The 121,869-nt window shown below is 45.3% G+C and overlaps 16 protein-coding genes and 1 long non-coding RNA gene across 26 annotated transcripts; 5 read left to right on the plus strand and 12 right to left on the minus strand.

The window, feature by feature from the left end:
• Nucleotides 1-8,584: 8,584 nt before the first annotated feature.
• Nucleotides 8,585-15,028, plus strand: LOC112874464 (sulfite exporter TauE/SafE family protein 4). Of its 2 annotated transcripts, none has more exons than XM_025937788.1 (12): nt 8,585-9,020; nt 9,137-9,296; nt 9,410-9,610; nt 9,736-9,797; nt 9,891-9,954; nt 10,077-10,144; nt 10,473-10,559; nt 10,785-10,835; nt 11,183-11,422; nt 13,306-13,399; nt 13,494-13,634; nt 14,430-15,028. In XM_025937788.1, exons 1-12 carry the CDS (start codon nt 8,826-8,828, stop codon nt 14,504-14,506), a joined length of 1,440 nt encoding a protein of 479 aa, XP_025793573.1. In that variant the 5' UTR covers nt 8,585-8,825; the 3' UTR covers nt 14,507-15,028. The 2 variants fall into 2 exon arrangements, with proteins under 2 accessions (XP_025793573.1, XP_025793574.1); XM_025937789.1 differs by having other exon boundaries at nt 8,589-9,020; nt 9,891-9,945.
• Nucleotides 15,029-16,579: 1,551 nt separating this feature from the next.
• LOC112875725 (DNA ligase 1-like) lies at nt 16,580-19,185 on the minus strand. Its single transcript, XM_025939678.1, has 2 exons — nt 19,040-19,185; nt 16,580-18,197 (listed from the first exon to the last, which is right to left on the minus strand). The coding sequence occupies exon 2, from the start codon at nt 18,115-18,117 to the stop codon at nt 16,873-16,875; it is 1,245 nt and encodes a 414-aa protein (XP_025795463.1). The 5' UTR covers nt 18,118-18,197; nt 19,040-19,185; the 3' UTR covers nt 16,580-16,872.
• Nucleotides 19,186-22,475: 3,290 nt separating this feature from the next.
• LOC112876688 (CSC1-like protein RXW8) lies at nt 22,476-27,593 on the plus strand. The gene is made up of 11 exons (XM_025940856.1): nt 22,476-22,557; nt 23,308-23,639; nt 23,830-23,976; nt 24,555-24,618; nt 24,712-24,921; nt 25,262-25,453; nt 25,607-25,905; nt 25,989-26,265; nt 26,397-26,672; nt 26,764-26,997; nt 27,133-27,593. Exons 2-11 carry the CDS (start codon nt 23,356-23,358, stop codon nt 27,397-27,399), a joined length of 2,250 nt encoding a protein of 749 aa, XP_025796641.1. The 5' UTR covers nt 22,476-22,557; nt 23,308-23,355; the 3' UTR covers nt 27,400-27,593.
• A 432-nt stretch (nt 27,594-28,025) lies between these two features.
• Nucleotides 28,026-34,806, minus strand: LOC112874997 (inositol-tetrakisphosphate 1-kinase 3-like). Of its 3 annotated transcripts, none has more exons than XM_025938655.1 (11): nt 34,400-34,806; nt 32,462-32,543; nt 32,308-32,340; nt 32,049-32,169; nt 30,589-30,642; nt 29,552-29,659; nt 29,276-29,452; nt 29,118-29,173; nt 28,953-29,037; nt 28,557-28,634; nt 28,026-28,446 (listed from the first exon to the last, which is right to left on the minus strand). In XM_025938655.1, the coding sequence occupies exons 1-11, from the start codon at nt 34,582-34,584 to the stop codon at nt 28,340-28,342; spliced, it is 1,086 nt and encodes a 361-aa protein (XP_025794440.1). In that variant the 5' UTR covers nt 34,585-34,806; the 3' UTR covers nt 28,026-28,339. The 3 variants fall into 3 exon arrangements, with proteins under 3 accessions (XP_025794440.1, XP_025794439.1, XP_025794441.1); XM_025938654.1 differs by having other exon boundaries at nt 30,589-30,681; XM_025938656.1 differs by lacking the exon at nt 28,557-28,634 and having other exon boundaries at nt 30,589-30,681.
• A 3,643-nt stretch (nt 34,807-38,449) lies between these two features.
• Nucleotides 38,450-41,170, minus strand: LOC112872568 (tubulin alpha-1 chain). The gene is made up of 4 exons (XM_025935602.1): nt 40,949-41,170; nt 39,814-40,048; nt 39,345-39,715; nt 38,450-39,240 (listed from the first exon to the last, which is right to left on the minus strand). The coding sequence occupies exons 1-4, from the start codon at nt 41,039-41,041 to the stop codon at nt 38,584-38,586; spliced, it is 1,356 nt and encodes a 451-aa protein (XP_025791387.1). The 5' UTR covers nt 41,042-41,170; the 3' UTR covers nt 38,450-38,583.
• A 2,555-nt stretch (nt 41,171-43,725) lies between these two features.
• Nucleotides 43,726-47,851, plus strand: LOC112873100 (COMPASS-like H3K4 histone methylase component WDR5A). 3 transcript variants are annotated; one of them, XR_003224744.1, is made up of 3 exons: nt 43,726-44,449; nt 47,262-47,610; nt 47,711-47,851. XR_003224744.1 is itself a non-coding variant. In XM_025936125.1 (2 exons), the coding sequence occupies exons 1-2, from the start codon at nt 43,787-43,789 to the stop codon at nt 47,556-47,558; spliced, it is 960 nt and encodes a 319-aa protein (XP_025791910.1). In that variant the 5' UTR covers nt 43,726-43,786; the 3' UTR covers nt 47,559-47,849. The 3 variants fall into 3 exon arrangements, 1 of the variants encoding a protein (XP_025791910.1); XR_003224743.1 differs by having other exon boundaries at nt 47,714-47,851; XM_025936125.1 differs by having other exon boundaries at nt 47,262-47,849.
• Nucleotides 47,852-63,587: 15,736 nt separating this feature from the next.
• LOC112875527 (transcription factor bHLH18-like) lies at nt 63,588-66,101 on the plus strand. The gene is made up of 5 exons (XM_025939405.1): nt 63,588-63,714; nt 63,874-63,997; nt 64,127-64,705; nt 64,797-65,174; nt 65,267-66,101. The coding sequence occupies exons 2-5, from the start codon at nt 63,971-63,973 to the stop codon at nt 65,339-65,341; spliced, it is 1,059 nt and encodes a 352-aa protein (XP_025795190.1). The 5' UTR covers nt 63,588-63,714; nt 63,874-63,970; the 3' UTR covers nt 65,342-66,101.
• A 1,583-nt stretch (nt 66,102-67,684) lies between these two features.
• LOC112878066 (lariat debranching enzyme) lies at nt 67,685-71,831 on the minus strand. Its single transcript, XM_025942464.1, has 10 exons — nt 71,672-71,831; nt 71,404-71,520; nt 71,009-71,166; nt 70,426-70,547; nt 70,078-70,271; nt 69,206-69,388; nt 68,999-69,117; nt 68,759-68,898; nt 68,387-68,467; nt 67,685-68,195 (listed from the first exon to the last, which is right to left on the minus strand). Exons 1-10 carry the CDS (start codon nt 71,675-71,677, stop codon nt 68,098-68,100), a joined length of 1,218 nt encoding a protein of 405 aa, XP_025798249.1. The 5' UTR covers nt 71,678-71,831; the 3' UTR covers nt 67,685-68,097.
• A 372-nt stretch (nt 71,832-72,203) lies between these two features.
• On the minus strand, nt 72,204-73,035 carry LOC112878067. The gene has a single exon (XM_025942465.1). It carries the CDS (start codon nt 72,835-72,837, stop codon nt 72,547-72,549), a length of 291 nt encoding a protein of 96 aa, XP_025798250.1. The 5' UTR covers nt 72,838-73,035; the 3' UTR covers nt 72,204-72,546.
• A 1,206-nt stretch (nt 73,036-74,241) lies between these two features.
• On the minus strand, nt 74,242-87,875 carry LOC112877675 (FIP1[V]-like protein). The gene is made up of 9 exons (XM_025942033.1): nt 87,031-87,875; nt 85,076-85,299; nt 82,594-82,723; nt 82,442-82,510; nt 82,216-82,359; nt 81,728-81,829; nt 81,351-81,625; nt 78,796-80,425; nt 74,242-75,603 (listed from the first exon to the last, which is right to left on the minus strand). Exons 1-9 carry the CDS (start codon nt 87,745-87,747, stop codon nt 75,031-75,033), a joined length of 3,864 nt encoding a protein of 1,287 aa, XP_025797818.1. The 5' UTR covers nt 87,748-87,875; the 3' UTR covers nt 74,242-75,030.
• Nucleotides 87,876-90,477: 2,602 nt separating this feature from the next.
• Nucleotides 90,478-93,094, minus strand: LOC112878068 (60S ribosomal protein L6, mitochondrial-like). Its single transcript, XM_025942466.1, has 2 exons — nt 92,992-93,094; nt 90,478-90,966 (listed from the first exon to the last, which is right to left on the minus strand). Exon 2 carries the CDS (start codon nt 90,914-90,916, stop codon nt 90,605-90,607), a length of 312 nt encoding a protein of 103 aa, XP_025798251.1. The 5' UTR covers nt 90,917-90,966; nt 92,992-93,094; the 3' UTR covers nt 90,478-90,604.
• A 470-nt stretch (nt 93,095-93,564) lies between these two features.
• LOC112878284 (maf-like protein DDB_G0281937) lies at nt 93,565-96,438 on the minus strand. Of its 3 annotated transcripts, XM_025942733.1 has the most exons (9): nt 95,878-96,438; nt 95,715-95,786; nt 95,557-95,631; nt 95,292-95,372; nt 95,120-95,189; nt 94,923-95,014; nt 94,779-94,820; nt 94,597-94,680; nt 93,565-93,795 (listed from the first exon to the last, which is right to left on the minus strand). In XM_025942733.1, exons 1-9 carry the CDS (start codon nt 95,914-95,916, stop codon nt 93,709-93,711), a joined length of 642 nt encoding a protein of 213 aa, XP_025798518.1. In that variant the 5' UTR covers nt 95,917-96,438; the 3' UTR covers nt 93,565-93,708. The 3 variants fall into 3 exon arrangements, with proteins under 3 accessions (XP_025798518.1, XP_025798516.1, XP_025798517.1); XM_025942731.1 differs by having other exon boundaries at nt 94,923-95,189; XM_025942732.1 differs by lacking the exon at nt 93,565-93,795 and adding an exon at nt 94,146-94,268 and having other exon boundaries at nt 94,923-95,189.
• A 134-nt stretch (nt 96,439-96,572) lies between these two features.
• LOC112878286 lies at nt 96,573-98,609 on the minus strand. Its single transcript, XM_025942734.1, has 3 exons — nt 98,400-98,609; nt 97,042-97,230; nt 96,573-96,918 (listed from the first exon to the last, which is right to left on the minus strand). The coding sequence occupies exons 2-3, from the start codon at nt 97,228-97,230 to the stop codon at nt 96,817-96,819; spliced, it is 291 nt and encodes a 96-aa protein (XP_025798519.1). The 5' UTR covers nt 98,400-98,609; the 3' UTR covers nt 96,573-96,816.
• An 877-nt stretch (nt 98,610-99,486) lies between these two features.
• On the minus strand, nt 99,487-102,075 carry LOC112877947. Its single transcript, XM_025942321.1, has 2 exons — nt 101,719-102,075; nt 99,487-99,791 (listed from the first exon to the last, which is right to left on the minus strand). Exons 1-2 carry the CDS (start codon nt 101,977-101,979, stop codon nt 99,705-99,707), a joined length of 348 nt encoding a protein of 115 aa, XP_025798106.1. The 5' UTR covers nt 101,980-102,075; the 3' UTR covers nt 99,487-99,704.
• A 2,062-nt stretch (nt 102,076-104,137) lies between these two features.
• LOC112877428 (glutathione S-transferase T3-like) lies at nt 104,138-104,895 on the plus strand. Its single transcript, XM_025941736.1, has 2 exons — nt 104,138-104,554; nt 104,644-104,895. The coding sequence occupies exons 1-2, from the start codon at nt 104,138-104,140 to the stop codon at nt 104,893-104,895; spliced, it is 669 nt and encodes a 222-aa protein (XP_025797521.1).
• Nucleotides 104,896-105,652: 757 nt separating this feature from the next.
• LOC112877433 lies at nt 105,653-107,121 on the minus strand. Its single transcript, XM_025941746.1, has 2 exons — nt 106,474-107,121; nt 105,653-106,416 (listed from the first exon to the last, which is right to left on the minus strand). The coding sequence occupies exons 1-2, from the start codon at nt 107,119-107,121 to the stop codon at nt 105,832-105,834; spliced, it is 1,233 nt and encodes a 410-aa protein (XP_025797531.1). The 3' UTR covers nt 105,653-105,831.
• Nucleotides 107,122-107,383: 262 nt separating this feature from the next.
• On the minus strand, nt 107,384-111,364 carry LOC112877082. Of its 3 annotated transcripts, none has more exons than XR_003225433.1 (4): nt 110,981-111,364; nt 110,761-110,848; nt 109,230-109,353; nt 107,384-107,904 (listed from the first exon to the last, which is right to left on the minus strand). It is a non-coding gene; the product is annotated as an uncharacterized LOC112877082 (long non-coding RNA). The 3 variants fall into 3 exon arrangements; XR_003225434.1 differs by having other exon boundaries at nt 109,230-109,365; XR_003225432.1 differs by lacking the exons at nt 110,761-110,848; nt 110,981-111,364 and having other exon boundaries at nt 109,230-110,754.
• Between the last annotated feature and the right edge of the window lie 10,505 nt (nt 111,365-121,869).

Consider the following 121,869-nt stretch of genomic DNA (forward strand, 5'->3'; position numbering starts at 1 on the left):
GATGGGTACCTAAGTAGAGCTTCCCGAATGTCTGCACATTGAAATCTGATAGCTTTAACACTATCAATACGACTCTCCCATTGTGTAGCTGAAACTGACTTGAGAGTCAATCTAGATATGTTATCTTTTAGAATATGCCATTTTTAGTAGAGTTAGCAAATGTTGTGTAGATACGTTGGATGACTCTAAAAAAGTCTTTCGCTTTGCCACAAGTCTTAGTAGCCATATCACAAAGTGTTAAATTAAGACTATGACAATCACAAGCAGAATAGAAAGCTCTAGGATTTACATCCAAAAGTTTCCTTTGTACACCTTGATGTTTTCCTTTCATATTTGACCCATTATCATATCCTTATTCTCTCACATCATCTATGTCAAGATCAAAAATCTTTAGTTCATTCTCTAGCACATCAAAAAGCACTTGTCCAGTCATGTCATTTACATCTAAAAATTCCAGAAAGGATTCTTCAACGTGAACATGACCTGATGATGAGTCCACATATCTTATAATTAAAAACATTTGTTCTTGGTGACTTGCATCAGGGGTACAATCAAGTATGGCAGAGAAATGCTTTGCACTCTTTATTTTCTTAATAATTTCAGACTTAATAGCAGAAGCAAGCAAGTGTATCAACTCATTCTGAATCCTAGGACCAATATAATGAACTTGAGTTTCTTCATTTGTAATACGGCGGACATGCTCTTGAATAACTGGATCAAATTCAATCAACATCTCTACTACGCCCAAGAAATTCCCATTGCTGTCATCATATAGTTTGCTGTTACTTCCACGAAATGCAAGATTATGCTTGGCAAGAAATTTTACTATACCCACAATTCTAAATAAAACTTTCCTCCAATGGTCCTTTTCTTTCTCAAGTTGTCGCTGAGCAGCTTTATCAATAGTTTGATTAGTTTGCAATCTATTATGCAACTCATACCAAGCTGTCATACTCAAAACATGATCTGCACCTATCTCATGCTCTTTGAGTCTCTTCCCAAGATGTGCCCAATCATTATAACCCTTATTTGCCAACTGACCTTTTCGATGTCCTTTTGTAAATAATTTACAGCTAAAGCAAAATGCTCTATCGAGTTCCTTAGAATAAACAAGCCAATCCCTATCACAGCTTTCTCCATTTGATAGAATTCTATTATAGAATAGTGAAGAAAATCTTCTAGAAAACCTATCCTTAGGCCCCTTCTGAATTGATAGGTCTCTTTTAGGTCTCTTTTGTGCTAAAATGTCAACTTGTTTACCATCAAGTGAATCCCAATATCTTGGATCAAATATATTAGGCAAAAATAAGTCACCACTATTTAAAGAAGGATTCAAGTCTTCACTGTTATTGCCTATCTGAGTATTTATGTTGTCAGGGAGAGCTTTCTCAACTTCAATATTATTTTCTAGAGGATCTATAGGATTATTGTCAGGCGTTGGATTATCAGATGACACTTGTGACTGTTTTGTAATAAACCTATCCATAGCTCCTTGCTGAGATTGGACTAATTTCTCTATTCTTTATTTTTTCTTACGCTTTTGCGAACCCGATTCAAATTTTCTAGATTGATTCATAGAAGACATGGCTTCAATCTTTGAACACTATTCCAGTAGGTGTAGGTGTCTAGATGAAAAGATCAAAAGAACAACATTTAGAGATCGACCCGCTACTCATTGTGAATGAATTTAAAAGAATGAATGATTAATATTACCTTCAGCCTGTAGGACCTCAGCACCTCGCTCGCTGTTGCTGTCAGGTCGTCACTCTCGGTCGCTTGCGAATTCGTGATACGCGGCCGACGGCCGAGGGAATCAAGGCGATGGCGCGCGGACGTGGAGACCTAGCTGATGGGAATTGGGATAGACAATTGCCGATCGGCAACTGTCCAGCGGCCGGTCGAAGTCATTTTCTATTAGGCTAGTTCGCTGCCATATCTTGCTAATGGGCCAAAGGCCAATGTTGCTGCTGAGTGCTGTGCGTATCTGTACTCTATACTTGGAGGTCCACAGGATTTGGACGCCCTACGCGGTCGCTCTTCCTGCACATGCCCAGGGACGGCCCTGATTACATAATCTCTGAATCCATCTCGGGCTAGCTGGCTCTTGACTCTGCGGTGTGCTGGGTTGCACGTGCAATGAATGGAGGCTTGTTCCTGTCTCGTGGATGATGGAGCCGTCGATCTTGGAGCGTCGATAAGGTTGTTCTGTTTCATAATCCGATTAAGCTTTAGTCCCTATCAATCTAGACACTAATTTAAAATTTTAAATATAAAATAATTATAAAACTAATTGCACAGATAGATGCTAATTCACAAGATGAATTTATTAAACTTAATCAGTCCATAATTTGTTCATATTACAATAAATATATAATAATGATAGATTAATTAGGCTTAATAGATTTGTCTAGTGAATTAGCCTTCATTTATGCAATTGGTTTTATAGTTAGTCTATATTAAATAGCTCTAATTAGTGTCGAAACATCCGATGTGATAGGAGTATAGTTTAGTCATCCGGATCTAAGCGGATCCTAATTCTAGAGCTGTGTGTTGTACTACTGTGCTTCATGAACGATGATCCCCATCAAATTCCCCACCCCCTATCCAGCTATCCCACGAGCATGTGTCACTGTCTGCAAGCCTAGTTAGTTATATTAGAATCTTATCATTTAGAAGTATTAAATAAAATTTATTTATAATTTTTTTTACAGATGGATGCTAATTCGCGAGACGAATTTAATGAGCCTAGCTAATCTATAATTTACTAAAGTAACCATCCACTAAGAATTAACATTTCTTATTAAATTCATCTCGCGAATTAATCTAAGAATTCTACGATTAATTTTATAATTAAATTTTATTTAATATTTTTAAATGACAACGTCTCTTCGATGTGACGGTACCCAGAAACCAAACGTCCCATCACTCGAACGACCGCGCGAGCGCTGAGTAGTACTAGTAGGCAGCAGAATCCGTTAGTACTATAAACGTCCGTCCTTATCCGGATTAGTACTAGTATGCTGGCACATACTCCATACACATCCGTTAGTACTATAAACGACCGCGCGAGCGCTGAGTAGTACTAGTATGCTGGCACATACTCCATACACATCCCAGTCCTCACCACGTGACGGCGTTAGGGTGGGGCACGCACGCGAACGGCGAGACACATCTCCATCCTCTCGCCAAATCCACGAGGGGCTGGACGGCCTGCTGGACCCGTACGTACGTCGTCCAGCGACCAACCGCACAGATGCTGATGCGCGCGGCTACCGACAAGACCAGGGGACTCGCCCGTGATCCCGTCCCTCGCGCACGGCGCGCCTCGGTGTCGCCCGCTCCGTGTGGCCGTGCAGGCGTGGCCCATCCCGGTCCGATGCATGCATGCGCGGTGCAGTGTGGCTTGAAGTCAAGGACGGAGGCCGCCCGGCCGGTCCCCGATCTCTAGCCGTCGATCGGAAGAAGACGGCCGGCGGCGAAGGCGACCGCGCACCGGCGCACGACGGGTCGGAGAGAGATCTCGCTGTTCCACGGTGGGTCGCGCATCGGAGGAGCACCAGTGATCGCTGCATATATCTATCTCCGGTAGTGGAGACGACGGCAACAGAGGAAATATCGCCAAGGAGGCTGGAGACCTAGTACAGGGTAAAAGATAGCCTATCTTAGCTAGGCGACGGCACGAGTCACACGACGTGTAGGTGTAGTGTAGGGAAGGACGGGAGGTGCCGTCGTCAACTCAAGGAGCCCTTTGTCGCCTCACGTGATGCCTGTAGGAGTATACTACTACGAACCGATCTGATACAGTACTGAGACTGGCTAGACCTTGACTCGGCAACGTCTTCGATGGCACGTGAAAGAACGGAGGCGGTGGTTGGCCAGGGGCCGAGGACCGGTACGGTGGTCGAACACGTAGGTGACTCGTCCTCTCCATGGAATGGATGATATGATGGAGCCGACAATCTTCGAGTGCGGACCGGTGATGGGCTCGCCGGCTCGCCCGGCCCTCGCCAGTTGACCCACTCCCTGTCCGGCTCGGCCTCTCTGACTAGGCGGCCGGCCGGCTCTGCAGCTCTGCATCTGCTTCAATCATCGACGATCAATGATCCAATCGGATCCCGCTATCGGAGTACCTAGTTGTTCATACTTCATGTCACTCGAGCAGGAACTGTCCGTTCTTGTCCGGGTAACTTTGCTGGCTCACGGTACGCATCTCGATTCTCAGCGAGTACCGGCGTTAGACGTACGGTGAGCGGCGCGCGAACGGCGGCCAGACAAAACCGTTCTCCGTTCACCATCGACATCATTTTCAGTCGACGAGAGAGGCGGATTCCGTGAGATTCCACGAGGAGCTGGGCCCGTCCAGCAAAGCAGACAAACCACCATCCCGCCCATAGCTAGTGCCTAGCACAACAGGGCTTGCCTCGGACTCTCGGTCTCGCCCGCTCCATGTGGCTAGCCGACGGGGCGGTCAGGCCGGGCCCTGATCCGATACGCGCGGCAGCGAAGGCGCTATTGATCCCCCGGCCCGGCCCGGGCGATCCCAGCGGCAGAAATAGAAATAGCGACAGCAACATCGGCACGTATGTAACGTGCGGCGAGATGCCAAGGACGGCGGATCGAGCCGGCGCCGCCGGGGGATGGTCGACGGCGACGACGATGGCAGGCGTCGCGCGCGTGCCTCATCGCCACGGATCGGAGCCCGCCGGCGCTGATCGGGAGAGCGCTCGCGCGGCGGGGGGATCACCAAGATGCCGCAGCACCAGCCTCGCCGCCGCGTCCTCCCGACCGGTGTCGCTACGGTTAGGTGTCGGCGTGTCGCCGAGGACCCCGCCGGCCCCGCACCACCAGCGCTGACATGCTGGTTAAGACCGAAACAAAGGAAGCTGCGTGCGTGCCATGTGCTTTCAGGATGGTCCAGCGCGCGCCCATGTGTGACATGTGTGCCGTGTCCCAGTACGAGAACGGAGCCAACGTACGAAGTACAAGTACAGCTACAAGTGGCGTCTCGTATACTTATTATCTACTAGGTGCATATACCGGCGTCACCTGAAAATAATGCAAGCGTATAGACAAAAACATATATCTAAAAATAAGACGACAAAAATACATCTCAATCTCCCAGCCCATCATATCCGAAATTGCTCTACCTAGGTGACGCGACGCGATTGGCCGGGCGCGGAGGTTGGACCCCGGAGGAAAAGGAATAATTGCATTGGCCAGGCGACGATCCGGGAGCTGGATCTGCGATGGCGATCGCAACCAGGGTCTCTCTCTGGTCTCATGATCGCCACGACAATTTTAAACGGGCAGGCGAAACTCGCAAGCAAGCAAGAATTCGCGCGTTAAATACGGGCGGCGATGATGGGGGCCGGGGCCGGGGTGAGGTGGCGCTCGGCCCTCCACTCTGTCCATGTGTGGGACAGCCGGACAGGTACGGTGGCGTAGTCCCTGGACCGACTGGCCGCGCGGCCGGTGCGTCGACGACGGCGGTCGGCGGACAGGCTAGCTACCTGTACCTGCAGGGAGGAGAAATCGGATACGGTCTTCTCCCCTCGCGTGTGGAAGTCATCGGGCATCGGTGGCGATCATGTGATAGAAAACGAAGTGCCGAGTAGGATATCCCCATGGAATGTCCAGAAGGATGCGCACCGATCCGCTTCCATCCTCAACTGTCAATTTAGAAACTTGTTTTTTGTTGAATTTCTCGGTCAGGGTAGCTGGAGATGTGGCTGGGGAAACTGACACATCGTAGTCGTCGTTAACTCGTTTTCCCTTTCGGACGCTAACCAGTCAGAAATCAGAACGGACTACACCTCCGTTAACTATTTGCGGTGGTTATAAAGAATCCGAAGCAAGTACTACTTCGCTTACATCCCTGACAGAATCTGCAGAGTAATTTTACGGCCAGGTCATTTTCTCTTGAAGCATCAGCGTAACAGGAGGCGTGCGCATTGGGATAACATGGCCCAGCGTTATTCAAAGGCAACCGGCGCCGATCATTTACCGGCGAGATATCCGGGTTAATCATGGCATGTGTGGCGCGCGCATTGACCGTCCCCTGTCGTGTAGTGCGGCAAGCAAACGCTTGGGAGGAGAGGACAGCGCGGGCGACCTCATCTCTGGCAATAGTTTCTTTTTGGATGGACGTAATTTGCTCATGCAAACGGGACTAGTACGGCTGTTGGTTACAAAAAAGGTGCATGATAGAGTGTAGCCCGCAAAGGCGACAGAAAGGTTTTTGGTTTGGTTGAGGACGTGAGCGTTTCGTTCTAGTTGAGACGTGATTGGACCTTTGCCCTGCTTGTTTAGTTGGTCTAATGGTCTGGGTTTGTTAAGCTAGTAGCTCGTGCATAGATGCGGCGGACTCGTTCTACAATATGTGCCTTTTAGTTTTCTTTTGGGCCGTCTACTCGCTAGTCTTGGACTTTCATGTGCATGGATTGGTTAGAGATTCTCCCAAGTTTATGCAGGAGGTGAAAGGGATGGAATTGCAGAAACGCAATACCACTTATACAAGCGACCGTGGTGCTGGATTATATTGAATTGGGAAGGAAAAGGGCAGAACTTGTACCATTTTTTTATAGTTGATAATAGAAGACACAAGATGAAATAGATTGATTTATTTGTAGAAATGCAATACCACGTGTACAAACGACCATGGGGCTTATCTCCTCCACGAGGCTGGATTGAATTGGCGACAGAAGGCAAAACATGCACCAAACTTTTTGTGGTTCATAAAAGACACAAGTAAAGGTGAACCTTCTTTGATTCCTTACTTGGGAAAATGGAACTGAAGTATCCCATAAAGTTACTTAACATGTGTAGGATAGGGACTATTTATATCTTAAAAGGTTCAAATAAAAACCGTGAGAGGTACTTTGACATATCCAATCCAAATGAAATGATCATAACCAAGACAAGATAAGTAGGATTCAACTCTAAGTATAGTAGGAAAATAATAAATGACGTAGAAAAGGAATATATGAAATGATGATAAATGATCGGTTAAGTAATGTCAATTCTATTTTTTAGCAAGGCTCCCTCCAGCATCAAAATAACTAAATAAGTAACATTTATGAAATCCATACGGTCTGCAAAACACAACTTTGATTGCTACTTTTCATCGTAATACATCTATATAGTGAAATTTAGAATGATTGGCTTCAGACACTAAATCGTTACTATTTTTTGGCTAGATCAGGAAAGAAAAACGTAGGCATAACAATAAGCAAGCCAATGTACAAGTTGTTTGAAAGTATATATAACACCCAGCAATTAAAATGACACGTGGAATGTTATCACAAATGAATGGCATCCATACAATGGATTTTTTTTAAAAAAAATATGTCCCTTGCTCATATCATTTGTTAATTACTACTTCTCCCCTACTAGATATTTTTCTTACTATTGTTTGTCTTTTCCCCTCGTCATGAAAAACAAGAGATGGATCCACAATAAAGCTACTGCTTTCACTTGGCATCAATGGTTCACACAAGGTCACGGTGAAAATGATGTACTCCCTCTGTTTCACACTAGTCATTGTTTTAGTTTTGTTTTAACTCGAATATTTCTATTTTAACCATCAGTTTCTAGAAACCCCTATACAATTTAACGTTATAGGATATATATTTTTAGATTCATCACGAGAAATACTCTCTTAATATCTGGTTTGCATTTTGCCAAACTGCACGTATTTTTTAGGATCAATGGTAAAATATATAAAATGTGACATATGATAAAACTAAAACAACAATCATCCATAAACAGATAGAGTACCTTTTTTCATACAATAAGGTTAATGACACCAATATCCATGTCTCTATGGATTCGTTCCTGATAAAGAAAGAATCCATGTGTCAAACACTTGATGACGTTACCGGTTGTACGGTGGGAAACAAATCTATCCGACCAGCGTTCTCGGGAATAGAGATCCTCGCAATCCGCTTTTGCCGATAAATTTGTGCTCTTTTAGCAAGAAACTAAAACCGATTCATTTCTTTACACCACTAAAAAACCGAATCTTTTTTTCTGATACTTCACTAACACCGAATCATTTGTTTCCCGTCTCAAAGCGCGCTGGCCGCTAGACACATGCAGCGAATGCGCGTTTACTAGAGGAGGATGCGTGCGATCTCTGCCAGCTGACAAGTTTCACCCACGGCACGGTTTGTAGGGAGGGAGAGAAGAGAGAGCGACAGCGCGCTGCGATGCATGGAGTCCGTTACACGCTTCCCACACAAATAGATAATGCCAATCTGCATGCTACTATTAATAACTCCAAAATAGATAATGCCAATTACACCTGCGGAATCACCGCGCGGTAACTTCGCCTCTGCTCGCTGGCAGTGGCAGGCGTCGCCGTAGCCAGTCGACAGGTTGACTGGCAGCTGCCAGGCAGGCAGGCGCCGCGGCCGGTGAGCCAGGCGGCTCTGGCCCACGTGCGTGACTCCGATGGCTCGCTCGCCCCTGCCGCTGCGGTTGCGGTCCGTCACGGCTCGCCGAGGGAGGAGTAGGCGATGCCAAAATCGAAACGCGCCTCGTCGTCTCGCTCGCCCACCACACCACACCCCCAGGCCGCGATCCATCTCGATCTCATCCGCACCCGCCCCTCACTTGCCCAGCCCGCCCGCTGGCCGGGCCGCCGCCTATAAAGGACCGGAGCGGAGGCGGGCGCCCGCGATTCCTCTCCTCTCTCTCTTCCCCTCTCCCCCCTTCGCCGTCTTCCTCGGTGACTCCTCTTCCCGCCGCATTTCTCCTCCACTCGTGGAGGTGTAGTAGCTAGGATACTGTACTGCTGCGTGCCGTCGCCGCGGGCCTGCGTGGTGATGGAGGGGAACGCGGGCTCACTCTACGGCCGCCTCAACAGGTCCAGCACGCGGGGGTTCCTCGCCTACGTCGCCGCGGGGGGCACCTGCGCGGCCGTCCTCGCCTGCTTCGTCCTCTCCGCCGCGGACCCGCGCGCCGCCGAGCGCAACGATGGCCTGCTACGCCTGAGCTCCCGCTCCGCGCGCGTCTGGCCCGTAAGCCGTTCTCACTTTTGCCTCTCGTCTCCTCCCCTTCCCTGCCAGCCGGTTTCGCTGCGCCGAGTGCTGACCCCGCGGCGGGTCGCTGCGGTCGGTTTTCTCAATTTCTCCAGGACCTCGCGTTCAACTGGCGGGTGGTGGTGGCCACCGTCGTCGGGTTCCTCGGCTCCGCGTTCGGCACCGTCGGCGGAGTCGGAGGCGGCGGGATCTTCGTGCCCATGCTCAACCTCGTCGTCGGCTTCGACACCAAGTCCGCCGCCGCGCTCTCCAAATGTAAGCTGTCTCCCGCACTCACACACAAGTCGCCGAACTCAACTGCCGATGCATGCATCTGGGGATTTGCTCCTCGCTGACGCGCGTGCTCGCTTGGTTCGGTTTGGGCTCAGGCATGATCATGGGGGCCTCGGCGTCATCCGTGTGGTACAATCTCCAGGTGTCGCACCCGACCAAGGAGGCGCCCGTGATCGACTATAAGCTGGCGCTGCTCTTCCAGCCCATGCTCATGCTCGGCATCACCATCGGAGTCGAGCTCAGCGTCATCTTCCCCTACTGGCTCATTACCGTCCTCATCATAATCCTCTTCGTAGGTAATGAGCGCTTGCCTCTACATGCCGCCAAATTTAAGCAAGCCGCATGTGCTCTTTTGCTCGCTCCTACTACTTTCTGTGTCTGATGAGATGGAGGCGTGTTTCGTGTGATCAATTTGTTGCAGGCACTTCATCAAGATCGTTCTACAAGGGAATTCTCATGTGGAGGGAGGAGACCAGGATTCTGGTTGGTTTCTGTCACATTTATGATGCTTGCTGTCGAATCACTGTGTACTGATAGTCTCTCTTTTTTGTTAACCCCTGTTGTGAATGATTGCAGATGGAGACGCGCGAGAGAGAAGAGCAATCAAAGGCTGCTTGTGCCGCAAATGATGGTGAGAAATGTACCGCTTGCATGATAGTTTGGCAGATTTTTCTGATACCGATGAGCATCAGTTATTTTATCTTTGAGCTAGTATTCATTTTATGATATATTTAACATGTGGTCTGATTTGAACGTGTGCAGTGGTCATTGACCCAAGCTATGAGGAGCCCCTCTTGACTAAGCCTCAGCCCAAGGTGAAGTCTGCATTGGTAAGCCACAACTACTGCAATCACCTATCATTTGCATTCGTGACTTCCTAAGCAACTGTGGAGCTTATGACATAATCATATAGTATGAATGAGCTTTCAGAACCACCTTTCAAACCATGCCTTGATTGGTTGACAAATATTATTCAGATCCAGTCAATGATCCTTGGCTATATACTAACTTGCTTAGGGTATTCATGGGCATATACTAACATGGTTAGGGCCTAGGGGGATGTTGATAGATGCTCTGAACACGCAAGACAGCAAGAAGAGACAAAAGACAGTTTGTCACCATGTGATCTGATCGCTGATTTGTCATTTGTTATTTCAGGAGACTTTTCTGTTCAATTTGAGGTGGAAGAATATCCTGGTTCTAATGTCTGTCTGGTCATGTTTCTTGGTGCTGCAAGTTCTCAAGGTATCCCTTCTACACTCAGAATATTTTTTATCTTTCCCATTTAATAATAGTCAAATCTTCATAACAGTGATTGTACCTTAAAAAGATAACAGGCCTTCTCCCATTAGTAAAATCACTTTCTGATAATATACCAACTATCCAGAGCTGCGGTAGCTTTGACTCCTTTCTTCGTCTCCTTTACATGGAAATGTTTATTAACTGCAGTAACCTTTTCTTTCCTTGCAGAATAATTCGAAATCATGCAGCACTTTCTACTGGGTAATCAACATTCTACAGGTGATGATTGTTTTACTTTGTGCCACTGTTTTTGTCTAAACTAACGTTATATCTGCCTGACTGTCTTTTAATTGGTTTTAAAACCTATATTGTTGTGTTGCAGTTTGAGCAATCATTTTTTTCTGTGGATTTAGTATGTCTTTTCAGAACATAAGCCACGTGCCCACGTTAGGCCTAGATTGGCACATACATAAGCCACTTTTTGAGCAGCTCGCAAATCTCCACCAAACATCAACCTTTGCTTTGTTGCACATGGAAAGCTGGCTGTTAATTCTGTTACACACACAAATCAGAACACACGAAACACTTCTGGTTCCTAACTATTAAGGTTGTGCTAAATAATTTAGGTTCCAGTTGCGGTGAGTATGTTCCTGTGGGAGGCCGTGCAGCTATGCAGGGAGAGCCGTGCTCGCCGTATCAATGGGAACTTGGAGTGTGTGTGTGAGGCCTCTATCGAGTGGTCACCTGCACAACTGATCTTCTGCGCCCTCTGTGGTCTCCTCGGCGGGACTGTTGGTGGTCTTCTTGGATCTGGTGGTGGGTTCATCCTTGGCCCACTTCTTCTTGAGCTCGGGTGCATACCTCAGGTATTTAAACTACCTCAGTTTCATGCCAAATTTCATTTCATGTAGTTCATTTTCAAATATTATCGAGCTGAATTGTGATTTGTGTGTTGGCATACATCCATACAGCATATTTGAAATGATATGTTATCACGAGTGCACCAAGGAGCTAACCTTTTGTCAATTGAAACAGAACTTGTAGCTTTAATCGCCAACAGTACAGTTAAGGTAACAAAGCGTGCAATAGAGATAGAAGTTCATTCTGTAGTGGTACAGTACAGCTTTAATCACGATTGCAATGCATTGGAGCCTAAAGGCAACGGCCAGGGCAGTGCACAAGACATAGGGAGAAAGACAAGAATGGGTCTTGTCCTTTCCAGCTGTATGTATAAGCATCTCATATAAGAGATCAATCTGTATACAACTTTGCCACTGCATGCATCTTCTCCACTCATGCCATATCTTAAATGACTTGTGGTTGGACCAAATAGACACTTGCAATAGAGTATATAGATTGAAATATTCAATCTTGACTCTTCATCATCTTCAGGTTTGTTAATTTGTAAACGTCTTATAAGCTTAGAATCAGTCTTGTAGCATCTAAAGTAAATCGGTGTTTTGGCGTGTGAAAAAGATTGCATCTCACAAATTGTATAGGATTTCAACTTTTTCCTGTTGTTACTTCCACTTTTCATGTGTCAGTGTCTAAAATGTTCTAGTTTTCCCCTGAGTTCTTTATCGCAATTGTAACTTTTTATTGTATAAGAAGCATCCTGTTATGATAAACTAAGCTGAATGTAGATGGTAGACTGTCGCATATATAGCATTAGTTATACCATTTATCAATAATTATTGGCAGCCTACTCACATGATCATTATCTATTGGCAACCTACTCACATGATCATTATCTCATCAGTTAGGTTATATTAAATGGTGTACTCAAATATGAGATGTTGATGTGACATGCATTAGTTGCACCCTACTGATATAGGAATATAGTTTAGATTATTGAATCTATCATAGGTTCATACCATAAAGGAGTGCAAACCTAATCATATTGACATATTGCCATAGGTGAATATTACAATGGGACAATTGACTTACTTACAATGTCATTGTTGCCTTTGATATTTTTGTTATGAAAATCCATTTGGTTATTTATCCATATCACCATATCAACTTGGATCTAATCAGGAAAGCCCTCCAATTTCAGTTGGAAATCAAAATGTCCTTACATATAATGATAAAATAACTTAACTCATTCGCATGGTCCACAACATAAATCGCACCCTATAATTGTACCGAGGAGATAGGGATATCAATATATTATTATAAAGGAAGCGGGTTTGCCTGGACAGGTGGCGGGTACTTGTACGAACCCTGTGTACTTTATTGGTTAGTGGCCTATATACACGCTACACCTTGATGGATTAAAGGTGTGAATTTGAATGCCTTTATTTGTGTGGGTATCTATTTTCCTCAGCACAGATCCATCCAGCTTCTTTCGTTATAGTAGTGTTTGGATGTTAAATGCAACGTACATATCATTTGGGCAAAACTGAATAGTCAATTTACAGTATAGGTTAGCAGTACACCTATCTCTTAGAGGTTTCAAATGCTTCTTGTGTCCTTAATGTTACTTTACCATTGGGCTTACCTTTCTTGTAATTAGTATCATAAGCAAACTGAGCATTTACCGTGAGAGAGCCAGAGTAGTCAAGTTGTGAAGACCCAGTTGATTGATCAATGGTAATCTATTGTAGTCCGCTGTTCACACTTTGTAAGGCTTATTTGCCCTGACTTGCATTTTGCAATTTAAGGGAGGCATTGTGTCACCTCTTTAGGCGATCTTCACTTTCATACATTTCTTTCCTTGGTAAATGATACATATTGCATTGCCATACAGGTTGCAAGTGCAACAGCAACATTCGTGATGATGTTCTCCTCCTCCCTCTCTGTGATGGAGTTCTACTTCCTGCACAGATTCCCCATCCCTTTTGGTAAGTCCATGGCTCCCAAGTCTGTATAAAATTTTCTAGACATTTTTCAGTGTATGATTGTTCCATGGTAAGAATGTGTGTTCTCTATATGCAGCTGGCTATCTCATATTCGTTTCCGTACTGGCTGGATTCTGGGGCCAGTGCCTGGTTCGAAAGATTGTGCATGTGCTCAAGAGAGCATCGCTGATTGTCTTCATCCTCTCCTCTGTCATCTTCGCCAGCGCTCTTACAATGGGTAAGTGCCATTTGTCAAGCTCATTGAATTGTTGCCTTTATAACCGAATGAATTGCTAACCTCATAGCAGCCGTATTGAAGTTGAGCCAAAGGAAATTAGTGTTAGTAACATGTAGATGTTTTTCTGAAAAACAATCGGGCCCGGGAAGGACGCACCTCTGGTGTACCAGTTATCGTGCCTACGGTAAACGCTGGGTAGCCAAGTGTGGAGAGGATAACTGCTGAAAGCATATAAGTAGTAAGCCCACCCCAAGATGAGTGCTCTCTCCTCCGACTTCCCTAGAGCCTCCGGTAGCACAGCCGAGACAGCGACGGGTTCTCCACCCATACGGGGATGGAGCGACAGAAGTATGGAAATAGGATAAGGTAGCGGCAAGACGAGCCGTTTAAATAGGTGTCAAGTGGAAGTGCAGTGATGTATGCAGCTGAGGCATCCTAACGAACGAACGATTTGAACCTTGTTCCTACACGACCTGATCAAATTGATCAGGCACTTGCCATCTATCTTCATTGTTCAACTCTCTGATGAAAAGATGAAAAAACCAAAAAAAAAAGCTCTGCCCTCCCTCTCTATTTATCCAAGAGATGGAAGGGCAGAGTCCTTTGGCGTCCCTCAAAATAGTGTTACTTCAAATCTTTTCTGTCATTAACATGCATCCATAGTTTCAGTAGTCTCGTACTACTGTGTCTGCAAGCGTAGCTCTGCTTGTTAAGTTCTACCTGTGTGGGTTTGCAAACTAAAATTTTAGTCCTATTAAAATATTTCCTAAGGCCTCTTGTTTTGTTGAATTTCAGGCGTTGTTGGGATCCAGAAGAGCATTTCCATGATCAACAACCACGAATACATGGGGTTCCTCAACTTCTGCGAGTAACTCTACACAGCATCACTGCATCAGGCCATCGATACATTGGGGAGAACCCAGGCCAATACCTAATTGACCTCATCTCCCCCCAAATTAGAACAATAAAGTCGTCAAGTGTGAGCACAGGTTAGCTCCTCGCTGACCCGCGCGCATCTTGTCCGACAGAGTCAGTCGTAGTGATTTCAGCCCGTGTTAGCTCCTGGCTAACCCGGCAGACCCGCATGCTCTGGTCTTGTTGGAGCAGTGGGCAAAGGTTTTGTCATGTCACGCATGTGTTAGCTCCTGGCTAACCTGCGAATACGTGTGTCGGTTTTGGTTCTGTCAAGTCTGCGTTAGCTCCTGGCTAACCAGCAGGTATTTGTCGTCCATTCTTGCGCTAGCTCTTGGCTAGCCTGCAGAAGTGCAAATATTTTGTCGCATGGAATGTAAATATCAGCCAATTGGCATCCTGTCAGCGCAGCTGAGTGCGCCTCCAGCCGTGCTGAACTGTTGTGTATGGTATTCTTGAATTCAATCGTCTTCAGTTCTGCAGCACTGGATGATCTTGCTTGTTGGACCTTGGCATGACCAAAGTGTTGTAGATCACAGTGGCCGTTAACCCGTCGTCCTGCCGCTACAACCCATTGCAGCTCAGTCAGTAGCGCTGAGCGCATTTCCAAGCTAGCTATCAACGTTCGCTCCGATATGCATATTCATGTCGGACTGCTGGACGTTGTATTCAGGTGCCTCAGACCGTCCAGGCCTCCAGGAGAATTCTAGATAATCCTGAGCTCCGGATGTGAACACCATGCTCAGGCATTTCGTTTCTGTATCCCAGTCGAGGCAGCATATGGTCACGGGCTCCCGGCGCAATGGCATTGACTGCGGCGAAATCAAGAGGACACTCTCCAATGTTCAGTAGCCCTGGCCTTAAACAACCTCACATGGATGCTTAATTTACAATAGGAACACAGGACCGCACAGTCCAGGCTTTGTTGTCTGAAGCACCTAATGCTGCCATGGCCCATGGTAGTTGGTAACTCATCAGAAGACTACAACTTTGCAAGCATCACAATTCACATCTACACACATTCAGACACAAAGGTGGCTGAGATGTACACATCTCATCGATAGTTGCCTAGTTGGCATATGATTCCAGCACCCTGCAGAGCGCAAACATTTGGTTCTATGAAAGGAACATTGTCAGCATCAGCCCATCGCAGTTCTGTCAGTAGCGCCGAGCGCATTTCCAAGCAGTTCCGGAATGCGATACTTGTGTTTGCACTTGCATTTTCAGTTGCCTGCACCGCTGGATGATTGTCCTATTTGGACCTAGAATTTGCAGGACCGCTGCCATGAACCGAAGCGTAGACCGACATGAACCTTGGTCTAATGCCAACGCAGCCAGTTTTATATCGTTTCGTTTCTGTATTACAGTCAGAGGCAGCGTATGGTGTTGACTGCGGCGAAACCAGCACGGCAGTTTCCAATGTTCGGAAGCCCTGGACTTGAATGATCCCACATGTAGCATGAATTAATTTACAAAAGGGAGACAGGGCCACACCCACACGGTACAGGCCCCAGGGTCGTAGTAGCATACTAGGAGCAGTCCTCACATTAACGTCACATGACATAGCTGTGGCCTGTAGGTGGTGCCGGTAGTGCTACAATTTACATGGCACATGGGTTGGTGGAGATACCAAAGTTACATCGTCTGGCATACCAAAGTTTCCAACATCGAGTTTTTTTTTAAATAAAATAAAATAAAAACACCGAGACTATTCATATGCCATTCCGCCAATGGGAAACATGAAAAGTTGGGGAAAAGAAACACATTGATGCCAACAATTTCAAGGGAGAAACAAGGATTGCACTTGCAGCATCATATTTGGCCGGGTACTCAAGCTCTTGGAGGTTGGATCAGGCACAATCTCTGAAGGCTGAAGCACAGAATCATGACCTGTAGTCTTGAGTCCAGGGAACCGCAAAGCATCTACAAATGAAGGTTAGGCTGCAAAAGAGAGCATTTAAATGGCTACAACTATGCAAGCATCACAGTTCACAACAACACGTATTCAGGCATAAAGGTGGGCGAGATGGACATTTCATTGATAGCCTAGTTGGCGCATGATTCCAGCAGCAAAGTTTCTGAGCTGCCGAATCGCTATATTTCTTTGTGGGTACAGGCTTCTTGTTCATCACTTGCCCCAGACCATTACGATGTACTACTACTACTAGGCAATACAAGGCAGGTATCTATCCAACACTTTTACAAAAAGAGGGGCAACAGAGATAGCCTGCTTGCATTGCATCTCCGAGTCTAGGAGATGAAGAAACCAAGCCCTACAAACTTACAGGTTACACCAGAGCCTAATAAGAGAGATCTCATCTTCTTATCATTCAGGGACAACTTCTTCTTCACTCATGGCTCTGTTCATTATTTTCGTGGAGACATCCACGTCTTCTTTGTGAGCATCTTCACCATCAGCCTTGTTGTCCACCGGGGTGGAGGATGAATCAGTGTTATTATCATCATTTCCAGCTCCAGATGTGGACTTTTGCCCATCTGTTACCTGAGCCAAGGTGCCATTTGGTGGAGAATGCAACTCAACAGATGATGTCTGGCCAGTCAAAGGCTGTACTTGGCCCTGCAGCGCCACCGTTGAATTCACTTGCTGCTCTGGCTGACCATTCAAAGTTGAATTAGTTTGCTCATGGTCGCTGGTCAAATTTGCTGGAGTGGGATGGGTCTTGCTTTCTGGGTTCAAGCTAGGAATGTCAGCATTCTGATGGGAAGACGTATTAGTTGGAGTAGCCACATGTTCCCCGGTAGCATTTGATCCATTTACACCAGGGCCTCGAAATAAAATCCCGTTGGACAAATTTGTGGTGCCTTCAAATATCCTATCCATGGTGTTCAATTGTTCCTCTGGAAGAGGTTTTTTCACCTTGGCATCATGATCCACAGAGCTAGCCACATCATCGCCTCTGAAACTCTTCTCCCTAGCCCTGCGCACTTCCTCCTCCTTGCTTCCGGCCTTGTGGTTTTCATGAGGCACTGCAGTTGAGGCATCATCCACGAACAAGACCTTCTCTTGGGCATGATGGGACAGCTCATCTTGCTCAGATGATGGGGGATCATGAGTGACAGCACTAGAAACATTATCACCATGGAAGCTCTTCTCTTGATCCTCCTGAGACCGCTCCTTGCGCTCTTCATCCTCAAACACACCCACATCATCTCCATCCTTGTCAGCAGAATGTTCACCAGGCTCGGGAAGATCTTCGTCCTTCTCCAGGTCTTGCTCATCGATGGGGTCCTCATCATTCTCATCATGTTTCATTTCTTGCTCCATTTCATCATTCTCTTCATCCTCCACCTTTTCATCCAATGTTGAAGAATCAGCCTCCATCTTTGGAGGTAGGTCCTTCCTGCTCAATCTGATTACCTCCCCCTGGTCCTTATCATCTTTATGTAGATCATTCCCTTCATCTTCACTATATGACGCCTTCTTCTCATAAGAATGCTTAACTTGGTAGATCAACCAAACAGAAACCAGAATCAAGAGAGTTATCTGGAGAGCCTTCTTTAGCTTCAGACCTCTGGATCTGTGATTTCTACTAGAACTCTGCCTCAACATTTTTAGGACAAAGGTAAAACAGCAACGTCTAAAATCCTTTTTTTCACTCCCAATACCAGCCCTTGAACACTTGGTGATTCCTGAAATAAGACGTTAGAAACATATAAGCATTCTTCTTGATACATTTGACCAAGGGTAACAGTAAGGGGGGAGATAAAATACTTGAAAGAACCAAATAATAACAATGAGATCATTTGCTTCAATTTACTTGTGTAAGCTATATCAGAGAAAAGCCCAAAAATATGCCATATGTGTACAATCGTACCAATCATATAAATACAAACTATGCATTTGATATCTGAACTACCTCCAAGGCTTTCAACATCTCCTACTAGGTAGCAAATACCTCTATTGAAGCTATGTGCAGTTGTAAAGTAGGGAACAAATAATAACAAATATCTAGGATAACTGAAAACCGAACAAGGGCGAAGCGTGCGGCTACATTTCTACACCCCATACAAGTGGTTTAAACTTTAAACTAAGGCCGAGGAATCCTAAGCAACGAGTTATAACCATCAGGTCCTGAATCCTGAAGAAAAGGACACATAGCCTCCAACCGCATTAGCTAAACCAGAGAAAAGGCCATACTTAAGAGTAATCATCAGGCGAGAACTCCAATCACACGACAGCCAAACATCGAAACAACCTATGCTGCGAACACGCGACAATCAAAGAAAAGAATCCATTTTTGTGGGGTAGAGCAGTCCACAAGAGTTTTTCACTCCATTACTGGGATTTAGACGAAATCCAGGCAACCAACTCCAAACTCGGACGATTGCAGCAGCACAGGCATGAAACAGCGGGTGTTTGAACTCAAAAGAAACCCAAAGGGCTTCAAGGAGCTCAAGAACACGCAAGGCAAGGCCAGCGTACGCAGAAACGATTCGAGCTTTGGGACAGAACAGGGCCGGGAGTAGCTCACCTGAGGATCCTTGAAACCGCGGCTCTTGCTCCGGGCCTGGTCTCCTCTTCCCACCCCCCCCACAGAAGATTTATACGACGAACACCACGAGGTGGGGCAGAGCAAAAGATTGGTCAAAAAATTCAAGATGCTCGCTCACCTAAATCCGCTCCCCCACTAGCGCAAGGCAGGACCGGATCTAAATACGCGCCGGCCACCGCCCCTCGGAAACGGGACGGGTTACCAGGAGCTGGAGCTCGCGAACAAATGCGACGGTGGATTCGGGGCGCGTGCACCAGGCGGATTGGCGATTGGAATGGCGGGGGGTAGGTGCCAGGCAGGGGAGGGGGGGAAGAGGGATTTATGACGCGATGTGGACGGAGACACGGAGAGGAGGCGGGCAGCTTCTCAGAGTCGCAGCCCGCAACAGAGGGGAGAAGAAGAGAGGTGTAGGAAGAGGAAATGGTGAGGTTTTTTATCTGGTTTTTCTCTGACTTTTCGGCGGTAGGAGAGGTTCTTTCTTTTCCTTTTTTCCCCCTCTGAGCTGAGGCCAGTCGACCTTCTTGTGTTTGGGGTTGGGGCTTTGGCACCGTGTGGTTGGAGGTTGGGAGCAGCGAGCCTTGGAGGGCTCGCCAGGGTCAGGCCGGTTTGCCACTCGGGCAGGCACTGACCTCACTGTGGCCGTGGATTTTGTTGCCTAGCGCTAGAGGGGAAATGACCGTCCTTTTTTTGAAAAAAAACCATTTCCATGTCTCTCTTTGGAGCCTTTGTCTTTTGCAAATTTATAGGTATTTTTGGGCCAAGTGTGAGATGGGGGTTAATCTTGGTCATAAAATTTTTGGGCCAAGTGTAGAGCAAGGTAGCGAGAGAAATTACTAAATCAGAATGCACGGCTTAACTGTGAAATAATACTACAAGGTCTCACACCTTATTATTACTACTTTTATACCAAATATAAACTCTTTTAGAATTGTCCTAAAGTCTCCTAACTTCCACATCGAGAAGGGAATACAGATTGGTGATATAAAATCAATGTTGATGAATTAACCATGAAATATACTTTTATAATATATAATTCCTATTATCTTGAGTGATATATGAATAGATCTATTGTGTTGTTGGTCAAAAGTTTATATGATTGTGTCGACGTCCTAATATACGAAGTTAGAGGAAGTAAACACCATTTGTGCCTAAATAAAATGTGAAATTCCTATGATATCCTGTTACTTAGAGAAAGATGAGTAACGGTTTCATTTGATCATAGATATAACTCTATTAGGTTTTCCACATGCATGGTCTTCAATGAGCTCTTTTCCAAATGCTTCCTTAACAAAAATACACTATCTGAGAACATAAATTATACTATATTATTAATGATTTTCCGTTTGAATATTGCGTTTGTTAATCTATCTGAAATTTTAGATAATGATGGTCAAATATAGAAAAAAAAATACGACCAATAACAACTCTTAAAATTTTTCACTTCAAGCAACTCTAAATAGACTTATGTTTGAGATGAAAGGAAGCAGAATGTGAAACTAAACAAACGCGGGGGGGAAGCTACGCACAAACTATCCACGCAAGTATACGTTTTTACCGCAAGAGGCAAAGGGAAACACCTATTTTTCCCTTGCTCACTCGAAATGGGAGTTTTTATCGTGCTTAGCAGCTAAGCAAGTGTCACGGAAAGGCCTGTGGCCTCACTGATACGCGACAACTTTGAGAGCCAGAGCCTTTGTGCCCATGAGCTAGCTCTTTTCGGCGCCGGTCCTAGAAACGGAAAAGGGGATCGGAGGAGCAGTCCCCGTGTCCCCAAGCCCAAGGTGGGTCTGGGTCGTGCGGCGCACGGGCTCAACGTCGGGTGCAACCCCCATTGACCCTCCTCGCAGCCTCTGCCGGCCGGCCGGCCTGCCGCCAACACATGCTCTCGCGTCGGGTCCGATGGCGTTGCACTCGCAGCGAGGTGGTGCCGGTACACGCTCACATACGGGGGTAGGACGGTAGGCCTCACCTGATCGACTGCTGTGCCTCCGTCCTAAAAAGTAAAAAACCGTGAGGTGCTGCTAATTTCAGAGCTGCGATCAGTAGGACATGCCTGCCATCAAGAAGGACGTATATCGTGAGAAAAAAAAAGATGAAACTCTTTTTTATTATTTTTTGAAGGAAAAACACACACACGAAAGAAGATACGATGACCTCATACGTTTATGGCCTGGCTCTAGCTGCTTTTACACCCTTTGCAGTACGACCCACAGAATGATCGACGACGGGGAGGCAAGTGGAGCAGCGATGCGGTGGCAGTTGCTGGTCAACCGCGTGACGTGGCCTGGTTGACCTGAGCACACACGGTTCGGGCTCGTTTCTTTTCCTTTTCTTTGGTTGATCCATTTTCCATCGCATGGCGGCTGGTGGTAAACTGGACTGATGACCGACCTTTTTTTTAGAAAAAAAAATTGACGACCGTACACGGCCTGGGCAGGCGGCCACGTGTGTGGCACGGGTGGGGTGGTCAGACTTTTGCTCTGCTATGTGGTAGGAGGGAATTCGAATTACCGGAGGATATAGGATTGGATTGGATTGGATGGGTGCCCACGCGAAAACCGCGTCACGGCCATATCCTGGATAGGTTACATGGCTCCGCGTGGTGACGAACGGTGACGCGCCCGCATCTCTGAGAGCGACCGTGGCCATTGATCAAACTTAGCTGCCGGAATGGAGAAGGTAGGGTTCCAGATAAAGACGACACGACGAGCTCAATCAAACTGAACATGGTCAACTCCCAAGCTGGGATTAGAGTTAGAGCCCGTTTGGATGGGCTTCAGCCGGCTCCAGCTATACTGCAGAGTACTATTTTATTTACATACGGTTCACTGAAATATATTTTCTCTTCCCTCTTATAAAACCACATGCAGCCGGTAGAACCACTAATTGTGGTTACTCCGGCTCCGGCGCCAGCTGAAACCAGCCAAACGGACTCTTAGGAAGGAAATGGAGAGTGCTTCTGTTTGGTCGCTGTCCGGAGAGTCCAAACGTCACGTGGAAAGCTCACGGCACTTGCTTGTTGACTGGGCCGGCTCTTTTATCTCTTTGAGATGTTGAGACAAGGCTGCTGGGCCCAGAAAGGACTTCAGGCTTGGCCAAGCCCGCGGAGCTTCTTCTGCTTCCGGCTGGCCGGCCCATCTAGTGTCCTCGTTCCGGCCCATGGTCTAGAAAGTTGTTTGGCCCCGGCGCCTTCGTCTCCAGGGCAAAAAAGAAAATAAAAAAGAAAAAGCGCCACTTGTCGCCGCCATCCTCTCCGGGAAAAAAAAAACGAGCCCCCTGTGGCCAACGCCTTACGCGGCCGCATGCAAGCTCCACGACGCAGGCGATTGGGCATTTTGGGCGAACGGTTGTCTCGGCAAGGAAACCGCGCCCACGCCCGCCAGCTCTCGCGCCTCTCCTCCGCAGTCGCCGCACACCTCGGCCGGGGCCAGCGCCGGCGACTCACCGGGCCGGCCGTCGCCTCGCCACCTCCCGCCGCGCGACCAGCGATTCCCGAGGTACCCACTCGCCCGATCCTACCCCGCCGCCCCGCAACGCCGCGGTCGGTACCGTCACGCTAGCCCCGGTGTTCATCGTGTGCGAAATCGCAATGCCGCAGCGGGAGCGGGCAGGCCGGGTCGCGCCATGGCATTGTCTCCAGCAATGTGTAGGGGGGTGTGCAGAGAAACGGCTGGCGTTTGCGGTGGAGGCTGGGCATTCGTTGTTGTCCGCCAATCGATATTTCGCCGCCCGGCCGATCTGGCTAGGTTCCTCCCGTCCAGTTTGAGAATTTGTTCCTCATTTTGTTTGTTCACGTATCAAAACATGGATTTGGTTGATTTTCTGCGCATTTCAGCTGTTAATTACCGATCCAAATCAGACACGAGGGAAATGATTAAGATTTTTTTTTCTTTATTTTTAGTTCAGCTGCCACATTTTCTAAGAATTTGGCAGCTGATTTTTCCCCTTCAAAAAAATGAAAATTGGTAAGCCTTCAGATCAGGGCTGATCGAGGGATTGCAATTTCTGTGTTGCCTTGGAGGAGGAGCGCTTTCGCTACATGCAACCAATTGACCATTAAGACGCCTAGTCTAATCGTTAGCACAGTCAAATCAAATGATCTTCTGTTGAACGATAGTAAAATGTCTAATTCAGTCTCTAGCATCAGAAGTTTTTTTAATTTGTTTCTCGGGGAAGTGTCGATGGCATTGCATGATAGAACTGTTCATAACAGCATGCCTGGAGGATCTGATCTTCTGAATTTGCAGTTCTTTCATGGGTAGATGGTCAGGATTCCAAACTGGTAGAGGCGGGGGATGGAATTTTCTGCCCTTTTGACTTCGGCGGGGATAAATATCGCTGTCTGCATCCTGTTCTTGTCCCTCTATTCTGTGCTGAGGAAGCAGCCTCACAACTTCAGCGTATACTTTGGGAGGCGTCTTGCTGAAGAAAAGTTCCAGAAGCAGGACGATTACTTCTCATTTGAAAGGTTACTGCCTACTGCTGGTTGGATTGTAAAGGCATACTGGTGTACCGAAGAAGAGATTCGTCAAGTTGCTGGTCTGGACTCTGTTGTGTTCCTCCGCCTCTTCATTTTCAGGTTTTCCTCTTCAGTATTAATATACTGAGCACTGCTACACGCATAACCATTTGAGTGCTACTCTTATGGTTTAAATCACTCGAATGGAAATTCATAAATGCATTAAACGATTTCAATACATGGATATCTCTTGTCATCTTGATCCTTGTTTCTATCGGTGACTTACAACAGTATGTTACTTGTTATGCAGCATTCGGATCTTCTCAATTACTTCTCTTGTTTGTGTATTCGGAGTGCTCCCTGTTAATTATCATGGGAAAGAGATCACTCACGATCATATTCCGACAGAGCCGCTGAATGTTTTTACTATAGCCAATATCATAGAAGAATCTCAAAAGTAAGCTCAGCATCTTCATTCCATTTACTGTATAGTGCACTTTTGGTATATTGTCTTTAAGATGGTAACATAAGGTTAAATAAATATGAAATATTACTTAACTGCATCAAATATAAGGGATGAAAAGACTTGACAAGTTACCCGATCTTTGCAAGAAGAGAAGAAAAAGAAAAATCAACCACGGTCCCTGGCCTTGGCTGAAGAATGAACAATATTTGACCCTCATATTTTATTTTTTCTTCTTTGGGCCCCACCATACTATCTATTTTCCATTCCACCAGTATGTTGTGTTTTCATGGTTTCTTAGTTTCCTTTTTCATGGTGTAAAACTTTGTGTTATTTTCAAGCTATTGGGAGTATTATATTATATGTTGTATTGCTGAAGTAAAACTTTAACAACTCTAGTAAATTGGATGAGCAACTAAATTTCAAGTTGCAATTATCGTACATAGAATTCATTAATACATTCATCATAGTAAACTAATGATATTTCTATTGCTTATTGTTGTGAGATATTATACATTTCATCCAATTCTGCCATACGATCATTTTGATGAGAGTTCTGGTTCTTTGTGCAGGCTTTGGGTGCATTGCATTGCTTTATATATCATCACAATTTCGGCTTGTATTCTTCTTTTCAATGTATGACCTATGCTCTTGTCCTAATGGTTTTACCTTAATGTTCCTCTGAGTTACAAACATTAGTGCAGCCGACTTTAAGTCATCATGTTACAGGAGTATAAGTATATTTCGAGGAAGAGATTAGCACATATTACTGGATCATCACCAAATCCTGGCCATTTCACTGTGCTTGTCCGTTCAATTCCAAAGTCAGACAATGAACTGCTCGACGATACAATCAGAAATTTCTTTGTTAACTATCATGGATCAAGTTACTTGTCACATCAAATGATCCTTCGGAAAGGACATTTTCAGAGATTTGTGGTAAGAATTCATTTCAGTCGCAAAGATTAATATTATTGGAAATCATTTTTTCTAACAAAATATACTGTGTAAAAGATAAGGAGAGAACGGGAAGCCTTTATGATATTCGTTTCTTCAGAAAATTAAATATATGACATTTAGGACAAGGTAAAAATGGCGGGAGTACTTCAGATTTAGTTAACTGCGTAACTTCTATTCTTTCGTTAAATTTTTAGCCTCCTGTAGGATGCCAACGAACCATGTTAAACTTGTAGTTCGTATTCACGTTATATATCTTTGCTTAAGCAGCATAACCTATATTGGGATTATTTTACTCAGAACTGTTAGTTTCATTCTGTAGGATAGAGCAGAGAGGGCTTATAGGAAATTTGTGAGGGTAAGACTTTCTGTATCTGAGCGGAATGGAAAATCCAGCATGTCCAGATGTGGTGTTTGTGGAGTAAGAGCTTCTTCATTTCAAATTTACCGCAATAAGTTCATTGAGGCCAAGAAGGCAGACCTCACGAATCCGGAAGTAGTGGATGCTCAAAAGGTTTTCTTCTATCTTGTAATCCAATATAATAAAATTGCATCTTTCCACCAGCAATGTCACATGATCTTGTCATTGTCTCAGCATGTCATATAGGAAATCATCACAATTATGATTTCTGTGCATCAGTATGAAGTCTGTTTTGTTACTGAACAGAACTGTCCAGGTGCCTTAGTATTCTTCAAGACTCGCTATGCAGCTGTCGTCGCTTCTCGAGTACTTCAATCATCAAATCCTATGTTATGGGTAACAGATTTGGCTCCTGAGCCACGCGATGTATATTGGTCAAATCTTTGGATCCCCTACAAACAGATCTGGCTCCGGAAATTAGCGACACTTGCAGCTAGTGTTGTTTTCATGTTCGTGTTCATTATCCCTGTCGCATTTGTCCAAAGTATGATGCAACTCGAGCAGCTCAAAAAGATGTTCCCAAACTTGAGAGGTCTCCTAAACAAGTAAGTCCAGAAGCCACCGTTAGCTGCTGTTCAAATTTGAGGTTTACAGTGACTAAGATCCTGCATGATTTTCTTGCTTATAGGTCCTTCTTCGCCAGAGTTGTAACGGGATACCTTCCTAGCGTTGTCCTGTTGCTCTCCTTGTACACCGTCCCTCCACTGATGATGCTCTTCTCTTCGATAGAAGGGTCGATCTCTCGCAGCGGAAGGAAAAGGAGCGCTTGCTTAAAGATTCTGTTCTTTACCGTCTGGAATGTCTTCTTTGTAAATGTCCTGTCAGGATCCGTACTCAATCAGCTCAACGTCTTCACCAGACCAAAGGATATGCCAACTATGCTAGCTGAACTGGTGCCAAAGCAGGTGATGATGCTTGTTTACCACTAAATTGAGGGCATCTTCATTTTATACTAGAAACTCTGGTGGCATCCTCCTGGTCATGCTTGTCTAGAACTGACCCTTGATCTCTGACGGACGGGTGGTTCTTTCTGCAGGCAACCTTTTTCATCACGTACGTCCTCACCTCTGGCTGGGCAAGCCTGTGCTCGGAGATATTGCAAGTGTACAACCTGGTGTACAACTTCTTCAGCAAATGCATCTTCTGCTGCCACCAGAACACGGAATATGTCTACTCTTTCCCGTACCACACTGAAGTGCCCAAAGTCCTCCTGTTCATCCTGCTTGGCTTCACGTTTGCGATCATGGCGCCCCTCATCCTGCCCTTCTTGCTCGTGTACTTCTGCCTCGGCTACTTGGTGTATCGGAATCAGGTGAGCGCATTGCTAAATTGTTCTTATTTCTCTCTATAGGTTCGAATTCTCTTGTTTTACCATACCATTGACCTTGAATTTTGCTGCGCAGATCCTGAACGTGTACTACCCGAAGTACGAGATGGGAGGGAAGCTGTGGCCCATCATGCACAACACCATCGTGTTCTCGCTGGTCCTGATGCAGGTGATCGCGCTGGGCGTCTTCACCATCAAGCACTCCCCGGTGGCGACGGGCTTCACCATCCTGCTCCTCGTCGCCACGATCCTCTTCAACGAGTACTGTCGCCACCGCTTCTCCCGCATCTTCGAGGCCTACTCCGCCCAGGTAATTGAGCAAAGGACCCCGTCGCCGCCGTCGGGCGACCCCGGCCGTGGCTCTATCTATCTATCATCGCTCCGCCGCCATGGACGCCGTCTCTCAGAGCTCCCCTGGCCTCTTCGCTTCTGTGTCGCGCGGCAGGACGTGATCGAGCTGGACAGGGACGACGAGCAGTCGGGGCGGATGCAGGAGATCCACCAGCACCTGCAGGACGCGTACAGCCAGACGCCGCCGGGGGCGGAGGGCTCCTCCCGGAGCGGCGGGCAGGTGCCCATCGAGCTCATCCTGGAGGACCCCGCGCAGGAGGCGTCCGAGTCCAGCCAGGAGCTCTGTGACACCGTGCAGGAGGTGTCCGAGGCCCACGAGCACAGCATCGAGGAGGCGGCAGGCAAGGCGCACTGCGTGTAGCCTCATAGGTGTTAGATGGTTTGGTTGGTGACCCGGCGGCGAACGTAGACGCTACTGCCACTGGGGTCTCCGTGAGGGAGCTGGCTGTGCAGACTAGGAGTGGCTCCCGTGTTTCCCCTGCCGTATATGTGACGTAAGCACCTGACAGGTTATGTAACAGAAGACTCGAGAGCAAATATTTGCAGCTGAAATATATCCACGTACATTAACCAGAAGAAGAATCCCGTCAGCTCGCGTCGCAACGCCTTCCCCGGCACGCGCCGCGGGCACACAGGTCACTCCGGCTCAGCCGCCCGGCCGCGCCCCGCGGTTCGTTGCGTTTCACCGCTGTGCCCCGCCGCACGCCACCGCCGGCCGGTTCAGTCCCGCGCAACGACCTGGCTGGCATTCTGGCGAGGCTCGGGGCCGTGGCGCTCCGGCCCAATGATTGGAGCGTGTCACCCGGCGACCGCAGCGCCGCCGCGTTCGTTGCCATTGCAAGGCGGCCTCCGCGCTGCGCGCCGGCAATACGCTACACCAGCACAACTGCTGGCCGCTGCGTCGGCAGGCGCCGCAGCTCTGCTGATGCACGGCCAGGCCGCGACCCAAATTTAACTACCACGTGGCACGAGCTGTGAAATGTTAGCAGTTCATGCAGATTACCCACGTTTATTTTCCAGATTCAAGCCGCGAGTTTTACAAGTAGCTCTACTTCATCAGCCATTTCACTGAGCCTGAGCGAAACAAAATTATTCTAGGACATAAACAGTTAGCAAATGTGAAGCAACAAGTTAATTACAGCCTGACAACAGTCCTCGCTGCTCTTATCGCGACTACTGATGCCCAACTCTACTACCCCCATCATCTCATCTCCCATAGATGGAGGAAGCACATCTGTACGCACGCACTGCGGATGCTAGACATATCATCACTGGGACCCGGCAAACAGCTTCTTCCGCATTCACCATTCGCCTGAGCTATAGCTTGGTCGACGCTTGTACTCTTTCTGGGAAAGACTCAGCAGAAAGTCGGTGAACACATGCTCGTACCCAGGCATTTTGCCATACCCTGCGTGCAAAGTTGTCCCTCCATTAGTTAGAAGAACTGTGTTAAGTAGAAAAGGAAACAACAAGTTGTGGCTTAGGCTAATTGCTTGTAAAATCGAGGAATCTACCCACAAGAATACATGCTGAGCAGGCATAACTTCAATGTGCCGAGTTCTAGCCAGTCTTTGAACTCCAAACTGTTTCTAAAAGCTTTGCAAACGATACATGGCACAGATGTCACAAGCAAAAGTATCATATATCGTTTTGTGTTAATAGCTATGTTGAGCTGATAAAAGGAGATGCGGGAGTGGAACTACCTCTTTTCAGTATTTCACATGAGTATCAGAGGATTACTATCTGAATTAATATAAAGATTTTAAGCTACCAAAATAAGATGTGACAATTGACCATTAGTGAGATTCTTCAAGCAATAATGTTACAACGCATACAGGAAGAAGTTAGCTTAGATTAACAAAACAAGGATAAGCCCGAGATGCTCAAGATAAGTCCGAACGTCAGATCACATACCAGGGAAATAGTTCATGTCTATAACATAAAACCGATCTCTTGTTCCATGCTCTCTGATCATATCGATGTTGAACAATCTAAGACCCTGTCAGTCAGGTGGAAGGATGATCACTGTGGGAATAACTTGCAAAGAAACAGGAAAGAGGGGGCATGAATCATTGGTACCAGTCGTCGGCGCAGCTCTCGTGCCAATATCTCGAGCAACGGTCTTGGAGGAAGTTCTGATGGGATATGTTTGAATCAATTGTCAATAATGTTTCCTAATACCAAAATGGAACAATATCCTTTACTTCAAGGACCAAGAACAGGACAGGCACGCGTACCAGCAACACAAGGGTCAAGATCTGCATCATCTGCACTGGCTGCAGCACAAGAGACCCGTGGAAACCGAAACACCCCAGCATTATTTGATAGATCACCTTCATCAACATTAGGAAGTGAAAACCGACGCACAACCCTTATTGCATCCCCTACAATGTAGACCTTAAACATGACGCCACCTATAAATGACAAAAACCAAAATAAAAGGTTATTATTTTTCAAAATATGGAACTGCAGAACATTCAAAAGAAAGAACATGCACAACTCAATGAATGTACCATGGTTAACAAACTCCTGAAGAACCAAGGGGGGCTCAAGCTTGGTCAATGAAGTTGGATCATAAGCAAGAGAGAGCTCATGAGATTTTGCCACCAAGGGTTTCGCCACTGCAAAGTAACAAGGTTAAAGCTAGGATATGGAAGCATCAACACAGAATTCAGCCATGCCAATGACTAATGACTGCAGTCACTTAAAGGTCACTCCAAATATATCAAAAACAATTACTGTTGCCATTTATCTGAATAAAATATACTGCAAGCTGCCTTTTAACGATATTTAACAACCATTATAACAGCTAAATGAATGAGCTAATAGTTTTGTAGGATGTCGGTAGAAGTTATCTAATCTAATATATGAAATGAAGAACCAAAGGTGATGATTTCGGAAGATAAGACAGTTGCACACCTGCTCTGATAGTTACAAGTCAGGCTTCCTATAGTCATTTAGTGACTTCAGATAAAGGGTGAGGGACCATGTCACTAATTTCCAGAAAGAATGATCCATGGCTACGTACAAGGCATTTAGCACGATACATTTTTTGCAGGCAAGGCCATAATGTCCCCTCCCCCCCACCCCCACCCAGTAGAAATAAGAATCACTTTCTAATGCGCGCTAAAGTATTTTACATTTGACTAACAATATATCTATTAATATAAGATCAGAATGCAAAAAATAATATAAATAATTGTAGCCCCCCAAAGAATACTTTCACGGTATTACAATTTCCTTAGCTTTACATACATACATTAAAAATCAGTGGCCAATGTTATGTTTTTGAGATCATAATGAAGTACGAAACAACACTTATTTGTGACTGCAGGGAGCAATGTTTTCTTTCTTAAGCTTTTCTTTTTACCTTTCTCTTGATCATTGCAAAGTAAACTCTTTTGTTTAAAAGCATAAAATCAAACATATATACCTGGAGTGAAAATCTTATATTGTGGAATGTTTTGGCAGATACAACTTAGACAAAAGCGCTGACCACTAAGAAGACAAGTAAAACAATGTATCACGAACAGCTAAGGAGCAGGCTTACCTAATGGAAGGGAGAGCCCAGCCGTAGTAACTGCAGCTGGTATTGACAAGGCATCTGTATTAACAAATAGCTGCTTAGGAACACGTACTTTACCTGCAAAAGACAACTGCACCATAATGATGAAATCAGCCTTTAGAAAGGTTCTAAGAACCATCTATCGATATGATCCTATCCATCTTCCTAAAACAGTGAAGGAAAGTTGAGATGTAGTAACCAACATAGATTAACAAATAACGAAACATTAAAACGGTGATGCAAACTCCTTTACTGCCACATGTAAAATCGAAAAAAATATTACAGTGCCTAGTTCCACTCAAAGGATGCTGAACTAGAGCTGGATATTGGCTTAACATGTATAAGAAACAGCATGCTGAACCCCTTGATACCGACTCAAAGGATGCTAGTAGAGCTGAATATTGGCTTAACATGTACAAGACACAGCATGCTGAATCCCTTGATATTGACTCTAATTTTGTTGTAAACTAGTAAAAGTAAAGCAATGGGGTGACTTCATATATTCATCTGCTAACTATACATGGATATGGAGTATCCATAAATAAAAACTATTCCTTGGGAAAAAAAACTTAAGTTTCCTCATGTTTATAATAATCGAAAGTTCAGGCAACATAGTTATACAAGCAAGAAAAATTGTAGTCTATATTTAATTGGTGCATAAACATAATGTATCATTCCCTTGTTTCAACTAAGTTACATCACCTTCTTGAAATACAGGCTGTCAACATCAGGATATATTTTAGAAATTCCAGAGCAGTATCAGGTTTGAAGCATTTTATGTTAGTATAGCTGAAATATATAAATGGAAGCAATCTAAACAGTGATTGAGTGTATCCTCCTATCTACCCCCTAAACACATGTCAGTTCAATTTTCACCTCAACTGCAAAACCATTTATCCATATCCCTCAATTATCAATAGTGGTGAAAATCATCCTTCAACTAGTGTTGTGCCCTGCTGCAAGCTGACAGCCCAATTTTGCCAAATAGCTCCGGCAGCACTCCTCCCAAACCCGTTTGAGAGGAGTGCCACCAGAGCTATTTGGCCCTCAATTTTTGCTTCGGTGGCAATAAAACTTAAAACCATATGCCATGTCAGTTAATGACTGCACAACCAGATTAGATAATGTTTGCACTATCATAAAACCACCATTGAGAAGCTAAGTGCCCTGTTTTTTGTACTTATGGAATATAAATTAAATGGTATCAACGTTGGAGGTGAACATTACAGCAAGGAAATGTCTAATAGTGGTAAGCTGGTAAAAAATATTCTTCTCGCACGGAAATATATTCCTTATTTCAGAGTAAACATGTTTCTGTATTATTACTTCCTTATTGAAGGGCAAGCATTTCTTGCTACATACGAGAAATAAAAAAAATGTGGCGTTGCCTCATGAAACTGATGGATTTCTTCCAAACAAACTGAAAAACTATTGAAAGAAATTACCGTAGCGATCTGTGAGGTCCAATTCAGAAACTTCTTGAAGCATGGACTGGCGATCGAGCAAATGAGCTATTGCACCAGGCGGATCAAGAACAGTAACTTCTGGGTGTGTTTCCCTATATTCCTGTCAAAATGAGGAAACATAGCTTATAGATTTTAAAACTAAAAGATATAAAGAAGCAGATAATTTGAATATATGTATTAGACACGCCTCCTAATCAGAAACTTTAGAAGTGGTTTTAACAAATTTTGGATAACCCACCTCCAGCAATTGCTGCCAGCCCTTTCCAGTCAACTGTAAAAAGTACAGCAGTAACATATTGTTGTCAATAACATATCTTAGCCAAGCAACAATGCTGAAAGTTCCAAACTTCTCCAGACTTGGAGTATAAATAGCTGTATCCATATTGGCTAACCTTATGAAGAACAATGTCAAATGGACCTTGATCGGACAATGGACGTTTGTGATCAATAGCGACAAATAAGATTCCTTTTTTCCTGCAGTATGTTTTATAAGGATGAGAAAGTGATAATCCAGACATAAGTACGAAACAGCTGCCAAATAGGAGAAAAATTGGCAACCAACGTAAAGATGCAAACTCTCAGCTACGACAAGGTATATATAAATAATCTGCAAGCACAAATTACAAGCATGTTCCTCTTTCTGCAGCACCTTAAGCATGGCGATTGTATAAACTTTTATAGTATCTTTTCCCATGAAAGTGACTACTCCATATATGGGCATATTTACATTTTTTTTCTTTTTTAATTAAAAATCACTTCCCGCAGATAGTTTCAATTTGCATTCAAACAAAAAACCTCCTCAACTGTTGCTGGAATATGAGCCCTGCATCTGATGGGACAGGACCAGCTTCCACTTGGCTATGATACAAAAGAAAAGGTCATTTTTCAGAAATGGCATGGCACTGGTGCTGTACCAATGTGCATGTTTACCACTAGATTATGCTTTTTGTACTTGGTGCATTGCCTGAAACGTTTTAAAAAGGAAAGACAGGCTGGCATGCTATATAATCATTGAACAGACTGGAGATCCAACACTATGGGGTTGTTAAGAGAACATGAGGATCAGTACAAGCATAAAAGGTAAATCACATGCTTATCACACGGCACTAAAGAATTCCAATAATACCATGTGGAACCTACATTATTTCCATATTCAACATCCTGTCCTGATCCGATTGATGTACGTGCAGGGATACGGATTGTAACCCATGATTCAAGAGGCAACGAAATTGCATTATAGGATCACAAGTAATCAAGTAAACGAACTAACGAAGTTATGCTTTTATATCTATGATATATTATGACATCCTGGATCCGTACACTAGCTATAACAGCTGGTCCCATCTACCGATAAAAGAAGCAGTCAAGCATACACATAACCATTGTGCACCAAACTTTCAACAGATTGCTATCACTGGGTAAGTCAAGAAACGGTTGCTATCAGAAGCGATTATAATACTACCACACGATAAGGAATGCACCAATGTCGCTTTCTTATCTCAAAAGAAAATAGCAGCAACATGGAGATTTTATTAAATGCCACACCCGCACAGCTTGTTGTTATATGTCACTGTGGACGATGATTCTAGAATCTAGAAATGAAGCCCCCTCCATTGTAATTGAATAAAAATTAGTATAAGATTATCCAAAATTATAGAGTATTATATAATAATAAATATAATTGGAAAGGAACATCTAGAGTGCCTCCACTTTGGCATGAAAACCAAAAAGGCATGAACCTCTATGAAAAATCAAATCATATCACAAAGCAGAGATTCGGTCAGACTTCTCAATCTCAAGAACACTTTTCACCACCTTCTGCCCCAAAACTCCACATAAAGTGCCCACCTTATCCGACGTTTTATTGACTTACTGTTTAAGTTCACAATTTCTTCAGTTCAGGAGTTTGCTAGTAGACTCTTTAACTCTTTGAAATAGTGATACGATAAAGCCATCTCCACACGCCAAATACGAGAAAACAGGGTGCGGGGGATCTCTGTCTCCAGAATATACCAAGACAGAGACAGGGGTCAATGAATTAACGAGGTGGTGGTACTAATAAGGAGTAGGATAGAAGACGAGGTCCTGCTCTACTCGGCAAGTTCCTCCACTGATCCTTAAAATCGTTAGGAAAAAACTGAATAGAGAAAAATTCACTGTTCTATTCCGTCCAATTCAATCAAACCAACACCAAAGGGCAGCCACACCAAACGCTCGGCCCCAATGCACGCCAATCCAGCCCCACCAAAATATCCCAGGGGCGGCGCACTTTTCCGCCCTCACCCCACCTCTACCGAAACAAAGGCGCAGCACGTGATCCCCCGCGGTACCTGGCGAGCCCCCGGAGCTTGGGCTGGAGGAAGCTCTTGGCCTTCTTCGACGTGAGCGCGTACCCCACCACGAGCTCCCTCGCGGGCGCCGGAGCCACCGCCTCGTCCCTCTCCGCCGCCGCCGCAGCCGCGGCCGCCTCCGGGTCCACCTCCACCTCCGCCCCCACGCACCCGCCCGACACCATCGCGGCGGGGCAAGGCACACCTGCGGCGAGACAACCCGGCACGGACGGAACGCGAGAGGGGAGGGCGATCGAGGCCTAGGCCAGGCGGGCGGCGGCGAGATCGGGAATGCGGGGAGGGGAAGGGAGCGCGGCCGGAGCCCTAAGCCTCGGGAGCGGAGCGGAGCGGGGCGGGGACAGGTGGTGTGTGCGGGCAGGGCGGGCCGAGGCGGCGAGTGGAGAGAGAGAGAGAGGAGAGGAGAGGGGAGAGGGGAGGGGAGGTGGGGCGCGTGCGTATTTGTAGGCGGAGGACGGGAGCAACTTTGCCTCTGGGACCCTTGGAACCCAAGATTACGGTTTCGCCCTTGTGCTCTTCTCCTCCGTTTTTGTTTTTGGTTCCTTTCCCTTTTCCTCTGGTGCTCAACAAATTTTATTGCAAAATCCGTATGGAACTTGTATTCCGAGAGGTACTCTACTACTTCCTCCGGCCACACCAATTATGAACGCAAGTTGTAGTTGAGAAGAAGAATGTAGGTGATCTAATTAAGACCAATATAACCATGAATTATGAACGGTGAACCATTACCGCAATGATGAACTTCCATCAAAAAATTAGAACCATTGGATCATGAGTTGTGAACAAATAGTTGCAGGTGTGGCAATTCAATGGCACCCAGCAAAGCTACCGATTTTCCCGCAGCACGGACATTTTCCAAGATGCAAGCAAGCAAGGCAAGTAAATGATGATTAGCTGCCCAAATCGACGTCGCATTGTGAGCCAACTCAAAGCTAAAACTACCGGTGTGCTTGGGCATAACAATAAGCGCCGCTGCAGATGGCCCGTTCGGAGCTGGATAGCTTCCATTTTGCGTCCACGCGGTAGCTTCCATCCAGAGCAGATTAAGACTGACACGCTCGGATTACGTGGGACTCGGACGAAACCAGCACCCGGAATACGAGTAGAGACAATCCCATTTCGTTACTACTATGCGTCAGATAGTACGGGTACTAAGAGCTAAAATGTACTCCTTCTGTTTCAAATTGTAAGTCATTTTGGCAAATCAAAATACATAAGTTCTACTGTACATAAAATATATCTAGATACATAATAAAATCTACGAATATAGATTTGCCAAAACGACCTGCAAATTGGAACAGAGCGATACTACCTCCATCCCAAATTAAAATTCATTTTAAATTTTGTAGATACATATATTTTACCACGTATCTATATAAATAGCAATATATATATATATATATATCTAAAATGGTTAAAACGAATGTAAATTGGGACGGAGGGAGTAATCTAGTGCGAGAAAAATCAACTTGCCGTGGCTTTTCTGAAACTTCCAACAACTCTGAACTTGCCGGGGCAGCCTCACTGGAATGCACTGCACAAAACCTGACCAAAACATTACTAGTTTCCTACTGGCTTGCATGCGAGCATAAAAAAATTAGACTATTGTTTATGTGTGAAATTGTGAATGGCAGATAGTGCTGGGTTTAAGCAACGCTTGGTGCATGAAAGGGTGTCACGCAATTGATATGAATATAGTCATAGGTCACGGAGTCACGTAAGACTCCACCATTTATTTATTTTTATTTGTTGAAGCAGCAGTTCGCTTCTATGTGATGGTTGTGGCCGGCAGCCTGCCCGGCGCGGCGCCGGCGTCCGGCGGCCACTTTCTCTGCTGATGCTGGACTGCTGGTCGCCGGAGGCAGCCCCATTAAAAACCGCAAGTGACACTTAACTAATCCTGTGTCGATTAGCCTAGCTCTAGCGTAATCATGATACTATGATGAAGACTCAGGTCGTCCTTGCACAATGTACTGAACAAATCATGTCCTTATCAAGGGCTCCTTTCCGCTTCTCTTTTTTTTTAAAAGAGAAAAAATCCTGACGAAAGAATGTCTTGACCAAGTCCTCCATTCTCTGCTCCTACAATTCTGATTGTTTCAGTCTCGTGCTACTGCAGTACCACTTAGAAATAGATTTTTGTTTAGTTTAGAAAGAGGAGTGATTTTTTTTTCCAAAAAGATAAACTGTGTTGGAACACTGGTTCATGATACATGGCTAGAACTAGATCTCAAATGTCAAAATGTTTCTGATTTTTATGTGGTGTTATTTTGCATTTTTGATGCCCGTTCCTATTTGGAATATCCTTTTCTGTTTGCAGCATGTCATGTGATCTTGGGCACAAGGCACGCAGGTCGATGTGCTCCAACTGACGCGCAAGAATTCGTGGAATGACGGCAAGGAAGCTGCCACGGGATATTCTAGAATCATTGCCGTGCTCCTCCATGGACGGTGCAATTTGCAAGCCCATCTGGAGCAGCGGCCCCCTGTTGCCATGCTGCTCATCTGACTGGCTGACCGACCGACTTCCTGGCAATCTCGTTCGACCGGGAACTGAGAACCTAGTCCTAAAAAAGAAAGCAAAATAAAATGACTGCGAACTTGAACGAGAATTCCTTATCCCTGGAACTGATCAATTCAAGCGGATGCTGACTTGATGAGTGGCGTTTCTCCATGTTGCTATCAGTGAGCATAGCATCCTTTGGTGAGGTGAATGTGACGTGGGAGATCGACGTCATCCCAGGAGACGGGGCACTTCACTAGCAAAAGGTATGTCCAGAGGAGTTGTTAAGTTCTACCTCCGTGCTCTATGTATGTATGACGTTTAGAACAATTTAATTAGCTCAACCTCATATATTTAAGAATGGAGAGAGTGGGAGATACAAGACACATACAGGCTACATGATAGTATTTTCCCTACATGCACTTCGACTGAGATGGAAAGAAAAAAAATAGCATTTAGTTCGAGCTAAATTAAATATGGTAGATTGGTAGTCGTAAAAAGGGTTGTACTACCTCAGTCTGGACAATCTCCTCCTTCGGTAGTTACTGCTCCCTCCGATCCAAACATCAACTTTTCACGGCCGGTGTGTCATACATATTCAAAAAACGTCAACTTGCATGTTTTGAACATTTTAGATAGAACACGAGCAAGGCAAAAAAACTGCACTCAACTCCATGTCTATGCATGATTGCTTCATATACGATAACCTGATGGACCATACCATGAACTCATGACACTACACCAGCAGCAAAAATCTCTTGATATTTTATAAAAGCGTCGGAATCTCGAGAAACATGCTACACGTCCATCCAAAGAGAAAAACGGCTGTTTTTAATGGCAGGTCATTCTCGCCTGCACATTTCGATATCATGCCAGCAGCACGGCCAGGACAGGAAAACCGGCACATGTTTTTCGCTGCCGTTTGATCCGGCAGTAGAAGACACCGGTGGGCCTGTCTCCGCTCGGGCAGTGGATATGATCGGCAGGGTGAGGCCACCTCGATTGCTTGGGCCCTCTGAACGAAACAAATTAGGGACAAATTATCCGCGACGGCGATGGCATCATGTTGAGGAAATGGAGAGGCTTGCGTGGCTTCTTTGGGACGAGACGCGTGAGTCGATGACTGGTGATTGCTTGGCGTAGCAGCCTGGTCAAGCAAGAATGGCTGCCAGAATGCAGATTTGATAAGCCTGCCGCTTCCATGTACTATCTGAGATGCTCCGTAGTCACAAGCAATTGCTTCGATGCGGTAGCAGATGGAAGAATCAATGAGCTGTAGTAAGCTCCTTGACATACCAGCAGCAACACTTCAACAGCGTATTCTGCACGTATTGAAACTGACCTGAACATCTGGCGTCCTCACGGCTGCTTGGGGACGAGAAGCAAGGGCGGCAACTTATACAAACCACTGCGAGCGTTACAAAACTAGAGTTGGAAATAGTAATCGACACCACGTAGACACGAAACATAACAGGATTTATATTAATCCAGAAACGAAGCAGGATTAAACCAAGTCTTACAACATAAGCTGTTGTAAACGACACACGGGGACAGATTGTTCAAACCGACACGCGCACACAACAGGATAAGCACGAGCCACTCGGGCAGATCATAGGATAACTGCGGCACACAGGCCTGACACAGCAGCAGGAAGCATCGTCGTCTAGTACTCATCACCCTCGTCGCCTTCCTCGCCCTCGTCGAACTCAGCGCCGACCTCCTCGTAGTCCTTCTCGAGCGCAGCCAGGTCCTCACGAGCCTCAGAGAACTCACCCTCCTCCATGCCCTCACCCACGTACCAGTGCACGAAGGCACGCTTGGCGTACATGAGGTCGAACTTGTGGTCGATGCGGGAGAACACCTCAACCACACTGGTGGAGTTGGATATCATGCACACGGCACGCTGCACCTTGGCGAGGTCACCGCCGGGCACCACGCTGGGTGGCTGGTAGTTGATGCCGCACTTGAATCCGGTGGGGCACCAGTCCACGAACTGGATGGTGCGCTTGGTCTTGATGGTGGCCACAGCAGCGTTCACGTCCTTGGGCACCACATCACCACGGTACATGAGGCAGCAAGCCATGTACTTGCCGTGGCGCGGGTCACACTTGGCCATCATGGAGGAAGGCTCGAAGGCACTGTTGGTGATCTCAGCAACGGACAGCTGCTCGTGGTAAGCCTTCTCAGCAGAGATGACTGGTGCATAGGATGAAAGCATAAAGTGGATCCTTGGGTAGGGCACCAGGTTGGTCTGGAACTCGTTCACATCCACGTTGAGAGCACCATCGAACCTCAGGGAGGCAGTCAGAGATGAGATGACCTGCAGCACAACAGTGGTATGGTTAGAGACACGCCCAGATTTCAAAACCATTTCCAAGACAGAATAAATACACAGAATACAATGACGGTAAACCAAGACAGTACCTGAGACACAAGCCTGTTGAGGTTGGTGTAGGTTGGGCGCTCAATGTCAAGGGAGCGGCGGCAGATGTCATAGATGGCCTCGTTGTCGAGCAGGACAGCAACATCAGTGTGCTCAAGGAGGGAGTGGGTGGACAGGACACTGTTGTATGGCTCAACCACCGAGGTGGAGACCTGGGGAGATGGGTACACAGTGAACCCGAGCTTGGACTTCTTGCCGTAGTCAACAGACAGGCGCTCAAGGAGGAGGGAACCAAGGCCAGAGCCCGTTCCTCCACCAACAGCGTTGAAGACAAGGAAGCCCTGGAGACCAGTACAGTTGTCGGCAAGCTTCCTGATGCGGTCAAGGCACAGGTCAACAATCTCCTTGCCAACTGCAAGACAAGCAAACATCAAAGTTAAAGTCAGACGTTCACTGCAGAGTGGATAACCGGGCAACAATTTCCACTGAATATCATATCATGTTACTTACTGGTGTAGTGACCACGGGCAAAGTTGTTGGCAGCATCCTCCTTGCCGCTGATGAGCTGCTCAGGGTGGAAGAGCTGGCGGTAAGTGCCAGTCCTCACCTCATCGATCACAGTGGGCTCAAGGTCAACAAACACAGCACGGGGGACGTGCTTCCCAGCACCAGTCTCACTGAAGAAGGTGTTGAAAGCATCATCACCTCCTCCAATGGTCTTGTCACCAGGCATCTGGCCATCAGCCTGAATAGATCGAACCAAGCAGCATTAGAGGTGCAAATCACAAGTGGAAACAGTGGATAATTCAAATGCACACATCACAAACAAGCTAATAACAAAACTACATAATACATGACTGTCTGTACAGTACTGAACAAAGCACATTACAGGAGAGGGATAAATATTCCAAGCCACCAGCTTAGTGAGCCAGGCAGATTAACATCTAACAAGGAATCAGAACGCATGACGGCATGGCATGATTTTCAAATTATCAAGTAGAATTCAAACATCTCAATGAATTAGTACTTATCATTTGGAAAATGGACTCTAACATTACAGAAACCTAAATAACCCACTAAAAACAGCCGTCACTAGCCCAATTCTAACAGAGTTTGATCCAACTTTTTGGTACAATACGAGCAAATCTACAATGAATGATAATAAGCATACTATTTTCAAGCTATAATTTTCATACTATTCTACACAGCAAGCGTCTAGATATAAACGGACATTACGAACCAGACACCTACAATTTTCAGATCTACCACAAGAACAGGCTAAATCAAGTTAAATCAGCCACAATTACGATAAGAGAACTACTGAGTCAATCAGGCCCAATAAAATAATGTGCTATTCTGGCTAATTCGCATTCAAATTCTACATCTACATAGCCAGATCTACAACAATAGCGACTGCGAATAACCATAATCTCACCAGATCTACGGAGTAGGCCTAGCAACCGCAGATCTGAACAGCCACCATCGCAGACAGCCAGATCCGCACAGTGCTACCTATTACTAATGCCATTTCCACCACCACTCAGATCCACGCTAAACCGAGCACAATTAACCCGAGAAACACCCATATCGACCACAGATCTACCACCGCAGAGCGAAAACGAAGGCGAAATGGACGGATGGGTACCTGAATGCCATGCTCGAGGCAGTAGAGTTCCCAGCACGCGTTTCCGACCTGGATACCGGCCTGGCCGATGTGGATCGAGATGCACTCCCTCATGGTGTCGTCGGAAGGGTGGGGCGGAGGCGGCGGTGGGGAATGGGAGAAGGGGGAAAGCTTTGAGCCGCGGAGAGAGGCGAGTACGAAGACGCCTTTCTCTGCGGTGCTCGGCTTAGGGTTCCGCCTCCACCCACTCGGCTCGTTTTATAGATAGATCGGGACGACGGCCAGCCTGGGCCTCGATGGAGTGCAGGTGAAGGGAGGGAGAACGGAGAAGGACGGGCTCTTTTGCATCCCGGACCCTGTCTTTTCGTTATTTGCACGGTTCGTCCTACTCCGCCCAACGGTCCCGCTGTCATGTACTGTTCGGTGAATATTGGCAGTTAGAGTACCAAGATGCAAAGGATTTTAAAATTAGCTGCTTTTTGTTGGTACCTGTGCGTCGGCGACCCAACACGATTATCGTCTGCTAGCTGGGCCCGGGAACCTTTTTTTGTTGCGGTTTGTGCGTGTATACGATTGGGTGAGATCAAGTTGTGTAGCTCTAGGAGAACCGGTTGGTGGCCCGTTCACCTCACGTCGGGTGCGGCGGAGAACCGCATCGGAGGCGACGTCTCACTCACCTGTGGGACCGTGCTTGCGGTGGGACCTGTTTTTAGGTGAGTGAGGTGGGACGCGCCCGATTTGGACGGGTGGCTCCGCCTCGTCGGTTGTGGCGATGATGATATTTTCGAATTTTGAAAATGGGGGGAGCGGGAGAACAGTCCTGGACGCCTGGTGCTGTTGCGCTGGCTGTGTTGCTCGGGCGGATCTTCTGCGGGATCGCCTCCTCCCTAGTCCCTCCTGTCCTGCGAGCGTGTTCGTCCGCCCCCATGTCGGCCGGTTTGGTTGGGCCGACGGGCCGAAAAGGGGATCTGGTGGATTCTTTTGCTCGTTGGGCCATGTGCCGCAAATGGTCTGGGCATTAGCATTACCCAGAGGGGAGTAGCTGTGAATTGTGTGATAACATCTCTCAAAAAAATTGTGTTAAACTTTAAAGCAGTTTATGCATTGAGCCTATAACTACTGGTTTCTTCTTATGTGTGTTTTGCGTTGACGAACTTTGAAATTCTATCCACGAGACGCAAGTTTTGTTTTTTCTCTTTTCTTGGCAGAAGCCTAATTGTATGATTGTATCAATTGTCACAATGTTTAACTCTCTCTGGTTCCCCGTTCATGTCCCCTGGTCGACCACTTAGGCACCTAGCTGCCTTTTGGAGAATGCGATGCCGCTCGATCTCATGCTATGGCAAGCCAGATCAGGCGGGAAACTTTGTCCACGTCTCTTGGGCTCCTGGCTTCCTGTGATCTGGCTGGAGTCAAATGGTTAGTGGAATATTCTTTCATCTAAAAAAGAAAGATACATAAATCTCCATCTTCTTCTTTTTTGCGGGTAAAAATTTCCATCTTCTAAGAGCTAAATCAGCGGTTCTCACCGTTGTTCCTCAAAAGTTCTCCTTCACCATTACATTGCCATTTGCCAGTAAGAGGATTCTGGCAACAATCCAACACGAGGTGGCAATAACGAGCTCGTCAATGGATGTGCCCTTCTCGTTTTAGCACAATTGAGCTACCTATCCACGAGGACACACGCCGCTTGCACGCAAAGCAAACCTTGAAGAGTGCCTCGAGTTACATGATAAACTACAAAAATGTTGTAGATAACTTCTCCAACATAATACGACTTTTCTCCAATATAACTGAGTACCTGCTAACTTAGAACCTCATCCAAGCTTGTTTTGTGTTGCGCTGGGCTCCCCTATATTTCTCCATTGGCTATCCGCGGCTTATCCCCGATCCATGCTCTATGACACGACTTTCCGTTAAAAAGCTAGTTTTTTTTTTGTCTCTCCTTGTCCTCACTATCTTCCACACTGATAAAAAATATGACACATACCCCTGACCTTGAGAGGATACAACAGGAGCCACATGGCCACAAACTTCCAATGAACCACCTTTTATTATGGTTGAGGTCTTGTAGGGGTAGGAAGGTTTACACAACTCTGAAGCAAAGACGTTTAAGCAGGTCCAGCTTCCCCTAATTTGTCCTAGAAAATGTCCAGATCTTGAATTAGAAGTTACTATGCAAATTCATCTGATTTGAAAATCATGTCAAATTCCGGAAGTGATGGAAGAACAGCCTTGGGACACTTCCTCCCAACCCAAACCTTCTACAATAGCGTACATATATGACATAATAACTTTGTCGAATTTTATGACGGGACTCCGCAACACGTTTGTGTCAGCTGTTTTTCGTTAGTTTGCTTCTCTGCTCCTCCTCCTCTTCTTCTTCTTTTTTTTTTAAAAAAAAGCATAGTACCCTACCATCCATAACCATCCCTCAATCTACCCTTCTCTCCATTTAAAAACTTTATTTACTAGTAGTAAAAAAAATTAACCATGCTATATCGGTACTGCAGATACAACGTGCAGTCCATAACATTTTTCATAACTACGAATATTATATTGGAGGTTTGTGTTCCAACTTCCAATTCTCGAAACAGCACAATCCAGACAGCAATTCGCGGTCCAATTAACGGAATCGAAGCTTAATTCAGCCCTCTTCAAATTTCCCAGATCCAACTCATTGCCCAAACCATCTCGATTTCCCAGAGGCCTTTAATGGGCCCGAAATAGCCCATTACCTCCCCCCACGCCACGCCTCCGTTAAAACGGAAATCATTCACGCCATCGGTCCACCGAGCCGAACCACCGTCTCGTGGAGAAAGCTCCCTCAAAACCCCCAAACCCTTTCGATCGGCGGCAATGGCGGCGCCGGCGGCCGACGATGCCTCGGCATCCCCAGGCTACGTCCTCCGCTCCACGCTCTCGGGCCACCGCCGCGCCGTCTCCACTGTCAAGTTCTCCCCCGACGGCCGCCTCCTCGCCTCCGCCTCCGCCGACAAGCTCCTCCGCGTGTGGTCCTCATCCGATCTCACCCCCGTCGCCGAGCTCGCGGGCCACGGCGAGGGCGTCTCCGACCTCTCCTTCTCCCCCGACGGCCGCCTCCTCGCCTCCGCCTCCGACGACCGCACCGTCCGCATCTGGGACCTCGGCGCCGGCGGCGGGGCCCGCCTCGTCAAGACGCTCACGGGCCACACCAACTACGCCTTCTGCGTCGCCTTCAGCCCCCACGGGAACGTCCTCGCCTCGGGGTCCTTCGACGAGACGGTGCGCGTGTGGGAGGTCAGGTCCGGGAAGTGCCTCCGCGTGCTGCCGGCCCACTCTGAGCCCGTCACCGCCGTGGACTTCGATCGCGATGGCGCCATGATCGTGTCGGGTAGCTACGACGGACTCTGCCGCGTCTGGGACTCGGCTACCGGCCACTGCGTCAAAACCCTCATCGACGACGAGAGCCCACCGGTGTCCTTTGCCAAGTTCTCGCCCAACGGCAAGTTTGTGCTCGCGGCAACACTGGATAGCACCTTGGTGAGTTGTTTGAAGTTGATTGCTCCTTCTAAAATTTTCAATTTTACAGTTGCCTTGCCGTTCCAGCTTGCTGCATATATGAAAAACTGAAAATTGCTACTATGTTGTTATGATGGGGCTATATGGTTGTCCCTAGTACAGCAATACTGTAAAACTTGAGCATAGTGGTTCTCGTAGCAACAAACTATAAGGGGGACTGTAATCCCGGAGGTTCAGAGCAGTATAGTATAGCTCGTGTGGCATGTTCCAGAGGATGCTTGGTGCTTACTGGTTAGTTATGTGGAGTGCCCCTGTCAGTGCTGGTTTGCCTGGGTCAGGATTATATCGTTGTAAGCTTTCAGTTTGCTATACTAATATAGCTTGCTACTATGAGGTTAAGGTTCTGTTATGTTACATATAGCCTGGGAGCATGTTTGCTACTTTGGGAGCCTCCAGGGGTGCCTCTGAGTGGTCCAACCTCATTTGCGTGTTGTTGAAGGACATGCTGCTTCATTGATCCCTGAGGCAACCCCATGGTCCTATCTAGATGGAAATTTGCGACATGTGTCCATTGAACTACCGTGTATTACAATGAAGTCATTTTTGTGGCACGAGTTAGCAGACCCCCACATTAGTATCTTACAGCCAGGGCATGCTCTTGTACTAAAGTGAGATTCTGCAGTAGTGTAGATGTACGTGATGTTCATATTGTGACTGTTAATAGTTTGAAACTCCATGCTTGTGTACGTCTTGTGCCACCCTGAGATTATGGATGGGAGTACCTAATTTTTTGTGTGTGTTTGTCTACACTTGGCCCCACCTGGAAAATGTCAGCTGTTCTGTGCTGTAATGCTGAAGTTCATTATGCTGTCTTGACTTATTTGTAATACGAGTAGGTGTTTTTTAGGGAAGTGCGTGATGTATTTGTTTTGCCAGAACCCTGGTTGTTTTACATTAACAAATGACAAGGTGGCAATATTGGGCGATCAATCAATATTTTATTTATTTTGGCCGAGTAAGTTTATCAACCTGGTTTATTGGGTGGGGTGGGGGGATGAGTCTGCCGGCAGCTAGGGCATTCCAAGCAATCTTATTAGATTCTTTCATAATTATAGATAACATGCTGACCAAGTTGGTGGGGCCAGCTGAGAAGTGGACAGTGGCGGGTGCGTCAGCCCTTGGGCTGCCTGCACGCCTCCTCCCTTGTATTGAGCAGCAGCCTGCGATGGCCTTTAGGCCCACAACAGCATGTAATTTTGATTTTTATGATCACGAAAAATGATGCTACTGAATTTGGTATGTTTTGCACATGGTCCGGTGAAGCGGTAACTTTTATCTTTTAGAATTAGCAACAATTGCTAAATGTTAAGTCATATTGATGATCTTTTTGTTGAGTTTGGCATGATTTGAAATGTATTAATAGCCTAATTGGTAATCAAATTATGTTTTTCCAGAAACTTATTCTTACTATGTATGTTCATGCATTCTTAAAATTTAGTGTATTGTGATCCCATATCGCAATTAGTCCAGAGCATGAATTAGTTATGCATGAAGCTGTTTTTGAGGTGTTGACTAGGTGGCAAGGTGTACTAGGTTCCCTCAGGGCAAGGTGTCGCCCTCCACTTGGGGCACATATCGGCTCTGATTTGATTCTGACGTCACCCCACCCTTCTCCGACTCAATGCCACTGCTGCAAACCCTTCTATGGCTTGATACCACAGGTGTTCACTCTTTCCTGTTTGGTTCTGCCCTTGTCCACCCCTCTAAGTCTGATTCCTGCAGAAGTTGCTGCTGTGGATAGGAGCATCTGGAGGGCACAGGAGTTTGACTGCAGCTAGGGAGGGAGGGGTGGAAGGTGCTTATGGGATTTTGGGATTGGGATTGGGCTTTAGTGGCTAGTGGTCTGTTCCTGATAATGGTAATGGTACATGTATATTCCTACTGTCCCTTGTTTATCTGATACATGTGTTTGTATGGTGTTGCCTTGCCTTGCATCTTAGGTGCCTAGGTGGTTTAGGAAGGGGATGGGCTGCCTCGCCTTGTCTTACCCCCTTAATGTGACCTCGCATGAAGCCAAACATGGTGGTGTTAAATGCAGCAATTAATAGTAGGCTTGATCATGTAATTTTTAAGAGGCCATAAAAGCAAGGGTCTTACATCCGCCATTAGAAGTATGGCATGAACCAACTAGGCATAGAGCGCCATGGAGTTGCACCGGTTTCTCTATGTCGGGGTTATAGATGCCCACAGGGATTCACACATGGCAGTGTGCAGTGACATCAAGGATTATGAGTTAGGATCCCAGAATGGATGGAAAACAAGGAACTAAATTTGTCACCTCTTAACATTTTTGGAAGACAGTACATACGGATGCCATTTATAAAGGACATTAGATACAGCGAAGAGCTTGACCCATGTTGCCATTCTCTAGGACCAAGCATCTTCTGTATAGCTAGATGAATTTCATAAGCTTGATGGACATGACATTTCTGTTTTTATCTGTTCCATTTACTTGGAGAATTGCTGTAGTTTTGCAGCCATGCTATCATCTTTTGGCCCAGGCACTAGGTGTCTGTCATGCACTGTTTATCTTTTAGATCATGATCATTCCATGGGCATTTAGAATCATATTTGATATTTTAGATGTTGCTTCAGCTCATTTTCAATTCTTTGACTCATCTTTTAATATGCTTTTTGGGTTCAAAACGCTGATATTTTACATGCTGTAGGTATGCTCATAGGTGTGAATGCACCCAATGCTGTATTTCAACTATATGTTAAAATCAACAACAGCTTATGAGAAATCTGCTCATGCATTATTTATTTTATGCAGAGGCTCTGGAATTTCTCAGCTGGAAAGTTTCTGAAGACATACACTGGCCATATTAACACAAAGTACTGCATTCCAGCGGCATTCTCAATCACGAATGGCAAGTATATTGTCAGCGGCTCGGAGGACAAATGTGTCTACCTTTGGGACCTGCAGTCAAGAAAAATAGTGCAGAAGCTGGAAGGCCATACTGATACTGTCATTGCAGTTTCATGCCACCCCAGGGAAAACATGATTGCCTCAGGAGCACTCGACAATGACAAGACGGTGAAAGTCTGGGTCCAAAAGGAGGATCAATGAGCTGCCTGATATATGGCTATCTGTTTCGATTGTCATGTGGACCTGACTAATGGTAAGTAAGCTATTTAGCTTCCCAAGCAACTAAAAATTGCTGCAGTGGAGAATGTAATGCTTCTGGGATGTGTAATCGAGTGTTTGTGTTGTCTGCTCAGCAGCGCGGCGATGATTCAAGTAACTGAACGTTCTGTAGAGCTATTCCTGGGATGATGTAAGAAAAACTGAACCGAGACTTTATTTTTGTCTTCTCGGGCTACTGATCTTGGGATACCGAGCTATTTTGTTATCCCGCTACATTGCCGCTGTATTTTTTTTTTGTGGTGGTGGGGGTGGGGGTGGGGGTGTGTTGGGGGGGGGGGGGGTCTATGGGGCGTTCATGCTGTACACAGCACTCTTATTCTCCTGTACCCATGTCAGTACATTAGCTGGCAGAGTCAGGCTAATCAATTTTTCTCTTCGAAACTGTGCCCCATTGGGAAAACGGAAAAATAAGTCACTTTTATTCCGTAGATAATGGAAAGATTGGAACTTTGGACCGTGAGAGGCATCAGCCTATAATTATTACAAGCACAGATAATGACCCAACAATTAATTGACCTATGGCAAAATAAACGGTCCTCCATGGGAGACGGAAAACTTTATAGCTTTTTGTTAGATCTAGCAGATCATTTAAAAACTCATTGAATTTGTTGAAAAAGTGAACCCGACTTGTAAAACTGTGGTATGAGTTGAGATAGATTTGCTTTGCTTGGACTGAAACTGAATAGTTGATTTGCTTGGACTTAGGCTGAATAGTTGAAAATGCGAAGTTGTTAATCCTGTTGTATCTGACGTTCTCGTGGAGATGTGTTAAGAAATGGCTTTGGAAGTTTGGATACGCTGAATATGAACCTGCAAGTCGGGTTGGGCTTTGAATGGTAAGGCCCATAATTCTGAGAGATAATGACTGAGCCCGTTATCTAAACCTGCAAATGGTGCCACATTATCTGTTTGCAGATAAATGCATGAATCCTGTTATTCTCGCTCTAGATTTTATTAGTAAATATTTTTTATACGTTTGTATCTTAGAGAAGAGCTGTACAAACTACAAAGGGCTATTCATATAGTTGCATTTGTAGCTAATCAGCTCATCTCATTGCTGTTCTTAAATAATGGCAATGTTTATATTCATCGCTGGCTCATTGTTCAGTCTCCGGTATTCATCTGTCCTTTTCAGATCACGGTCTGCTTGTGCTCATTTGCCTTGTCACTCTGCCTTTGGCCCCTCGTGACATTATTATGCCTCACTTTTGCGCCGTGGACGACGTCCACATGTAATGGTTGGTGAATGGAAGCATTATTGTAGCATACAGTGATATCAATAGCCTTTTAAGAGTTGTGATTGTTTGTTATGACTTCCATCTGTTCCCCAGTAACTTCAGAGCTCTGGTCTCCATATTTCTCTCACACCACCTCGCTGCAGTTTTGCTATGTGGTAAGGAATAGTTTTGAATTGCTGCAAGTGAATCGAACTTGGGTGTTTTAGGTTCATGAAATTGAACTTCATGGGAGCTATGAGCTTATGTCAACTGCTGTAATCGATCAGATTGATGGGAAACATATCAGATTGTAATTACAAACAGCAGTGGTTTTGTGTTCTCCATCAAGACTATAAATTGAAAAAAAACTTAAAAGCAGGGGTGTAAATGGACTAACTTGCATCCACAACATTCTTTATTTGATACTGATTGCCTACTTTATCGGTTTATCCTCTTTCCAAACCAACCATGTTTGGCCAAGCCTTGCTAATTATTTCTGGTATATTCATCACGTTTTCTCTGCATTACTTCTTATGAATTCTTTGCTTGTTCTGCTGTGGATTACTGTCCTAATCACAGGAATGACCTGTCATTCTTCTCCAGCTGGACGTGCCTGGTGTAGGCGTGTAGCCGTGTAGGTGAGTGGAACCCAACAAGATATGCGTCAAGGCATTCCTAGTTTTGTCCTGATGCTTGGTGGCTCTCATTGCCTTCAGGTTTTGAGCGCGTGCCTTTTCATCCTTGCAAGCAACCTTGATTGGCGTTGCTTAGCTAACCTGCATTTGTTACACAAAATAGAAATAATCAACGCCAACCGGGTGTTAGTAACACTAAGTGCCGCCCGGCGGCTATTTTATTGCCATGTGACATAATGAATTGAGCTCGTGCAGATAAAAAGACCGTATGTACACTTCTTTTGCGTGTTTACGCTGATGGTTCGGCGTTTTGTGCAGTGTGATAATATTTCTTCCATCACATCTCCAAAGTCTTGTGTCTCAAAAATATTTGGAGGGATAGTTGCGTCAGGCACATGATGGTGATTTAGTTTACGGATCGATAGTCATTAGCGTGTCTAGCTTTGTCAAAACTTTTTAGGCTGCGTTATTATGCAGAGATCGGGTGGCGATCAACTCATTGTAATTATCTTGATTTTAATGGAACTTCCTTTCTTTAAAAACTATGGCAGAGAAAAACAAACAGACATAGTTTTCGCACCAAATCCTCAATAGGTACCCAATAAAAGTTCCAACATGGTTTCACACACCTTGAACTTCTAGGACTTGTATCTATCAGATAAGACATAATTTTATATTGAGCCTACAACCTCGAAACTAACATAAATTTTGTAAACAAAATGTGTCCAATGTTGATGGATTGCGATTTACGCTCCGCGATAGTGTTTGGTCAGTCACATCTTTGAAGGTTATATATATGGAAAAAAATTCTCTAGGTGATGACATGAAGTTGCGTTATAATGCCGAGAAGGATATACTATCGCTTTGGTTTTGAGACCAAGTATACACACTACCAAACCCTCTACAAGTAATCCAAAAAAAAATATTTTTGGGGTCGGATGGGCTCGTTCTAGATGACAGTGCAAGTTGCCTGTATTTGATCTGGCTCCTGCAAGCTGGGTTCCTTGTTTTATGGGCATAGTATATCCAAGAGATATGCCATTAACCTCTGAAGAAACACAGAGCCATGAACAGAGCCATGTGTGGTTGCTCAGAGCAATGAACGTAGTAGGGCTCATGACAATTCATCAGCTGTGCTCCACTGGCTGCCCTTTATCACCTCTGGGATCTGCACAGCGATTCAGGTTAGTCTACTGTTATTAAACAGCGACCTATAGGCTCCAGGTGCGCTGATGCTCTGGAATCAGGCAACCAACCCTGCAAGTGTGCCACTGCCCACTGGCCACTGTGCTGTTACAGCATCAGAATTCAGGATTCAGGAGCACCATGACATGGAAGAACATGGCCATATGGGCTAGTGGATAGTGGTGATCTGGCACACGCAGAGTGAACCGTCCCTGCTTTGCCCTTTTATTTGGTGGGTGAGTGAATGAGTGATGAGCCTCTTGCCTATAAGCTTCCGTCAAGTGCAGCGGCGATTCCTATATTTCTAAGGTATTTCTGCCAACGTGGTTTGGCTGGCGCAAATGGCCTTGCCCAGACGCCCCAGAGCATAGGAATTTCAGAAGAGTTTTGCTGGAAATTATGTAACTTTCAACGAATTCTGGAGTTTTCTCATAATGCATTCGTACACCTGGTTTGAAGGAGTTGCAATCTCACTCACCTGGTAACCTGCCCCAGATACCCCCTCGACTGGCTTATATTTTTCTCTGATGGGTCGATAGACGTTAACGCCTGGCCCGCCGCCGCCGCCTCTTCGTTCGCCGCCTCTTTGCGTCGGCTTGCCAGCACTGTCGGTCGCCACACGTACGCGGTGGCGACTGCGCCTACAGCTACAGGTGGCGCTGCAGCCACTGCTACTTGCAGACTAGACCGAGTGATGCAGAAGGGGCAGCTGCAGCCGGGGCGGGCAGAGCACACGGACACCACGCCTGTGTCCAGGCGACCATGATGCATGGATGCATCGCCGTTCAAGTGCCGCAGGGGCACGCAGCTGACTCCTGAATTATGCCGCCTGCTCTGCTTACATGACTCCTCTGTATGTTCATCCTGGTCAGGAGGAGCGCGCGCGCAGCATGTCTGCCTCTGCCTGCACTGTTTTGCGTTCTGCTCGCCCTGGGCTGTGCGATCTCCCGTCCAAAAGTTCTGCACGGCGCGCGGTGGGTGCGTGTGTACCGACCCGTGCCAAACTTGCCGCCGAGATCTTTCGGGACAGAAGATCGCTGAGCGTTGAGCCAGCCCAGCCAAAAGATCGACCAGCTGAATGACTACTGATCACACAAGCTGTATTCAGACCAAAACAGATCACCATTTCATAGCCACCTGATTTATCTCTCTGGATAGCTAGTCGTTTCAGAATCAATCCATACAGTGTATATGTATATCTTCGGGTTTAAGGGGGAAAATATAACATCTAGTTTTTCTCCAATAGCTCCCTCGGTATAATGCAGCGATGCATTTTTTTTACATATATATAAATAATGTGCAGCACTAATACATCAATATGAAGATAATGAGCTGCCTCATAATGAAACTGCTAGTAGTAGTCGGTGAATATCTTCTTCTTCCCTAACCTAATATTAGAGAAAGAAGATCTAAGAGGGACCTATGGAGAACGTGGTCAGAAATCTATAATAGAGTCCGACCACAACGGCCGAATTAATTATACTTATCGAGAAACTTAGACTACTAAGTAGAAAAGATTTGAAAATCATGGCAAGGGTCTTCTTTTTCTTTCTTTAGAGTTTTCTATATGCACAATTTTTCGATGTTTCGATAAGAATTTCTTGACTTTCCATATATAGAAAGAGATAGACTATAAATAACATCTCTTATATCAATAAGACCAAAGGGATGGATATTAAATGATAGGAAGTGCTAGGAAGTGAAATAGAATGAAATAGAGTCACTTTGGGCTTCCCTGTGAAATGAGGTATGCGACGGAGCCACTACGAAGAAATTCCGGGAGTTACAGCAAAATGTTGAAGCTGAGAAAAATACAGAATGACCACATGCATTATGGATTCCAAGATGCTTGGAAGAGCTCCTATTTATTTGCCACAAAATCTTCTGCTCATGTTCTTGTCAGGAAAAGATCACATCGAAATCTGCATTAGTATCTTGTAACAGACCAACGGTGCAGATTGCGCTGCATGAATCGCCAGCATTTCGCTGAATCCTGAAGCATCCTGGCGTGCACCATCCTAAGTAGATACACTAGATCGTGGTCGTCGTCCTCTCCTTTCTCCCTCCCCCCCCAACAGCAATTTTTGTTCCAGTTAAAGAAACTGACTTCTGATCAGTCTTGCTTGCATGCCAACTTGTTAACTGCTTGATCAGTCTTTGTTATAGTAGATTCCAGGGTGGCCAGTAACGCATGGCCACTTTTGGCCTGCTCACCTGATTCTCTTTTGGCACATGGATCAATGTTTCACCGGGCACCAAGCATGAGGGCCAACTTGCCAACTTGATCAGCCTTACACCTCCATTAGCTCTGTTGCCATGCTCCCCACTTGCGTTGCCATCCCCAGATCACACACTTAAACCCAAAAATCCCCTCGAAATGAGGTGTTCATGTGGTGTTAACTGTCATTGTGTCAACTAGAGAAAAATGGCAACAAATAAAGTGCTGCAACTTGGTTAAACCAAGCAGCCAAATTGCGTTACTAAATAAAACGACCTGACACTGACAAGGCGCCCTGCCAAGCGGAATTGGTAAGAAATCCAGTTGGCCTGACACACAAGATGGAAGCAGCCCCAGTTGAATATTGTTTCTCCTATAGATTTATGCTATCTGATGAATAGCTAGCTTTTTTATCCTTTTTTTTCATGCTGCTATAATACTGGAATAGCTGCTGTTGTGTGGATTCTGACCATAGAACAGATCTCGAACGTTGCTGACACTCCAACAAATGGTAGATGCTCCAGCTCACCAGCTGCGTGTCGTAGTTAGCACTTGAGCAAATCTGGCATCCGCGGGGGGGGGGGGGGGGGGGGGGGGTGGTGTCGCTTTGAAAATGGTTCAGTTGTTAACCAGGGCATGGAGATCTCCAAGATCTGCTGCAATCTCTTGGACTCGCAGGGGGGAATCTTAATCAAGAGCTCTGATGATGCAGCTTAAACAAGCCAATCTTGGGTTGCCCCGGAGATTAAACTATATCTAATGCAGCAATGCCTCTTGTAACCTTTGCATTCTTTAGTGGCAAGTGGGCTGGTTGAAAGCAGTGCCTGTTGCCATTGGAGGTATACAAAAGAGCAAGTACAATTATGCTGCTTATACTAGCATATCTGGCTGCGCTTAGAGTAAATGACATGTTACGTGCAGTGTAAATGATGCTTTAGGTCTGAGCGCACATGTTTAGAGATGCCTCATGCATTCCTTTGTCACCTCACCTTATGGCAGCCTCTTTCTTGTCACATCCCTAGCTAGTAGCCAGCATGTGTGTGTGATGGGCTTTCCTAGCTCCAAAGCATCATGGATCAACTTGGAAGAAAAGCTAACGGAAAAATAATGTAGGAACCTAGCTTGGAGATGCGCCTAAATTGCTTTGGACGAGGGAAAAAAAAGAGGTATCAATCTTTGTGCATTAGGGGCCTACATAATCAGGAGGAATATGGACGCCAAACCTCTCAGCTTAGAAATTTCCTGAGCATCTTCCTAAAATTTAATGGCATATAGTGCAAGCACCACCTGAATAAAGGATATGCAAATATGTTCAAAATAGGCTAGCCATCAGGTCAATATCACAAACTCAAAAGCTAGCTGCTTCACTTTATTTTGCTGAAGCAGTCAAGCAGACGTTAGTTTCGTTCGCAAGATTGAGCGGCCAGTCATTTCTCCTCGTGTTGATCGGACGGTTCACAGTGGATCTCACATGTTAGCATCGAGAAAGGGGATTAGAAGGCACTTGATGCCACTTTTTCAGAGCATTAGCGTGTGAGGGTACACTTATTAATCATGTCGGCATACACTGCTTTTAATCTTTACGAGGCAGGTTTGTTTGGTTTTCTTACTCAAAGTAAACCATCAAGCAAGTGCACTCACTCATCATTAACCTGCTTGAAAAGTACTAGTAATGCTACCGTTGCATATTGTAGTACTTGCCAACAGCTTGCTGACGTGGCAAAATGTTTGTCAATTGTACTCCTCGGCCACAGTAGGATCGTCGTCGTACGTGACCGCATTATGGTGGCATCTTCCCTGCACTCATGTGAGAGGTACTCAACTAAAGGACCCTAGATTAAACAAAAAGATCTGCACATGATCCTGTCAATTAACAACTGGGCAGGATTAGCGCTGAAAACTCCCATTTCTTGGCTGTCCGAACTACTCTAATCTCTAACCTAATTCTGCAGCGATCCAGGCGAAGGATCACGTCGAGGCCAAGTGTGCTGCACATATACGCGTATAAATACCGGAGAATCGTTAGTTATCTGGCAGAAATACTAGCAAATTGGTTCCCAAGCATGCATTATTGGATCTTAGAGGTTTGACTAGAATTCAAATTGCCAGTTGGCAGTTGTTGCTTGCGCCAGGCGGCAATATCCCGGCTTCGCTATGCATGAAAGGTCTTACTACACAGGTGGAGCCAAGGAGTTTGTTGTCCTTTGTCCTTTTCGATAATGTGTGCCGTTCCACGCAAATTCACATCTATAATGATGTTTATGGGTACTTTAATTAATAAATTAGCTTGGTTTCAAAGGAGGTTATGCATAAGTTAATTTAAAGAAACATCGTTGAAGGAATTATCTCGGAAAATGCATCGCCGCGGGAAACTAAATAGTTTCCACATTTTAGCTGGGGAGAAAAGCCCGGTTCAGCTCATCAATGGCTTGGGCTCTTGGCTCTTGTTTGCATTGGCGCCATACTCCCATGCATTTTGTAGATGTGTGTCTAAATCAAATCATGGTTCTTATATCGCTCAAGATTTCTTTAGATAGGAAAGATACAATTCGTTAGTGACATTGGGATTTGCTTCAATCATTCTTGATAATATATACTTGTGCAGGATATGGATATCTGAATTCTCTATTAAGAATACTAATTAAGATGGATGTCCCCATGTTGCAATTGAAACTAAAGAAGGGGAAAAGTTGTAGAAACGTTGTAAAGTGAAAGTGATGTCTATCCATAACCATCCATCAGATAGCATACAATATGTTGGTTCCCTTGTACAATTTTAAATTAGACCAATGCAATTCCTTTTAATTAGGCCAGAGTTGTTTCTTTTGCGTGTATGGATCTACTTTGTCTGCCCTATCAAGAACCATATGTGATCCCAACTTTTGATAAGGCCCCTAAATGACATATGACATTTTAAAGGATAATCTGCACCTTTTTTTGAGACACAACTAGATAGTTCAGGAGGTAAGATTTATTTATTTTTAAGCAATAACAAAATATGTCCACATTTTTAATACGGAATGAATAAACATAAGACTTGGTATATTGTTTCCAGGAAAGAGATGCCAGACATGCCTCAGAAATATGATGTCCACATTTTTTTATAAGGAATAAACATAAGACTTAGCCAGAATATTGTTTACAGAAAAGAGGTGCCAGCAGACATGGTTGAACACTCCTCTTGTTTTTTTCCTCTTTTCCGGCCAGTGCATTTGTTTTAGGCCAGCACATCCAGTTTCACAAAGTGGGTATCCTTTTGCAAGGACAAAAAAACGTGGCAGTAGTCGATTTATACTCCATACTAATCTTGAATAACCTTTTTTCCCCTATTTTTTCAGAATGCTAGAACAGCTACTATAACAAACTGAAAGTTGGGATTATTCCAAGTCAAATCAAGGCTGTGGCTTCCTTTGACCCCCCAAGGGAGCCCCTTGCTGTCCTAACAGCAAGATCGATCGTCGTCTACGTGTGATCTACACCGCACGACGACAGCCACGTCTCAAGTGCCATGAGAAAGAGTCCCTTCAAGACTGCTCCCTTTTAGCTTGCACGGCCGCCGGTTTCTCCCATCCAAATTTCCCCACGGGTGCCGCCGAGCGCCAACAATTCCAACCGCACATGTGCACCCAACCCAAAATTCTCCCAGAAATCCCCGGCCATGTGGGCACACCGATCTCCCAACCATTTTTAAGCCGGGAGCGCAGGACCAGGAGGCATCTCGATCTCTCTCCCGCCGGCGCAGCGCCAAAAGGTTTGCGGTTGGCGCGGTGCGGTGCAGTGCAAGGCTGCAGTGGCCAAGCAACCAACGTAGGAGGGGATGAGACGCTGGATGCATGATGGATTGGTTTGGTGCCGGAGATTCGGCTGCAGACAGCGAATCCCCTGCAGCGATAATTTTTTTGGGGGAGGAGACGAGGACGGACTCAGGAGCCGGGATTCCTGGAACTGGAGCTTGAAGCCTTAAAATCCTATTGGGCATTGGCAGCTGCCCTGCTTGTTTCATACTAGGGCCCATCGTCATGTGACGTCGCAGCATGTGTGTCTTTTCTAGTTGGTTGGTGTTTGATACACTACTGCAACTATTGTTAGGTTATCCGTATTGAGTCTTAAGCAATCTTAGAGATAGAGATGGAAAGTAATCCTACTGTACCATGTAATCGGATCGTTCTGGATCCTTGCCATATACTCCAACACGACGGAGAACACAGGACATATGGAGATGGAGAAGCTATCAAGTTTGTAAGTTGATTCTCGGGCTGTTCAAGCTTGGAATGCGGTGTTCACCTAGTTAATGTGAAATATTACGATAAACTTTTAATTTAGATGTATGCAACTCACTAAAATGGAAACTCAAGTACAAGAAACTAAATTTAAATTTTCATAAGATAGTTATTGCAAAAGGTACACAACCAAAATACAAGTGATAATAGGAGTGGGAGTTTGCATCTTTATGGGCTTTGTACTTCTTCTTTATTATCGATATAATTGGCTAATGGCACCTTCCTTGCCTCTTTGTTTTTTAAAAAGTAATATCGATTCTAATTTGTGTAGAGGGCATAAGGCGTACTAGCTATATCCATTCCAAATTGCTTGTTACTTTATGACAAAGCTAATTTTTGGTGCAGGGGCAAGTATGCAATTTTCGCCTGCAGGTGAGAGGAGAAAATAAGATCTGATACTGGAACTAGTATAGCTGATTCGGTTGGAATTTTGATGACGATTTCTGTACCAAAAATAGCAACTTGGCATTAGAAATCGCTGAATCACTACAGTGCGATAACCAACAAAACACAGACGTCTCCATCTTTCCCTTTCACAGAAGTCAATGAACTTCAGTGACAGCCCCACTTAAGTATGTGCTCGACTGATGCAACGATGTGAGGCTTCGATTCTTTGAAAACAAACCTATCGATATCGCATGAAAAAAAAATGCAGTAGAAAAATTGGATTTCAAAAGGAAAATCCCAATCCAGCACTGCATCTTCTATAATTTAAACACATGTAACTTGGAGCCAACTCGGGTTGAGCAACAAAACTGAAACACTATATACCATAGTTTTTCATTGGCATCGAGGTCTGTGCAGCTTTTTTTTTCGAACGACGGCACCAGACACAGACAGTGTACGAGGCGTGTGCATGTAAGCATGAATAAACATTGTTAGAAGCTTAGAGCTTTTTTTTTTAAAAAAAAAAGGGTAAGTGGCAGGTGCTCTGCCTTTGCATCAAAAGGAGGAAGCGAATTTCCCTCAAAAATAAAGGAGGAAGCGAATTACAGAACCAAATTACAATTTACAGAGGAAAGGAAATGAAAAGGATAAAAACTGTACAAAGCAGCAGAAGCATCAGAAGAAGTGTGGATTATAATGAGTCCAGTCAGAAGCAGCAGCTTAGAGCTTACTCCTTTAGTCTCAAAATATAGCTGCTTCCAGTATTTAAATTTTATCTTATAATATAGCTAATTTTAAGTTTTCAAGTGGGTTTTTTATGAGAGGTCCAAAATGTCCCTCCGTGCATGCAAATTAATTATGGCATGCAGATCTGCATGCAAGCTAAATAGAAAATCTACAATTATTCTCTTGATTAGTGCATGGTAACTAAAGAAGGAAGGGTAATATAGGCTTTCACTCTCCATACTTAATCTATCTAAAAATTATTAGAAGTAGCTATATTATCGGACTGAGGGAGTAGTATGGAAGCAATACAATGTGCAGAGGAGCGAGATCTTGCATGACACAACAATTTTGCATGAGCATATCCCAAAGACGTCGCTCTCCCGCAGTATATTTTTCGAAAACGAAAACTTTGGTGTCGCCCTCTCGCGCAGTCTAAAACTTTTCATGTCGGCACGGCCATTGCACGCTGCAAACTCCTAACGCCCCTCCCACGACCAAAACCTTCTGGATCCATCAACCAAACGTTAAGACCTAGTGCCACCCAAAAAAAAACGTCAAGACCTAGTGTATCTGGCTAGCTTAGAAATTGACAGACCCCAAGTGAGAAAGTCGCGGACTTTGCAGTCACGAAATCCGGTGCAGCAATCACCCTCCTGTAAAGTTCCGGCACCGGTAAAGCTTCCTTTTGATCGAGCCCCAAGTACGACCGGGTCTAAGGCTCTAAGCCCCGCGGATGGCGACCGCGTGCGGCTGAGCAGAGCTGAGATGAGATGAGCTGGGCACGCCCACGGGGGCACACGTGACGCGGCAAGAGCCCCGCCCCGCCCAAGAATCCGGGAGGGCCACGCCGCCGTCTGAACCCGTGCCGGGCTCGCCGCGCCGCCGCAAAGCCACCCGGGAAAACGTGCGCCACGCCGCGCCCCCCTCGGCCGTGCGCGCCAACTGCTCGTGCTCGAGCCCACACGCTACCGCGGCTGGTCAAGCCACGGCCACCCTCCCCCTGCCGTACGCCCGCCACGCCAAGCCGACGCGGCCGTGCGGGCGGCCGACGCGTGCGCTGCGGCCCCCCGCGTCCGGCGCACGCGGGGCCCGTCATCCCCACGATTTTTTCCTCCGGCCGGCCGGGCACCCACCGGCCGCGATCAGGGGAGCGGCTACGCCAGCGCGCCGAAGACCAGCCAGCGCGCGGCGGGGTGGAGACGGGGGGCGCGTCGTCGTCGGGTTGGTGCGTTCGCGCGTGCCTGTGCCTCCCTCCAAGATTCTTGCGGAGCCTGTGGCCACGGACCCGGTCGCAGCGCCGGTTCCCGCTGCTTTCGGCAGTGTTGGCAGGATGGCTAGAGCCAGGTCGATCGATCTCACTCACAGTCGCAGCTGCTGTGTTTGATCAGTAGCCCCGGCACGCTATCGCAGTCCATCACGTATCCGGCCGCGGCCGGTATAACTCAACTTAGCTATGGACCTGTCATGAGAAAATGGGGAGGGCACAGGAACGGGAAAGGGACAGTCACTACTCTCCGCTAGTCATCAGGGGAGGAAAAATGGGGCCGGCCATAGGCTGGTTCTGATCTACCGGTTAATTGACAAGCTAGCTAGATTAGTACGTTTGCCAGCCAGCCTTCTAGATGACCGGCTCTTTTGACCGTACCGTGCTACCATCTCAGATGCTGGAGGTAGAGGACAAGAATCTCTTTTAAAAAAGGATAAAACAATGTTAAAAACTGAAGGCATGTGGGTGAGAAACATGTAAATGAGATGTTCACGTACTATTGACCACATCTTGGTTTGGACTGAAGATGGTGAAACATGCATGAGCCTTAACCTGCTGAATGTAAGAAAGAAGACAACCCTCCCAAAAAATTCTTAGATTATTGATGTGCGTATGAAAGCATACAAAAGAACGGAATTTATCATCATTGCTCTCCCGTATTCTCGCATCCACAACTCGTCAGCTACTGGCTAGATTTTCTTTCGACACCAACCCAACGAATTCCTTGAGTTTATTTGAGCCGCTAGCTAGCTGGTCTTAAACTACAGCCAAATTTATAAATCTGTGAACGAATATGGAGCTCTACAAACAAAAGTTTCGTTGTTGCATACCCTACCCTACCAGCCCTTCTTTGACTTGACCAGCCGGGCAACTTTTCCGTCGGGGCCCCTTACTTTCGGTGGATTCGTACATGAAGCGTCCATGAATCTTCCTCTCGCGTAACAGCGCAACAGCACACGCATAACGTGACCGAATAGATTCAACATGTGCCCAATGCAACAAGAGCTCCGGCTGCCTAGGATGGATGCCCGTACTGATCTGCTTGCTGGTCTTGGTCAAATTGAAAACAAAACGCAGGGGCTGCATCATTTTCTCTGTGTTTAAACTTTAAACAAGGTATTTAATATTTCTCTACAAAGCGTCTTTTACACATCAAACTCCCTCATAAGAGAATTTATTTTCCACTCCAGAAAAACACCATCACCCTAGCAAGAACATGTGCCAATCTCTGGATCACTTTTGTAGGAAAATAGAATTGGCTGGTGAAATGACCGAAATGCCCCTGATTTCTCTGGACCAATCTGGCCTGCCGATCGAAACTGGTTGTGCCCAACCAGCTCAGGTCACAAGCTGTATTCTTGTGCCTGTGGATCCCCATCATGACGACATGGGCGATCGACGATGAGTGATCCGGATCATAAACTGCTCAATTCGATGGAAGCAATGGACAACAATGACTGTGATCCGGATCTGGTACCACTCAGAACGTCGCCTAGCACATCCACTGACAGGGTCCACGGCAAGGACGCGATCGGTCAGGCACCACCACACCACTCGCCTTGCCCGTCAGTTCTATCTATCTGTGGTGTGCCATGCATGGTCCAGTCAGGTATAAGCTTTCTAGATTGGTCTGTCTCGAATTCTCGATCGTAGTGGCAATGAAGGGGTAAATGCGTCAGTGCACAAAAAATAGTTTTAGGAAAAAATAAACAAGGTTGCAAATCCAAACTACTCCCCGCATCTCAAATTGCAGTTCATTTTGACTTTTTCAGATACATAGTGTTTACAATCTATTAGACATGGTGTACATCTAAAGGCATATTAATTTTGGTCTTTGGAGTAGCCAGGGCCACTGCTACTGCCGGGCGATCTGGGTGGTTTGTTTATTACTGGGATCCCAAATTCCCAACGCAATTCACCCATCGCTGCGCGTGCATGTGCCTTGAAAGGAGCAGCAACAGACAAGGCCAAGCCATCCAGGAAGGTGATGAGGAGGATAACCTCAAAGCAAGGTGATCTTGAAAGGCAGTGACGCGCTCGATCACACGCAGTAATGTGGATTTTATATATAGCATCTTCGTCTAGGTCATCTTGGGGGGCAGTTGGATGAAGAAGCGAGTTGGTTGGATCTGAATGAAGGTCACGCATTCAGATAGGCAACGCAGGGAGGCATGGGTGCCCTTCATGGAGCCTGAGGTTGGAGGCATGGGGTTTCTTATCAGGATGAAGCGGCATTATGCTGCTGCTCTGCTGTGTCACAGACTGCAGATAAGAAGAACCCCATTCGATCGACAGGTAGAGCTCCAGCAGCCGTCAAGTGGCTCTGGGTTGTAGGCATGCAGCATCAAGTTATTGCTACCTCCTCGATCTGATTTGAGTTTCCAGTTTCAGTGTAATTAGGCAGCATGTAATTGCACATGTTGCAGATGAACATATGCATACATACTAGGATTGCACTACTGAATATCGTCAATGAATGCTTTGTTTCAACCATCTAACCGGCGAGCTGCTCGGACAGCTGGGGGGTTGTGGTAAAAAGAACTCTGGTTGGAAGGTTTTTTTAGCCTCCAATTTGGGCGGCAAAACTGCACCATATTTATGTTCTACTCCACACACCCTCGAAAAGTGGACAGATAACTGGAAATTCGAGTCATCAACACCACCATATGGCCCGACGTATAGGTGGGTCCCACACTCCCACTAATAAACCCAGCGTAAGTGCAAACCGTTGGCCAACGTGGTAGTAGTTATTTCCTCCTTTCGCCTATCCACGGAACCCAGCTCTTACCCAAAAGTTGGGAGCCAGATCATACTTTTCCCAACGGTTCCTTTTAAATTCTGCAAGTTTCCCTCCTCCCTTCCCACGAAATGGCGCGACGACGACGCACCTAGCTACGGTTGGGAGTCCACCCCCGCAAATCTTAAAATTAATCTCGACCGAATCTCTTGACTAATTATCCATCGTTGGATCATTTCATAATCCCCGCTTGTCTAACCATAATGCTCGAACACTTCCACTTCCAGTACTACTATACATCCCAGTGGCCCCATGTGATCGAGTTGGGCCCAGATCATAATCCACCAAGGCATCTTTCTGGCAGATTATTACAGGCTGCGCTGGCAATAAAAAAAAAATATTCAGAGCATTATTTTGCGCAAATGATCAACTTGTTTCGCATCGATCGGACGACGATTTAACCCGGATTGTGCAGCTTTCAGTTTCTGTGATGAGTGCTGGGCTGCAGAGAAAATAAAACAATTGCGGTCTGTTTAAACGACTCCAAAGTATCCATTTAAGGATCAAGATAGTGCGAGTCTTAATAGTGCTGGAGGTGGGTGTTTTGATGAGAAAATATCTCCAAAAAGCAGGAAAGAGTACCTCAAAAAGAATGAACCTAAATTTAAGCATCTCCAACAGATTACTCATCTCTCATACCTATATATTTTCTCAATCCATCACCAATAATACTTTTTGTATTTTTGATAGTCAATGCTATAGCAGAGATTACTCAATAGATAATAGATATGGTGGAAGGAGGAATCTCCTACATTTAAGTAAGAGGGAAGTATGTTTTGACGATCACCAAAAATATTTTGGTATTAACGATGGAATTGATAATCTGCTGGAGTACCATCCACTGCCAAAAGGATAGTTTTTTTATATTAGAGAGAGATGAGTAATCCGCCGAAAATGTATAATTTAAGTTCAGTATATTTGAGGGAACCAAGACGAAAAATATATTCAATATTTACTGGTAACAACTTCTATACAATCTCTGGACGATCTGCACTGCAGGGACATCATCATGAGGTCACGGCAGATCAAATAAGCATCGCCTACTTGCCCGGATCCTGCACAGTACAGATGCAGAGGCAGAGGCCAATAAACTAGGCTTCGTTCACACAAGTAGGGCAGGGGGAGGTGGGTGCTTCAGCCACCATTTGCACAGTCTACTCGCGGCTCGACGGGAGGAAGGAGCTAGGGAGGAGGCCAGGTCGAGCAGTTCACATTCAGAACCCCAACCAAGAGGGCATAAAATAGTCTCGCCCACCCAGCCCCAGAGGTTATATAAGGCGGATGCGGCATGTCCCATTCTCTCCCAACCCCATTGGTGCTCCGGAAAGGGACCAGATCCTCACCCCCATCTCTCCAATCTCCACAGGTTGGTCTCGCTCCCTCCCATGCCCTTCCATGATGTTAGCTGAACGAATCACAGTCTCAGTTGCATCTCGTGCCATGGAGGATTTGATCTTCAGATGGCTTGCACGAATGCGGTGGTCGGTCTCCTCTCTGACCCTTTCTGTTCGTGCGTGTCCTGCAGGACTTGTTGAGCTTCAAGCAGCTTCCTACAGCGCTAGCAGTCCTTTGGGTTTCGGTTTGGAAGCAGGGCGTCCCAATCCCAAGCAAGCAGTCTGCAGATGGCGACTCAGTGGTTCTCCAACATGGTGAGTTCATCACCAGCCAGCCAGCAATCTCGTGTGGATTATTGCCTGATTGGCGTCGGCAGTTTTGGCACCCGTGGTGTGTGTATCTGTGCCTCCGTGCCTGAATACTGATGGTTTCTTGGCGCGCAGGTGATGGACGAGCCGAGCTTCTTCCACCAGTGGCAGTCGGACGGGCTGCTGGAGCAGTACACGGAGCAGCAGATCGCCGTGGCGTTCGGCCAGGGGGAGGTGGAGGTGGACCAAGCCTTGGCGGCGGCGCTGATGCCGCTGCAGCAGCCCGCGGCGGCGGCGGAGCACCGCCCGCGCAAGGCGGCCAAGGTCAACACCAGCTGGGACTCGTGCATCACGGAGCAGGGATCCCCCGCGGACTCCTCATCCCCGACCATCCTCTCCTTCGGCGGCCACGCCGCCGCGGCCGCCTTCGCCAAGGCCGAGGCGCACCAGGTGCCCAGCGCCCCCTACTACGGCGCGCCCGCGAAGGCGCCCAAGCAGGAGGTGGTGGACACCGGCGCGACGGCGTTCCACCAGGAGCGCCCGGCCAAGCGGAGCTACGACGCCATGGTCGCCGAGGTCGCGAAGGTGCCAGCACCGGCCACCACCCGGCCGGCCTCCCAGAACCAGGACCACATCATGGCCGAGCGGAAGCGCCGCGAGAAGCTCAGCCAGCGCTTCATCGCCCTCTCCAAGATCGTCCCTGGCCTCAAGAAGGTATGCACAGACACGCCCAAATCCATGGCGACGTGATTAGTCAGCCAGCTCCGGTCAACTAACGGATTTGGTGGGCGTACGTTGCTCGCAGATGGACAAGGCGTCAGTGCTCGGCGACGCGATCAAGTATGTGAAGCAGCTGCAGGACCAGGTGAAGGGCCTGGAGGATGAGGCTCGCCGGCGGCCGGTGGAGGCGGCGGTGCTGGTCAAGAAGTCCCAGCTGTCTGCCGACGACGACGACGGCTCGTCCTGCGACGAGAACTTCGTGGGCACCGAGGCTGCAGGCACACTGCCGGAGATCGAGGCCCGGGTGTCGGACCGCACGGTGCTGATCAGGATCCACTGCGAGAACCGCAAGGGCGTGCTCATCGCCGCGCTGTCCGAGGTCGAGCGCCTCGGCCTCACCATCATGAACACCAATGTGCTCCCCTTCACCACGTCCACCCTCGACATCACCGTCATGGCCATGGTGAGTCAGCTCAACCACTCTCTGTCTGCCATGCATATGCCCTTCAGTTCACAGTTACCCATGTGCTAATTCATCTGCTGTTTTCTCTGCAGGCTGGTGACGACTTCTGCTTGTCTGTCAAGGATATTGTCAAGAAGCTAAATCAAGCGTTCAAATCATCTTTCTGAAGGGTTTAGCTCCTGATCAGACAAAGCTTAATCTAGGCCAACTTTTTCCCATCAGCCTCGAGGATTCGAGGCTAATGGTTAGGTTCTCAGGTTCTTCCTTGCCATGCTTCCGAAGAGAGTTGCTTGCAGTCCCCACAGTGCCCCACAAAGATAGCCATTTCCACTGGTTTTTGCTGCATGGGTGCAGATGAATTACCTAGTTACCTACCCTATCCTATTTTCTCTCCCTCCATTTTTTACATGGTTTGATCTTGTCACTCCATGTTTTTAGGAGGGAGAAGAGTGTAAAAAAAAAAATCAGATACCTGTCTTTTTCTAGGGCTTGTTATAGGCCGGGGAGTTTGACTTTTACAAAACCTTATTTTTCTTTCTCCCCTTTGCCAATATGTTGCCCTTTCACCTTGTTTTTTCCATGAGAGGATAGTGTTTTTCAAACACAAATACCTACCTTTGCCGTCCTCTCAATCCTAGTCACACTGCTCCCAAAAAAGCTTCGATTGTGGAGAAAATGGTGCCATCTTTTTTCAGCTCTGAGGGGGACTTTGCAAGCCTTGATTCGGAAGTACAGTAGGGGTGCCTCTTCCTTGTTTTTTTGAGGGTCCTACAAGGGTTAGCCGCAACTTGATGGACCCTTTGCTTGTAGTTTTTTCACATGTGGGTTTTGTTGTCAGTTGTCACAGGATCAAGATGTAGTTGTGCTCTCTTGTTTACTCGCATACAAGCATAAAAATAAATAAATGTGCTCGGTTGTTACCTTTCATGGCTTTCTTGGTTACATGTCATTTCAGCTTACTCAAGACTTGTCTTTTGTTATTGTTGAGAAACTTCGCAAATTGTTGATGGACTGCGATTGTAACCAATCTTTCTGTATATCTGTCTTAATCGATAACCCTATGTATAATTTGTCCACAAATTAATAGAAAATTATAAAGAATGACATTAAAAATAGATATTATCTGTATAGCGACCACTTAACTGCGATTCATTATCTTCCAAAAGTTACAGCCTATCTAAAATATTATAGGAAATTCTTTGGACTTGTGAAACCGCTGTTCTTAGCCCTCACCCATTTACCCCAACAATCCATCTCCTTGTTCTACATGACTACTAATGGTGGCAGCTAGCTGAAACCAACAAATCTTCAGATGACAACATGATGGCCTAATTTCCATGTGAACTCCCTCACAACTCCAGCTACAGAAAATAATACTAATAGGACAATCTTATATTTCTGTATCACAGCACATCACACCTAAGTGTCTTGACAACTAAGTTGCATTAGTCAACCAAAGCCTACCTAGGCTACCTTGCTCTGGTGGTAACATTGAGACTTGTTTGTTAGCCAAAGCATCTGATCTCCTCCCACTCCACAGATTTCTTAAACCCACACTTGCATCCACTAATCCCAGCAAGTGGGGTTCTGTAACCCATGCATACAAATTTGTCTGCTTGTGAGACATTGTACATGCATGATTGAGGTGGCAAGATCCAAATCTATTCAGGCCATGGGCTTGAAACAATCTTACTTGTAGCTTGCCCTGGGATCTCAAGCATTAGGTTATTGATGGAATTTTCCAGCAGTCTCTCTCAAACCCCATTACTGATAGAGATGTTGTCCCCCTGGAAATTACCTGCTCAACCAATTGCAATTAAGTCCCTAATTATATGGCCGGTGGAAAGAGCATAATTCTGCTGCTGAAAAAGTAGTAAAAAAAAAGAACAACTCTCCAGAAACTGGAACGGTTCAGCATAATTTTGTTGGCAAAAGGAAAAGAAATTGCGCAATCATGATAGCTCTCCCTGGTCAGAGAAAGATTTTGTGGGAGGAGACCGGAGAGGTCGAGTAAGGTGATTGCGCGTGGCGTAATGGGGGGCGTTGGCAACAGCATTCGTTGAGGGCATGAGCAAAGCAATCAGAACACTGGTAGAACGGCGCCAGGTTGTTTTCAGACGTGTAGTCGGTTGCAGGTTCAGTTTCAGTACAAGGCATGGTCAAGGCAAATAATGTCCATGACCATGAGTTGTTTCTCATAATGTGATATTGTGATCTGACAAAGTCATTTTAAGCTTGATAGTGTGATCTAAGAAAATGATCTCTAACAGGAAAAACATAATAACCTCCTGTACTAATACGTAGGTTTTGTGTCAAGGAAAAAAAAATAATGGCAACTGACTACTGCAGGAGTTTCAGCTTACTACTAAAAAAACGGAGAATTACAGCATTCAGTCAAATACTACAAGTATGAAGATGGATGAAAATAAGTAAAGTCGATAGAGACATTGTTGATAAAAGAAAAGGTCACCTTGGGAATGAGACGTGACAAGCATTTGCGCAATATAAAGTGATCCAAAGTATTGAGCATTCATACATAGCAATCTTCTAGAAACGAGACTAGGAGTTACACATGTATGTTTAAACCAGATGGTTTTAGGAAGTTGAACTCGACTTTGCTAGTAGAAGATGTCATTTGGGTTAACATTTTCCACCAAATACACATGTTTTGTGAGTTAGCTGAACAATCAGTGTGAATGTAGTTTGAACTTTGAAGGACACCAACAATTCAACACCCAAGAAAGTTTGCATTGGGCTAGCCTGCGAAGACATTCTCCCCTAACCAAGCAGCTATGTCACTACAATCTAGTACATTTGAGTTCCTCTCTCTACAGAGACAAAGCCATCCATCAAGGTAAACCCTGCAACTGGGATGGTGCAACGGAACTTGTCCAGCTACTCCAGCTCATTCACTCATCATCGTCTATTCATCTATGGCATCTTCATCTTCATCCGGCAGTTCTATATCTTCATCATCAAGCGTGTTTCCTGGCTGAGAGCTTGACTGGTTTCTATCGACCTCTGTAGACCAAAAGTTGAAAAAACACAAATTATCAGAAGTTCGAGAGAACAAGTGACAGTATCAACTATCTACGGAGGAAAATACAGTACCAAACACAGCCAAAACTTTGCTAACTCTTGCCTTTACAATTATGAAATACAGTACTTATTAATATAACTGAAATGGCATTAACCATTAACAAAAGACACACCCTCAGAGTTAGATGAATCCAACAGATATGGGAGTTCCAGAAGCTGGAGGAAAGACTCAGTTTGTGGATTCCTGCAACTTCCTGTGTATAAGAAAGAAGAAATGTTTTAAGTACAAGCCAGAAGTTTGATAAGAAAGGAAATAGATTCAAACATTTTCAAAGAGTTATATGCAATAACTGTTGAAAGACAACTGGAAATGCTTAGTCACATAAAAATTTTCTGGTAATTGCGAATTTCAATAGAAAGGCAATTTGTCAAAAGGAAATTCATGACGCACCAAACTAAAGGACTGAGAAGTTTGACTAAATAAACATTTTCAATAGAAGCTGGCTTGTTTACGACTCATAGTTAAATGTGAATACCAAACTTACTTGTTATGGAGGAATTGGAGACTGGATTGGAAGGATTGAAAGATGGTGCAGTCTGGACAAAGTCAAATGGCTTAACCCCTCTAGTATTCAACTTGTTCCGAACCCATTCTCGGTCATCTTGAGTGTCAAGCTGCTCATCCCTTCAGTAAAGTAATTAAACAACTCCACATTTAGCAATGGCTAAAAACTTTCAGAGTACTGACTATGTGCTAACAAAGAAAGAACATTATATACACCAACCGAATAGAAAAGCGCCTTCGAGTTAAGGGGAAGATGCTATTGAATCTTCTTGTTATCGCAAGCCATTCTTCATCATACTGGATTTCATGTGGTCCTGGATTGGATGGAATGTCTATAACCTGAAATGGAATGGTACAATCTCAGAGACAAAAATATAAACAAAACTTTATTCATAAATATAGCAACTATCCTGAAAGGAAAGAGAACCTGCAAAAAATTCCGCCCAGGAAGGCACTTATCAAGGGCAAGAAACTTCGTTGTAGGTCCATTCTCTCCATGTTGGATGATAGCCGGGAACCGGCAATGCAAATGTGCTGAAAACCAGTAGGGCGGTTTTAGTTTGTTCAGTAATTCAGCTGCAGGTTTGCTACCTAGCGTTCTATTGTTAACCTGAAAATAAATGGACATTGACAATAGTATAATATACAGATGCAGCAACATTCCAGAAGATATATGAATATGAGTTAGGTATGAATGAAATATGTATTGCGTAAGAAAGTGAATTCATTCAAACTACACACTGGAATCAAATCAAGACATCTTATGAGTAGAAACCACGCATGCATATACAGTAGTCTACCTCTATCACACTATTGCCTTTCCAAATAAGAATAAACTAAATTTCTAGGCCCTGAGTAAAAGGAGATAGCAAAGTTGGACCCAAAGGAGATGTCCAGCTTCAAGCAAAAGGCCCAGAACAAGAGCAGGTTAATCTACAGGAAGGGGGTGGAGAGCAGTTTAGAGAGTTGTCCAGTTATCCCTGGTAAAGGAGTCAAGGCTTGAGAGACACTAGTAAAGGAAGGCAAAACCAAGAGTCTGAAAAAAACAACAGATGTGTTGGCCAGGTTTCACCTGGTAACTCTTGGCAAGATTTACTATTCACAAAAATGCAAGGACCAATGCATATTCTAGAACTAACAGGGTGTTTTGGTTCTCAGAACAAATCATACAGTATTCTGGCACACTAACATTGAATCTGTCTTGAGACATTTTCACAAAGTTAAATGTCATTGGGGAAATCATGATGCCATGCCATTAAGCTTTAACATAAGGCATTCTCTTAAGCCAGTTGACATTACCTCTTCTTCAAAGTGCTTCTTCGCTCTAATGAGCTTCTGCCAGTTCCCATACTCAGTAATGCCCAGAGGCCAATCATGTGATAAGAATATATCTAGTGGCTCCTTCACATGCATGAGCTTGAGAACATCATAATGCCTTACATGGTACACGGACCGTATAGTCTGTTCATTGTATGGAGGCCTCTCATAGTGTCCTGCATAGATAGAGGAATGAGTGAGAACTCAATGCATAACAAAATTTACAGTTGGGTCATTTTTCATCAGGCTTCCCTCCTTTGCTATCTTCTAGATGCAAAGGCTAAAGAATAACAAATCCAAAGCGTCCCATGTAAAATCAAATAGACTTGCCTGAGTGATAATTGTGTTGCTTATGTATTCCTGATAGTCCACCAATTCGGATGTTTCCAAACTTAACAACACCAGAAAACCCCAAAAAGTATATGTTAGGTGCTGCCCATCCTCCATAGTACCTGTGACAGTAATAAGAGCACAGCACAAAATAGCAGGCATTACACCATGAGCAAAGAAACACATCAAACTTAGGTGCAGTATGGAACAGTTGTACTTTTAATCTCCTTGTAATTAATTTCTACATAAATTGTCAGTTAGAAGCAAAAGAAAGCCTATTCTAATAACAACCAAGAGTGGGTTCAATTCCAGTACATGCCAGTGTTTTAATGTGGTCCATACACTGACTACAAGCACCCTGGAGACCTGAACTAATGGACAATAGCGGTGGCTACTGAATACCATAGTTCCACAATAGTCACCCAATACTTGAGTTACGCTAAAACATGTTCATAATACTAAATTCAGTTTGCCCAATTCTGTGAGAGGCAATTCTAGTTATTTGCAAATGAACATGAAGATATGTTAACAAAAAACTACAGGAAAACGTAAACCACAAATTATAGAAATGGAAAAGACTCACAATTCCCACAGATAATTGGATGCTTCATGATTTCCACCGATAAAGATGGTTGGGTATGGGGCAACTGCTTGTCCTGAGTAGTACTTCCAAAATGAGTTCATGGCACGATACTTTAGTGGGACATTAACACATCGTAAATCATCTTTATTCCTAACAGCCTGGAAAAAAAATACAATGCCATGATGTGAGTACTACTATCAAACATTACTGAATATCAGACATTTCCCCCAAGTTCCAAACAGATGGAGGAATGTTTATTCAAACGGAAAAAAAAACAAGCACGCGATATTTGGTCAAACGCATCCAATATTTCATGTCATGTCATGTCATGCAAACGTCGAATAATCGAATTACTCCGCAGAACCGCAACACAAGAGAGGACGGGGAGCAGGCACCTGGAAGTCGCCGCAGCAGAGGAGGAGGTCAATCTTGATCCCCTCGGCCTCCTCGAGCCTGCGAAGCGTGTCGTAGACGATGTCCAGCTCCCCGTGCATGCAGCCCTCCACCGCGATCTGCACGGGAGCGCCCGGTGAGGCATTACGTCGAACACCTAGCGCCCGCACGCTGAGAAGAACCACCTCCGAGCCCCCAACCCGGAGCGGACGTGCAGCGAGAGTATTCCAGCGGGGGTTCAAACGGATGGAGAAATCCAGCGGTCCTTACCTTCATGGCGAGCGGACTGGAGCTGGCGGAAGGAAGCCGGCGAGCAGCGGGGGAGCGCCGTGGGGGGAGAGTATAGCCGGGGCAGGAGCCGGCGGGAGCCGTGTGAGGACAAGTCGCGGGTCCGCGTGACGGTGGGGCTTTTGTGATGGCTTTATGGTCCCCGCGGCCCACTTGAAGTTCGGACTCGGATTGTTATGGGCCTCAACTCAATCCAGTAGTTGGATGCAGAACCGGGGTCGGTCTTTGGATGAGATTAGGCCCATAACTGTAAAGAGGATCCGTTGACAAGTCAACGACGGTATTCTGCTCTGACACTGGCGTGACGACCAATCACGGAAGGGGATTGTCGTCGCAGTTGCTCTCGAGTCTCGACGTGATGTGCATGTGCTGGTGTTGGTTTGCGGTCGTCAGGGGGCTGGCTGATGAGGTACTGAGCATTTTTTTTCTTTTTAAAAAAGAGATCAGCGTAACTCATTCCAAATTTCCAATGCTAAACTACAATCGACTTCATAGACAAACTCGGCGCTGCAACTTGAGATACGAGTCCAACCAGCGTTAACTGGTATTAAAAAAAGCATTAACTGGCTAACAAGCAGCAGAAACTGATCGAGAAGGCTACTACGAGCGCACGTAAATCTCAAGAATAATAACACGTGTTTATTCCGAGATTACTACGAGAACGACAACGGCAGAAGTCTACTTACAAAGATTTTTCCGGAAGGATGTGCACAGATCAAAAGAGAGCAAGAGCGGGTAGTTAGCTACGACCTTATGTCATGTACATACTACTAGCAGTGTTCGAGAACACGAGGAGAAAGAAGCAAATCCTTCGCTTTGATCGGGGAACGGCACGAGGGCGTCTCTGCTTCGATCGCTCAGCAAGACCAGCAGCTGAGGCGCAGCGCCTCCTCGAACTTTTCTTCCAGCTCCTTGTTAGCCGACTTGAAGCCCTCGCCGGCGTCGCGCTCGCGCACCGTCTTCCCCTCCTCCCGCACCGCGGCCGCCGCCTCCCGCCGCCGCTCGAACATAGGGAGCGACAGCGCGCTGCTCAAGCTGAGCCGGCGGAAGACGCCGGCCGCAGCGGCCTCCTCCTTGCGCGGCGCCGCCTCCGCCGGCTGGTGGAGCTGGTGGTAGCTCAGGAACAGCATCGACGCGCTCGGGGCCATCGCCTGCCTGCCTGCCTGCCTGATTAATCGAGAAGAAGACGCCTGCGAAACGAACACGGATCGATTTGTACTCGGGCTGGTGGTCGCGGTAACGAGTTGCCGGTCCCGAGCGGGTGGGCGCCGGGCGATTTTTATAGACGCCAGGATCGATGGCGATCCGCTCGACGGTCGGATACGGTGGGTGGGCCAGCGGGTGGTGTGCCGGGGTTTTGGGGGAACCAGTGGGCTATCTGGTTCTCTGGGACGCTTTCGGAAACGGAACGGGAGCCGGCGGCTCGTGTGGGGTACGTGCCAACCCGTGGGAGGAGACCGGGTGCGCAGGCGCCAGTTTTGCTGCGGTCACGAAGGGAAGGACATGGCCGACGGAATCATCTTGGAGTTGGACCATGTGATGGGGGGGATCTAACCTACTTTTTTTTTTCGAAACAGGAATCTAACCTACTTAGTAGTAAAATACCTACTAGTATAAAACCGAGTGAGCGAGCAACAGTGCAAAAAATATTGCTAGTCATCACTACTCTTGTTTTCAACAAAAGTCATCACTACTCTGAATGAAAATGTTATCCACTGCGTAGCCCTGAACGGGGCTGCTGCCGGCGTCGGGAACCCTGCTGTGTGCCAGCGCGTGCCGGCACATGCCGCCGTGGTGCTGGGCGCACAGCGCTGGCAACTATTTCTGGGTGATCCACGCGGAGACGCAGTCAGGGGTGGAGCACGCGCCCGGGCGTGGGTCGGCTTCCTCAAGTTATATTTATTTTTTTATTAGATCGATCTAAAAATTTAATAAAATAAATTAGAATGATATTGTACATTTAAAAGAAGAAATAAACTAGAATAGCATACTATTATAATTATTTAGTTAATCCATAAAATACCAACTACTTGCTTGCACGCTAGCTTCGGGCATGCAATGACACCAGGCATGCACGTTGCCCACAAGCCCCACTGGAATACACGATGATTGGGCAGGGGCCCGCGGCGCGCGGGCACGAGCAGGGGCGCGCCGCCCCGTGGGATGTCAGCGCCGGCGCGTGCCGAGCCCACGCCAGACGGCGATACAGCTGAACCGAACCGAACCTAAAAACCTCACCTCCAACTGAAGTACCACGGTCAGAGATGGAGTAAGGTCTGTGAGCTGCGTGTATACGAGGACGATGATTTTGTCCTTGAGGTGACCAGAGAATGCCTCCATTGTGGGCACCTCAGACTGAACTAGGTAGACCTGGCGAATTTCTTGTGTCCCGTGGTGTGATCAAAAACGCATTCAGGAAAAAGAATCATTGGCATGGGACGGTTTGGCCAGGAGCAACGCTAGCACAGCAAAGAGACGCGAACTTGCAACAGCCAGTCCAAGAACAGAACAGATAGCAAGCAAGTAATCTGCAGCGCCAAATTTCAATCAGGTTAGATCATGCGATGCTGAGCTCTGTATGATTAGCAAAATTCCACAACGAACCAATTACACCCATCGCTAATCTGTAAACAATCCTATGCTTCTCCCTACATGTATATATATTATTGCTCCGACCAAAATATTCAGTGCAGCATGCAAACACTACACTACAAACTCCCTTGCTGCACACAATAACCCATGCATGCCAGTTGTATATGTTTATAAGAATGTACATGACTAGTGAGATATTAAGCATACAAATTAGTGGCTATATCAGTTCTGATATCTCTAGCTCTTCTCTAACACCTATTGCTTCTGCAGCCATATCACATAGGAAACATCCAACCACCACAGGTCCACAGCTTGTAACTTGCAGCAATACAAGAACGTTACAAAATCAAGTGCTTCCAAGCCACCTGGCATCTGCACTATATGAATGCGACTTGGAGAGGTGGCCTCCAGCTTCAAAATGTAGCTCATGCCGAACCCAGCCATTCAACTGGGAAACTCCGAGGCAACTGCTGCTCATGACAGCCTCAGAACTACCTGGAGTACGGTGGCACCAGTGCCACATATTGAGGTCACCGGAAGTTATAGTGGGAAATGGATGGGGTTAAGTACAGTATCCAGTTCCCAGTCACAAAACAACTATGCAAGTTTACACGTACAGGTACAAGTTAAACAGTGAAACCATACATCAATTCAACTTTCAATTGTAAGAGAAAAAACATGGCCAACTGCAAGCATCTGCCATGAAATCTGCTGAAATTTCTTCAAGTGGACATGTCGTTCCAGTTCAACTAACTTCCAGAAGTCCATCTCCTCTTGCGAGCTGGCCGCTCTGGCTTCACTTCCATATCAGCAGCAGCAGATTCATTTTGGGGAAGCTGCACTTCATTATCCACCTTTTTGCTTTGTGGTGCATCCTTCTCGCCAGGCATGGGAAGTTTGAAACGCTCACTTCGTCTCTTGAGCCTCTCAACTGTGTCTAGATGCCGGTCACGCTCTTCAGTTATCTTATCAGATGTCTGCCCAGTATCAACACTGCTCTTGATTTCTGAATTACCAACTGCAGCAGAAACTTCAGATTTACCTAACTCATCAGCAGTGGGGTCTTGAACATCAGCTTTGATGTCTGGAAATGTCTGTGTACTATCATCATCTATATTACTATATTCTATCTCCTTGTGGCTCGTCCATCGCTCCAACTTAGAGCGACCCCTTCTAGAATCCTCATTATTTTCATCATCTGATATGGCCTCTTCTTCCACTTGATTCACCAATGAATTATCTGGTTGAGGATTCTGGCTCTTCTTGGATGAGGCTGCATGACCTCTACTGTTCTCTTGCTCATTCGCCTCTTTTGCTTCAACCTATAGAGAGTTATATTTTAAGTAACTGTTGAGCAGCAAATATGACCAAAAGAGCATTTTTTAAAAAAGTATAAAGCAGAAGTAGCAAATTTACTTCATAAGAATCTTGTGCTCATTAAATATAACAGTCATGCTTCATGGTTTTTAGCCAGGACACTTATTTGCTGACCATAGACTAAAAAAAACTTGGCCATTGGGGGAAGACCGCCCCCACAGTATTTGTTTGGAAGAAGGAACCTCAGCCTTCAACCAGCCGAGAAACCCCCCGAACCCTGGCAGTGCAAACCCTAGGGCCACTCCATAACATGGGCCAAGACACCGTTCACTGGGCTGGGGACGCACTGCAACGGCGGCCACCACACCAGGCCGGCACCCTGCCACTATTTTATGGGTTGCCAGCGAGGGAGGTTTTTTAACAATCGCTTAAATTTGCTCCCTTGGGGAGTCAAATCGAGGTGCTGGAAGTGCTACTCAGGTGTCACATTGTCACAACCACTAGGCTAAGAGTTCTTTAGATCTGACCACAGATATAATCCCAATGAATACACAAATGGATCAGGCCCACTACTGACCAGAAAAGGACTGTTGCAATAAATACAAATTCAGAGTTACAAAGGGAAACTTCATACGAATCTTAAATATGTGATATGCATGTATACTTAAGAAAATCCCGGAATGATTCATAATTATACAACAGATGATGATGAGCATAGTCTACACTTAACAGATATGCGATGAAGACATGCATGTTATTCAGTTTGAACAGAAGTATTAGTGCTTCAGTCAATAAATGGATGCATCCATCTTTTGCCTTTGCGACAAATTCAACTGCATGACAAACAAACATCCATTCAACATGTTTGTTTATATTGCCTAATAGAAAAAAGGGGGAAAACTAATGTTCCAAAAATTATACCAGCAAACAATAGAACTCATAGGTTTAGTGTGGGTGTGGTTTAACCCCACAGGGGTAAAGATCTTCACTCAGCCACTACAAATATTAGATAATAATGTCTACCTCTCCAGTCTCCACTCATAAGTCTCACACAATGTTGATCCACATGGGACTGTATCATAGTCACAGAAAACGGGATCAAAGGTACCGTTCCTCGATCCAGGATTTCTCTTTCTAGCGTTACGTGTAATATGAATCATTCCAGGATTTCTCTCTCTTTCGAGCATTCGTCATGATGGTCACTTCTACTAGAAGCATGGATATTGGTTTGTTTCTCTGTCGTACTTAATTGGTCCCTATTTTTCTCCATTTTCTGGGTGAAGTGCAAAAGTACTCCTTCCAAATTATGTCTAATTTTCTGCACCTTACCTGATTCATCATTATCCAGAATCGTACAATTTCCATAACAAAGGAGCAAGAAATAGAAGCATGCAGTGCACCAAAGTTATTTTGTGAAGCCTAATGATGATTATATTTTTTCTTATTGACACTAGCCTTGGATGGTGTAACTCCTAGAGAGCTCTAGAAATTGCAGTTTAGTTTAGGGTTGTATAACTAACATAGAAATCTATTAATTTGATACATAAAGGAACATAATATAGATGGTCTACCAGGCTAGTTCAAATGTGGAAGAGTCTGTAATCTGCCGCAAAAACAAATGTTCAAGCAGAAGGCCACTAGTAGGTTTGCATTCCTAAAAAAGAACTATGGTTGCTCATACCTTATTGGAGATGCCATCAGTATACTGACTACAAAGTGGAATCATTCAGAGCTCACATGACAGCCTGACAGGTGACATTAACATTTATGACTAGTTATCGCTTGTTTTACAGCAGTCAGGCTGGTTGACGATATTAGCATTCCGGACATGATGCAACAGATGCATGCAATTCATATGTACACATCTAATTTGCCAGATAGGTCTTGGTGCAATAGAAGCATGCACACAGCACACTCAAATCCAACAAACAAGCACGCCCATGATTGGTCCGGCTTGGTGAGCCATATGCACATTTCTCAATATTGTAACAGCTGTTACTTGATCTCAGAGTAGTGCATATATAATATCAGTTTTCTTTTCAAGTGCGCTTACTGGACGGAACCCTAAAAGGGCCCTACAGAATTCTTTACTTTTTTGCGGGAGTTCTATTTACTAGTGTACATATAACTTGCTTTAGGTGACCTGACCCTAATTGGTGGTTGTAAATTAATATACTTATTGCTATTTGGCTGTCCCTCCCCCCATACAATATTAGTAACCTGAACAGGGTACAGCCAGTTGATGGTAAGGCAAGCTTATTTTACATGGGAGTCTTCAATGTTGAAAATGAATGATGCATAAAATACATCATGGTACCCATACCTACTAGGCTACAACTCCCTTCATCGTGAAATATAAGGTATTCTAGTAATTTTAAGACAAATTAAGGAGGTAAGCAAAACACTAACATGACCCTCACGAATCCATTGTTTGGCTGTCAATTGGTGCATTTCAAGGATGGCTAGCTGATTGGGTGATGCATGATTTAAAGGGAAAAGTTGCATGTCATTAACTGGCAGCTATTGAAGGGGATGTTTAGAGCCAAAAAAAAAAAGGTATCTTTGCATGTCATTAACTCGGCGGAAGGGGAAACTTTAGTGGAGAATTAATTGACGGGTGTCCAAATACACCTAGAATACCTTATATTTGGGGACAAATTTTGAATGCTTGGATACTTTATATTTCAGGGTGTAGGGAGTACTCTATCGGCACAGTGCTTCTTGAATTTAATTCAACATATAAAGTGCCACTATTTTGTTCTTAAAACTAAAAAATATCGGGAGGCAAAGCATGGGCACTGTAGTACTAATACAAATTATGCAATATATCAAAGTAAGCAACTCGTTAAGTGTGTTAACAAGAAACAGGATCCTAGCGCATTGGGAAATTTTACCTCTTTTTTTCAAAGACGATAACCTATAGCTTTATGCAAACAATTTTATCACTGGTCAGATGACTGAAAAAACACCGACTTGTCAGCACTCACAGATTTATGTAAACAGTCGTCATAAGCACTGTAGAATAAAACCCCTAAGTGCATATCAAGAATATATATGACCAATATATATTTTTCACTTAACGATCATACACAGAAAATTCCAGTTCATCTATCTAATTTATTTATTTCTTGTAAGTAGTAGGTGCATTACAGATAATGGCTATGCATGTAGGAGCCATTTTCCAAATAATTTCATACCTTCCCGGTGCGATGGCTTTCATGGTCTTCACGTCTCCTTTTGCTTGATCTGTGGAGGTCGTGCTCACCAGGCTCTGAACTTCTGCCCTTTCTTGCGCTCTCCCTATGCCTATCTCTACCTATGTGGCGAGCATCGGAACTGCCAGGTAGACGATTATTGTTTTGTTTTTCTTGCCTGGAGTTCCTCTCACTGTTTGAGTTGTCATCACGTGGATGTACATCAGAACGCCCTTTATTCTGCATGCTATTTTCTTCCACACCCTGACCTCTCCTTGAAGGTTCATTTTGCCTGGTACGCTCTTGGGTTTCTTTGCTTAATACCGAAGATCTCAGTTCATCCTTCTTCCTACCACCACTGACTAACTTATCATCCATAACCCGACTAGCCCGACCAGTTCCTCTTCCTTCTTCCCTCTGAAGGGTTAATGCATTTTCATGTTTGGGTCTCTGCCTGTCCTCCCTTTCTCTCTGTCGCCAACTGTCATCTTTGTGTTTGGCATGATGACGATCATCGGCCTTCTCCCGTATTCTACCACTATCATCTCTTTTTTTCTGATCAACTCCATCATCCCTCTCTCTTTTTCTTCTGTTATTATCATCCCTTGCTCTATAACCATGCACCAAGTCTTCATTTTCAGGCTTCATTCTCCGCAAGTTCTCATCGTCCTTATTTCTCTTGATATGAGAATCGTCCAAACTTTCACGGCGATTCAAAACCACATCACCACGCTCCCTTTGTCGAGAGCCCCTCCAGTCACCATCATCCAAACGCTTACGCGAATGAAGATCTTCATCTCTATCATTCCTATCAGTGGGCCTCACCTTATTTCTATGCCTTGCACCAACTTCAGCATTGTACTCCAGCCTCAAATCTTCCTCTTTACCTCGTCTGCTGTGAACAATATCTTCTCTCCTAGGCCAAATTTCTGTCTCTCTTACCCTATCATAACTTCTACTCCGTATGTCAACCCGATCTCTGTTTGCATAAGACTGGTGGATATCTTCCCTGCCTCTGGGAGGCAAATGTGATCTTTCCACATCTGGTTTGCCATCTCGAGAAAACTCGTCTTTTCGCCGGAGGTTGCGTTCTTCCACATCATGATGCCTTCTTGCATCATTTACTTTCCTTGAGTGCCTATCCTGAAGAACTTCTTCACCAGATTCAAGGCGTTTCTGCTGATCTTTGCTGCTACCAGACCTCCCTTTACTATTTTCACTAGTCCTCAATTCATCAGGTTCACTGCTATTGTGTCCAGCTGGTTGCTCAACCATAGATACAGGTTTCTGCTTTTTACCAGAGTGACCCAAGTTATCATCCTCATTTGTATCACTAGGGTGGTCTGAGGTAGCATCATCACCATCCACTTCAACACTATCAACCAATGCGAGCCTATCATCATCATCATCATCATCATCATCATCAAAGTGATCTTCTGTACTCAGCTTATCTGCCACGTCATCAGCAGCAACAAGTGATCCTTCTGAGTCACCCTTAGTTTCTGGGCCCTCAACAGGGTTCTCTCTCCGTGAATCATGGCGTCTCTTTGAGGATGACTGACGAGGTATTACTTCATTGGAGCTTTCAATTTCTCGGATAGAGTTTTGACCCAAGGACCTTCCTTTCAATGACCTTAAGACAAAATTTTGGGGACAAGCATTAGAAATATACCTTAACAAATGAATGGCCAAAGGCACCAACGTAAATATTGTTTGAGAGACATTAAAATGAAGCAATTCAAGTTAAATAAAATCGGATACATTTTTGTAGCATAATGTACGATGTCAGCTATGACCCTGCAAAATTCGAACCTAATATTCAAATTTTATGAGGAGAGACATATAAGACAAATTCCATTAGGGAGTAGATTGAACCACTTCAAATAGTTTAGGGGAGTAAAATGAGCCGTAATTTTGTTCAGAGGGTCAAACAGATAGAATGAATTGGTCGGAGTAGTAAGATGTCTAGTTTTTACCTGTCCCTACTTTTCATTGATTATAGGACATAGCATCTAATGAAAGAACAATTGTATTTACAGCAGAAAATCTTTGTTCTTAAATTTAGTAATAGACACAAAATTTTGGAGGGGAAATTATGGTGCAGGTTCTTGTGGAACAGCATATTTACCATGCTCCACCCCTGATTAAACACTGAAAACCAGGAGATTTACCATAATAAGTCTCTAGGTCACAAAAATACTGAACAGTTCAGCAGGTTAGTTCAGGCTCAAATTTTACATTTTCAGTTGCCCAGAGCCCCAGACTAGTTCACTCTTTTAGCTTCAGATAAACTGTAGCCATCGCCACTGTCTCAGCTTGATAATTTTGCGCCCAGTCACTCCCTCCAAACAGCTCAGCAATGTTACAATAGGCAGCAAAGGTGACCAGTGTGTTTAAATTTAACACTGGATATAACACTGGCTCCCACATAGCACAAGGTTCAACAAGTAAGAGGAGCAGTACATGCAATGACCTCATCAAGGAAATTTACACAGATGGAATCACAAAAACTAAATAATGTGTTATCCTGTGTGCATATAAGTTCCGGTACGCCATACCTAGCTCCACGAGGAGAACCTCTTGTTTTGTAGCTGGGAGGAGACTGAGCATTGACATCCGTGGACAACATATCACTTTCAGATGAAACTGGTAACTGCCTCTTATGTTCTGTCTTTATCCCCAAATTTGAGTTATGACCAGAATTATTAATCTTATCTGATGGATAGGGCTTGTCCTCCTCAACATCATGGGCTCCTTTATTACCTCCTTGAGAATTCTTCTCATTTTGGTCCACTGTCGCATCATCCATTGAATCACGGCCCTGGCACACAATCTGGAAAGCAAGGAAATGTTAAGAGTGGATAATGAATAACTAGTCCAAAACCCCAACATGTTTCAGAACAGATGTAACATGGATCAGATCATAACAATTTACCTCAATAACAGAATCTGAATCACGCGTTCGATGTGGGCGTGAATCAGCAGATGGAATCCGATCCGAGTAAAGCATTTCAACTTGTATAGGTCTCCCTGTCATCTGAAAAGCAAACTCACATTACTGCATAATGTAGACAGGCTGGAACAGAAAAATGAAGAAAAATATACAGTATGTGTGCACTAAACTTCAAACATTAACACCCACACACGCATTCAAGGGGAGAAAAGGCTATGGAGTCTCTATTGGTTTTGTAGATCAAGCCCACACATACTCAGATGAATGGTTGTTAATGATATAAATTCATGTTTGCTCTGTTGCAGATAACTATAAAAACGAAGCACAGGATTGATTGCGTGGAACACCAACATCAATATGTGACATACAGACAACAGGATATACCAATACTTGGAAGTGATGATCCATCTTACACACACAAAACCATAATATATCAAGCAAGATTCCAGAGGTGGAGGGAAACTCAATACCACTGGAGTCCGAATGCTTGCAGGACCTCTTCCTTGAGAACTGAAATCCGTATGCCCATTATCCGTTTTATTGCGTTTATCAACAGATATGTCTGGATGACCAGTAGCCGCAGCTAGCTCTGGTGGCAACTCTGGATCATAATCCTGGATGCAAATCAATAAAACATTATTCATCATCACTGCAGATAGAACAGGATAATATTTTCCATAATGGGATTATATCTACCTGTTCTGAGCGGCCACTTTCATACACCCGTATTCTAGATTGCATTGTGGACTCTATTCGCAGTTGGTCCTGATGATATAAAATTTTATTGCCTAAATGAATGGATTTAATAAACAAATATACGCACAGCCAAATGTAAGAAATGGACTCACCAGCTGCTTGCAAAAGTCTTTCCACTTCTCTTCATCAAGGCCAAAGTTAAAGAAGTCTGAAATATCCACACCAGGGTACTTCCATGGCTTCTCCTCAAATGCAGTATCCACATCAATATCAAATATTGTCCTGTTTCAAATAATAATAAATTGTTGCTATAAATTAATAGCAAATGGCACAGAACCATAATCAAAAAACAAATTATCTTTAGACGAAGAAAATAATGAATGAATTTAAACTGTGATTGCTTCTGAACTCTTAATCTCATCCTAGAAACTAAGACGGAGGCATCCAGCACGGTACTATTAGTGCTTCTAAGTTTGAGAATCTAAAGTATTATCATAATCCAGTAAGCATATCCCCGCCATCCAGTGCTCACTGGTAAGAATGTTCAATGGTTTTATCTAGTATCAAATGTGAACGAAAATGTTGTACATGATTGCTTAAATATACAGTATTCAAGTTATAGCTGTTTCTTAACAGCGGGGAAGGTGAATTTTTTTTAGAACATATATCAGTGGTGAAAATTTTGTAGAGTGCAGAGAGAAGCTTAGGTAAATGGGTAAATATCATGCATTTATTCTCCTTTCTCTATAGTCCCATGTTCTCAAACATCTGTGTGGCCCGAGGTTGGTAATTTATACAAAAAAAAAAAGCAAAATGCAAACCGCATTCTTGCGTTTTCGGAATCGATTGCGATGACCCGAGTTTGGTTCGAGAGAAAATAACGAACCTTTTAGATTGGTATTTTCAGGCAACAGGCAGTGTACTGCCTGAAAGCTGGTCTTTCTGGGGGTTTTGTAATCAATTGCTCGATTTTGAATGCATAACAAAACTACAAACTAATTGGTTTCAGGGGGGGGTTTTTTGGTACGGTGAGGGAAGCACATTTTGGGAAAAGGAAGCCGTGAATATACTCCATTCTCATATGATGGGCACATTCTCTCTTGGAGTCTTGGTTCAATGACCAAGGCAAACAAGTGTGCTTATCATCCCCATTTACTCCTGTCATTAGATTTTCCTCGTGAAAACCAGCTGTTAAACTCTTGACGCTTGGGTGTCCACACAAAGCTGCGCCTGTGCAACATGCATGCAAAACGATGGGCTAGCAGTGCAAGTGGATGGCCTAACAGATGCAAAAAATGAGGCGTCTTCCAGTATGTGCCGATCATATGTGAATTTTTTTTTCTTTTTGAAATGTGCCCATCATATGAGAATGGAGAGAGTATACAATAAGATTTGGGAAGCTGAGCTAACCAAGCCGGGTACCACATTAAGCGATCCGGATTCCCGAACTCTCTTCCAACTAGTACATTACCTTTCACAAACTCTAAAAAATCATGGCCATATGGCACATTCGGAAACACAGGTTGTGATAGAGATCAATACCATTGTGTGTGGAACAGATATAGCACTGTATGTCCTGAACTGACATAATATGAGTGGGAAATCTACAAACTCTGATAAGAAATAAAATCTCCACTTCATGAATTCTTGTCATGTACACTTTGTTCTAATAAATAAACGCAAATTCATGTATTCCTCATTTTATCAAAAATGCCATTATGTTAGACCTGGTTGATCACAGACACAGAAGTAAATCATCTGCCCCTACCCACATGAAAATATAAAGCTTTCAGGATCAGGCATTCCTCTGTGGAACAAGCTACTCCTTCCTTTTGAAATTTTAAGGCTTAATTCGTTGAGGACAAGCCTTTGACCAACAATTACTCTATTGTAGTACATAATTTTTGTGACACAAAGCTGATGCATTAGATTCATATTTAAAGATACTTTTGCATCACATAAATGAAATATTAATAGAGTAACTCTTGGTCAAAGCCTTGTCCTCACAAAACGAAATACACCTTATAATTTCAAAATGGAGGTAATATTTCTACTAGTTTTCCCACCACAAAAAATACTGCTCATGTGACCTGGCTTTCAAACAACCACCATTAGGTTTGATAGATGAATTAGCCCAAGATCACAAATGTTAATACAAGAACTTCCCACCCAAAATAGTTCCAGCCTGTCACCTTCCATCTTAATGGTCTTAATGGAATATCGTCTTTATATAAACTAATGCCACTCTCCATGGGGTTCTTTGACACAAAAGAACTGCCACTACTATGTACTATCATATAATACGATAGTCAAAATGTGTCCAATGTAGTCATTACGAACTGTATACACCCTATGCTAGTCTGTGCAGGATGTTCGTATATTGCAGCTCATGGAAGACTTGGTTCCAACAGCAAGTTTCAACCTTCAACCGTCCACTTGGATGTACAAACATCACACAAGTGTTTATAGCTGCCTAATATGGACTTAAGCCATACAATAAAAAAATGGCAACCGATACAGAATAATGATTAAAGATGGGATAATCGGTAAGACATTCGCAAGGGCAAAAGAATTGAAAATAAATGGGTATACTGTATTCTGAAGTATATTTATTGCTGCTACCAGTTAACTCACTTGTGAGGAGGAAGTGTGAAATCTAATCCACCACCAAAACCACGCCCTGAACCACCCCATGGATAGCCTGAATGGAAGTTTTTATTCATGCCCCGACCACCAGCAGGCCTCCAGTCACCTCTTCCACGACCAGAGAAAGGGCCTGAAGGCCCAGGAGGGCGGAACTGGCCAGGACCACCAGGAGCCCCACCTATTGAAGCTCCAGGAGCGCCAGGGCGTACATACTGCAATATGAAGAAAGAATCAACAAGGCGAACATAAAATAACTTTCAAAAAGTACAACCATAAAGCCTTTTAGTCCCAAGCAAGTTAGGATAAGCTAACTTTCAAAAAAAAATACAGCCAGGAAAGTGGGAGAACAGTTATTGGCATTAATCAACAGAAAGAACATGACAAAATTGCTAGTTCATGTAAAAGAAACAAGAAAAAGGTGAGCAGTTCTTGCCCTAGCAAATGTAGTTAAATATCATCAGTTTGCTGACATGCAAGTCATGGGAATAGCTGATGCATAAAAATATATATCATGCTGTCAATGAAACAAAATTAAATTCCAAATCAATATGAAACTGGCACTTCTGTTCACATACAGCAGTTTGTTTTTTCCAGCGTAAGAGATATTGTAGTTTCAAGAAACATTGCGTGAAAATAAGGATCATGACTGCTATATCATCCAATATTACACACCCATTTTGTAGAAATCAACATTTTCTTCCAAAAACAAAAACAAAAATGAAGTTCATGCAAATTGTCTTAGACAAATCAAAACCACAAAATTAAGATATTACTCATACATGCCTAAGCCATATGAACTGGTTTTACCATATCTGAGCACAATATGAGAACGAATGGTCATGCAACAATCCATGCGAAACAAAATCTCCAGTGATAAATTGTTGACGATAGATTAGCATCAAGCCTAACATTTCAGCTCCTTGGGCTACACCAGCTTGCATTGTGGCTCTTGTTGGGTTTCGTCTATAGCCTATCCTGACCTTCTTGGGACATGTGGCTTGTTATTGTTATTGTTGCTGTTGTCGAATTACAATTACACCTACAATTAACTCATTTAGCTTGACTTGCATGTATATACAAGCCTACAAGGTATAACCTCCCTTGAACGACCTGAAGGTCTAAGAGGCTCAGTACAGGTTATCAGGCTGTCACCAGTTCTTCTAGGTAAGCAGGGCCATATTTGTGTTGGTAGTGAGGAAAAGGAAACATATCCATCAGCAGCAAATTGTCATTTTTCGCTTTTGAGGTCAACACTAACAAAACTAACTCAGCTATCAAATTCTAAACCTGCAGCCAGGGAGACTAACTTGAGCACATACAGCACCATAACTTTGAGTAGCCAAAGAGCTAGGGTTTTTAGGACACTGCCAAAGCTTTGAATTAATGGCAGCTTGACAAACATGGAGATGCACTTTGAGCCTGACGATATCAACTAATATGTGCCCCTATCGACAGGACAGCAATGATATTAGTGAACTGGATATGCTGCACACCTCTGTACAAGTGAAATAGTGGCATCATTCTTTCAAAACGGACAGCTTTGTACAGATCACATCTGCATATGTAGATTGAAATTCGATTACTGACTTCCGACTTAGTACCAATCAGCCTCAATATTACCAACATGATAGCTAGTCCAACATGGAGATCACCCGTTCCAAGGGCTGAGCGTTTGAAGATGCTATATGGAAGCATCCAATAGAAAATGCAAGATAATTGGATTGTTGCCTTCTTCTCTTCCTTTATATGCTAATAATGCATTTACAGTTACATTGTGGAATGGTAAGCAAAGGATTGTAAAAAGAAACTAAAGTTGACAAGAAATTTCCACAAAGTAGCACAGTACAACATAAAGTATAGTGAGTTGCAACCAGGTTTACGCCGTCTCCCTCTGCAGGGGTGGCCAGAGCGCATCGCACGCCTTCTGGGCCCAAGTAACTGACCTTGAACATGGAATGGTGCTGCGGATGGAACCCTGGGCCGCCGCCACTGTACCCGATCCTCCCGCCGGGGGCCGCCACCGCCTTACCAGGCTCACCGCCGTCTTTCCGCTCCCCCTCCGCCCCTGCCGCTGCTGGGTCCTCTCCCCAATCCTGCTCCTCCATCCCGGGGATGTGTGGTCCGTCGGCGACGATGACGAGGTCCTCGCCGTCCTCATCATCGCCTTCGTCCTCCCCGAGCCCCCGACGACCGTCAGTCTCGTTGAGCACGATCTGGATGTCGTCCTCGCTATCGCTGTCCCAATCCTCGCTGCCGGCCGCACCAGCTGCCGCCGACGACGAGAGCCCGGGGATGGCCGGCCCGGAGTCGCCCGCACCGCCCCCCATGAGCGGATCGAGGTCATCCGCGGCGGGGGGCGGCTTCGCAGGGGCAGCAGCTTCACGCTTCGCGGGCGGCGCGGGCGCGCCTCCATCGTCGTCCTCGTCGGCCCAGTCGCCGGTCGGGTCGACCCCGGGTATGGGGTCGCTCCCTCCTAGGAGCCAGTCGTCGTCGTCTTCCGCCGGCGCCGCCGCCGCCGCGGGGGTAGGATTAGGGTTTGGAGGCGGGCGGGGTAGGGTTTCGACGGGAGCAGGGTTGGATGGCGTGGACGTGGAGGCGGGGGTCTGCGTGGGGATGAGGATGTCGGTGTAGAGGTCGCCGAACTCGTCGTCGTCCTCCATCGCGGCGCGGCGGCGGGATCCGGGTAGGCGGGGTGGAAGGCGGCGGCGGCGGGATGCAGGAGGAAGAGGAGGACGAGTCGTCGAGTTCGCTTCGGAGCTGGCCTATTAGTTAGAACTTCGAAGGGCTCTTTTGGGGCAGTGATTTTTCTTCTTCCTCCCCTTCGAACTCCGTCAAACAGAGAGTTTAGGACATTATCACGTTATTACTGCCTTGGTTAAGTACAGTAAAAGATACTACCAGCCATGAGTCCATGACATGAGTACCGAAGTCAGATATGGGGCCTACTTGGAAATAGTTTTGGAGGAGTTTGAAATATTTCAAACAAAAAAAAACGAAACTCCACGCACATCCGAGATGATGCTTTTGGACCCCCTTCATAAGTTTCAGTATGATAAAAGGATATTTTTATCAATAGAAACTTTCATTTGGACCAACTTTAACACTAGCTTTGTCCATATCTGTAAGAAGTATTTTGACTGAAAGAACATTTTTATTAGCTTTTACTCGTGGTCGATAATTAGTGAAAATATATGCATTTCTATCTAGGGCCAAAAGCTTATATCAATGGAGGTTCCGAGATGATGCTTTTGGACCCCCTTCATAAGTTTCAGTATGATAAAAGGATATTTTTATCAATAGAAACTTTCATTTGGACCAACTTTAACACTAGCTTTGTCCATGTCTGTAAGAAGTATTTTGATTGAAAGAACATTTTTATTAGCTTTTACTCGTGGTCGATAATTAGTGAAAATATATGCATTTCTATCTAGGGCCAAAAGCTTATAATATGGTGTTGATTCGTAGCGATTGAAATATTGAAGATTGAAGAGAAATGATACGTTAAAGCCACTTTGAAGGCTTTTCATGTCATTTTTGCAGTAGGATGAAGGCCAAAGCTCCCTCGATTTAACTTTAACAAAGTGTGCGTGCTTTCGAGTATTCTAGCTTTGTTTTTCTAACAAACAACTAATCGAACAATACATAAACTTCATAGTCATGCCTATTTATCATGTGATTATAATTTGGTTGTAATGGAAATTATAAAAGAACTAGTTGGTGTTGGAAGCTCCTGCACATTGTGCTAGGAAGGGAAGTTCTGATTAGCGTGATTCTTGTCTTGTTTTTTCTAGAACAATATAATAAGAGAATCAATAGTCAAAATTGAATTTGAATGTCTCGCAGATTCAACCTATTCTTTATATTTCAAGTTGAAGGGAGCAGTGTAAGAAATATCTTTTATTCATTTCTCGGAGCAAAAAGAACGGGATAACAATTTGATTAGGAGGTATGCATTATGGCCAAAAGCTTTTGAGAAAGTTCATTTTACTACCTGAACAATTCATTTGACCATTATACAAAGTATCTCGATTTATTGCTTCAATCTGTTCAAGTAAATATAATTTAGCCCTTACAAAATTTAAGCTTCTCTCCTTCTAGGAATCGTGTTTTGAGTTCAATTTTCATGTGAAGATACATGTCCTCATGGCCTATGCTAAAAAAATACTTCGACAAATTGTTAATTATTTATCAGTCATCTTCATATGGTTAAAGTCACACCAAATGCTCTGAACTAAATTAATCCTGTAACATAGGGTACAATATCATTATCAGGCCACAAAATTTGAATATAAAATATATCTGATATGAGGAGGGGCAAAAGTTAAGTTATTAGATGGTGGTTTGATCGTATTTGAAAAGTTTTGTGAGTAAATCAAGGCAATATTTTGTATAAAGGGTTAGATGGACAAAATGAATTGTTCATGATAGTAAAATGGACTTCTTTTTTAATATCTCTAAGGGCGTCAGAACCCTGCCCAAGGTTATTAGAATCCTGACATGGATTTAGAATGATTTATGAAATGTGTATGATATGGATCCATGTGTTGGTCTCATGGTATCAGTAGGATCACACATATAAGATCATGACCAGGACAATAAACTTTGTCTAACATTTAGGTATGGTAAGACAAACATTCAGTGTAATCTAAAATCCAGTTATATGATAAATGATGTTATTGTTAATATGAGACATGCATAATGTTTGACATGCTACTGAATAATGCTGTTTTGAAGTTCTTGTGCATAGGTGTCCTCAAATTTACAAAAAAATTAAAACCACATATAAACCGACAAGGAAGAGCTCCATTTTCAACAATATATTTCATAGAACATATAAAATTTTCAAAAATTTAAAGAACCAGAACCTACAGTCTGATGCTACAGTTTGATCATGTAAAAGACAAGGAAGAAAATCGTAAGATAGGACCATTAATGTAGCGTGACGTAAAAGCTCGTATTAATTCCTTCAACGGATCATCAACCTGTAACATGTAACCCGCAGGTTTGGTTTAGCAAAAAAGTGGCAACAGTTCGATTCCTCTCTCGGTGCAGGCTCATTAGCATCAATATATTGGCAGTTTTTTTTTCCGATCGGGTTTCAGCAATTTGATTATCCGCATTGCTTTATCAACATCATTGTCACAGCTCGTACATCCAAAGGACTAATTATTTAGCCGAGTACGAATATGACCCAACACCACGATGATACGGAGCCGGATAAAGACAACAAAAGAGCAGTAGCAAACTAGCAATGAACACATTGGAAGTAGCATTCGACCAGCTTAAGCAAGTAAATTGAACTTGTTTTTTTAGGCCAAGTAAATTGAACTTGCTATGCTATCGCTATGCAGGCCATTAGTCATAAAAATGTTCATCAAATGACTCTTACATCGCGTAACCCACTATGTTATTCCAGCTCCAGATGTTGCATGGCAAATACAAGAACGTTTGTACCACTGCAGATGTGCTGCAGCATCTTATCAGACTCAAACTCGAATGCAAGGTTTCATCCATGGGTCACTTCTTTTGCTTCTTCCCTGGCTTCAGTTTCACGAATTCGTCGATGTACAATACGCCCTTCCCCTTGTACACTTCTGGAGGTTTACAGCTGCGAACTGCGCCGGCGAATTGGTGCACTCTATCCTTGTCGATCCCAGTACAGCAGATTATGCTGGGCTTAAAGCAGAAGACGCGAACGGCGGGTGGAGCAGTGAACTGAACCTCGTGGCTGTAGCCCAGCTTCAGAAATAACTCACGGCCTTGGCGGTCTGACCTTGCTTTGAGTCCTACTCCGACAAGCTTCAGGAACCGGGTAAACTTGGCTTCCATAGAAAGGGAAGAAAGACTGTCCAACAGGGAAATATCTTGTGCCTGGTTACCTTGACAAGAGAAGGATTGAAGTTAAATCAAAGAAAGTGTTCGTGTAAACGTAACAGAACCAGACTAAAGCTTCAAATAGTTAAATCGCTCTTCCCTGCTGGCACATTTGGCTACAAAGTACCAGATGTACCGCTGATGTACGCGGTATGCCTCCAAACTAGTTTATAGAGATAAAAAAAATCTACTGACTGATGATGACTATTTTAAGTTCCCTGTAGGTAGTCAGCGATGAGGATACTGCTTGTTGCCTCCACTGAAGGACTAAAAACATGCATCCAATATTGAGATGACACAGAATGATACTCTTTCATATGAGTTCAACATTTCACATTTCAGATTAAAAGAGTGTACTTGAACAAATTTTAGATAGCGTGTACTATAAGACCATCCAATAATCCCATCTAACAAATTCCAAAACTCTCACTGAGCTGCTGAAGAATAAGAGTAGCAGCTCTGAACTCTGAAGCACTATTTGTTTCCATAATTACAGAAGATGCAGAATCGAGGGCCAGTAGAATTCACAAAGACATAAGGCTGAGTCTAGTGGTGGGGGGAGATATCTTCCCGCCACGTCAGCTCTCACCTCACTCTCACCCCACTCTCACCCTACCCTCCAATGCACAGGCTATAATGCCAGCTCTCACTTCTCTCTTCTCCACGTCAGCTTTTCTTTTCCAAATTTAATTATTTCAACCTCCGCGTGGACTAATAGAAACGCGCCACATCACTCCCGCCCCACCCCTCTCGCCCGACGCCAGCGTGCCGCCTCGCTCCCGCCCGCCTCCCGCCTGCCAACGCGGGCGAGAGCGGGGCGATAGCGCCCGCTCCCGCCCGGCGGGATTGCTCCCGCCTTCTCTCTCCCTCCCGCCCGCCTCTCTCCTCGCTCCCGCCTGAGCCGGACCGACAGGGGGGGCGGAACCGCCCCCCATTAGCACCAGCCTAAGTATATTATCCCAAACAGAGGAACGGAGCATTTGATGCTAGACGCAAAGTAGCAGTACAGACTGGATCAAGTATTATGGGTACACCAGCTCCATGAATACGACCAGAGAACATACTAATAATAGGAACGCCTAGAATCTATTCAAGGACATGTCGGCGCTTCAACACATAAAGGGCCTGTTTAGTTCACTTTTCATTTTTGCAAAATTTTACTGTAGCAAAAGAATCTTGCTAATTTGAAGTACTAAATGAAGTCTATTTGCAAAACTTTTTGCATGGATGGGTTGTAAATCACGAGACGAATCTAATGATGCTAATTAATCCATAATTAAGCAATAATTAGCGGATGATTACTATAGCATCACTGTTGCAAAACATGGATTAAGTAGGCTCATTAGATTCGTCTCGCGATTTACAACCCATCCATGCAAAAAGTTTTGCAAATAGACTTCATTTAGTACTTCAAATTAGTAAGATTCCTTTGCTACAGTAAAATTTTGCAAAAATGCAAAGTGAACTAAAGTGAACTAAACAGGCCCAAAGCCAAAAGGTAGCCGCCAGCGGCTACCGATAAGACCGAAATGAATAAAACAGTAGTAGATCACAACTGCAAGTGCCTGCATGTAGGCCTGAGCCAGCCATGGTGGCGATCGGTGAAATCACCAACTTGAACAAGACACACTACTCCGGGCGCGTTTCTAGAAATGGCACTAAACTGAATCATTCAGCAAATGCCCTTTGGATAAGGTCAAACAGATATAGTAACCCATTCCTTTGATTTATGATTCAAGAAGCTTACAATCTATAGAACGCCCTAATTCCGTGGAACCAGAAAACATTCTGACGACAAAATGCACTGGCATCTGGGTCCCAAATCAACCATAACTAGGTTACACCAGATAGAACGCCCAAATTCAGTAGAACCCCAGAAGATTTTGACGACAAAATGCGCTGGCATCTGTGTCCTAATCCTACGGTGTCAGCTGAAACCGATCTTGCGCGCATTGGAGATCTACATCCAAGCCTAATTGAACCAAAACTCACTCTTATATACACATCCAAAGCAAGCAAGGGCTCCTTACCAACCAGAGAAAACAATCCTAGCCCGGATGGGCATCCACTCCGCTCTGATCCTTTGCCAACAGAGGCGGCGGGCAGCGGACGGTGGTGGACGTCGACGACGACTAGTCGACTACCGAGAGTACCGAGGAAGAAGGCTCGATGGCGCGCGGAATGAGGGTAGGTCTGGAGGCCGCTTCGGCGGCGGCGGCGCTGGCAAAGCCCAGTCGGGAAGGGCTGGGCTTGATTTCGGCCCAACAAAGGTCCGACATGGTTACAGCCAAAGCCCGAAAGAAAAAACGTTTTTCAATACTTAGAGGGAGGAGGGAAGATCCTCTAAAATAATATTTCGAATGCAGATTTTTTTTTTCTGTTGTGTTTGTGTGTGTGTGTGTGTGTTGGGGGGGGGGGGGACAAGAGATAACTTTTGCCACTACTCAAATTCAATATGCAGATTATATTTCACGAACAAAATCATGTATATGAATAAAATTGCCTCGGCCAACAAACCATATGGTAAATGTAGCTCAAGTTTTCGTCAACTTTTGTAGCACAGCATTGCCCATCTGAAAAGATTTCCTCAGTATTTCGCGAAAAAATAAAAGAGAGAGAAGAAAAGTTCGTCCAGTGAGTAAAATGCATCAACAGTGCTCCTGCTTCTTAAAGAAAAGAAAAAACTTTTGACATGATGCTCGCTCACATCTAACAACACCTCGACCACTCCTCTGTTGCAAACGGATTCACTCCGCTTTTGCTTCCAGTGATTCTCGAATAAGCTTCTCTGTGAGCTCCCTTGGAAGACCTCGAACGCTATCCGCCGTACCGACCTGGGCAACCAACCAGGAAATTACAGAGAGCTCAGAACAAAGAACTGAATTCACCGTTATTCAGCATCTGCAACTTAAGCAACGCTCTGCTCTTTTTCGGGGTCCACAAACTAAATTTTAGTCCCTATCACATTGAATATCTGGTTACTAATTAGGAGTATCAAATTTAGACTAAATATAAAATTAATTGCATAAATAAAGATTAATTTGCGAGACGAATATATTAAGCACAAATAGTCCATGATTTGACAATATGATGCTCCAGTAAACATGTGCTAATGATAGATTAATTAGGCTTAATAGATTCGTCTTACGAATTAGCGTCCATATGTGTAATTAGTTTTATAATTACCTTATATTTAGTCCTTCTAATTAGCATCCGAAGATTTGATATGATAAAGACTAAACTTTAGTCCATATAACCGTGAGACATACAAAGAGGGTATTTTGTTCCCGAGGGCTAGACTTTAGCCCTATCACGTCAAAGAGAATCTTATCATTAGGAGTATTAAATAAAGTCTAATTATAAATTTAATTGTAGAATCTCTGGGCTAATTCGCGAGACGAATCTAATAAGCTATATTAATTCATGATTAGCGGATGGTTACTATAGCATCACTGTTGTAAATTATAGATTAATTAGGCTCACTAAATTCATCTTGAGAATTAGCACTCATCTATTTAAAAAAAATTAAATAGATTTTATTTAATATTCTAGATAGTAAGATTCTTTTTTATATGATGGGGTTAAAGTTTAATCTGTCGGAACCAAACAGGGCCAAAATATGAGGAATTGCTCACCAGTTCTTTGATGATGAATGGCAGTACTGACGGATGTGTCAGCTTAAGCCCGCCAGCCACGCATGTCATCTCGCCTTGATTAACCTGAACGAACATGTCATTTCACAGGCGCTCTTCAGTTTGCTGTATACTAGATTGCGATGGTAGAAACAGAATGATGTTTATAGAGTGTCGAGGCTCACCACTCTGTCGATGAACTCGTCCGGTATGTTCTTAAATTTGATCTGCATAAAGCAATCCAGAACAAAACAGATGCCGTTGTGATTTGCAGAACAAAGATCTTGACCATCTCAGTTTTGAGAAGATCTTGACATCTCATCAGTTACCTCTGGTATGTCCCATCCTCCTTTTGTAGCCCCAGTACTCAGGTTGGATACAAGAACAAAGTTCACCGCAAATGCTCGATCATCCGAATACCCTGTCAACAAAAACGAAGAAGATGCATTATCAATTCCCCCCTGAAGATGGCGTTTCCTTTCAGACATGACATATCTAACGATCACAAGGAAGGAGAACCTCTCACCCTTGATAAATTCCCTGGCTTCTTCTGCACTCCGTGGCCTTTCCCGTATCACACCTTTGCTCACCATGACCTTTATTACCCGCATGCAAAATCGGTTGAATGGTTATGACAGTGTTCAGATCCACAAAGTACAAAACTGAATCCAGCAAAGGCTGAACCTGAATGTTCATACCTGGTCCGAGGTGATCAGAAGGGTTGTCTGGTCACTGCCTGGACCACAGTCGTCATGGAGCTTCAGCTTGATAGCCTCAGCCTGCACTTGAACAAACAGAGTTCATGTTGTGCTACTGAACTCAAAACAAAACCACTAAGAACAGCAGCTTGATGGTTTCTCAAGTCCATTGCAGCAACAAGCTTCTCAAACTAGCTAGTATCCTGTATCCCTTGTAGCAGTAGATAGATGTTGGTATGAAATATACACAGCAGTAACAGTATACCTTGGCTTCAGCCAATGCCTTGACCAGCTCATCTGGCTTGTCCTTCCTGATGGCCTTCTCGTCGATGTCAGCGCTCTGACATCAGAGAAAATCAGACATAAGCAGCTGGTAATTGAAAGAAACTCGGAGATTCAGCAATCTGGAGTAGTTTTCCCAACCATGACGATGAATTCGTATCCCATGTCAGCCAAGATCTCCCGGCGCGCCGGCGACGATGATCCCAGTATGATCTTCAGGTATTGTTGCAGGAAGCAAGGAGCTCAGATGGAGCCATGTCGAGCAAACAACCAAACCAACCTGCGCAGACGCTGAGAGACGCACCTTGAAAGGGAAGGAGGTGGTGGAGGAGATGGAAGCCATGCCCACGCTTGGTTCCTGCAGACAGTTGAGGCCTCGAAGGATGGAGATCGACGGCTACGGTGCGGAGTGGAGGCCAAGAGACCGTTGAAATGGTGGTGTTGCTTCCTCTTGATCACCAAGGCTTGTCGCGGTCAGAGCTAGGCAAGAGTAGCTGGCGAGCACCGTTTACTCTAGTGCGTTTTCTCCTTTGACCCTTGACTGGTCCACGTGGCAAACGGTGTCGAGCGCAGCATGCCTCTTCCAGAGGTTTCTGTAACACAAATTTGGCTTTCCGAACGAACGCCCACGGTACCGTGCCTAGGTGAATGAAAGACAGCATGAGAAAGGTTAAAAGAAGGGGGCATTAACTTGGTGAGTTTCCCAGCCTCTGACTTGCAATCCCATATTCCCAATGTTCAGGACTTGTTTCTGGCTTGTGGAGTTGGGATGATCCGTGGAGTCGTCCGCAAACAGCATGGGAGAAGAAACACTAGAAATCTGGCACAACGACATGATACTGCTGATGGCTAACCCTTGCTGACATCACTAAGCACTTTCAGAGGTTACAGAGCTGCTTCTTTCTAGGAAAGGATGTTTAGGGTTAAAGATGATGACAGAAAGTTGCTAAAAGTAAATGCTAGAGAAAATAGGAAGCATCAAACACACACCACAAATTCAGTTAAACTGAATTGATCCTGGATTAACTTGATTATTACAACATCAGAAACCAATATAAGCACGGCGATATTTCAATCCCAAACTTGCACTCCTATCGTTTAAAATCTATTTTATGACATACTAGCACTCATAAAGCAAACTTGGGAGAATGAGACACTAGAACCCAGTAACAGAAACATACTACGGACGGCACTTCAGCTTTTCAGATAACACAGAGCAACAGATTACCACCGCCATTACATTCTACTGCGAGACACTGGTCTGAAGAGGCAAAGCACTTTCAACTTCAGCTTCCTTTGCCCCTGCAGCTGATCGCTCTGCAACAGCCTTTGACATCCCAAACATCTGCGCAGAACATGGAAAACAAAAGATTTCAGCATGAAATGAATTACAACTGCAGAATGGCCAAATGAGGGGAGCATCTTTTTATCGGATAAAACCCAATTTCAGTTTACTGGTGCAGACAACCTTCTGAATTGTCTTCTTAAAGCAGGTCTTGTGCTCATCCATGGATGCATGAATGAACTCATCGATGTGGTCTTTCAGATCTTCGAGGAAGGTAGCATCATCGGTTTTCTTCTTCCGGCATGAAGCCATGGCAGGGTTTTTTGGAACAGATGGGGCTGAACCTTCAGATTGAGCATTGCTTGAATCCATCTTAACACCGAAACAAAAACAAAACGAAGTACACATAAGAATTCCAGCAAAAAAGTACCAGAAATTATCATAACCAGATACATAGCAGCACAAGGATAAATCACAAGGAAGCTTTCAATCTGATCAAAGGAGGTTCAGAATTAAATGAATGAAGATAGGTAACTACCACAACATTGATAGAGAAAATCCATCAATGGACCATTAGTTAATATCCTATGTCAGTTAGGGATGTATAATGCACAAGAGAAAAAAATGGAAGGAAAACAGAAGCAAGAAACGGAACAAATGATTGTGCTCATCATGTTATATGGCATGGTTGAAGATAGTAAAACATTGAAACGCAGAAACAGGACGAGACCTAAGAAGTTCCAAGCATACTAGAAACACTCGAAGACTGGTACAAAAGAAGCCTTGATTGTTATTTGTTAATGTACATAACTGAAAGCCATCAACCCTCATGTAATCACGGAACTGCAAGGAGTAGAATTACAATGGCTAATAGTAAATGGACAAGTTAAGTTTCCAACCAGTATCAGTCAAGTAGTAGTACAGCCTTGTCATGGAAGAACAATAAACCAAATCTTAAGGGCAGCGCCAATTGTCAGGTGAGCAAAGGATGATCGGCTTAAACCAAAAGGCATTCCGTTGACAAAAAAAGACCAAAAGACATTTGAGCATACAGAATTAACTGACATTCCGCAGCACGTTGTTACCACATGCAAATCCTGCTTCAGACAGTTACCTTTACACTACCTGGTACAGTTACCTTTACACTACCTGGTAGGAAGACAAACTAATGGTATGCTTAAATGCTTTCTGTACCAATCCAACCGAGACACAACCTAGTAGTACATATGAACGAATCCAATCAAAACACAAGGAAACGCCGTAACCAATCCTGAAGGAACCCTCCCATGTGCTCGCTCTCTCACTAACTGCAGAATTTCGACGAACACCTAGCGAGCACCCACATGGCAAAGGCAATCCGAGCTCCAGCGCACATTAACAACGGAAGCACCAGTGCGTGCACCCGCCCCGCCCGGCACGCGCTGCCTCGCTCAGCCGGCCCACGCAACACACAACGCGACGCGATCGCTCCCAAATCGGAAGCAGGAGGGGAAAAGAAGGCGTGGGATGATCGATTGATAGGGCAGGGTGTTTCCACTTACCTCGAGGAGCCTGACGAGCGACGGGGGTAGAGATTGTAGAGGGGAACAGCTCCAGGCGGTGATGGCGAATTGGCGATTGGAATGGGAGGTGTCGTCGGCAGTTGCGGTGTCAGGGTCTCAGCTTTTGATCGCCGCGCCCCTGGTCTTGCTTGCACGGTGCGAAACAAACGGATTTCGGAACGGCGGGGGAAGGGGGGGCGCCTCTGGTTTTCTTTCTTGGAGCGTGGGAAAGAAAGATCGCGACCAGTAACGTAGGAAGGGGCCAGAACGCTCCAGATAATTGGGCTAGAAGCAGAGTTGGGTTGGGCCAACGTATTGTGCTAATGGGCCTACGTATTCAGCCAATTTAGCGGCTGCTCGCTCGTGCGGCAAGCCGTGTGTGTCCATGATGATCATCGGGATTCGGGACGGGCGCACCGCGCGCGGCACCACCCATGCCAGCCCGGCGCTGCACGGCAATACGTCGTGCCGCTGTACGTCGAGCAGGTCTACCTCCTCCAGTCCTCGTGACCTCGTCGCCATACACCGTAACGGGCTTCTCACCGCCTGCAGATGGAGCATGGAGGTGCGCGCGTGCCGAACCGGAGCACGGGCGTCGACACGGGAAGAGTGCGAGTGATGACTGTGCGAGTCCTACTGCCCTGCACGTATGCTGCTTTTTCGGATGGCTTGCGGAGGTGTCCTGCTAATGTTGCAGGCTTGCAGTAGCAACTGCAAGAACTGAACTTTCTTACAAGAAACAATCATGGTCAAGCATGTAAAGGAAACAATACCAAATCTAGCTTTTCAAAATCTGCAATCTGATCCAAACGGTGCTTAAGTTTCCTACAATCCAAAGGATCAGAATTGCATTTTTTCCACAAACTTGCTAGAGTTTACTTCCAGAACAAGATCACAGAGCAAGTGCTAATTCATACTTCAACGGCAATCACATAACAGGTCATACTCACCAATGGAAATATTGAACCTAAAAATCATAACAGCTCAATGCAAAGAGTTAAAGACAAAGCTCAGGCTTCAGCAGAAATGTAAGCAACAATAGCAAACCATCGCAAATGGCCTCAGTAACCATTCCATTTCAGGCAGATTAAGGTTCACATTCTAAGAACTTGATGCAGAAACACATTGTTTTCATGACGAGTTGCTGGACCAATGATGCCCACACCACTACTTCGAAAAGCTAGCAACACAAGACATACTACGATACTAGTTTCTGACAAGACCAAAGAAGTCCCAAGTTTTCACCACCGTAGAACACGCCCAAAGATCATTTACATTTGTTTCCCCAAAAGACGATCAGCCCTTTCAGCGAGACTCAACTGCTGCCAGTTTCGCCACCTCCGGAGTCTCATCATCCTTGACTATGGGCTCGACCTTCTGCTTGCCGAACACCTGCGATAGGAGAAGCAAGAGATTAGCACCGAAGCACATCATAATCAGGAACAGGCACAAATGCAATAGATATCTATTAGAAATGCATCATAAACAGAACAAATTAGGTACTGAAATCCAAGCCACGTGTCTGAAAGGCCTTAAAAGCACATCATATTCAGGAATAAGCACAAATGCAATCGATATCAATTGGAAATGCATCATAAACTGGACAAATTAGCAACTGAAATCCAAGCCACAATTCTGAAAGACCTTAATTGCACATAATCAGGAATTAGTATAAGGCCAATTCCAATGGAAGGTTTCATTTCGTTGTTAGAGCGCCACATCTACAAACTAGAAATGAAACTATGGATGAAACCCCTTCTACAATGCATTGTTTCATCTTTGCAATTTCGTATGCTCTCATTTCATTTAATACTATGTCTATTCAAAATGCATCAGAAGCACTAACAAATTAGTTACTGAAATCCAAGCCAAAAGTCTGAAATAATATAGCACAAACTCAGATTACTGCAGTGGCATCAGTACCCTCTGACTAATTTTATTCGCAAACAAAATAAATGAGTTGCTGCAGCGATGCAATTATACAGTGAGGAGCAAAAGCATCCATGGTTGGAGTGTTGGATCACATGCTTCCACAGTCCACACTAGTGAAAAACTGTGCAAAATTAATCTCACCAATTTTTTTTGAGAGGTCAACGGAGGGGGAGAGGATCCCCCCCTGATTTGTATTTCCTTAAATCAGTGGCCCTTAAACGGCCGGATTGTCAAAGGTTGTGTATCGGCTTACATTGCCAAAGAAAGCAAAGAACACCAGCGGTCTCCTAGATGCCGATCAGCACGCGGCAGACGACAGCTCCACAGCTTAGCATCATTTCTGCAAGCCTGCAGAGTTTGACGCAGCGACATTGTTTCCTGCCTGAAGGTGATGCCGTTCCTCCTCTTCCACAGGTGCCAGCAGCAAAGAAGGATGAAGGTATCAAAGTGCGCAGCAGGTACCGTTGGTATCTTGTGCACATCGCGGATGTCGAGGCCGGGCGGCAGTTCGCCCAAGAGACCTCCAGAAGGACGCCGCGAATGGGCAGAGAAAGATCAAGTGCAGCGCTCTTTCAGGCTCACAGTTGCACATCTCACTAAATTGCTCCTACATTAGTGCCCTAGATGGATTCCAATAGCATAACAGGAATTTAACACGTAGGCTTGCAAAATGCATGCACAGTACTGATTTGAACACCCAAACATATTAAATCCACCCAATGATCCGTTCAAGCTCAAGAGAAAACGGGAAAACCTCTACTAGTCTACCATCACCATCCAACAATTTCTGACCACGTGCCGGAAAATAATCTAAAAATTCGCTGCTACATTACTGCTTGAGATGGATTCCAGCAGAATACCATCACCATGTTTGCTAACAATACAGAAGGATTTGAACACCAGAAGACATGCTAAACGCCCATCCCCCATTATCCGTTCACGATTAAGAGAAAACTAAGGAAAATACCATCTCGATCTAAAAAAAAATCTGAAACGCGTGAGCACACGATTTCCTGATCACTTACGGAAAACAACGTTACTAATTGCTGACATATGCTGGTAACTAGCGATGGATTCCAATCCAACGAACGAATAACCCTATTCGTGCAGAAAAGATCAAAAGACAACCCAAAATACAGAGACTAGCATAGCATCACCACCAGCAGGTGATTCCCGGTCACACGACTAATCAAGCGCCAACAGGGCTACATCATCAACTACAAATGCACACAACCATTTTCTCGCAACCAGGAAAGCAGAACAAGCAAGTAGTACACCATCAAACAGCTACGAACCAGAAGAACTCGCCAAGCAGGAAAAATCACGCGCGCGCATCACCGAAAGGGAGTACCGAGAAGAGGAGAGGGGTGCGGGCAGGCGACATTACCGAGCTGCACTTCTGGGAGAAGTAGTTCTTGAGGTAGATCCAGTACTTCTGCGCGGGCATCGCCTTGAACTGGTTGAAGTAGTCCTTGGCGCTCTCCAGGAACGTCGCCTCCTCCCCCACCGTCTTCTTGTAGCACTTCTCCCGCGTCCCGGGTTCCTTCTCCGGCGCCGTAAGGGTCGGCAGCACGGTCAGGCACCAACACCAACACCAACACCAACACCAACACCAAGCCTCCTTCTCTACGCAGGCCGCCTTCTCCATCGCGGCCCCAACACCAAGCGAAGGCACTCGGACGGAGACCCTGAGAAGAGGAGATGGAGAGGGCTGGTGGTGGACGGAGGAACCGGCCAACCGGGCCAAGAGGATGGGAAGCTTTTGTTGTCCTTGGCAATGGTGCCGGGGCGTCTGCTTTATAGGCGGAGGCCCCGGGTCAGTTTCCTTGCGAAGGAAGATGAGCGCTGGGCAGGGGCAAAACTGCAGAAGGCGTGGGTTCAGGAGAGGGTAGAGGCGACGTGGTCTCTCTGACATGTGGGATCACAGGTTCTTGCCGCGTACCGCTGCGCGTTCTACACAAGAAACTGAGCTGTGGGTCCGAGTCCATGCTCCGGGCCCGGGCATTTCATTTCCTTCCATTTCTTGGGCAAGAATTTGCAGAGGCAGGGGTGGAAGTGGGGCCGGGAGGATTCTGCATGCACTGTCGTTTTCCTGCTCGGCAGAGACGCCTCGTCGTGGGCCCGCAATCTTGCTTTGCTGGGAGCCTTGGTAGCTGGGCTCCAGGGTCCGGGCAGTTCTTGGGATCGGAAGCGTCCAGAGGATTTGAACGTCACGTGCCACTGTTATGGACACTGACTACCGGGCCCCATTCTCAAAATGGCGATCTCGCAGCCCGTGGAGTAGCGGAAGCTAGTGCCAAGGCACTAGGCAGACTGGAAACAGAAACACTGCTCAGATTATACAGCTGGCTCTGGGCGTTTCGTGGAGCGTCCGATTTTGTGCCAAGCGACGCGACCGAATGGCACGCCTTAGAGCAACTGCAACGGAAGTCTTAAAATGAGTTGTAAATTAAAATATAGGGCTCAACACTAAAATAACTGATCCAACGGAGATCCTATTTTACAGACAATCATCAAAATTTTTTTGGCCCGGACGGAACTGGCCCCAAGTCAGGTACTCGAAACCAGCGGTCCTATGTGTATTCGCACGCCCGCGCAACCTCCCGGACTTTTCCACTCCCCAAGGCGCCGCCTCTCCCGCCTCACCGCGCCTCCACCGAAGCACGACCGTGGAGATGGATGGAAGGCCACCCTCTCTTTCTCGTTTATGCTCGGCAGCTAAACCCAGGCGGAATTCCATGGCGACGGCCCTAGATGCCATTGGAAGGTCGACGGTTGCCTCTGCTTGCCCAGATGCGCGAAGGTTTCCCTTGGTCCCAGGAGCTGCCGCAGATCCCCAAGCTTTGGAAGCAGGAGCTGTTCGACATCGAACGACGACAGATAACATTGATTTTCGTTCCTTGGTGGCGCCGGCAATGTACCAAGAACCCCTAGCATCGATGGGTGGTTATAGGTACAATTCTTTCTATTTATGTCAATAAATTCGATTGGTCTGTTGTTGTACAAGAACGAATCCAGTGATTATTGGTTCTTATTTGTGATCTGGGATGTCTGTTTGTGAATTGCATTAGTTGTTTGCGCCGCTACTAGTGTTACTGCTTGGGCTCCATTGCCGATTTTTTGTTCTGAATGTAATCTAATGTCGAGCTGGAGGCTGGCTGCACAAGGGAGGGGCCTGCCCTGACCAAAGCTTTCCAGGTAATCATTGTCAGATCAGCTAATGATCGATTGTGATGGATAACTAATAGCAGGGTAATAGTTGCTGCATATTGACGAAGCTAGGAAAGTTTTGGTGCATGTGCAATTGTCATTGTTCTGTTCTGCTGCAGCAATAAGCTAGCAAACGCTCGTGGCTTCCGAAGCAATAAGCTGCAGCAATAAGTGTTGCGCTGTGACCCACTATTAGTTGCTAGCACCGTCACGACACAATGGCAGTACTGATGGCCTCCGAAGAGTTCAGAAATTCTTTAATAACTATATTTGTTTCTAGCTTATTTTTAGTGGTTAAGGCTCCTCGCATTGAGTGAGTTAAAGCTTATTTTTGACCTACAGACACTGACGAGTTTTGTTTCAGTCCCTTGCCTCGGTATGTAAAATATTTCTGAAGAGGGCGAGCAGCAGCTAGATAGTATTTTTTTCCGTAGTTATGTGAATGTGAATGAAGCTTTCTGTACCAATGTGCTCCTATACTTTTGTCAAATTGGATAATTGTGATGCTTACATTTGAGACCGACCTGTTAGCCTAGTGTTTGTGACTGGTTGACTGTAATTTATAACCAAACTCATATCTGTTATGCAGCACAACAATGTCACCTGGGTTCTACACTCATCTTCTCAACCAAAGCTCTAAAGATGTTTTCCTGTCCCAGGAAATTATGGAAAGTGAACATGAGGTCATAGAGTCACCACCATCGAATGATTCTGGTTCACAGTCAAAACCAAAGGGCCGTTCCAAGAATTTTAGTGAAGCTGAAGATATTTTGTTGGTTTCAGCGTATCTTAATATAAGTAAAGATGCTATTATTGGAAGGGATCAAAAGGATGGCCGATTTTGGGAAAGAATTGAGAAGTACTTTCACGTGAATAGGACATTCGAATCAGATCATAATTGGTCATCGTTGAAGCATCGGTGGGGTATAATTCACAAAGATGTGAGTATTTTCCAAGGTTTCCATGAAAACATAGAAAGGAGAAATGAAAGTGGGAAGACAAGTGATGATAAGGTACAGTACACATGTATAACTATTTTTAGTTTTAATTGTTCAAGTACTATGAAGTTGCTCAGATGTGCATTTTATCTTTGTGTATGCAGGTGGCTGAAGCAAATGCAATGTTCCATGAACTCAGAAAAAAAGCTTTTCCTTTTTTCCATGCATGGAACATTCTTAGGCATGAGCCAAAGTGGGCTGAAGATAAAGCTTCTCATGAACCGAACAATGCATATGTAGATGATCATCCCAATGCTCAAAGACCTGCAGGAAGGAAAACTGAAAAGGAAAAATTGAAAGAGAAAAGGCGCAGCGATGATGAGCCTGGTCCTTTCATTGAAGAGGTTAAAAAATGAGAGAATCAAGAGAAGAAATTAAGAGGGAACGAAGGGAGCGTGACGAAAGGTTCTTTGAGCTTGATAAGAAAAAAATAGAGTTGGAGCAAGACCAGCATGACAAGACGATAATGGAACTTTACATAAGTACAATGGATGACCAAGCAAAATAATATTTTCAGTTGATGAAAGAAGAGATTCTAGCTCGTCGTTTTGGCAATAGGCAGTCATAGGTGTTTTATTCTTATAATTTAGACTCTCTATTTTCTTCAATACAAATTAGAAATTCATGTGATGTAAGAACATATTTTATCTGCATTTGGAGCACTTTACAACATATACGATGTCTGTGAGTCATATATAGTGTGCTTGAAAGTTGGTTTGTGCTATCTTTTAAAAGGATATTCGTTTCATGGTTGCAGCTACCTATACTGATTTCTGATCATAAGTTGGTTTGTGAGTTATATTTTTTTTATCTTCAGGTCAGTGCATTGCACGGTGTCTGGAGTATTACAGTTCCTCATCTAGCGAGGAAAGCAACGATAAGTAGCATATTGCTGTTGAGTAAGACTGCAAAAAAGAACATGCTCTGCTTTCTTGGGAAGCTGTGCATTGACATCAGCTTTCATACGCCTAAGAAGATATGGCATGATCAGGTCACGTAGGACAACAACACGTCGGTATGCTGTGGAGACTTGCAATGGTGTTGCATTAGCATACCCGCCAACAGTAATTGGAACTGAAAACTCGGTCCCAAATACAGGCAACACCCCAAGTTTTCCAGGAAACACGAAATTGAAAAGAGTAATCTCACATCAGGCACTGAATTTCAAGTAACTTTAAATAACACCAGAACTCATGACAGAATGATAGTAATCAAAAGGTTCAATATAGTAAAATGCTCACAGTAAGTATTAAAAGTATTCTGATAAAGTGCAAAATTGACAACATTCTAAACTATTGTTTGACCACATAACGTTTGTCTTGCCACTCCCATAGATGTTCAACTAGATCCTTCTGAACATGAATATGAGGATCTTGGATGTCTTTATGCTTGTCGACAAACGAAGTAAAATTTGAAGTCCCAGCACGTGAAACCCAATTCTTTGTCTCTGCATCGCTCTTATCATAGGGTGCCTCAAGATGACTGTCTCGTCCATCTTCTATTATCATGTTATGCATTATGATACATACTGTCATTATATTTCTAAGTGTTGCTTTATCCCAAAACCTTGCTGGCCCTCGAACAATGGCAAAGCGAGCCTGCAACACTCCAAAGGCACGTTCAACATCTTTTCTTTGTGACTCTTGTGCTTTAGCAAAATTTTTATCCTTCAAATTTGCCGGGGCTTTAATTGTTTTCACAAAGGTCGACCAAGTAGGATAGATCCCATCTGCTAGGTAGTAGCCTTTATCATAATTGTGCCTATTAATTTTATAGTTAACTGCTGGAGCTTCTCCTTGAGTTAGTCTATCAAAAAGATGAGATCTATGCAAAACATTGACATCATTGAGTGATCCTGGAAGACCAAAGAAAGCATGCTATATCCATAAATCAGTGGACGCAACTGCCTCTAGTATAATCGTTGGTTCTTTCACGTGACCACAAAACATGCCTTGTAAACCTGCTGGATAATTTTTCCACTTCCAATGCATACAATCAATACTTCCAAGCATTCCAGGAAATCCACGTTGTTCAGCAATGTTAAGCAACCTAGCTGTATCATTTTCATTTGGAGGCCTTAAGCATTCTTTTCCAAAAACCTCACAGACAGCCTTGACAAATTTCCGAAGGCACAAAATAGCCGTGCTTTCACCCATCCGCAAGTACTCATCAACATAATCTGCTGGAACACCATAAGCTAGTTGTCTAAAAGCTGCAGTCACATTCTGCAAACAAGGAAAACCAACCTTACCAACAGTATTTTCTTTCTGAACAAAGTACTCATCATGCTTTGCAACAGCTTCTGCTATCCGATTGAAAAGACGGCGGCTCATCCGAAAACGCCTCCTGAAAAATTTCTCAAGATATATTGGGTCTTCAGCGAAGTAGTCACGGTATAATTTTTTATCATGCTCTTCTCTATCACGATCATAAGTCTTATGTCCAAATACTGAACCTCCTCTCTTTCTTCGTTGCTTATTCTTCCTCTTCTGGTACTCACCAAGCATAAGTACCGTGATGTGGTCAAGTTCATTCAACTCATCGTCCTCAAGGTGCCTCATAGTTCTTTTCATTGCAGACATCCTTGTGCAATCAAATGAGCAGGACATAATAATATATTAATTATCCATCGGTGAAAACAACATTGTCACCGTAGTGTTGTGCAAACTAAATATAAATCAAACAAGGTAATTAAGAACAACAAAGTTACATAATTCTAGACAGCAAGTTAGTCAACCTGCAATATAAGAAGTTTAACAATTACTATATATACTTGCTTCATATTATCAACAAGGTACTTCATATCGAAACCAAAATGGAATGAACAAGCAACTAAGTTCAATGTGAGCCTGAAACAACAGCACGTACTGCCTACCCGCATGGTATTGTTAATTAGCTTGCATAATCAAATTTGTGGACGCGGCTTGGCTGCTCCCGCACGCGTGCTCCCATGCATGCTCCGGCCACGTGGCCGATACCCATTCATCGTATTAAAGTAAGACACCGCTTTACCAGGCCGTGATTGATCCACCACAAGACCTAGAAATACCTCCGTTTACTTGCACCTGACGGAGTCCTGTTTAGCGCCAAAAGGAAAAAAAAACTCCCGCCTATTAGCGCCAAGATCTGGAGAATGTATACCAGCCATATATAAAGTATATATTTTTATTCTACAAACATTCAGCCGCAACACACCACTACATCTATTATATCTAAATTCACACATCTCAACGGCAGCTGCAATGGATCCATCACCATTTTCTGCTACTGCTGCACAGGCGAGGGGTCTTGATGAAGTTCTGAATCCAACATCGAGTTTTAAAGCTCCTGATCCTCCAAGTAACTCGAAGACCTCTGGGGAAAACCTGGGAACATCACCACAATTGAGAGGGGTAAGAAATATACCTTCATTCGAATTCCTCACTTCACTTATATTATCTCTCGTTTTCTAATGATTTCGCACCAAAATTAGGATCTTGAAAATACTTCAGCATCTCAAAATAATTCTTGTCCAGAAGACATGATACCTAAAGTTGGAATGAGATTTATCTCTGAGCAAGAAGCATACGAATTTTACAATGCTTATGCTTGGGAGATAGGATTTAGTGTTCGAAAGACTGGATTTCATTATCTGGGAGACTCTTTAACTATAAAAACAAGAACATTTTGTTGCTTTCGTCAAGGTACACAATTTCACTTTCACTACAACGTTTATCTTTTAGTATTTATCTAATTTTAGTTGACATGTTACACTTGCAGGAAAGAGTGCCCCTAAGAAAAAATCAGACTCAACAGATGGGAATTTACGTTTCAATAGACCTGAGATACGATGTTCGTGTCCAGCACGTATGAAGATAAATCTTATTGATGGTTCCTACTTTGTGTACGAGTTTGAGTCCGAGCATAATCATATTCTTGCTACTCCAGAGCAAAGGCACCAATTAAGATCACAAAGAAAAGTTGATGAGGCAAAAATCTCAAGGATAGAAGTTGCCAAATCTGTAGGCATATCTACAAAAGCAGCTGTTGATTTGTTGGCCAAGGAAGCAGGAGGAATTGAAAATCTTGGATTCACTCGTGTAGATGTAAAAAATAGATTATATACAAAGAGATCGCTGATGGTACACAAAGGAGACACTAGTGGTGTTTTGGAATATATAGAGAGAAGATCATCAGAAGATGCTAAGTTTTTCTATTCCATTCAGGTCGACGAGGATGATTTGATAACAAACATTTTCTGGGCAGATTCTAAGATGGTCGCTGACTATGAAGCATTTGTTGATGTTGTTGGGTTTGACACAACATACAGAAAACTAGACGATGGTCATCCTCTAGGTTTACTTGTTGGGGTCAATAATCATAAAAAGACAACTATTTTTGGTGCTGCACTTCTATACAATGAGACTACTGAGAGTTTTATTTGGTTGTTTAGAACCTTTTTGAATGTAATGTCTGGGAAGAAACCACAAACTATTCTGACAGATGAAGATGCAGCCATGGCTAAAGCAATCAAGATAGTTCTACAAGGAACTCATCATAGAATTTGTGTATGGCATATGAATCAGAATGCATGCAAACATCTTGCTGGAGTTGTTGAAGATTATAAGAAATTTAATATTGAATTTCAGAAATGTATTTATGATCAAGAGGAAGAGGAGGATTTTATAAATGCATGGAATCAATTGCTTACCATATTCAAGCTTCAAGGGAACAAATGGCTTCAGCGACTTTTTGATAAACGATATTTGTGGGCACTAGTCTATGGCAGGAACACATTCTCTGCAGATATGGTGCTCACACAAAGAAATGAAAGCCTGAATAATGAACTAAAAGGTTATATTAGTGTAAAGCATGATATGCTAACATTCTTTGGTCACTTTGATAGATTAGTGGGAGATAAAAGATATGAAGAGGTTACATGTGATTTCAGAGCGACACAAAGTACACCAAAGCCGAAAGCAGCAGTGGAAATGTTAAAGAAAGTAACAACAATGTATACACCAGCGATATTCAAGTTATTTGAGGAGCAAGTGCTGCAGACTTTAAATTGTGAACTATTCTACTGCGGTGATGATGGTGCAGAAAAGGTGTATAAAACAAGAGTCTATGGAAAAAATCACGAACATACTGTTAGATTTTCTTCATTGGAATCAACTGTTTTATGCAGTTGCAAGAAGTTTGAGTTTGCTGGCATCTTATGTTCTCATGCACTGAAGATACTAGATGTCAACAATATCAAATCTGTCCCCGAGAAATATATACTAAAGAGATGGACCGTTGATGCAAAAGTCCTACATATAAGCAGCATGTGCAACATACATGAAGATCCTAAAGTGAACATATCAAATCGCTATTCCACTCTATGCAGAATTTTCAACCGAATAGCTGTTCGAGCGTCACAGTTTGATGAAGCATACTCTACTTGTACCAAAAATGCAGAGAATTTGGCAGAAGAAATAGAGAAAATGTTGAAAATCAGGTCTGAATCTGATCTGAACAATTCTTCTATACCCCATGGTACGTAGTTTCTATCACTCAACTATGATTCTTCAATTTGACTCTTTAGTTACCAGTTAAAATCATTTTGTAGATGACAAAAAAAAACAAGAATGACAGACCTGCAGTAAGAGGCATCAAACCCAAGTTGAAAGAAATACGAGGTTCGACAAGACCTATTGGTGCTTTAGAGAAAAAACACGAAGGAATAGAAGGAAGAAAACTGACTCTAATATCACAACAAATCAATTTGTTGGTCAACATGTCGTACAGATGCAACCGACAATACAACCACAAAGGCATGCCATAGCAATGGTAAAAAATAATTCTAGTTTCTTCTAACTTCAGATCTCTTGTTATCATTGTGGAATTAATATTTTCTACATGTTTGTTTTAGGATCACATAGAGCTGCCAGGCAATCAGAATTTCAACCATATATCAGAGTGTTATTCAGCTCCAACTTCTTCGTTGGGTCCATTATTCAACATTCCTACAGCACCATCTGAACAAAATCAAGGCCGACAACAGCACATGGCTATCGATCCATTTACCACAACTTCCTACAATTTTTTATAGGTTGAATACACCATATGTACTAAGGATATTCAACAGTTTTAGTTCTGACGTTTGGTACACGCTAAATCAACAGTTTTAGTTCTGAGAATATTCAGCAGTTACAGTTTTAATATCATAATATATATGTGGAGTGGTCAAGAAAACTCACCATGTATAGTTCTAGCTTTTCTTCCATGCACTTTTTGACAACATCGAGCGTGGATCTAGCTTCTTGCTGCATCTAATCAAGCAAATACCTATATCCAAACAGCTATTTTTTACTCAGATTGAGTTAATAAGGTCTGAATTTGCAACTGAATCTCACAAATTTGCAAAGAAATAGAGATCTACGTGTGTATGAGAAGGGGAAAATAAGAGAAGGGTCCTACCCGCCAAGCCATCTTCCATGCTGCTGCAGCCTGCGGGCGCACCGCGCCGGTGCGGGGCGCGGGCAGCGACGGGATGACGACGACGAGTCGACGACGGCAGCGACGAGGTGAACCCCGCCTCGGTGCAGAGCGTGGGCAGCGGCTCCCGTGGTGGAGTGCGAGGACGGCGGCGGTGGCGGCGTCCAGGTGTGAGTGGCCCGCGAGCGCCGGTGCGGGGCACAGGACACAGCGTAGTGGAGCGTGAGGATGATGTCGCCGAAGACAGCAGCAGCTGCTACGAGGTGCGGCTGGTCCGTGGAGACGCCGGTGCGGGGCGGGGCGAGGCAAGGCGAGGTGCAGGAGCTTCGTACGTGTGTCTGTGTGGGGGAGAGAGCGAGCTCTGCTGTGCGTGGTGGAAGATAAGGATGGATAACGCCGTTACCGTTAGCCGTTGCCGTAAGCGGTAGGTGTTACTTTAATACGACGAATGGGTATCGGCCACGTGGCCGGAGCACGCCTGGGAGGACGCGTGCGGGAGTAGCCAAGCCGCGTCCCAAATTTGTGGCCGTGTTGAGAAGGGCTTACCGCATATGATCTGACATTCTTGCGGCAGTGACAGTAGGGACGGAGCGTGCCTACCTGAAGAACAGCGGCAATTGGCTACGGGTGCTACGTGCCTGCTTGAAGAATCTGTGGCGACGTGCTGTGGAAGGATCTGTGGCGGCGCCGGCCGGCTGGACAGAGGACAGGGATGAGCTGCTGCCGGAGGACCCACGACGTCGATCGATGGCGACGCCGGCCGGCTGCACGGAGGACGCGGACGTGCTCCTGGTAGAATCAACGCGACGCCGGTCGGTTGCGCGGAGGACGGCGATGTGCTACCGGAAGGGCCGACGGTGGTGCCGGCTACCCGGGGCAGGTACCTGGTGCCGTATGCATGGATGGCATCGGTGTGGGAACAGAATTGTGGAGCAGACTTGAGCGGGAGAGGAAGGCAAAATGAGCGGGAGTGAAAATATAGGCGGGAAACAACGTGGGAGGCAAAAACAAAACTGAATTAGTTGGAAATGACGGGATTTGAGACCCGAGGGTTGGAGATCAATAAATTTTTTGGGTCCTAAACTAAACAAATCAGACTCTAATACAAATTTTAGGATCCAGATTTAGAACTTCATGTTGGAATGGCTCTTAAGGAAGAAAAGCTCCACCGGCCAACCGAAAACTTGGCTGCCAAGTAGAACTATACAAGCATAGACGGGTCGGATGCCCGAACAAGAACCTGCTTGATTTGCTACCAATTTTTCCATACTAAAATTCTATAAAGTGGTTCTTACCTAAAAATTGATTATTTTAATTAAAATTATGGCAAGATACTGGAAACTTCTTAAACCTTATAAGAGACGAAAGTATTGGTTGACACTAAACCAAATGAATATCTAAATTTCTTACCAACACTTTGGCGCCCTGATTTTGGTAATCCAATATATTGGCTTGCCATGATTTTGGCTTGGCAAAAATTGGCATCCAATTAATCATGCTCTCTAAAATGTGGGCATGCCAATCTTATTTTACAAAAATCTTAGCAAGTTTAGAATAACACTTGGTTAGGTGGGTTATTTTTTTGGCCTTCAACCAAATGAGTGCCAAAATTTATGGACTTGCCTACATTTTGATATGCTAACATTTTGTAAGCAAACTAATCAGACCTATAAATCTAACTAAACATTCAGTACTCATAAAATGCTATTTTCTTCCAGAACAATATAAAACTTCGAAATGGAGGAGGTACTTTTTTTTATGTGATATGGAAGTGGAATCCATTACCTCTTGAGACTTCTTCACTGTATACTTTATTGAACAATCAGTACTGTTTAACTACTCATTTTTACAAGCAATTTATGGTGTTATGGCAGTTCCTCATAAAAGCATATCATATCCTTCTTTTCAGGTTGCATTTGAATACGCGGCCCTTGTGATAGAAAGACAAATAAATGTATCTTATTTCTATTTTCAATTTGATCAATCATCTAAACTTTGCATAAAGTCTGCATAAAGCCGGTACTGATGGTCTTGAAAAGATGACTAGAGTACCCAGTGCATCGGTATATGGAAGAGGCTGTATTTCTCGGACACGTGCTTCACCACTCGCAGCTCCTCGCCTCGACGCCGGAGAACACCACGTACTTGAGGCTCCTAAAGTCGTCTGGGGGCGGAAGCTTGATCTTCTTCAGGGTGTTGCTGATGTTATTTGCAACGGTTGTTTCATTCCCATCTTTCCCGAATCCGTTGTCTTCTTGTATCAAAAAAGAACATCCCAAAAATATTGGGCATGAATCAAACAGCAACTGGGAATCAACGCGTACCACCTTCGTGAATCGTATGCTCGCTGGCTGTGGCAAGAACTGCTGTATCTACCGCCGGGGGGGGGGGGGGGGTGAGTTTTGCAAGATACGATTTTTATCGTCTGCCAATTTTGCCGAACTGGGCCGAGTGGACCGAGCCAGAAAGATTGATAACGAACTGCTCTTCCGTAAGTCCTCTGGGCCGGGAATTATGATCCAGCCCAGTAACAACCCATGCTCAGTAACTGATCGGCCGACTTCTGCCCGTCGTCTCCTGTTCCCGATTCTCCTGAATCCGATTCTCCTGGCATGCACGCCCGCCGCGCTTCGATGTGCGATCTATTTCTGTGATTCTGCCCATCCCTTGAACGAGCCATGACCCATCGTGTCATTCCCCCAAAAGATAAGATGATCGCTACAAGTCTCGCACTGTGCCTGACGCTGCATGACAATCGCTATGGGCACTTTCACCATCGCCTTTTAAGCGGAAAACCCTCGACGTGAGGCGCATCCATGACCCATCCATCGAAGCAAGCAGGACGAGGCGACGCGCTCTCCAGTCTCCCCCTCCCTACCTCGGCAGGCAAACACACACACACGAGTCGCCAGCTAAGCTGCGCAATCCGCTCGCCCCGGGCCCGCCATCACCTGGCGCAGGCTAGGCCCACGTACAGCGAGACGGCGACCCTTCTTCCGCAGCCATCACCCAGTGTCCCAGTGGCCACCGCCCGCACCTCGCTGTCCGCGCGAGGCGCGACGACTCGGGCCGGCTCGGCTCTCGGCTTTCCCTCCAGTCGCCGTCGCCGCTCGCCTCGCACGCCCGGGTTTTCCCACCTCGTAGTCGCGGGCGTTCTCGTCAGATTTCCGCGCGGTCCCGGCGCCCGCTTCCATGCGGAGACCGCAGGGGAGGGACACCGGAAGAAAGAAGGCCCTCGCGGCCTCGCCTCGGCGTCAACAGGGTAGGAGGGGGCGTGATGTGGAGCGTTGCTTGCTGTTCCGCGCTTCTTCTCCTGCGCGCCGAGAGCCAGTCGCCGGCCGGGCATGTTGCCGTGACGCCGTGGCACATTGGTGGCACACGAGAGGTCGGCGTCCGGTTGCGGCGGTTGAGTTGGGCACGGACCTGCGACGGCGACGCGTGTAACGGATCGGTTAAACAATGCGGCGATCTGATGCGACGACGACGACCACGACTAATCGAGGCTTGTTTAGCAGGTGTCGATGTCAGGGAGGCGCCGCTTTATGCAAACAATGAAACAAGCACTATCTCAGGCTGGGAGTAAACAATGCTTGCATTGGATCTGAAAACCAGAGACGGGCCGTGTCAGAAATACGGACCACAGGCAGTATATTGGTGGTCAAACAGTGGCAGCTGCGTAGGTGATGAACTTTAAAGTGTCTCGAGATGCGCATGCATGATGCGTGGTACTAGTAGACTGTAGAGAGGCGGTAGTCCAGATACCTGAAGCGATCTGCAATCAAGTCCTCGTGCCAAGGACTGTTCAGAAAGGTTGAGGTAAAGAATACAGGGCTGCAGAATGAACTGTGAACATCGTCTGATCAGGCTGGTCTTAAAAACAGGGCGCCAGTGTGGTTTCCTCTCTCTCGATTTGAACAGGCCGGCAGAAGGCGTTAGAGGCGTCAGAGGCTGGGTTTCAACAGGATCGATCGCTGCTTGTCCTGACTCCCTGAAATCCTGAGTAGGATAACTAATCCAAAAGTCCAAACTGTAGAAACTGGAAACGCAAGTCTGCAGTCAACCCAACAAACTCAAGCCAAACCAACTTTTTTTTGTTCTTAAAGACGGAATAACAGGGGAAGACGCAACTCACATGTCAAAATGCAGATAACACAATACTGCCCGTGATCACGTTTCACGTCTCCATCTCCCTGTTTGAAAACAGCCGATTTTGACAAAACGGGCTCCACGCCGTAGTTCGGTAGCCGTGACACCGACGGACCAGTGGCCACAAAGGTCCGAAACTTTTTTTTTTGTCTTCGACAGATAAGTCAGATGCCTAGACCTTTTTACAAATACCTGCGGCTCTATCCAGGATCATTTGACCATTTCATACGCTACATGCGTTGAACAAGGCAACAAAAACAGCATCCAACCTGCAGGCTCCTGCACTGCGTCGCCTCATCATCTGGGGGGGCGTTGCTGTTCCAAATCCAAACCTTGACCAAGAACAATCCAAACACACGCCACGGCCCTGAGCCTATAACAGATGCCAATTCCGGCGCGGATCGGTGTCGCGTTCCGACAGTTTAATCCGCCGGCAGATTCATCTAATCTAATCCTACAGTGTGTTGTTTATCTAATCTCTGCTGAGAGGAGCACGCACGATCCGTTCCGTTCGTCCAGCTCGACGCCTCCTTCAATGCGTACAACAACTGTAATACAGTTACCGTATGTCGCCGGTACTGTACGGCCGGCGGATCGTACAATACGCCGGTAGCTGTACTGCTGTACTGCAGCGGTAGTGCCACCAAATACTACCGCCGGTTTTACTACACGGACACCGTAGCATGTACGAAAGGTTTTACTACAGTTACTAGTGCAGTAGACCGGATAGAGCGGCAGCTCTATCCGGAGATCATTTCATACGCTGGATTTTTTTTTACACCGATGCCTAGACCGGTTTTACAAATACCTGCAGCTCTATCCGGAGATCATTTCTATCCGGAGTGGTTACTAGTGCAGATGGATGTGTCGCGAGTTCCAAATTTTCGCCATGGCGGCATGCCACCATTGGCAGCAGTTCTACCACTACTACTATTAGCTTTTTTGAAAGTTTTTTTTTTGCTCGCTTTGTGCACGCAAATTCCTTTCCCCTCACTCGCCTGCACGGCTGCACCACGTCGCCTTGGATGGTTCGCGGCTGCGGCGCCGTACGCTGCGAATCTGCACCGCGTGGTGCTCGGCACGTGCCTGGCATGTGCGGTAACCTCAGCGCAGCGGCGCACCAGCCCGGCGCTTTGTACAGTGCCCAAGTGCTGGCGACTGGCGAACTGGCGTCGCCTGGGCGCCTAGCTGTTACAGTGGGGGTACTACATGGCATGGCAATTAGTGTACTTGTCACTTGGGTTTGGGGTGTTCGGACGCCGATTTCTGGATTGATTCCTTGTCACTTGCGGTTGAGGTTCCTGGTCATCCAAGAGTTCAACTGGAAAGGAGAGGCGTCTGGACTCCGTGTGACTGCAGAGCTTTGCTTTAACAATTATTGGGCTGCATTGGCAGGCACGCATAAAGCATGGGGCCCCAGAAATAGATGCGTCAACCACTAGCGATCTAGCTTTAGGTTCCACCTTTATTGTCCGCTCGAAACTTTTTTCGAGAAAGATTTTGGTGTGTGTTCCTTTGATTTTGTTAACGTACCAAATTCCCTGGTATAAATATGTGGTTTTAACTTGAAATAAGGTAGCCCCCCCCCCCCCCTCTCCTACGAAAAACATAGCACTTGCAGGTGCTTCAGAAATTTGCGATCTTTGGCCAACAACTAAGTTTTTTTAAAAGTTACTGTTGCTTTATACGATCCAGATGTTTCCTCGCAATGTACATCATTTGTGGCAATAAAGCCAATATGATGTGAGCACATTCTGAAATATACATTTAATCATGTAATTTCATACGTCATCTAATTTTGTCCTAAGTCAAACCATCTAAAATTTATCCCAAAACATACTAATATTTATGATATCAAATAAAGTAAGTATAATTAGATTTATCGTGAATTATATTTGGTTGACTTGGGACAAAACTATAGGTGTATGATTTAGATAGATAAACAAGTTTTGTCACCAATCTACAACCTCCGAGAGCGTAACTTTTAATAGGTACCGAGTGAAAACCGTGCTTCGCAACAATTTCACGAAAGGGAAAACATGCGATGGAGTTTCGAACTTAATTAATCATGAAACTAGTCACTGTTCCTTGCACACAAGGAACCTACCAAATCCGAAAATGGTCCTCAGCGTTTACCAAAACATAAATACCGAGTTCATGCCGCCCGGTCCAGGAAATGCAGTGAGGTTGGGATTGCAGACTTGCAGGGGGGCCGGAGCCTGACCTGAACCGTCTGGCCCAAGTCCCATCGATGCGGGTGGGGAGGCCGCTCGTTTACGGGTGGTCCGTACCGTACCGTAGGAGTAGTGTGATCAAATCAAATCTTGATGATCCCACTCTCGAGTCTCGTCTCGACACGACACATGGAGCTGGTAATACCGTGTTGACCCGTGCCGGTACAGGCGCAGCTGCGTGCTCCGTTTGGCCCGTACCCTGCCAGTAGTTCAATGCCGTAGTTAGAGCGGATCATGTCGGTGGGAGAGTGTCATCAAGGGCTCCTCACGGCCATCATTAGCAGCCTAATTTGCCCAGGATCATCGAACGCACTTGGCTTGCACGTTACTTACCCAAACCACAACAGCTCGTAATCGAATCCCCTAACCCGGTTCCTAAAGCTGGAGTTTTCTCATGATCTCAGGCCTGTTTCCCCGTTTGATATGATCTTTCGTTCCACGAGCGAACAGTTTGGCTCGACTCCGGATGCCAGAAGTAGCTTTCGCCGCCCCCTGTCAGTTGCCACGTACGGGACACGGCACTGTGTGAGCTGCACGCGTCATTGGCGGCGAGGCGATCCCGTGGCCGGCGGCCGGAGGCCGGTCGCGCGCACGAACGCTTTGGCGTGAAGCCTCGGGCATTGGGGCCGTCGTCCCCTGGATATTGTCGATTTGCCGGCGCCGGCGACGGAGACCTGGCCTGCGGCCGCGCGCAAGCCGACGTGCCCTCTCTCCAGTCCCGGGCGAGAAATCCTCGTAGCCTCGTAGGAAACGACGAGCGCATATGCAGAACCCTCGGTGCTGGCTTGCTTTGTCTTCTAGTGTCGTGCGAACACTACAGTATCCAGGTCTTTGAGCCGACTTGCTGTACACACGCGTACTTGTATTGCCATGGCCTATGGATTCATTAGATTGCTTGTCAGTAGTAGCAGGTTTTGGCTCTCGTCTTGATAGAGACGTGTTGGATCACGTGGAAATTAGTGCAAGTACGTCCGTCGCTATCGTACATTCGTACTCGGTTAGGATTGGTGCATGGTATCCATTGACCCTTGGAGCACAGGAGCAGGGTTACGTGTCTTCCTTCGATCGTGAAAAAAGGGCTTGGATCTCGAGAACAGGAGCAGCCATAGCCCATAGCCAAGAGCACGTACGACAGTTGCGCAAACATCTCACGAGCGGCGCCCCATCTGAAAGCAGGATCTAAGCTCACGATGTACGTAGAGAGCTCACACTCGGGATCAAATCAATGGCAGCGCCGTTGGCCAAGTGTCACGGAAACTGTAATACCCGCTCCTCAACACTGCGAAGTACACTGCGAGGCGCATTCTTCCCCAGTTCCTCTAGAATTCTAATTCTCCCAGGTACCTCACATGATCCAATACTCCTACAACATGTACACACAACACGCGACCCGCCACGCGAGCTCATCCTAGCCCTGCCTCTGCCTGCGCCCGCCCGCCATTACTCCACCATCACGCCGCCCGAGATCGGCACCAACCGCGCGCGGACGGCGACGGCGGCGCCGCGACGGCCGAAGGGAGATGGCCGCGCCGCTCGGCTGCCATTTAAGGAAAGATCTGATCGGCCGCAGAAAAGGCGCCTGGATCGATCGGGGCGTGCGCTGCCTACACAAAAGTGAAAAGCCTACGGCCGGCCAACCGCTCCCCTCCAGGCTCCAGGGTCTCTCGCTAGTTGTTTTGCTTGCTCGCCCTTGGCGCGCCCGGGCATTGAAGCGGCGCTCGTATATATCGTCGCCGCGGGCCGGACAGGATGGGCGAGGACGACAGCGCCATTAACGCCGCCTTGAAGCGCCGGCCAGCTAGCCTGCCAGCGGCGACCCTGGTCCGGCGCCCGGCCCCGGCAGGCCGGCCGCCCGGCACCCCCCGGGGCCAAACGAGCCCAGGGCGGGGAGTGTACTGTAAACTGCGCGCATATGTCCCGTCGGTGTTACGCCGTGCCTGTTTCTCCGGCTTGAAGGAACCGATCGATCCATCGGAACATGGCGGTGGCATGACATTGGCATCGGCCTCGGCTAGAGCGAAAAGTGGCCGGGGAGGTGGAGTGTCCCGGTGGGTAACGTGAGCAGTGGCCCAAACGCGAAACATGTGCTTGGGGTCAACGGCTGCTGCGAGAGTGTGCAAAATGCTTTGACTCGGGGCCCACGCTTGCAGCCTTGCAGGGAGGGAACGCACGCACACACACACGGAAGATGAGGAAGCGCAGTCTTCTGGCTGCTACATTTTTTTTTCCCTTCTCGGTCAACAACTTTTATGTACGCTGGATGGACCATGATACCATGAAGTTCTGTTACAAGACAGGTAGCAGTGGCACCGCGCTGCCGCTGCTACATTTTGGCCGTGGACCACGGGTATTCATGCCCTGCCCCCCGTCTTTTTATCCCTTTTCCCTCCTGCATGACGATGTGTCCCGTGGCAAGTGGCACGAACTACCTGTATACTGTAGAGTTATCGTGCAGAGTAGTAGTAAATTGCAAGGAGTGCGCGTGCACCCACGTCCATCCCTTCCCACAGCCAGTGGCAGCAGCAGAACAGCAACATTGATGGCCGCCGAGACGCATTAACCCTCTGAAAATTCCATTTGCCTCTCCTGGTTCGTGTAGCTAGCTCTGGCGCGCGCGCGCAGCCCCGTTTCGGTCGACCAAATCGTCCATCTTTCATGTGGAAATCCTTTGCCTTTTGAGGCCGGTGGGTGCATGTGGAGGTCGCGAGGACGAAGTTGCTTTGCGTGATCGATATCGTTTTGAATTTTTTTCCCTAGTCCACTCCCGCGGCCAGAGATATTTATGTGCAGCCTTGAAACGGTTAAATATCCACGCATGGAAAAGTATCATGTCAACCCTTGCTAGCGGCAGGATGAAGAGGAGGTTAGGTCAAAATCGAAATGCTCGTTTTCAATCCTATCTTTTGGAGCGAGGCTTAAACAATAATATCAGCTGTATTTTCTTTATTTTTCTCTTGGGAAAAGTAAAAGAAATGTTTGTACTAATAAATATGGCTCACATTGAATGGATTTTACTTGAACTAGATTATTGTTGGTTGCCTATATAATTCATATTGATGGGCCGGCCGGTCATCAACTAAGTTTTGTCCTTTTCCGGTTTGTATTATTTTTTTAACAGAAAACGTACTTTGAAGTTGTATTCGGTAGCATCTCCTTGAAGAGAAAAGTCTCCCAACAATTGGTGGGGAAAAAAGTACTCATGGACATTGGGTTGTTGTCTACTTATACTCTTCCGCTGCAGAATGTCAATGAGTTTTTTCTCCACCAACATCCAAGGAGTACGTAGAAGAGTAATGGCCGCATGTGTGGGAGTTAAAAATATGTATGCAGTAGACTTCACTTTACAGCCCATTTGACTATCCACAAACGCATTGTTGCCTTCTGAAAAGCACTAGAGTACTTTATGCCAATTGCTCTATATTCTCCTATCTCATTATTGGAATGGGAAGTTTGTAACGGATCAAAGGCTTGCTCTGCAGGGCGAGGAGGATATGGTGGCAGCCTGGCAGGGTGAATACTTGTTGGCCTCCGTTGACATTAGTTCATCACATCAAACCTCACCCTCCGTTTTGCTGCTACTCTATTTCTTTGCTTGCATCAGAATATGTTCTTTTACCTCTCAGATTTGAAAATAAATTATATAGCATTAATACATGGATCAGGAGATTTTTTTTCTTGCGATCAGGATCAGGAGAAAATTTAGGTACGATGAAAAATCAAGTCACAGTTTGAAACTGGATTTTACGAGTGTCAGGCAAGATGGAAAACACCTTGTTATTGGACGCATGAGAATGTTTTCTTTCTGAAAATGAGGAATTTGGTTTATTAAATAGATTCATAACATGTTTAAAATTAGTCGTTGAATTGCCACTTAATGACCGGACCTGGTAAGAAAATATGACCGGACGACCTAGCATTAAGGCATCAAAGGATCGGAACAGGTACAACGGATACCTCTAGTTGGTTCCTGATGATAACGGAACAGTAGACATTGATCATACATGCATTTAAAATGAAGCATGGTAGTACCACCCTCGTACTGCAATTAGGACTAGTGCCAGTAATACTATACTGTTTGGAGAGCAGTACTAGTACTGCACAACGTCTGGCTACAATGCAACCTACAGCCTGCTAGCCTGTATACTTGCTGCAGCTATTTGCATAGCAACACTACAAACTGTTGCTGATAAACTACTGTGGCACAGCCACAAGAAGTCAAGGGCCAATTAGTGACAAATAGCATAAATCACGAGAGGGGCTTTTACTTACCTTTTTTTTTCCTGCAATTTATATGGTGTATGTACATGTGTTGGGTGTTCATCCCTCCAGCCCCTCGACCGGCAGGAAGCTTGCGAGTTTGGATTAGTTTAAGCCAAGTAGGCTAACTGAATCACCAATAATGGAGCGACCGATCATACGGGCGCATCAGTGCATGCATCATGCATCCCGGATACAGAAGCTGCCGCGTACTCCAGTGCCGCCGCAGTTGGT

The sequence above is a fragment of the Panicum hallii genome, chromosome 9, assembly GCF_002211085.1.
Source record: "Panicum hallii strain FIL2 chromosome 9, PHallii_v3.1, whole genome shotgun sequence".
Taxonomy (NCBI): domain Eukaryota; kingdom Viridiplantae; phylum Streptophyta; class Magnoliopsida; order Poales; family Poaceae; genus Panicum; species Panicum hallii.

Excerpts from the sequence above, each read along its gene's own strand:
- LOC112877433 (XM_025941746.1), bottom strand. The coding sequence starts at position 107,121 with ATGTCTGCAATGAAAAGAACTATGAGGCACCTTGAGGACGATGAGTTG. Across the intron at positions 106,417-106,473 it reads AAGGCATGTTTTGTGGTCAC|CATGCTTTCTTTGGTCTTCC; the intron begins GTGAAAGAACCA and ends TTATGGATATAG.
- LOC112872568 (XM_025935602.1), bottom strand. The coding sequence starts at position 41,041 with ATGAGGGAGTGCATCTCGATCCACATCGGCCAGGCCGGTATCCAGGTC. Across the intron at positions 40,049-40,948 it reads GCCTCGAGCATGGCATTCAG|GCTGATGGCCAGATGCCTGG; the intron begins GTACCCATCCGT and ends CGATCTATTCAG. Across the intron at positions 39,241-39,344 it reads TCAACAGGCTTGTGTCTCAG|GTCATCTCATCTCTGACTGC; the intron begins GTACTGTCTTGG and ends GTTGTGCTGCAG.
- LOC112877675 (XM_025942033.1), bottom strand. The coding sequence starts at position 87,747 with ATGGAGGACGACGACGAGTTCGGCGACCTCTACACCGACATCCTCATC. Across the intron at positions 82,724-85,075 it reads TTCACACTTCCTCCTCACAA|GACAATATTTGATATTGATG; the intron begins GTGAGTTAACTG and ends TATTTGAAACAG. Across the intron at positions 82,511-82,593 it reads AAGACTTTTGCAAGCAGCTG|GACCAACTGCGAATAGAGTC; the intron begins GTGAGTCCATTT and ends TTATATCATCAG.
- LOC112878067 (XM_025942465.1), bottom strand. The coding sequence starts at position 72,837 with ATGGCCCCGAGCGCGTCGATGCTGTTCCTGAGCTACCACCAGCTCCAC.
- LOC112877947 (XM_025942321.1), bottom strand. The coding sequence starts at position 101,979 with ATGGAGAAGGCGGCCTGCGTAGAGAAGGAGGCTTGGTGTTGGTGTTGG. Across the intron at positions 99,792-101,718 it reads TCTCCCAGAAGTGCAGCTCG|GTGTTCGGCAAGCAGAAGGT; the intron begins GTAATGTCGCCT and ends CTCCTATCGCAG.
- LOC112875725 (XM_025939678.1), bottom strand. The coding sequence starts at position 18,117 with ATGTTGAGGCAGAGTTCTAGTAGAAATCACAGATCCAGAGGTCTGAAG.
- LOC112874464 (XM_025937788.1), top strand. The coding sequence starts at position 8,826 with ATGGAGGGGAACGCGGGCTCACTCTACGGCCGCCTCAACAGGTCCAGC. Across the intron at positions 9,297-9,409 it reads CGCCGCCGCGCTCTCCAAAT|GCATGATCATGGGGGCCTCG; the intron begins GTAAGCTGTCTC and ends GTTTGGGCTCAG. Across the intron at positions 10,145-10,472 it reads CCAAGGTGAAGTCTGCATTG|GAGACTTTTCTGTTCAATTT; the intron begins GTAAGCCACAAC and ends TTGTTATTTCAG.
- LOC112878068 (XM_025942466.1), bottom strand. The coding sequence starts at position 90,916 with ATGGAAGCCAAGTTTACCCGGTTCCTGAAGCTTGTCGGAGTAGGACTC.
- LOC112873100 (XM_025936125.1), top strand. The coding sequence starts at position 43,787 with ATGGCGGCGCCGGCGGCCGACGATGCCTCGGCATCCCCAGGCTACGTC. Across the intron at positions 44,450-47,261 it reads CAACACTGGATAGCACCTTG|AGGCTCTGGAATTTCTCAGC; the intron begins GTGAGTTGTTTG and ends TATTTTATGCAG.
- LOC112878066 (XM_025942464.1), bottom strand. Across the intron at positions 71,167-71,403 it reads TCTGCTGCGGCGACTTCCAG|GCTGTTAGGAATAAAGATGA; the intron begins GTGCCTGCTCCC and ends TTTTTTTTCCAG. Across the intron at positions 70,548-71,008 it reads TCCAATTATCTGTGGGAATT|GTACTATGGAGGATGGGCAG; the intron begins GTGAGTCTTTTC and ends TTACTGTCACAG.
- LOC112874997 (XM_025938654.1), bottom strand. The coding sequence starts at position 34,584 with ATGGTGTCGGGCGGGTGCGTGGGGGCGGAGGTGGAGGTGGACCCGGAG. Across the intron at positions 29,453-29,551 it reads TCAGGAGTTTGTTAACCATG|GTGGCGTCATGTTTAAGGTC; the intron begins GTACATTCATTG and ends TGTCATTTATAG. Across the intron at positions 28,635-28,952 it reads AGACATGAACTATTTCCCTG|CTTTTAGAAACAGTTTGGAG; the intron begins GTATGTGATCTG and ends TCGTTTGCAAAG.
- LOC112875527 (XM_025939405.1), top strand. The coding sequence starts at position 63,971 with ATGGCGACTCAGTGGTTCTCCAACATG. Across the intron at positions 63,998-64,126 it reads CTCAGTGGTTCTCCAACATG|GTGATGGACGAGCCGAGCTT; the intron begins GTGAGTTCATCA and ends CTTGGCGCGCAG. Across the intron at positions 65,175-65,266 it reads ACATCACCGTCATGGCCATG|GCTGGTGACGACTTCTGCTT; the intron begins GTGAGTCAGCTC and ends TTTTCTCTGCAG.
- LOC112878284 (XM_025942731.1), bottom strand. The coding sequence starts at position 95,916 with ATGGCTTCCATCTCCTCCACCACCTCCTTCCCTTTCAAG. Across the intron at positions 95,190-95,291 it reads TTCTGATCACCTCGGACCAG|GTCATGGTGAGCAAAGGTGT; the intron begins GTATGAACATTC and ends CGGGTAATAAAG. Across the intron at positions 94,681-94,778 it reads ACGAGTTCATCGACAGAGTG|GTTAATCAAGGCGAGATGAC; the intron begins GTGAGCCTCGAC and ends ATGTTCGTTCAG.
- LOC112876688 (XM_025940856.1), top strand. The coding sequence starts at position 23,356 with ATGGAATTTTCTGCCCTTTTGACTTCGGCGGGGATAAATATCGCTGTC. Across the intron at positions 24,619-24,711 it reads CTTGTATTCTTCTTTTCAAT|GAGTATAAGTATATTTCGAG; the intron begins GTATGACCTATG and ends ATCATGTTACAG. Across the intron at positions 25,906-25,988 it reads TTGAGAGGTCTCCTAAACAA|GTCCTTCTTCGCCAGAGTTG; the intron begins GTAAGTCCAGAA and ends TCTTGCTTATAG.
- LOC112877428 (XM_025941736.1), top strand. The coding sequence starts at position 104,138 with ATGTCACCTGGGTTCTACACTCATCTTCTCAACCAAAGCTCTAAAGAT. Across the intron at positions 104,555-104,643 it reads GGAAGACAAGTGATGATAAG|GTGGCTGAAGCAAATGCAAT; the intron begins GTACAGTACACA and ends TTGTGTATGCAG.
- LOC112878286 (XM_025942734.1), bottom strand. The coding sequence starts at position 97,230 with ATGGATTCAAGCAATGCTCAATCTGAAGGTTCAGCCCCATCTGTTCCA. Across the intron at positions 96,919-97,041 it reads TTAAGAAGACAATTCAGAAG|ATGTTTGGGATGTCAAAGGC; the intron begins GTTGTCTGCACC and ends TGTTCTGCGCAG.